Genomic DNA, 116,115 nt, shown 5'->3' with positions numbered 1-116,115 from the left:
TGTCCCCGACCTCTTGCTCACATCCTCCCTGGTTCTCCCATTCCCTTCCGATAATAATAATAATAATGTTGGTATTTGTTAAGCGCTTACTACGTGCAGAGCACTGTTCTAAGCGCTGGGGTAGATACAGGGTAATCAGGTTGTCCCACGTGAGGCTCACAGTCTTCATCCCCATTTTACAGATGAGGTAACTGAGCCCCAGAGAAGTGAAGTGACTTGCCCCCATTCACACAGCTGACAAGTGGCAGAGCTGGGATTCGAACCCATGACCTCTGACTCCCGAGCCCGGGCTCTTTCCACTGAGCCACGCTGCTTCTTACAGACCACTACTCTCCCCATCTTCAATAATAATGATAGCATTTGTTAAGCGCTTACTATGTGCCAAGCACTGTTCTAAGCCCTTCAAAGCCCTACTAAAATCCTGTCTCCTCCAGGAAGCCTTCTCTGACTCATCTTTCATCTCCCCCATCCTCCCTTCTGCGTCACCTACACATTTAAATCAGTCCCCTCTAATAATAATAATATTGTTGGTATTTGTTAAGCGCTTACTATGTGCAGAGCACTGTTCTAAGCGCTGGGGTAGATAAAGGGTCATCAGTTTGTCCCATGTGAAGCTCACAGTCTTCACCCCCATTTTACAGATGAGGGAACTGAGGCCCAGAGAAGTGAAGTGACTTGCCCACAGTCACACAGCTGACAAGTGGCAGAGCCGGGATTCAATCCCATGACCTCTGGGCTCTTTCCACTGAGCCACGCTGCTTCCCTTCTACTTCCCCACCCAACCCACAGCACTTATATGCATATCTTTTTACTCAGTTACCTCCACTGTCTATAATATAATATATGTAGTATATAGTGTATATATTATTTATTGCTGAACTGTACTTTCCAAGCTTTTAGGACAGAGCTGTACATACGGTAAAGGCTCAATAAATACTATTGAGTGAAAGAATGCATATATAATACATAATGTCTTTCTCCCCTGCTAGATTGTAAGCTCCTTAAGGGCAGGGATTGTGTCAGTTGACTATATCGTGTTCTTCAAAGCTCTCTGGCACACAGAGAGCATTCAGTAAATCCCTCTGATTGATGCTGTCCCACTCTGTACCATTTAAATGAGCAAGCCTACCAGTGAGTTTCTGCTGAGAGACAGACTGGGCCGGGAGAAGTGAACCAGATCCGATTAATAAAAATAATAATAATAATAAAGTCGGTATTTGTTAAGCGCTTACTATGTGCAGAACACTGTTCTAAGCACTGGGGGAGATACAGGGTCATCAGGTCGTCCCACGTGAGGCTCACGGTCTTTATCCCCATTTTCCAGATGAGGTAGCTGAGGCACCGAGAAGTGAAGTGACTTGCCCACAGTCACACAGCTAAGTGGCAGAGCTGGGATTCAAACCCATGACCTCTGACTCCCAAGCCCGGGCTCTTTCCACTGAGCCACGCTGCTTCTCGATAAACCACTTGACATATCCCACCCGGACTACCCTATCAGCCTCCCGACCCGTCCCTAACTCTGCCGCCGGGACCGTGTTTCGTTTTGTTTCTAAATGGTGTTCGTTAGCCGCTCGTTACGTGCCGGGCACTGTTCTAAGCGCCGGGGTAGATACGAGGTAAGCAGGTTGGACACGGTCCACGTCCCAGATGGGTTCCCGGTCTTGATCCCCATTTACAGATGAGGGAAGCCCAGAGAAGTGAAGTGACCTGCCCGTGATGGCACAGCGGGCAAGTGGCGGAGGTGGGATGAGAACGCAGGTCCCTCTGACTCAATCCACTGGGCCAGGCTGCTTCTCTTCTGTGTCATTCAGCCCACTTCTCAAAAACCTCTAATGGTTACCCTCTCTTATCTGCAGCGAGCGAAAATTCCTGACCACTGGCTTTAAGGCATTCCATTAGCTCTCTCTCCTTCCTGATCAGCTAGTTCTCTTCTCCCACTCCAGCCCAGCCCTCAGTCTTCGTTCCGCTCAAGGAACCTTCTCGCAGTACCTTGGAACTCTTGCTCACCCCCTTTCTCTTGCCTGGAATAATCGTGACTGTGGTATTTGTTAAGTGCTTACTATGTGCCAAGCACTGTTCTAAGCACCGGGGTCGACAGAAGGTCATCAGGTTGTCCCACGTGGGGCTGACAGTCTTCATCCCCATTTTCCAGATAAGGTAACTGAGACCCAGTGAAGTGACTTGCCCAAGGTCACCCAGCGGACAAGCGGCGGAGCCGGGATTAGAACCCACGACCTCTGACTCCCAAGCCCGGGCTCTTTCCACTGAGCCACCCTGAACCCTCTTCCCCTTCAAGTCTGCCACACCTTTCCACTTTCAAAGTCCTCCTTCGCTTTCCCGCGTCTCATCCTCCTTACGTTTATTCACGTGCCCCAGTCCTTGGGCAAATTCTCAACTAATTCTCAATCTAATCATCGTGGTATTTGTTATTTGTATTTGGCAGAGAAGCAGCATGGCCTAGTGGAAAGAGCCACGGGCCTGGGAGTCAGAAGTCGCAGGTTCTGATCCTGGCTCCGCCACACTGCCCGCTGCATCACCTCGGGCAAGCCACTTAATTTACGGGCCTCGGTTACCTCATCTGTAAAATGGGGATCACGACTGGGGGCCCCATGAGGGACATGGACTGTGTCCAACCTGATTACCTTATAACCGCCCCAGTTCTTAGACCGCTGCTTGGCACAGAGTAAGCGCTTAACAAATATCCCAGTTACTATTATCAGGTGCTTACTTTTAGGCCAAGGATTGTACTGAGCTCTGGGGTAGTTCTAAAGTAATTAGGCTGGACGCAGTCCCCGTCCCACATGGGGCTCGTGGCCTCGGTAACTATCCTTTAATGCTTCTGCTGTGGAGAACTGTAGGATCGTTGCTTCCTGCTCCATCTATGTGCGAATGGCTTGTTTCTCTTCCACCTCCCCTCGATAAACTGCAAGCTCCTTGAGCGTGGGGACGGTCGCTCCTAACTGTACTGTCATTAGCACTCTGGAGCGCTTACTGCAGCAGAGAAGGAGCTCAATCAATACTATGGATTGGTAGGGGGATAAGATAACACTAATTAAATTTTAATTCTAAAAATAGGGAGGAGTGGCCAAATTTAGTCTGGTAAATTTCAATTCAGACCTCTTACAGTACAGTATACTCGTCACTGACTTCCTTTTCACACACCTATGTACCATGGTGAAAGCTTCCTGAAGACAACTAACGTTTTCCTATTCCTCCCTCGCCACCACTCTCTTCCTCTTATTCTTACTTTTAACGTTAACTCCCAGCCTACGTCTCTCTTTCAATCTTTCAAAGTCCCAGCTCACCAAACGTCTTGCGTGGGGAGAAGCAGTGTGGCCTAGTGGAAGGAGCACAGGCCTGGGAGTCAGAGGACCTGGGTTCTAATCCTGGCTCTACCGATGGCTTTCTGTGTGACCTTGAAGTCACTAAATTCCCCTGTGCCTCAGTTTCCTCAACTTAAAATGGGGTTTAAATCCTCCTCCTCTTTAGACCGTGAGCCCCACGGGGAACAGGGACTGTGTCCGACCTGATAAACTTGTATCTACCCCAGCATTTAGAACAGTGCTTGACACATAGTCAGCGCTTAACAGATATCATAAAATGAACAAACAGAAAGGAGGTACAGAGAAAGAAGCCTTGGAAAAGAAGGACAGACAACTAGAGGGGGGATCTTTAAGAGGGACCTACGAGATGTTAGTGGAGAGGTCAGTGAAACGGGTAACGACCGCCTTTCCTCCCGCCGCAGACGGCTCCTGCTCGCGACGGACGCCGTGCGCGTCACAATAATAAGACGCTAGACTGAGAGCTCGTTGAGGGCAGGGAACGGGATCACCAACTCTGTTGTATTGTACTCTTTCAAGATCTTGTACTATGCTCTGCCCACAGTAAGCGCTTCACAGATACCATCGATTGATTGATACTGTTTTCGTGTTACTATTTCGTCCCACCGACCGAGTCCTCCGTCCCTCACTTATATTCTTGGGTTGAGAGCCCAGGACCATGTCTAATTCCCACCTGTGTGTTCTTTCTTAGCGCTTCGTACAGTGCTCTGCACTTAGCAAGTGCTTAATACCGATACAACATGGTGACACCAGACGGAGCGTGGGTTCCACCTAAAAGTCATTCTCCTCCCCTCCAGCCAGCTGTTCTTTCCCAGAACTGTCTTTGGATCCTTGTTCGGTTAGACCCGGAGGTGGGACTTTCTGAATCGAAAAACAGAGAGATGATTACGTGCATAGAAGTCTGAGTGGCACCAGTCAGCCCGAGCCACGGTAATACAGGAAAATACATTCAGGTTCTGCGACGTTTTCTGCTAGGAAATCTTTCATTTCCAAAGAAGTGTCTGTTGAGGGAAAGGGCTCTAGGAGGGGTAGGAATAAAGCCGGCTAAAAAAAAAAAAGCCAGGAGCAAAAGGTTTACTTCCATACGAAAAAGAAATGAGAAGCTCAGTGAATTCTTTCAGTTTACTGACGAAGACATCTGAGAGCACCCTACACTCAGTTTGTTTCTGTAGTTATTGGGCAGGGATTGTCTCTATCTGTTGCCGAATTGTGTATTCCAAGCACTTAGTACAGTGCTCTGCACATCGTAAGCGCTCAATAAATACTAGGGGAAGCAGCGTGGCTCAGTGGAAAGAGCCCGGGCTTTGGAGTCGGAGGTCATGGGATCTACTCCTGGCTCTACCACTTGTCAGCTGTGTGACTGTGGGCAAGTCACTTCACATCTCTGGGCCTCAGTTACCTCATCTGTAAAATGGGGATTAACTGTGAGCCTCACGTGGGACAACCTGATGACCTTGTATCTCCCCCAGCGCTTAGAACGGTGCTCTGCACATAGTAAGTGCTTAACAAATACCGACATTATTATTATTATTACTATCGAATGAATGAATGAACAAGGTCAGAAGAGCTGCACTGAAGCACGAGGACCGCGTAGGATGGACCGGCAGAGGTGATGTAAACAAATCCACCTGAGTCCGGAAGAAACTTGGAGGGGAAAGTGGGAAATCTGTAGCTCAAGTGTGTCATCTGTCATTTACAAATGGCCCCCGTAACGGAGGTCTGGCAGACGGTCGGAAAGAGCCGGTTCTGGAGGTGATTCTGGAAATCTGAGACCTTTGTCGGGTCTTGCTTCTAAACCTAACCAATTAGTAAAATTGATCACTTAGGATCAGTGAGCACTTAGGAAATATATATCCTGCTGGGAGAGGACAACATGGGTTCTTCAAGGAGAAATAATTGGCTTTAGTTCATTGAAGGGAAGCATTAAGTAAGTGCACAGAGGGGAAACCAGTGAGGCTAATATATTTAGATTTCCAAAAAGCTTTGGTTGTGGCTCCACAACAAATTTAAAAAACAACAACCAAGAAAGGGATTGGAGGGAATTGTGAGCCCTCTTTTCTACTGGGAGCCCCCGGACCATGAAGACCATGTCTAATAATAATAATGATGGCATTTGTTAAGCACTTACTATGCACCAAGCACTGTTCTAAGCGCTGGGGGAGATACAAGGTTATCAGGTTGTCCCAGGTGGGAATCACAGTCTTAATCCTCATTTTACAGATGAGGTAACTGAGGCACAATGAAGTGAAGTGACTTGCCCCAAGTCAACCAGATGACAAGCGGCGGAGTGGGATTAGAACCCACCACCTCTGACTCCCAAGCCCGGGCTCTTTCCACTAAGCCACGCTGCTGCATTCTTTCCCAGCGTAAAGACCTTCTTGGTTGCCTGACTTCAGCCTCAGCTTCCGCCGGTCGCAAAAGAGGGGCTTCCACATCTGGGCAGGGACGGAATCTTCCAGTGATGGTCTCCAATCTGTGGCATGGGGAACGGGGCTGCAAAACTTTAACTTTGGTGAGAAGCCGGTGGTTTCCGGGCTCTCCCTTCACCCGCATTTCCACAGACTGGGCCAGTGGACTGATTGTTCCAATAATAATAATGTTGGTATTTATTTAGCGCTTACTGTGTGCCGAGCACTGTTCTGAGCACTGGGGGAGATAAGGTAATCAGGTTGTCCCAAGTGGGGCTCACAGTCTCAATCCCCATTTTACAGACGAGGTAACCGAGGCACCGAGAAGTGAAGTGACTTGCCCAAAGTCACACAGCTGACAGGTGGCAGAGCCGGGATTAGAACCCACAACCTCTGACTCCTAAACCCGTGCTCTTTCCACTGAGCCGTGCTGCTTCTCACGCTGGGACAGTGGGCTAAATTTTCGGGCCGGAGCGGGGCGGGGTTTAGAAATGGAGACGTCTCAGGCTGGGGACAGGCGAGGGGGTGAGGGGTGTAATGATAATTATGGCATTTATTAGGCGCTTACTACTTCCTGCTTCTCCGATCCAGGCCGAGGACCTAGTTTGAGGTCACCTTATTTTGGGCTGATAGGAGAAGCAGGTTCTTCTGCTCAGTCCACGACGAGGCCTGTCAGCCAAGGCCCCTGCCATCGATCCATCAGTCGGTCCATCGATGTTATCTACCGAGTGCTCCCTCTGTGCAGAGCACTGTACTGAGCGCTTGGGAGAGCACAACGGCATTAGCAGACCCGCTCCCTGCCCATACGAGCTTACAGTCCAGAGGGGAAGACGGATGCTAGTAAGTGATTTATAACTAAAGATATGTACCTAAGTGCTGCGGGGTTGGGGGTGGGACAAATATCGAGTGTCCGAAGGTCACAGATTCAAGCGCGCAGACGCAGCCGAAGGGAGGGCCAGTTGGGGAAGAGAAGGCTTCATCTCCGGGGCCTGCACGTGAGGAAAGCGAGAGTTGGGGTGTCGGGGCCAGCGGCATAGCGGGGTGGAAGGAGAGTGCCACCCGGGCAAAATGGCAAGGACACGGGATGGAGGAGGGAAACCCGAGGTGCCGGGGCCGGGTGGTCCCCAGGCCTGTTAGAAAAGGGTAAGAAATAAGGGCCAGGCTCAAGGGCCCAGGGGAGTCCTCCACGCTCCTTCTGCCATCCAGCCGGCACACTCCGCTCCTCTAGTGCTAACCTTCTCATTGTGCCTCCATCTCGCCTATCTCACCGCCGACCCCTCGCTCAACGTTCATTCATTCATTCATTCAATAGTATTTATTGAGCGCTTACTATGTGCAGAGCACTGTACTAAGCGCTTGGGATGAACAAGTCGGCAACAGATAGAGACAGTCCCTGCCGTTTGACGGGCTTACAGTCTAATCGGGGGAGACGGACAGACAAGAACAATGGCACTAAACAGCGTCAAGGGGAAGAACATCTCATAAAAACAATGGCAACTAAATAGAATCAAGGCGATGTACAATTCATTAACAAAATAACGTTCTGCCTCTGGCCTGGAACGCCCTCCCTCCTCAAATCTGACAGACGATTCCTCTCCCCCCTCTTCAAAGCCTTCTGGAAAGCACATCTCCTCCAAGAGGTCTTCCCAGAAAAAGCCCCCCTTTTCCTCTTCTCCCACTCCCTTCTGCATCCACCTGACTCGATCCTTTGTCCTTCCCCCCTCCCAGCCCCCCGGCACTATCTGTAATTTATTTATTTGTATTGCTGTCTCTCTCCGCCCCCCAGGACTGTAAGCTCGTTGAGGGCAGGGAATGTTTCCGTTTATTGTTGTACTGTAGTCTCCCAAGCGCTTAGTACAGTGCTTTGCACACAGTGAGCGCTCAATAAATGCTATTGAGTGAATGAGTGAATGAATGCGTGATGGGGGTCGTCACTGCCTCATCTGGTCAGTACTCAAAATCTTCATCCATCCACCTATCAATCCATTCATTCAGTGGTATTTATTGAGCGCTTACTAATTGCAAGACACTGTATTGACCACTTGGGAGAGTACCATGTAACAATAAACAGATATATTCCCTGCCCACAATGAGCAATCAATTATATTTATGTCCATATCTCTAAATCACAAATTTTTTATATGACAGGCATTTAGCCTGTCCCCTCCTCTAGACTGTAAGCTCGTTGTGGACAGGGAATGTGTCTGTTTATTTTTATAATGTATTCTTCCAAGCACTTAGTAAAATGCTCTGTGCATAGTAAATGCTCAATAAATACGATCGGATGAATTAATGTTTATTGAGCACTTCTCGTGCGCAGAGCTCTGTAATAAGTCCATGGACGAGTACAGTATAACAGAGCGGGTAGACATCTTCCCTGCCCACAGGGAGCTGACACATGGCATGTGGAATCCTCTCTCCCAGGGCAGGAGAAAAGGAATAGGACACTTAACAAATTGTCTGACCCTCTGACTTAATAATAATAATAATATGATGATGATGGTATTTGTTAAGCGCTTACTCTGTGCCAAGCACTGCTCTAAGCGCTGGGGGAGATACAAGGTAATCAGGTTGTCCCACGTGGGACTCACAGTCTTCACCCCCATTTGCAGATGAGGTGACTGAGGCACAGAGAAGTGAAGTGACTTGCCCAAAGTCACACAGCTGATAAGTGCCACAGCTGGGATTAAAACCCATGACCTCTGACTCCCAAGCCGGGGCTCTTTCCACTAAGCCACGCTGCTTCCCTAACCAACTCTCCTTGGAGTGAAAAGGAGTCCTTCCGTCCTTTTGCAGACTGCCCCCTTACTCCCTGGGCTAAATGTTAAGAACCAGAGTGGATAGGGTATGTGCCTGGGAGCCAGAAGGACCTGGGTTCTAATCCTGGTTCTGCCACTTGTCTGCTGGGTGACCCTGGGCAAGTCACTTTGCTTCTCTGGGCCTGTTACCTCATAGTAATAATGATGGTATTTGTTAAGCGCTTATTATGTGCCAGGCACCGTATGGGGATTAATAATAATAATAACATTGGTATTTGTTAAGCGCTTACTATGTGCAGAGCACTGTTCTAGGCGCTGGGGGAGAGACAGGGTCATCAGGTGGTCCCACGTGAGGCTCACAGTCTTCATCCCGATTTTGCAGAGGAGGTAACTGAGGCCCAGCTTCATTCCGCTGCCCGGCTCATCTTCCTGCAGAAACGATCTGGGCATATCACTCCCCTTCTTGAACAACTCCAGTGGTTGCCTATCGACCTCCGCTCCAAACAGAAACTCCTCACTCTAGGCTTCGAGGCTCTCCGTCACCTTGCCCCTTCCTACCTCTCCTCCCTTCTCTCTTTCTACCGCCCACCCCGCACGCTCCGCTCCTCCGCCGCCCACCTCCTCGCCGTCCCTCGGTCTCGCCCATCCCGCCGTCGACCCCCGGGTCACGTCCTCCCGCGGTCCCGGAACGCCCTCCCTCCTCACCTCCGCCAAACTGATTCTCTTTCCCTCTTCGAAACCCTACTTAAAACTCACCTCCTCCAAGAGGCCTTCCCAGACTGAGCTCCTCTTCTCCCTCTACTCCCTCTGCCATCCCCCCTTTACCTCTCCGCAGCTAAACCCTCATTTTCCCCTTTTCCCTCTGCTCCTCCACCTCTCCCTTCCCATCCCCACAGCACTGTACTCGCCCGCTCGACTGTATATATTTTCGTTACCCTATTTATTTTGTTAATGAATTGTACATCGCCTCGATTCTATTTAGTTGCCATTGTTTTTACGAGATGTTCTTCCCCTCGACTCTGTTTATTGCCATCGTTCTCGTCTGTCCGTCTCCCCCGATTAGACCGTAAGCCCGTCAAACGGCAGGGACGGTCTCTATCTGTTGCCGACTTGTTCATCCCAAGCGCTTAGTACAGTGCTCTGCACATAGTAAGCGCTCAATAAATACTATTGAATGAATGAATGAATGAAGTGACTTGCCCACAGTCACACAGCTGACTAGTGGCAGAGCCGGGATTCGAACACTTGACTTCGGACTCCCAAGCCCAGGCTCTTTCCACTGAGCTATGCTGCCACATAGATAAGACTATGAGCCCCATGTGGGACAGGGACTGTGTCCCACCCGATTTGCTTGTACCCACCCGTGTTTAGTACGGTGCCTGGCACATAGTAAGTGCTTAACAAATATCACAATTATTATTATTATTAGAATCCCACACAAAGGGATTTCATTCCATTCCCTTATGTATAGGGAGCTCCAAAAATAATAATGATGATTCTGGTATCTGTTCAGCGCTTACTGTGTGCCAGGCACTGGGGTGGATACAAGCGAATTGGGTTGGACACAATCCCTGTCCCACACTGGGGCTCACAGTCTCTATTATTATTAGTAATAATAATAATTCCCATTTTACAGATGAGGAAACTGAGGCACAGAGGAGTCAACTGACTTACCCAAGGTCGCCCAGCAGACAAGTGGCGGAGGTGGGATTAGAACGCACGACTTTCTGACTCCCAGGCCACTCCGCCATGCTGCTTACAAATCCAACCTCAGCCGGTCGGTTTCCCCCTCAGAGTGCGGAACTTGGGGACAGGGTGAGAGGTTCGGAGTGGCACTCCATTAGGCGGGCAGCAGTGAAGTCCCGAGGTGAGCAAGTAGAACCCATTCCCGAGCTCCCACAGTGGGAGTTTCCTGCCCCGGGCCTCGTGCGGAGAGTTGTGCAGGATGGGGAAACGCGAGCTCTCCCAAGCCCGGGGTTTCCAGTGGGGTAGCTCAGCCCCCCACACTTGGCCAACGATGTCGGCGGGCCTACCCACTCGGGCTCCAGAATAATTATGGTATTTGTTAAGCGCTTACTACGTGCCAGACTCTGTCCCAAGCCCTGGATAATAATAATAATAATGTTGGTATTTGTTAAGCGCTTACTATGTGCAGAGCACTGTTCTGAGCGCTGGGGGAGATACAGGGTCATCAGGTGGTCCCACGTGAGGCTCACGGTCTTCATCCCCATTTTCCAGATGAGGTCACTGAGGCCCAGAGAAGTGAAGTGACTGGTCCACAGTCACCCAGCTGACGAGTGGCAGAGCCAGGTTTCATTTATTCATTCAGTAGTATTTATTGAGCGCTTACTATGTGCGGAGCACTGTACTAAGCGCTTGGAATGGACAAATCGGTAACAGATAGAGACAGGCCCTGCCCTTTGACGGGCTTACGGTCTAATCGGGGGAGACGGACAGGAGACGGACAGACAAGAATTCAAACCCATGACCTCTGACTCCCAAGCGCGGGCTTTTTTCACTGAGCCACGCTGCTTCTCTTAAATAGAAGAGAACAAATACCATTAATAACAACAAGTGTAGCCGGGCTTGAAGAACCAAGCTGTAGGGAAGCTCAGCCTCGGACTGAATACGGCCCCCCTGAAGGCTGTTGTGGGGTGACGGGTTCCTGGCCCACCCCAGGGGAGACCCCAATCTTGAGGGGTGGAAGAGCCATCACTGAGCGGGGCTGAGAGGAAGGGGCGGGGAAATCTCCTCCTTCTTTCCATCCCACTCCGAGCCAACAAGCGGCCATGGTCGGAGGGCAGAGTCACCCATGAGCTGCCATGGGTGCGAGGGCCGCCATTTTGGTGGGGTTCAGCCGAAGGAAGAGGTCAGCCTCAGCATCCCCCTGGGAAAATAGGGTGGAAGTGGGGCTCCATCCCCTTCTCTGAGTGGAATAATAATAGCAACAATAATAATAATCGTGTTAAGTGCTTCCTACGCGCCGGGCACTGTTGTAAGCGCTAGGGTGGATACCAACGAACTGGTTTGGACACGGTCCCTGCCCCACGTGGGGCTCACAGTCTTAATCCCCATTTTACAGACGAGGTGACTGAGGTGCAGAGAAGTAAAGTGACTCACCCGAGGTCATGCAGCAGGCGTGTGTCAGAGGTGGGATTAGAACCCAGATCTGATTCCCAGGGCCGTCGTCTGTCCACTGTCACAACCTCTCTGCTGCTTCCCTGGGGAGTTGGGCATTAAAGAGCCCAGAGGTTCCAGCCTTCGTAGGATTGACCTGAACTCGCTCCCTTTGCTCTTCCCCTCCTCCCCGCCCCGCAGCACTTATGCATAGATCTGTCATTTTATTTATTTATATTGATGTCTGTTTATATTGATGTCTGTTTACCTATATTGATGTCTGTCTCCCCCCCGCGCCTAGATCGTGTGCTCGTTGCGGGCGGGGATTGTCTCTCTTTATTACTGTTTTGTACTTTCCCAAGCGCTTAGTACAGTGCTCTGCACACAGTAAGCACTCAATAAATATGATTGAATGAATGAAGGGTCTGCTCCCCTCCCCCCCACCTTTTTTATAATAATAATAATGTTGGTATTTGTTAAGCGCTTACTATGTGCAGAGCACCGTTCTAAGCACTGGGGTAGATACAGGGTAGTCAGGTTGTCCTAAGTGGGGCTCACAGTCTTAATCCCCATTTTACAGATGAGGTAACGGAGGCACAGGGAAGTGAAGTGACATGCCCACAGTCACACAACTGACAAGTGGCAGAGCTGGGATTCGAACCCATGACCTCTGACTCCAAAGCCCGTGCTCTTTCCGCTGAGCCACGCTGCTTCTGCTTCTCTTTCTTCTTCTTCTGCTTCTTATGGTATTCGTAAAGCGCTTACTATGTGCCAGGCACCGTTCTGAGGGCTGGGGTAGATACGAGCTAATCAGGTGGGATACAGGCCCCGTCCCACGAGGGGCTCACGATCTTAATCCCCATTTTATAGCTGAGGGAACTGAGGCCCGGAGAGGTGACCGGCCCAAGGTCACACAGCAGGCAAGTGGCTGAAGTGGGATTAGAACCCAGATCCTTTTGACTCCCGAGCCTGTGATCAATCCACTAGACCACGCTGCTTCTCTCCCCCCACAGTTTTGGGTCTTCCGGACATTATCTTCTCCCAAACCAAAGTTTACCGGGCCACTGTCCCCTAAAAAGAAAACAGTGGCCTCCTTGATGAGCTGAATGGATGACAGGGAGGGATATGCACGCAACCCGGTCCATTTACCTTGTGTGCGGTGGCAGGGTGGAGGCGAGAGAAGGGAGGGAGGAGGAGTGGTGTGTGGGGAGGGGCAGGATAATAATAATAATAATTATGGTACTTGATAAGCGCTTATTATGTGCCAACACTGTTCTAAGCGCTGGGGCAGATACAAGTTAACCAGGATGTGGAGTGGGAAGATGAGGGAAGCCAGGACGAAGCAGATTTTAAAAAAATTATTATGATTATGGTCGTTAAGCGCTTACTATGTGCAAGGCACTGTAGTAAATGCTGGGATGGATACAAGGAAATCGGGTTGGACCCAGTCCCCCGCCCACGTGGGGCTCGCCGTCTCAATCGCCATTTTACGGATGAGGTGACCGAGGCGCAAGAAGTCGAGGGACCTGCCCGAGGTCACACGGCGGACTGGTCGTGGAGCTAGAAGCCATTTGGGTTGCCCTGGCTCAGGACTGAGAGGGATGGGAGACTTGTGGGTTGGGGTCTGTGGCCTCGAGGGCCTGGGGCTCGTCCAGCAGCTCGGCAAGCTGGACCGGCAGGGTCCTGGGTTCAACAGCTGCCCGGGCTCTGGGCCCTGAGAGCCTGGCGCGAGGCGCTGCAGCAGTATTTCCCTCTACCCCCGCAGCCACAGCCCGGGAGAAAGCGGCAGCCACCTTAGCTCAACTGCTCCGACCGGGGCCCGCACCGTGGCCGTTGCTTCGAGTACAGCGTTTAGTACAGCGTCCGAACGGTGAGGGGAGGAGCCCTGTGAGGGAGGAGGAGAAGGGGAGAGGGACCAAGGGAGACAGTGCGAGGTAAAAACGATCCAAAGGACAAGTGCATCACGACGGGCTTGGGACGGCTAGTTCCACTGGTCCCCTTCCGCTTCGGGGAAGGGCAACCCAGAGTGACTCTCCTGGCTTCCTCCTCCTCAGCCTGGGGGGGATCAATGTCACGGGGCTGTCGGTCCCCGAGCCACTTCTGGCTGTTCTTTTAAATCGTCGGGGAGGTCAAAGGGCCACGGCGGTAGAAAGGGGCAACCAAATTCCGGACATCGTGAGGAAGAGGCTAGAAAACACAACGAGACCGAATCGGGCCACTAGACGGAGACCGTGGCTCAGCCACGCTCGGAATGCTTTGGGCCGTTCCGAAAGGGCGCGAGAGCTGGAAAAGATTCGCGGTAGGGCGACCAGGACGCTCAGGGGAATGGAAGTGCTTCCATGACAGGAGGGAATGAAAGACTGCGAATTCTAGCCCCGGGAGACGTAGGCTCGGAGGAGACGCGGGGGATGGTTAGAACGGAAGGTCCGAAGAAAGCCGACGTGGAACCGGTGTCCACCAAATTCCACCACGCCGGGTGGAGTGGAAACCGCCTGATCCTTTTTGGGTTCTAAACAGAAGCGAACACTCTTAATCATCCTGTGAAATGTACCTCAGGAAGTTCTTTAGGCCCAAAATACCTGTAGGCTCAAGGGGGTTTGGATAAATTAACGGACGAGTGGTTCCTAATGGGTTGCGAGAAGGAAAGTGCCAGATGATACTGGGACTAATGTTGAGGAGGGCCACCTCCTCCCCTCCCCATCGCCCCTACTCCCTTCCCCTCCCCACAGTACTTGTGTATATCTGTACATATTTATTACTCTAATTTATTAATGATGTGCTAGATCTATAATTCTATTTACCTATTTTGATGATATTGATGCCTGACTAGTTTTGTTTTGTTGTCTGTCTCCCCCCTTCTAGACTGTGAGCCCGTTGTTGGGGAGGGATTGTCTCTGTTGCTGAATTGTACTTTCCAAGCGCTTAGTACAGTGCTCTGCCACAGTAAGCACTCAATAAATATGATTGAATGAATGAATGAACCACCCTTCAATTCCTCCAAATGTCTGGTTGCCACTGATGGAGGCAGAAGACGAAACTCTGTGGAGAATTGATTGGCTTCCTCTCTCCCTTCAAATCCGACAGACCACCACTCCTGCATCTTCAAAGCCTGACTAAAATCACACCTCCTCCAGGGAGCCTTCCCTGATTATCCTCTCGTCTCCCTAACCTCTTCTCCCTTCCTCCTGGGTTCCCTAGGCACTGTACAGCCCAGCCCCAAAGCCCTTACCTATAGAGAAGCAGCAGGGCTCAGTGGAAAGAGTCCGGACTTGGGAGTCAGAGGTCGTGGGTTCTAATCCTGGCTCCGCCACGTGTCAGCTGGGTGACTTTGGGGCAGTCACTTAACTTCTCGGTGCCCCAGTTACCTCATTTGTAAAATAGGGATGAAGACCGTGAGCCCCACGTCTGACAACCTGATTCCCTTGTATCTCCCCCAGCACTTAGAACAGTACTTGGCACATAGTAAGTGTTTAACAAATATCATTATTATTATTATATGTTTATACTTTGTTGCTTCCCTTACTTGCAAATCTATTTGTCTGTTTCTCCCACAGGATTATAAGCTCCTTGCAGATAGGAGCTTACTTTATCACCTTCTACTCTCGCAAGTGCTTTAGTCAGGGTTCTGCACACAACAAGCATTCAGTAAATACCACTGAATGATGTCAGTGTCAATAAATACCACTGACTGATCAAAAAGCATTTCTTAGGATCTTTTGAGGAGAAAGGGAAGAATGGAGAGCAGGGGGGAATGGAGAAGGGAGAAAGGAAGAGGGGACCGGGAAGATGCTATCTTAAACTCATTCCTAGTTGCGAGTTAACTTTGGTGACTCCACTTTCAACCCTCACCGGCATTTATTCCTGATTCCAGTGATATCATTCTTCCGCCTTCTAGTCTCAAACTAGCCGTCAAGGTCTTGACGCTGAATCATAGTATCAACCCAAAAGTGGTCAGACTCTTTCCCCACCACGCCCCGGACCATAAAGGAGAAGGCTTGTATCAGCACATGATCGGCATTTAATAGATTCCTTTATTAAATCAGCAAAGAAAATTGCAATCCCAATCCCGCACAGGACTCATACCCAGAACAGACACAAGGTGTGGGGGGAAAAAAAACCCCATAATGTGCTGGGGAAAAGTCATCAACTCAACATTTAAGTTGAGACATAAACTGATTGTTGATCGGGAGATTGAGCACTTTGATAGTCACCCCAGCCCCGCAGCACCTGAGTAAATATCCTTACACTCCACCACTTCTACAGGTAATTTTTTTTAATGACTGTCTTCCCCTGTAGACTATAAGCTCCTTGTGGGCAAGGATCACGTGTACCAACACTATTATATTGTACTTTCCCAAGTGCTTAGGACAATAAATGTGCAGTAAATGATTAATAGAATGCAAGTCAGGGGGAATAGGGACTTCAGAAAGGCTACGACACGGAGGATCTCCGGCCACTCAACTTTGTGGAGAATTAAAAAGAGTGAGATCTGTTGCCGACTTGTTCATTCCAAGCGCTTAGTACAGTGCTCTGCACATAGTAAGCGCTCAATAAATACTATTGAATGAATGAATATATCCAGTGTTCATCATTTGCCAGTGTGTATGTGTCTCTATATTGCCGGTCTACTTGTTCTGTTGTTTGGTGTGTCTCCCCGCTTCTAGACTGTGAGCCAGTCACTGGGTAGGGATTGTCTCTACCTCTTGCCGAATTGTACTTTCCAAGAGTTTGGTAAGAATAATAATGTTGGTATTTGTTAAGTGCTTACCATGTGCAGATCACTGGGGTAGATACAGGGTAATCAGGTTGTCCCTCGTGAGGCTCACAGTCTTAATCCCCATTTTACAGATGAGGTCACTGAGGCACAGAGAAGTAAAGTCACTTGCCCACAGTCATACAGCTGACAAGTGGAGTGCTCTGCACAGAGAAAGCGCTCAATAAATACGACTGAATGAATATATACGCGTGTCTGTGTATATATGTATATACATGTATCTATATATGTATGTGTGTATGTATATATATACACATGTATATGTATATATACAGACACACAAACATTCATTCAATCTTATTTACTGAGTATCATTGAGTGCTTTTTGTGTGTGTATATATATATGTGTGTGTATGCATACATATATTATATACACACACACACACTATGGGCCAGGAACTGTACTAAGCCCTGGGGTTGATACAAGATAATCAGGTAGAGAAGCAGCATGTCCTCATGGCCAAGCAGCATAGCTCAGTGGAAAGAGCCCGGGCTTGGGAGTCAGAGGTCATGAGTTCGACTCCCGGCTCTGCCACTTGTCAGCTGGGTGACTGTGGGCAAGTCACTTCACTGGGCCTCAGTTACCCCATCTGTAAAATGGGGATTAACTGTGAGCCTCACGTGGGACAACCTGATGACCCTGTCTCTCCCCCAGCGCTTAGAACAGGGCTCTGCGTGTAGTAAGCGCTTAACAAATACCAACATTATCATATATATACATACACACACGTATATGTGTGTGTGTATGTATATATATGATAATGTTGGTATTTGTATTGTATATATACACACATGTACTATGGGCCAGGAACTGTACTAAGCCCTGGGGTTGATAAAAGATAATCAGGTAGAGAAGCAGCATGTCCTCATGGCCAGAGCCCAGGCCTGGGAGTCAGAGGTCATGGGTTCCAATCCCAGCTCCACCACTTCGCTGCGTGGCCTTGGTCAAGTCACTTCGCTTCCGGGTGCCTCAGTTACCTCACCCGCAAACTGGGCGGGAGACCGCGCGCCCCGCGTGCTGACGGCCCTGTAATAATAATGTGGGTATTTGTGAAGCGCTTACTATGTGCCGAGCACTGTTCTAAGCGCTGGGGGAGATCCAGGGTCATCAGGTGGTCCCACGGGAGCCTCCCAGTCTTCATCCCCATTTTAAAGATGAGGGAACTGAGGCACAATGAAGTGACTTGCCCACAGTCCCCCAGCTAAGTGGCAGCGGCGGGATTCGAACCCACGACCTCTGACTCCCAAGCCCGGGCTCTTTCCCCCGAGCTTCTCATCCCTGTCCCCATCCCGCCTCAGGGTGCGGCGCCTAGCACATAGTGAGCACTCGAACCCCGCAGTTACTGGGTGGGCCACAGGCCGGGCCCTCCGTGGAGGTGGGGGGGGGGCTCTTCCTCCCCATTTCCCCGATGAGGCAAGGCGAGGCCGAAGCCCAGCCGACTCGCCCAGGGTCACCCAGCCGAGAGGATCAGAACCACTGGGCCACGACGCTTCTCTTTCTCGTTGCTGAGGGGAAAAGTCCGACGGGTGAGGGAAAAAAAGGAAGAACGGAGGTGGAAGAAGCGCGGGGGGCAATGGGGGACGAGGAAAACGGCGCGGGACGTGGTGGGGGAGGAAAAACGGAGGCGACGAGGGGTCGGGGAGGCCCCGCTCCATTCTGGGCCCAGGCCTGCCTCCCTCCCCGCCCCGCCCCCTCCCCCTTGTTCTCGCAGGCGCTTCTCCAAGTCTCGCGAGAGGACGGGCCGCGGCGGCGTTCGCGGCAGCGCGCCGGGCTGGTGGTGGCGGTGGCGGCCGAGGGTGGCGGCGGCCATTTTGGTGAGGCCTCGGGAGCGGCGGCGCTCGGCGGAAAGCTGCATCCTCCTCCGCCCCTCCACCCTCCGTCCGCCCCCCCCCCGGCCCCGAGCGAAGAGGATGCGGTAGAGACGCGGCTGCGGACACGGCCGTCCCGGGACGGGCGGGAATCTCTCACAGCGGCAGCCGGAGGAGGACCCTCCCCCCTCCTTTTTGCCCGGAGGGGGGGGTGGCGCGCGCGCCCCCGAGGACGCAGGTAAGGAGACAAGATGGCGGCCGCCACTCCCCCCCCCCCCCGGCCTGCGCGCGCATCTCCTCGCTCGCCCTCCCTCCCCCGCCCCTCGGGGGAGCTGCGCGCGCAACTCCGGCCGGGGGGGGGGGCGGCGCCCCCCCGAGGCGGTGCGCGCAACGGCCGGCGCGCCCGCGCGCCCCCGCAGACGGCGAGGCCGGGCCGGCGAGCGAGGGGGCCCCGGCGCGTCTCCGCCTTCCCGCCCTTCCGCGGGGACGCGCGCGCGCCCGGCCGCAGGGGTCCCGGAGGCGAGCGCCAGACCCAGGTGCGCTCCCGACGGCGCGTGCTGGCGCCCCTCGCTCGTGCCCTGCCGGCCCCTCCCGGAGCCTTTCCACGGACGCTCGTGACCGGGGGGAGACGTGGGTTCGAATCCCGTCCTTCAACGAGGGAGGGAGCGGGTGCTAAACACCCTCACGGGGGGGGGGGGGAGAAGCGCCCACTGCCCTCCCCCCCCCGCGCGCGCGCGGCTGCACTTTGGGTTGGGGCGCGCGCGCGGCCGGGTTTTCTCGCGCGCGCCCCCCCACTGCGCATGCGCCGCTCTTGCCCCCACACCGGCGCGTGGGCCCTTCCCCCCCCCGCGCGCGCTCCCGATGGGGGCGGGGACGCGCGGCAGGGGAGCGGGCGGGCTGATTGATAGGTGGAGCCCGTGCGGGTGAGTGGGGATGCGTGGGGGGGTGGAAGGTCAGAGGTCGGGGGGGGGGATCCGGTCCTGGGGGGGGGGGGGAGCCGCCGTCCGGTGTCCCGGAGAGGGAGGGGCCACGGTGGGGTCAAGCTCGGGGTGATAAACCCCCAAGAAGGGAGGTCAGGGAGGTGCGGGGGGGGGAGAGGACAAAAAACGTCCAAAGGCACCGAGCTCCCTTGCGACCCCGAAGAAATACTTCCGGAGAGCCAACCGAGTGGAGTTTAACCCCCTTTCAGCTTCCGGGTGCAGAGTAATTCCCTCCAGATCCGAGTCCTTGGGCGAGCTGATCTGTCCCCGGCCCGCCCCGACTCTAGAAGAAAATGGTACCGTTAGGGGGAGGGAGGAAAAAAATCCCCCCTCTCCAGGGCCATCCCGAAGTAAGGGTGGGCCCGATGGTGAGCGGGCCCCGGACACGCCATTCCTAAAACGCCGAGGGTCTGCCTTTCCCGTGCACGCTGCACGGTCCTGGCGATCGGAGGGCTTCGGCCCCGGACTGGGGTCCCACGTGGCCTCCGACCCGATTATCTTGCATCGATCTCTGTGCTCGGTACAGGGCTTGGCGCGTAGTAAGTACCGAACGGATCGCGCCGTCGCTGTTAGCGTTATTATTATTTAGAGTAACTCCTCAGCCTTTCTTTTGGATGCTCGGGTCCTCTATCACAGGGCCGGTTTCTTCCTTCCCTGGGCCGTAAGAGTCTTCCTTCCCACGGCGGTCTTTTGCGCTCCTTTCCCCCCCGCTTCCCGGATCCGAGCTCCTTCTCCTCCCTTTCACCCCTTTTTCCCCTCCCTAAGACCCCACTCCCGCCGCGCCGTCGTCGGGTGGATGGAAAAAGAGGGAGCGGCGGACCGTGCGGCGGGCGAGGTGAAGTTGAGAGAGGCTCCTCCGCCTCGCCCGGTTGCCGACGGCTCCCTTCCCCGCCCCCCCACCCCCCGTTTCAGGTGCGCTTTCTTTCGATACGGCGGCACCGTGGAAGTGCAGACTTTCACGGCGGGCGTGGTCTCAGCTCACGCAGGTGAGGAGAGGGTGGCGGCTCCCGGGCCCGTTGGGGAGGGACGGGAGGTGCGGGGGTGATCCGGGCGGCCCGCTTCCCGCCCTGGGGAGGAGAAGCGGTCGCGGTTGGTTTCCGTTCCTCCGGAACGGATCGCTAGCGTCACCGGAGGGTCAGAGCCGGGCCTCTCGGACGCCGACGGTAGGGAAGGAGACTCCGGAGCCCCGGCCGCCGGGCCGAACCGGGTGGTTCGGTTTTTCACTTCCTCCCCGCCTCGGGCCGGCCCCGACGCCTGCTCCGCGCTCTCCTGACCCGTCATCCCTTTCCCCCGCCCCCCGGCCGCAGGCACAGCAGAGGCCGGTGGACCCGAGCGGAGGCTGGGACGCCCTGGGGGGCCCCGGGCCCTGGACGGCGGGTCCCGGTGGCCAGCGGCCCAGAATGAGGCCGGTTCCCAGCATGCCCTGCAGCCGGACGCCAGCCCCTCGGCCAGCAGCAGCAGCAGCGGTGACGACGACACCGTCCTCCAGGCACCTAGCGTGGACCCCGGGGGCGGGACCATGCAGAGCAGCCCCTCCCCCGTCCACCCGCCGCTCCCAGTTCTGCAGTCCCAGGTGAGCGGTGGCGGGCCGGGGCGTGGGGGGGTGTTGGGGAGCGGGCCTCGCCCTCCCCCGCGGGGCTCCGCGCGCGTCTGGAGGAGATCGGCGGTGTTGAGCGAGCAAAGCTGGGAGGCGAGGCCAACGAGACGGCTGGGCTCCGCTCCGAGGAAGGAGCGAGCTGTCTGAGGGTGGGGGTTGGGAGCGGGCCGTCCTCCCACCGCTCCTCCCCCATCCGCCTCCTCGCCCCCCGCCCCTCTGCGCAGATGGTGTCGGACAGCATGACGGGCAGCAACCCCGTGTCTCCGGCCTCGTCTGGCTCCCCGGCTTCAAGCGGGGCGGGCGGACTCTCCCCGCAACACCTGGCCCAGGACTCTTCCCTGGATGGGCCCCCTTGCTCTCTGGATGGGCCCGGCTTGCCCTTGGGAGGGCTGGGCCTGCCCCAGCCTGCTGACCCGGCCAACCGAGGTCCCAAGTGGGAGAAGAGCCACGCCGAGATCGCCGAGCAAGCCAAGCACGTAGGTGTCGGGGCCGAGCTCTGACCGTCTCCCCCGGTAGCCCCCTTGCTCCACCTGGGCAGGGATCGCCTCTCCCAGCTCTCTCGTAGCGGACTGTCCCAAGCGTTTAGTCCAGTGCTCTGCACGCACACAGTGAGCTCCACTCTCCGGGGCCCTGGGAACCGTCCCAGGGGTCGCAGGGAGCCGTCCTCTGCCGGCCCAGTCCCGCCCGTCCCTGTGATCCGCGTCCCTTCTCGCTCTGCGTCTTCCCCGTCGGCGGGCCCCGTGGATCTGCCTTGACATCCCCCGTGTCCCCGTGACGTTTCCCCCTTCCTGCTGACTCACCCGGCTCCGATCCGGCGCCGGCGGGAGCGCTGCCTGGCCCGGGCCCCTGGGACTCAATCAATCAAGCAGTCAGATCAGTCGGTCGGATTTACCGAGCGCGTAACGCGTGTGAAGAGAATTGTACTAAACCCTTGGAAGAGTAGAACGGCACAGGGTCGGTAGACGTGTTCCCCGCCCACAACGAGCTTACAGTCTAGGAAACGTTTATCTATCTATTTATTTAGATTAATGTCCATCTCCCTCTCTGAACTGTGAGCTCGCTGTGGGCAGGGAATGTGTCTGATGTTATAGTGTACTCTCCCAAGCGCTTAGTACAGTGCTTCTCACACGGGGAGCGCTCGATAAATACGACTGAATGAAAGACTCCTGGCGAACCCTTCACTGTAGTAGTAATGATTAATAATAAAAATATGACGAAGGTGATGAGTAGATATCTGCCCAAGCACTGTGCTAAACTTCAGGGTAGGCACTAGGTTAGACCGAGACCCCGTTCCGCACAGCATCGCTTTTGCCCTAGGGCCTGCAGGGTGATGAGGCAGGAAGCTCTCTCCGCCCTCCCTCTCAGACTGTGAGCCGCGGGCGGGACAGGCACTGCGTCCGATTGGACTCTCTTTTGTTTACCTCAGTGCTTGGTGCGTGCGGGTGCTAAATAAATGCCAACGTTATTCATCCCTAGCAGTAGTAACAGTCGTAACAACGATGATGGCGTTAATTTCTCGGAACATCTCGTAGTGCCTTTTCTGGCTCCCCTGTCCCGATGGGGTGGTCGAGGACGGGAACCAGTGACCCCCGTGTCTCTTTGTCTCTCTGATTTCCCCCCCCCCCCCCCCCCCCATCGCTGCCCCGCCAGGAAGCAGAGATAGAAACCCGGATTGCAGAGCTGCGGAAGGAGGGCTTCTGGTCCCTGAGGCGGCTTCCCAAGGTCCCCGAACCAGTGCGGCCCAAAGGGCACTGGGATTACCTGTGCGAGGAGATGCAGTGGCTATCGGCCGACTTCGCCCAGGAGCGGCGTTGGAAGCGCGGGGTGGCCCGGAAGGTGAGCGGGCTCCACCCAGCGCGGCTGCTCGTTGCTCAGAATGTTCCCCCCGGGAATCTGAGAGAGGGCTGGAGAAGATGAGAGGAGGTGCGCCCCCCCCAAAAAAGGAACCCAAGGGCCTGGGAACTTGGCATTCGGGACCCTCACGTACCCCGCAGCCCCTCCCCCAGCCCCCAGGTCTGAGTTCCTATTACCTGCTCCGGTGGAAGCGAGTTGGAAAGGTCTCGACCTCCTCCCCCCAGATGGGTTCTGCTCCAGTCCCTCGCGCGTGGGTCTGGAGGGTCAGTACGGGGGGCACGGGGGCTGCCAAACCTCCGGGGGTCCGGGTCCTCTCCCAGGTGGTGCGCATGGTGATCCGCCATCACGAGGAACAGCGGCAAAAGGAGGAGCGGGCCAAGCGGGAGGAGCAGGCCAAGTTGCGGCGCATTGCGGCCTCCATCGCCAAGGAGGTCAAGCAGTTCTGGAGCAACGTGGAGAAGGTGGGGAGAGCCGCGGGGCGGGCCGGCGATTGGACCCGGCGGGTCCTGGCCCCCTTCTAGTGGCGACTGGCCGGGGTCTGTCGGCGTGAGAGCCCGGGGACTCTCGTCTCCCACCAGCCCCGGTTAACCCGCGTGACCGCCGGGAACCCAGGTGGCCCTCACTCGACTGAAGGATCCCCCGCCCCTTCGACGCGGGGATCCGACCGAGGGCCGGCGCCCCTCGGGATGTCCTGGAGGCCGGGCGAAGCTTACCGTCATAATAATGATGCCCCTGGTATTTGTTAGAGCGCCGCCTCCGTGCCAGACACTGCACTGAGCACCGAGTCAGATATGACATATTCAGGTCCCGAGGGGGGCTCCCGGTCTAAGTGGGAGGAAGACCAGGGAGTGAGTCTGCATTTTGCAGATGAGGGAACTGAGGCCCGGAGAGGTCAAGCGACTCGTCCGAGGTCCCGCAGCAGGACGGGCGGGCGGGGCGGCCGGCCGGTCGCCGGACCTGCGGCGGGCCCCCCCGGTGACCGGTCGACCTCCCGGCAGGTGGTGCAGTTCAAGCAGCAGTCCCGCCTGGAGGAGAAGCGGAAGAAGGCCCTGGACCTGCAGTTAGACTTCATCGTGGGACAGACGGAGAAGTACTCGGACCTGCTGAGCCAAAGCCTCAACCAGCCCCCGGCCCCCGCCCCGAGCAAGGCCGGCTCTTCCCCCGGCCTCGGCTCCTCCCACGCCGGCTCCGCCGCTTCCAGCCCCCCGCCGCCCCCCGCTCTCCGGTTCGACGACGAAGGTGGGTGCCCCCCGGCCGGCCCCGGCCGCCCCCGGCGGCGGCGGGCCCTCCGGCCCCGACGACCCCGGCCGGCCCCGTGACGCCGTCTCTTCCTTCCCAAGACGGGGACTTCCAACCCCAGGAGGAGGAAGAGGAGGACGACGAGGAGACCATCGAGGTGGAAGAGCAGCAGGAGGGCAACGACGCGGAGGCGAGGCGACGCGAGATCGAGCTGCTGAGGCGGGAGGGGGAGCTGCCCTTGGAGGAGCTGCTCCGCTCTCTGCCCCCGCAACTGCTGGCCGCGCCCTCGAGTCCCTCCAGCGACGGCGATTCCCAAGAGGCCCCGGAGGAGGATGGCGAGGAAGAAGAGCCCCCCCGGGGTCCGAAGGTGCCGGCCGAGGGGCTGGGGTGGTGGTGGGGGGGGGGAGATGGGCGCCCGAATGCCGGGTTTGGGCGGGAGAGAGGGGAGATGGGGCTGGAGACGTCCTCTCGAGAAAGTAGAGAAGCGGGCGGGGTGGGTGGGCCTTAGCCCGTGGGAGATCCGGCTTGAGGGGGATGGTGGGGGTCCGAGGCAAGCGGGAGTTGGAGGGAAGTGGGGAAGAGGAGCGGCATTTGGGGTCGGGGGTCACGCTAGAGGAGTGGTGGCCGGGGGCGGGGAAGGGGAGGCGGTACTCCCAGGGACCCAGCACTTTCACAGGTCCGCCTCTGGTCGTGGGGTCGGGATTTGGTAGCTGGTGCTGAGAGCAAAACCCTCGGGCACTTCCTCGCCCTGGCCTTGGGCCGGTGGCAAGAGTGATCGAAGGGGACAGAGGCCCAAGAGGAGAGCGGGCTTCTCGCCGTCGTCGTCGTCAGTATCGCAGAACCCTCAGCTAAGCACTCGGGAGAGTCAGCACAACAACTCCCCGCCGTTCCTTTTTCTCCCTCCTTCAGGGCCGGCCCCCGGCCCCCGGCCCCCAGTGTAACAAGCGGCCGTGGCCTCGCGACGAAGAGGACAAGGAGTTTTCGGCCAACGAGGACGAAGGTCAGCCCCTCGGGACTAGCTTCCCCGAGCCCTTTCCCCGCGGCGCCGGCCGCCCGGGCCCCTCCGCTCACGTAGCCCTGCCTCCCCTCTCCCGCAGCGGAGGACGAAGAGGACACGATCGCAGCGGAGGAGCAGTTGGCCGGGGAAGTGGATCACGCCACGGAGCTGAGCGAGCTGGCCAGGGAAGGTGAAGGAGGCGCGGAGGTGGCGGCCGGGCCGGCGGGGGGGTCCGTTTCGGGGGCGGGGGCCGGTCTGGGAGCCCCTGCCCGTCTGAGGAGTGACCGGGCGTCGCCGCCCGCCCAGGTGGGGTCCGGGCCCTGCCGCCGGCCAGCGGGAGGCCATTGGGAGCGGGGCCGCGGGCTGACTGGTAGGCCCCTTGCAGGAGAGCTGTCCATTGAGGAATTGCTGCAGCGGTACGCGGGGGCCTACGCCGCCGACGCCTCGCCCCCGCCCTCCGAGAGCACCAGCGAGGCCGAAGATGAGGAAGGGGCCAGTAGCTCGGACTGCGAGGAGGAGGAGGAGGAGGAGGAGGAAGAGCCCTCCCAGGAGGACAGCAGCAGTCAGTCTGGTGTGTGTGAAGGGGAGCGTGGAGGGGGCTACTCGGACAGGGGGGCGGGGAGAGCCAAGCTACCTCTTTCTCCAGAATCGGCTGAGGACCCCAGTGAGGAGGAAGAGGAGGAGGAGGAGGACTCCGAAGAGGAAGAGGCCAGTGACGATTCTGAGTCGGAGGGGCTGGAGTCGGAGGAGTCGGAAGATGGGGCACAGTCCGGGGGCCGGTCGGAGGAGGAGGAAGAAGAGGAGGAGGAGGAGGACGACGACGAAGAGGAAGACTTTGGGGTGGAGTTCTTGCTGGCCCAGGACGAGGAGCGGAGTGAAACCGAGGGAGGCAGCGACCCTCCCACCCCGGGACCTCCGGCCTCGCTGGGTCCCAAGAAGGAGATCACCGACATCGCCGCTGCGGCCGAGAGCCTCCAGCCCAAGGGCTACACGCTGGCCACCACCCAGGTACTCCCTCCCCTCGCCCCCGCCCCTCCCCCCCTTCCGCCCCTTACCTCCCTCTCCCCGTCGCCCCCTCGGCCCTGGGTCGGCCCTCGCCCCCACCCCGGCCCTCTCCTCCGGCCGAGTAGGTGAAGACGCCCATCCCGCTGCTGCTGAGGGGCCAGCTGCGCGAGTATCAGCACATCGGGCTGGACTGGCTGGTGACCATGTACGAGAAGAAGCTCAACGGCATCCTCGCCGACGAGATGGGGCTGGGCAAGACCATCCAGACCATCTCCCTGCTGGCCCACCTGGCTTGTGAAAAGGGTAATCCTCCGCGGGGTGGGCCGGCGAAGGGGCGCGCGTCCCCTCCCCCTCTCCCCGCCCCGGGGCTACTTCCTGCCCTGTTCCCCTGTAGACCCGGGGAAGAGGGTCCCGCCCGGGCACCCGGAGCCTCTCTCTCGGCCCACCGCCGGGCCCGGCGATGAGGATGCCGGGGGGGGGGTGGGGTCCCCTAAACCCAGCCCTGGAGGGCCGCACGCACACGCAAACACGCACGCGGAGCGCGAGCGAGCACGCGCAAGTCCTGGGGGACCGGGAGCCGGGAATTGGAGAGGAGGGTCCCGAGGTGGGGCCGGACCCGGGGGGCTGGTGGAGGAGAAGGTTCTGGGCTGAGGCTGGGGAACCCATGGGGCCCGGCAGGGGCCGGAGTTCTGGGACTCTTCATAACCGCTGCCGTCCCCCTCCCCCTCTCCCTCTACCCCCTCCGAACAGGTAACTGGGGTCCCCACTTGATCATCGTCCCCACCAGTGTGATGTTGAACTGGGAGATGGAACTGAAGCGCTGGTGCCCCAGCTTTAAGATCCTTACTTACTACGGGGCCCAGAAGGAGAGAAAACTGAAGCGGCAGGTCAGGCTCTCCCTCTCCTCCAGAGCCCTCCTTTCCTCCCCGCTGTTCCGTCTCTCGCTGCTCTTTCCTCCCTTCCCCGCCACCCCCCGCCCCTTTCCCCACCAGATTCTTTTCCGACTCCCTTCCCGCCCGCCCCCCTTTCCGGCACACTGCACGGACTGAAATTCCGGAGTCTCCCGGTCCGGGCCGAGCGTCCCCTTCCCCCGAAGCGCGTCGGGCCCGCGTCCCGGCCGGCCACCCGGTCGGGCTCCGGGGAGCAGGGGCGCCCGAGCCCGAGGCAGCACGCGTCCGGGCGTGGTGGGCAACGGCCCCTCTCGAGGGGTGGGATTTCCGGCGTCGGCGGGCGCCCGCGGGGCAGCGTCCGCCTGGCCCGGCCTCCGGGTTTGCTGGGAATCGCGGTCGCCGCCCTTCTCCACCCCCATCATCCCACCCCCGACCCCAGCTCCCCGGCGGGACGACGGGAAGCCGGAGTGGCACGAGCCCGTCGACCGTCCGTCCGCGGCTCGGACGGGCCGTGGCCCGAGCCGGTGCCCTCCCGCCCTTTCCCGCTCCCGGCCCGCCTTCCGAACTCTCCCCTCTCCCCGGGACCTCTCTTCCGGGCGCCTTGTCCCACAGACCCCCCCCCCCCCCCCCCCCCCCACACACACACTGAACTCCGCCTCTCCCCGCCGTTGCCTCCCGTCGTCCCTCAGGGCTGGACGAAGCCCAACGCCTTCCACGTGTGCATCACGTCCTACAAGCTGGTGCTCCAGGACCACCAGGCCTTCCGGCGCAAGAACTGGCGCTACCTCATCCTGGACGAGGCTCAGAACATCAAGAACTTCAAGTCCCAGCGCTGGCAGTCGCTGCTCAATTTCAACAGGTGGGGTGGGGGTGCAGAGAGAGAGAGAGAGACGGAGACGGGGCGCCGGGAGGAGGCCGCAGCCGGGAGCGGGACGTTGGGGATCCCGGGAGGCCGCTGGGAAGGCCGGTGGGGCTCGGAGCCCCGGCTCCGCTGACCGTTTCCCCGTCGGTTCCCCCGCTCCCTTCCCACAGCCAGCGACGCCTGCTCCTGACCGGGACGCCCCTCCAGAACAGCCTGATGGAGCTGTGGTCTCTGATGCACTTCCTGATGCCCCATGTCTTCCAGTCCCACCGCGAATTCAAGGAATGGTTCTCCAATCCCCTGACGGGCATGATCGAGGGCAGCCAGGAGTACAACGAGGGGCTGGTCAAGCGGCTCCACAAGGTAGGCGGGGCGGGCCGGGCCGAGGGGCCCCGGGTCCCGGGGGGACCGAAGCGGCGGCGCCCGTCGGGGGCCGCGAGGACCGAGGGGGAGGAGATGAAAGCCGGCGGGGTGAGACCACACCAGAGCCTCCCCCCTCCCCGACTCGTCCGTAGGTGCTGCGCCCCTTCCTGCTCCGCCGGGTGAAGGTGGACGTGGAAAAGCAGATGCCCAAGAAGTACGAGCACGTGATCCGCTGCCGGCTCTCCAAGCGCCAGCGCTGCCTCTACGATGACTTCATGGCCCAGGCCACGTGAGTCCCCCGGGACCCGAGGCGGGAGAGGGGGCGGCGCCCCGCGGGGAGCGGCGCGTCCTCACGCCCGGACCCTCCTCTCCCTCTCGCCCCGGCAGGACCAAGGAGACGCTGGCCACGGGTCACTTCATGAGCGTCATCAACATCCTGATGCAGCTGCGTAAGGTCTGCAACCACCCCAACCTGTTCGACCCCCGGCCCGTCACCTCGCCCTTCATCACTCCCGGCATCTGCCTCAGCACCGCCTCGTTGGTTCTGCGGGCCACCGACGTCCACCCCCTCCAGGCAAGCGGCTGCCCCCCGGGACCCTCCCCCCACCCCAACCCCGCCGCGGGCTCCCTTTCCTGCCTCTTCCCCTCCTCCCCCTCTCCCCGACCCCTCTTTCTTCCTCCGCCCCCTTGGCGTTGTCGCCGGCCGCCCCGGTCTCTCATTCCCCGTTGGCCGCACTGATCCCCCCCCCCCCTCCGCCCCCCGCCCGTCTGCCCTTCTGTCTCCGTCTGGGCCGCCCGACGGCAGCGGGTGGACATGGGCCGCTTCGACCTGATCGGGCTGGAGGGCCGAGTGTCCCGCTACGAGGCCGACACCTTCCTGCCCCGGCACCGCCTCTCCCGCCGGTTGCTGTTGGAGGTGGCCACCGCCCCCGACCCCCCGCCCCGGCCCAAGCCCGTCAAGATGAAGGTCAACAGGTACCGCGGGGGGGGCGGCCCGTCGGCCAGAGGGGTGGGGGAGTCGCCACCGACCGACCGATCGGTAGCGGAGAAGCTGCTGGGAGGAAATCGGGGTGGGGGATGAGAGCGGGGAAAGGAGGGATTTGGAGGGAGGGTCCTTCCTCTCTCCTTGGTTGGACAATTGCTCTCCTCCGTCCTTCTGTGTGAATTCCGGCTCGCTGCGGGTCTCCTGGCCCCGTATTCTCGTTCTGTCCGGGCCTCGCTCTCCGTCGGAGAAGCGGCCTGGCCCTGGCGGGTAGATCCCAGTCCCGGGAGGCAGAAGGAGCCGGCTTTTAATCCCGGCTCCGCCGCTTGTCCGGTGCGTGACCCTGGGCAGGTCACTCCTCTGTGCCTCAGCTCCCTCCTCTGTAAAAGGGGGATTGGGACCGTGAGCCCCGTGTGGGACGTGGACTCTGTCCTACCCGATTAGCTTGCGTCTACCCCAGCGCTCAGAGCAGGGCTCGGCACAGAGTGAGCGCCAAGGGATACCGTCGTCGCCTGATCTCGTACCCGCTCTCCCTTCGGCTCGCTTGGGTCCGAGCTCTTCGTCGTCCCGTTTCTCCTGCAGGATGCTGCAGCCCGTGCCCAAGCCCGAGGGCCGGACGGTGGTGGTGGTGAACAACCCCCGGCCCGCCTCGGGACCCATCACGGTCCGCCCCCCGCCAAGCCCCGAGCTGCCGGCCGGCCCCCCGGCCTCCTGCCCGCCGGCTTGCAGCCCGGCCCCCCCGGCGCTGCCGGCCCCTCTGCTGCTGACGGCCTCCCCGCCCGGGGCTTCGCATAACCCGGCTTCCCGCCCGCCGGGCCCCGTGCTGTTGCCCCCGCTACAGTCCGCCGGCGGCCCCCTGCCCCAGGGTGAGTGCCAGGAATGGGGGCGGGGGGCTCGGGGAACCGGGCCGGGGTGATGACGGACGGGATGTCCGGAACGTGGCGCTTCGGGAGGCCGGGCCCCCGGGGAGGGGAAGACCGTGGTTTCCGAAGGCCTGCCCCTCTGCCCGCAGCGCTGCCTCCCCCTCAGGGGGTGCCAGGAGGAACCCCCCGGCCCCCCACGCCAACCCTTCCCCCGAAGCCAGCTCCCCCCGCCCCGGTGCGCCTGAGTTCGGCCGGCCCGCCCAGCCTCTTGAAGCCCCTGACGGTGCCGCCGGGCTACGCTTTCCCCGCCGCCGCTCCGAACCCCGGCGCCCAGCGCCTCATCCTCTCCCCCGACATGCAGGCCCGCCTTCCTTGTGAGTCTTGGGGCCGTGGCGGCGGGGGGCGGGGGCTCTGCCCCGCCCGGGTCGCGGCGGGTGGGAGGACGGGAGCGTCGGCCCGCCGCGGGAACCGGGGCGGAGGCCGGCGGAGAGGAGGCCGCGGGCACAGCAGACGGAAAAATCGCGGGTTGGAGAAGGGAGCCGGCGGGGAAGGAGAGCCGGCCGAGCCCGCCTCCCCGGCCGGGGCGACGTTTGCGGCGAGGCGGGAGGGGCCCGGGAAGGGGCTGAGCCCGTTTTCTCTCTGCCCTTCAGCGGGAGAGGTGGTGAGCATCGGGCAGCTGGCCTCCTTGGCTCAGCGGCCGGTGGCCAGTACGGGGGGCAGCAAACCCCTCACCTTCCAGATCCAGGGCAACAAACTGACTCTGACTGGTGCCCAGGTGCGCCAGCTGGCTGTGGGGCAGCCCCGCCCGCTGCAAAGTAGGTAAAACCCACCCCCCGCCCTGCCCCCTGCGCCCCGGGCCCCGCCCCCCGTTTCTCTGCCTCCCCTTCCCCGACGTCCCCGGACCTTCTCCGCGTAGCGGGCCTCCCCGGGTGGGCCGGAGGAAGAGGATCTGAGGTGTTGGGGTTTGGGGGGAGGGGGCGGGGTTGAGAAGAGGGGCTGAGGCTAGGGAGCGGACGCCCGCCCCTCCGCGCCCCGCCCCCCCTCCCCGCGCACGGACCGATGGCCTCCTCTTCCTCTCCCCGCCCCCCAGGGAACGTGGTGCACCTGGTGTCGGCCGGGGGACAACACCACATCATCAGCCAGCCCGCCCACGTGGCCCTCATCCAGGCGGTGGCTCCGCCCTCCGGCCCGGCCCCCGTCTCCGTGCTGCCCGCCCCGCCCCCCAGCAGCAGCCCCGCGCCCGCCGGCCTCAACCTCCCTCTCGCCGCCAATCAGGGTGAGGCGCGTCGGGGCCCTCCGTCCGTCCTGCCCCTTCCGCCGCTCCCCGGTTTCGTCCGCCGGCGGGGGGGCGGGGAGAGCGAGAGCGCGGGCGCCTCCCCCCCCCCCCCCCCCCCCGGCGGCGCCGGGCCCGGTCCGTGCGGGCTCCCCACCAACGTGGCTTCCTTCCGCAGTGTCCCCGAGCATGATGAACAGCTCGGGAGTGGTGAAGATCGTCGTGCGCCAGGCTCCCCGGGACGGATTGGGCCCGGCCGCCCCCCTGGTCCCGCCGCCCCGGGCCCCCGGCTCTGGGCTCCCGGCTCTGCTGACCCCTCCCCGGCCCCCGCAGCCCTCCGGGCGGCTGCCCAGCCCCGCCCTGGGTCCCAGCCGGAGCCCCCTGCCCGCGCTGGTCAGGCCTATGCTCAGGCTGCTGCAGAGCCCTCCTCTGGAGACGGCCGGTGAGTACCGCCGGAGCGGAGGCGGCGTTCCAGGGTGGGGGTCGGGGAGGAAGGGGGGGGCCGGCACGGGGCAGCGTCCCGACGCCTGATGTCCGGGGCGGAGGGGAGCGAGTGGGGCGGAGGGGTCGAAGGGGAGGCCGTGACCGAGCCCTCCTTTCCTCTTCTCCCCCTCCCTTCTGCGTCGCCGACTTGCTCCGTGTATTGATTTCCCCCGGTATTTATTGAGCGCTTACTGCGAGCAGAGGACTCTGCTAAGCGCTCGGGAGGGTGCAGCATATCAGCGAACGGACACGTTCCCTCCCCGCGTCGATCCCGCGGTCTGGAGGATGAGCTTATCCCCCTCCCGGCCCCCAGCGCTCAGGTCCGCGTCCGGCACGCGCCGATCTCTATTAATGTCTGTTTCCCGCTCCTGGCTGTAAGCTCACTGTGGGCAGGAAATGTGTCTTTTACGTGGTTCTCTCCAAGCGTTTAGTACAGTGCTCTGCACGCAGAAAGCGCCCAGTAAATACGGTCGACCGACCGACCAACTGGGGGGAAGGGACCCGTGTCTCAAGACCCGCGTGTCTCTCCACAGCCTCCGCCCACGGAGTCTCTCCCGTGGCCACCGCCTCCGTCCCGGTCTCCTCTCCCCCGCCGGCCCCGGGCTCGTCTCCGCTCCCAGCGTCCTTGGCCGCTGCCGCCCCGCTACCCGCTGGGGCTCCGGCTCCTCCCCCCGCCACCCCGACGCCCGCCTCCACCCCGACGCCGGCTCCCTCCTCGGCTCTGACGCTGGCCCTGGCGGCGCCTCCGTCGCCCGTCCCGGCCCCGGCCCCGGTCCACACTCTGGCCCCGGCCCCGGCTCCGTCCTCGGCTCCCGTTCAGATCCCGGCTCCGGCTCCGGCCCCCCCGGCGGCAGCTCCCGGCCCGACGGCGGCTCAGTCGCCCGCCGCCCTCCTGGTTCCGGCACCCCCTTCCACCTTGGCTCTGGCCTGCCCCGTCCCCGCGCTGCCGCCCTCCGCGGCTCCCGCCCGGCCCCCGGCCTCGGCTCCGGCGGCTGCCGCGCCCCAGGCCCCGGCTCCCACGCCGTTCCCGGGGTCGCCCCCTGCTCCGACTCCTGTCTCGGCGGCGGCTCCCGTTCCGGCCCCGGCTCCGGCTCCGTCTCCCACTCCGGCCGTGGCTCCCCCGCCGGCTCCGGCTCCGGCCTCGGCTCCGGGCGCCGCTTCGGCAGCGGCCTCCCCGCTGACTTCGGCCCCCAACCCCGCCTCGGCGGCGACGTCGACTCAGACCCCGGGCCCCGCCTCCGTTCCAGAATCGCATCCGGCTCCGGTTCCCGCTCCGGCTCCAACCCAGACGGTGTCCCTGGCCCCGGCTCCAGTACCCCCAGACGGTCCGGATCTGACGCAGACGGCGGGAGCTTCGGCGGCCCCTCTGGGTCCGACTCCCCCTCAGACCCCTTCCCTGACGTCGGCCCCGGCTCAGCCCGGGTCCCCGGGCCCGGCTCCCCCGACTCAGCCTCTGACCCTGGGTCCCGCTCCCCCAGCCCAACCTGGGGCCCCGGGGCCGGCTCCACCGACTCAGCCCGTGTCCTTGGATCCGGCCCCCCCGGCTCAGCCTGTATGCCTGGGTCCGGCCCCCCAGGCTCAGCCCGCGTCTCTGGGTCCGGCTCGGCCCGCGTCCCTGAGTCCGGCTCCCCCGGCTCGGCCCGCGTCCCTGGGTCCGGCTCGGCCCGCGTCCCTGGGAACGGCTCCCCCGGCTCAGACCGCGCCCCTGGGCCTGGTCCCCCTGGCCCAGCCTACGTCCCTGGGCCCGGTTCCCCCGGTCCAGTCCGCGTCCCTGGGTCCGGCCCAGCCTACGTCCCTGGGCCCGGTCCCCCCGGTCCAGTCTACGTCCCTGGGTCCGGCCCAGTCCGCGTCCCTAGGAACGGCTCCCCCGGCCCAGCCCGCGTCACTGGGAGCGGCTCCCCCGGCCCAGCCCGCGTCCTTGGGAACGGTTCCCCCCGCTCAGATCACGGACCTGGGCCCGGTTCCCCCGGCTCAGCCCGCGTCCCTGGGTCCGGCTCAGCCCGCGTCCCTGGGCCCGGCTTCCCCGGCCCAGCCTCTGTCACTGGGTCTGGCTCCCCCAGTTCAACTCGTATCCCTAGACCCCGCTCCCCCGACTCAGCCCGCGACCCTGGGCCCGGCTCCCCCGCCTCAGCCCGCGTCCCTGGGCCCGGCTCCCCCGCCTCAGCCCGCGTCCCTGGGCCCGGCTCCCCCGCCTCAGCCCCCGTCCCTGGGCCCGGCTCCCCCGCCTCAGCCCCCGTCCCTGGGCCCGGCTCCCCCGGCTCAGCCTCTGTCCTTGGGCCCGGCTCCCCCGGCCCAGCCTCCGTCACTGGGGCCGGCACCTTCGGGTCCGCCTCCGTCTCTAGGCCCCGCTCCCCCGGCTCAGCCTCCGTCTCTGGCTTCCGCCCCTCCGCTTGGCCCAGCTCCAGCTCAGACACTCTCTCTGGCTCCGGCCTCCCCCCTGGGCCCGGCTCCAGCCCATTCGCTGACTGCGACCCCGGCTCCGGCCCCGACGCTGACCCTGAGCCCGGCCTCCGGCCCCAATCTGGGCTCGGCTTCGGTCCAGACCCTGACCCTGGCTCCGGCTTCGACGCTGGCCTCGCCGTCCCTGCCGCCTTCGCTCGCCGGCCCGACGTTAACCCCGGCCGCGGCCTCCGTTCCCTCGCCGATCACTCTGCTCTCCCGGCCCGCCGCCCTGAAGGAGGAGCCCGAGATCCTGACGCTCCGCTCCGGGCCCCCCAGCCCTCCCCTCCCGGCTACCTCATTCTGTGGTGTTCGGCCCCGGCGCCAGCCGCCTCCTCCACCCCGCTCCCCCTTCTACCTGGTGAGTCTCGACGGCGCGGGGGGATGGGGGACGTCCGTCTGTCGGGGCTGAGATCGGTAGAGGGAGACCCTTCCCCAGCCCGGATCGCTGAATCTAGGAGAGTTTCCTAAATGGCTGAATTTGTCGTCGGCCCCCAGATACCGCCGATAGTAATGGTAGCATTTGTTAAGCGCTTACTACGTGTCGAGCGCTGCACTGAGCGCTGGGGTAGAAACAAGCTTAATCAGGTTGGACCCGGTCCCCGTCCCACGTCGGGTTCCCAGTCTCTCTCCCCGGTTTACAGATGAGGTGACTGAGGCCCAGAGAAGTGACTGGCCCGAGGTCACACAGCAGACAAGTGGCAGAGTCTCCCGACCCAGGTCCCTTCTGACTCCCAGGTCGGGACTCTGGCCACTAGGCCACACTGCTTCACTTCCCGAGCCACCGAGGGCTCGTGGCAGATACCCCAGCCCGGTGGCGGTCGACCGCTCCTTTTAGATTTCCGCGGCGGCCCGGCTGGGGCGGGAGCCGTCGGTTCCCCTCGGGACCGGTGGAATCGAATTTCCGGACCCAAGGGAAATCAGTAACAGACTCGGGGGCGAGGAGACGCTGCGAGCACCTCGGCCGCGTTTCGTTTCACCGTCCCCGCGATGCTCTCTCCGCGTCTCCCAGACCCCGCTCTCCCCAAGCCTGGCCTCAGCCTCCCGATCGCTCCTCACTCTCTGGCCGCGCGTCTCTCCCGGTCCAGGCCGCTCTGAACAGTTGACCGTTTTGGGGGGACAGAGGCCAAAAGATGGCCCGGCGCTCTCCCTGGGCCCGCCTCGTTCCCCGCTGTCTAGAGCTCCTTTCGGGGGGTGGCGCCGAGGGAGAGAAAATCGCTCTCCTGTTACTCTGCTGGAAGGGGAGGGGTGGTGGCTCCTGTTGGGTTCTTCTTCGATAGCATTTATTGAGCGTTTACTCTGTGCAGAGCACTGTACTAAGCGCTTGGAATTTAGGGTCCCCGTCCCCTCAAGGTAATTCATTTGAAGCAGGAAAGGAAGGTGGCTCGTGGGCCTCGTCGGTGAGGTCTCTCCGTAGGCCAGATAGGTCATCCATCCGAGGGCAGTGGGAGTAAGACTCCCCTGGCTGTGGCGGGCCTCGCCTCTCTGCCCGGGGTCAGTCGGTCAGTCGTATTTACGGAGCGCTAGCTGCGCAGAGCACCGTGCCGGGAGCGGTACGATATAGCGGACGTATTCCCTGCCCGCAAGGAGCTTACGATCGAGAAGGGAGACGGCCGTTAATAGAAATAAGTCACGGATACGGACATTAAGTGTTGCGGGACTCGGAGGGGGGACGAATAAAAGGGGCAAGCTAGGACGCCGCAGAAGGGAGTGGGAGAAGAGGACAGGAGGGCTTAGTCGAGGAGGGCCTCTAGGAGGAGGTGTGCCTTCGAAAAGGCTTTGGAGAGGGGGGAGTTACCGTCTGTCGGCAATGAGGCGGGAGGGCACTCCGGGCCAGAGACGGGACACGGGCGAGAGGTCGGCGGCCAGGTGGACGGTACAGTGGGAAGGTGAGCATTAGAGGAGCGAAGCGGGGGGATCGGGCTGGAGTAGGAGAGTAGCGGGGTGAGGGTCGGCCCGTCCACGCCGTCTCCCCTCCTGGGTCGGATTGAAATTTTCCAGACCTGGGATTCTCGGGTGTCAGTGGGGCACCCGGGAGGGCAGCGTAAGAGGCGGGAGGCTGGCGTTCTCCCCCTCCCCTTCTCGGCGCCGACCCCCCGCCGCTCGCCGCCCTCCCAGGACTCTCTGGAGGACAAACGGAAGCGCCAGCGGGCGGAACGCCTGGAGCGGCTCTTCCGGCTGAGCGAGGCCCACGGGGCCCTGGCGCCGGTGTACGGGACCGAGGTGCTGCAGTTCTGCTCCCTGGCCGGCCCCGCCGGCTCCCCCGGCCCCGGCCCCGCCCACCCCGCCTTTTGGACCCACACCGAGGCCGCCCGCCAGGCCGTGCTGCTGCCCCAGCAGCGGCTGGACCAGCTGGCGGGCGTCATCGAGAGGTGAGCGCCCGGCCTCGGGGAGGGGCCCGGCGGGCCCCGGGCGAGCCACGCTCGGATGGGTGGGGACGCGGGCGGGAGCCCCGCCTCTCCCCACCCCCCCACCGTCCGACCGTCCTCGTCTCCCCCCCCCCCCTCAGGTTCATCTTCGTCATGCCTCCCGTGGAGGCCCCAGCCCCCTCCCTGCATGCCTGCCATCCTCCGCCCTGGCTGGCCCCTCGCCAGCTGGCCTTCCGGGAGGACCTGACCCGGGAGCTCTGGCCCCGGGCCCAGCCCCTGCACCGCATCGTCTGCAACATGCGCACCCAGTTCCCCGACCTGCGCCTCATCCAGTACGACTGTGGTGAGTCCCCCGGCCCCCGCCCCGGGATCCCAACGGCCCGCCCGGTCCTCGCCCCCTTGCCGACCCCGGCCGGCCCCGGCCCGCCCCCGCTCCTCCGGCGGCCCGGCCCTCCGCGCCTTGGGACTCCCGGGGCGGTGCCCTCCCGGCCCCCCGCCCCAGTCCGCCCCCGGCCCCCCGCCCCTCCGCGCCCTAACCCCCGCCCTGCCGCCCGTCTGCTCTCAGGGAAGCTTCAGACGCTGGCAGTGCTGCTGCGGCGGCTCAAGGCCGGAGCGCATCGTGTGCTCATCTTCACCCAGATGACTCGCATGCTGGACGTGCTGGAGCAGTTCCTCACCTACCACGGACACCTGTACCTGCGGCTGGACGGCTCCACCCGGGTGGAGCAGAGACAGGTGACCCTGCGCTCCGGGTCAGGGCCCCCGGCGTCCCCGCCTCCCTCTCCTGTCCCCCGCCGCCGGGGGGTGTCCCCTTCGGCCACCTCGGTCCCCTTGGTAGGAGGGGCCCCGCCTCCCCCGCGTAGAGCCCCAAGTGCCGCGGCCGGGCCCCGGGCCTTCTCCTTCCCCATCCGTCCCCTCGCCCCCCGTTCCCCCGCAGGCCCTGATGGAGCGCTTCAACGCGGACAAGCGCATCTTCTGCTTCATCCTGTCCACCCGGAGCGGGGGCGTGGGCGTCAACCTGACCGGCGCCGACACGGTCGTCTTCTACGACAGCGACTGGAACCCCACCATGGACGCTCAGGCCCAGGACCGCTGTCACCGCATTGGCCAGACACGCGACGTCCACATCTACAGGTACTGCCGGCTTCACACACACACCACACACCCCCCCCCCCCCCCGTCTCCCTCACTCCAGTGACACAGACACACGCGCACATCCCGCACCCCCTTTCCCCCAAGGCTCAGGAGTCTGCCCGGCGGCTAACCCGGCTCCTCCCTCCCCCCTCCTCCTCCTCCTCCGCCGTCCCCGTCCCGACCTCAGGCTCATCAGTGAACGGACGGTGGAGGAGAACATCCTCAAGAAGGCCAACCAGAAGCGCATGCTGGGCGACATGGCCATCGAGGGGGGCAATTTCACCACGGCCTATTTCAAACAGGTACCTACCGCGGAGACCCCGGGATCCTCGGCCCCAGGTGGCCTCCCTGGCAGTCGGGGTTATTTTCCGAGCGTTCGCTGTGGGTGCGGAGAGAGCGCCGTCGTGCGCGCCTGGGAGAGCTCAGGACGGTACGAGAGAGTCGGTAGACACGTTCCCCGCCCACGAGGAGCCTACGGCCTGGAGACGAGCTCCCGGTCTGAAAGGGTTCCCACGCTTCCCCCGGCTGCACGGACCCCGGTACCTCATCCGGCTTCCCGGCTGCCTCTGCTCCTCCATCTTAGCCAGGCTTACCCCCGGTGCCGTTACTCGGGCCGTGTCCCCGGACTTCTTCGCGGGGAGGCGGCCGGGGCCCCGTGAGAAGAGCCCAGGTCCGTGAGGCGGGAGACCCGGGTTCTCCTCCCGGCTCTGCCTCGCGCCTGCCGTGTGGTCTCGGGCCGGTCCCTCGGCTTCTCTGGGCCTCATTTCCCCCGTCCGTCGAGTGGGGCCGGGATACCCGTTCTCCCTCCTGCTTAGACGGTGTGGGACAGGGACCGGGCTCGATCGGATGATCCCGCGCCTGCCCCGGCACTCGGCGCAGAGTAAGCGCCCGACAGATAGCCGCAGTGATGGTCTCCGTTGTTAATGCCAGCAAACGATCCGTGAGTTGTTCGACATGCCCCTGGAGGAGCCAGCCGCTCCCGCCCCCGCCGTGGCACCTGCCCCCGAAGAGGAAGAGGAGGCTGTGGCTAACAAGCAAACTCACATCTTGGAGCAGGTGAGCGGCTGGGGAGATGAGATGGAGCGGCCTTCCCCCCAGCCCCCTCCCTCCTCCACCTCCTCTTCCCCCATCTCCCCGCCTCCGCCGCAGCCGGATGCCCCAGTTGCGGCTCCGGCCCCGGGAAGTGAGTCTGGAGTCGAAGCTGGGGAAATGGCACCTGCAGTCACCTCACTTGGAGCCCCCAGAGCCGTCCGAGTCCTTTTGACCCTAACCGCTAAGGCCGGGCCCGCCGACTACGGTCGTGGTCGTCGGATCCCTTTTTGCTCCGCTCCCCTACGGACCCCCGGGCTAAATCTGGCCTGGGACGGGTCTGCGGGGGCCGCGGCCCTCCGAAGAGGGAGTCGGGGCCCGGTGGGACTCTTGCTTGGCCACGGCTCAGCCTGAAACTCCCCGGAATCCCGGGCGGTTTGATTTCCGGCTCCGGCTCCGGCTCCGACCGAGTCGGCCCCCCGGGGGCCGGTCGGCGAGAGCGAGGCGGGAGGGGACGGGGCCCGGGGCGGGGGGCCGCGAAACCGTCGGCGGGGCCGGCCCGACGCGCGGTCTCGTCCCCGAAGGCCCTGTGCCGGGCGGAGGACGAGGAGGACATCCGGGCGGCCACCCAGGCCAAGGCGGAACAGGTGGCGGAGCTGGCCGAGTTCAACGAGAACGAGGGGTTCCCCGCCGCGGACGGGGAGGAGGGAGGCCGGCCCGAGGACGAGGAGGTTTCGCGAGCCGAACAGGAGATCGCCGCCCTCGTGGAGCAGGTCGGTGTCGGCCCCGGCCTCTCGACCGTTCGGGTTCCCTCCCCTCCCGCTCTCCTCTTCCCGTCTCCATCCGGTCTTCCCCCCCGGCGCCCCCCCGCCCCCGACTCCAGCCTCGGGGCCTTTCCCAGGCTACGGTCCCCCTCCTCGTCCCCCCCGAGCTCTTCCTGCGTTTCCTTGGTTACCTTCCCCCCCACACCCCCCCACCTAACCCCGTCCTCGTAAAAGGGAGCCTGGAATAGCCAGGGCAGGGAGGCGTGGGCTCCCGCACCCCCACCTGAGTCGGTCCGTCCTCCCTCCCCGCGGCCCCGCAGCTGACCCCCATCGAGCGCTACGCCATGAACTTCCTGGAGGCCTCCCTGGAGGACGTGAGCCGGGAGGAGCTGAAGCAGGCGGAGGTGAGCGGCCGGCCGGGCCGGGGGCGGGCGTGGCAGCGGGAGGCCTCTCGCCCGCCCGGCCCTGACCACTCCCGGGGTCCCCGTCGCGGACAGGAGCAGGTGGAGGCCGCCCGCAAGGATCTGGACCAGGCCAAGGAGGAGGTGTTCCGCCTGCCCGACGAGGAGGAGGAACGGGGGGCCCGAGCCGGCGACGAGCTCTCGGGCGGCCCGGGCGGAGGCGGCCACCGCCGCAGCAAAAAATTCAAAGCCCCCGAGCGGCCGGGGACCCGCGTCAGCGAGCGGCTGCGCGGGGCTCGGCCGGAGCCCCCGTCGGCGGGGGCCGCCCCCGCCGCGCCCTGCCCCCCGAACCGCGGCGCCGGTCCGGAGAGGTCCCCGCGGGCCGCTTCCCGGCCGCGCCCCGCCCCGTCCCCGCCGGCCCCCGTCCACCCGCCGGGCCCCGCCGGCCCCCCCGCCGGGCCCGCGCCCGTCCCGGGGCTCGACGCGGAGCCGCGGGCGGAGCCCGCCCGTCGCCGAGCCGACGGAGGCCGAGGAGCGCGAGGAGCGCGAGGCGGCGGCCGGACCCCGGACCCCTCCGCCGGCCCCGCCCCCGAGCCGCCCGCGGGGGCGCCCCCGGCCCCCGAGGAGGTCGTCCTGCCCGGGACCCCGGCCCCCAGCCCCCCCGCCGGAGACCGACGCCGTGGCCAACGGGCACGGGCCGCCGTCCCCGGAGCCGGCCGGGGAGGCCGGCCCGGAGTCGCCCGGGGGTGGAGGGGTGGCCCCGGCCCCGCCCCCGCCCCCGGCCGAGAGCAACGGGCTGGAACCCCCGCCCGCCCCCGCCCCGCGGCCCCCGGAGCCGGGCCCCGACGGTAGCGCCGAGCCGCCGGCGGAGCCCCCCGGCCCGGGCCCCGATCGGGCTCCGGCGCCCGCCCCCCCGGAGGCTCCCGCGCCGTCGGCCTCTCCCTCGATCTCCTCCTACTCGTCCCCCGAGAGCCCCTCCCCGGCCCGGCCCCCGCGGCGCCGCACCAGCGCCGACGTGGAGATCCGGGGCCAGGGGGCCGGCCGCGCGGGCCAGCCCCCGGGGCCCAAGGTGTTGCGCAAGCTGCCGGGCCGGCTGGTCACGGTGGTGGAGGAGAAGGAGCTGGTGCGGCGGAGGCGGCGGCGGGGCGGGGCCGCGACGGCGGCCGGGGCCAGCCCCGGGAGCTCCTCGGCCAGGAGCCCCTCGGAACCGGAGTCCTCCCCTCCCCCGGCCGGGCCCCCCCCGGCGCCACCTCCGCCGCCCCCCCCGCCTCCCCCCGCCGCGGAGCCCGCTCTCCCCGCCGAGCCCCCCGCCGAGCCGGGCCTCCCCGGCGAGCGGCCCGCGGAAGTGACGGTCGTGAAGCGCAAGCGGGGCCGGCCCCCCAAGAACAGGCCCCCCCAGGACCCCGTGCCGGTCAAGCGGCCGCCCCCCAAGGGGAAGGCGGAGGGGACGGAGCCGGCCGCGCCGGCGGAGCGGGCCGCGCCGGCGGAGAGGGCGGCCCCGGCGGCGGCGCCGGGGGCGTCGCCGGTGGAGAAGCGCAAGCGGGGACGGCCACCCAAGGCCCGAGAGCCGCCCGCCCCCAGGACCCAGCCGGCCCAGGGGGGCGGGGCCGGCGAGGACCGGACACCGGCTCCCCAGCTCCCCGCCGTCGACCCCGCCGCCCTCTCGCCCTCCCCCCCGAAGCGCAAGCGGGGCCGTCCCCCCAAGAACCCCCTGTCCCCCCAGCCCGCCCGGCCCGCGGCTCCGGACCGGGACGGCCCTCCGGGGCGGGAGGCCGGCGGGGGAGGAGGGAGGCGCCGGCAGCCGCCGCCGCGGCCTCCCCCGCCGCCTCCCCGGGGGGAGAGCGAGGGCAACTCGTCGGACGAGGACGGGGGCCGCCCCCTCACCCGCCTGGCCCGGCTCCGCCTGGGGGCCGAGGGGCCCCGGGGGCGGAAGGGCGAGGGGCCCGCGGGGGCCCGGGACGACGGCGAGCCGGCCGGAAGCGGCGGGGGCCCGGAGCCCACGGCCACCCCGCCGCCCGTCTCCCGCTCCACCCGGCTGCGGCCGGGCTCCCTGCTCCCCCCCCTGGAGAGCGAGAAGGCTTCCCGCAAACGGGCCGGGGCCCTGACGGCCGGGGGGCCCTGCCCGGCCAAGCGGGGACGCCCTCGGCCCTCCGGCCCCCCCGGGGCCGAGGCGTCGACGGAGGAGTCGGAGGCGGAGGCGTCGGGCGAGGAGGAGGAGGAGGAGGAGGAGGCCGGGGCCGCGGCCGGGGAGGGGGCTCCTCGGCGCCGGGGGCCCCCGTCCCGCCGGGGCGGCGGGGCCGCCGCCAGGGACCAGCGCGTTCTGCGGAGCAGTGCCCCTCCTCCCCCGTCGTGCCCTGCCGTCAGCCACAGAGGCCGGAAGGCTAAAACGTGACCGGTCCCTCTCTCCGCCCCCCCCCCCCCCCCGCCCTCCGCCCCATTTCGGCTGGCCTCCCTGCCCCTTCCCCCCCCCCCCCCCCGCCCCCCACCCTTCGGCCAGTCCTGACTGTTAAACCACTACTTGAAGTCTTCGGGGGGTTGGGGGGGAGAGCGGCGGGGCGGGGAGGGTCTCCGAAGGAGATAGGAAGGGAGGGAGGCCTCGCCTCTTTCCCCCACCGGGGTCGGGGTGGGGGGCGACCGGTTGTCGTGGAGACAGGGCTCTCCCTCCCCCCTCGCCCACCCCGGGGTCGGGCGGTGTTGAGCGTGGCAAGCCGGCCACGGGCCACGACGGGCCCCGCCCCCCTACACACACACACACGACCCTCCCGGAGGGGGGCTCCGGCCCTCTCGCGCGCGCCCCTTCCCCCCACTGGGGTCAGGGAGGAAGGGGCCGGACCGCCCCGGGGTGGGGGGCCGGGGGGGTTGTGGAGGAAGGGGAGGTTTGCTCCTTTCTCCGTGATGAATTTTCTTTTTTTTTTTTTTTTTAAAGAAGAAAAAAATAAACTTAGTTTCCGTATGAGCATCGGCGTAAGGAAGCCTCTCATTTCCCGGCCGGGGGGGCGGGGCGGGGGCCCGGTCGGCCTTAGTGTCCGCGTCTTGTCTCGCCTCTCCCTCCTCCTCGCCTCCTCCCCTCTCCCCCCACGGACCTTTAAGGTCTGAAGTTCGTCGGGTCAAGAGGTCGTCTGTCATTCGGTCAATCGATAGCGTCTGTTTAGGGCTCGCTTACGTCCGAGGGGTTGTAAGAAGAGCTCGGGAGAATACGGTACGACGAGAGTCGGCAGTCGCTCCCTGCCCACGGTGAGTCGGCAGTCGGGTGTCTGTGGCGTGGGGCCGCTCCCGTCGTACGGCATGCTCTCCCGAGCGCCCGGTACGGCGCCCTGCGCGCCGAAAGGGCCCGATGGATACTCCCGAACCAATCTCTCCCGTTCTCCGGGACACCCGACGGATGCTTCGGCATCCTGGGCTCGTCGGGTCCTGCGGAGGCCCTCTCCTCTCCGCCCCCGGCTCCGCCCCTTACGCGGCTCTCCGGCCATCTTCTCCACCTGCCCTTTGTCCCTGGCCCAAAATCCGCTCCTGCTAGCCTCACCCTGCTGCCCGAACAGGTTTGAGGCCGCTCCGCCCCCACGCCCCACCCCTCGGGGAGCGGGGCCGGGCTCCCGGGCCCCGGACTAGACAGACGGCTCCGCCCGACACCGGAGGCGAGGCACCGGAGGTATGCCTGAGTCCCGTGTGCAGGTAAGGAGCGTCCCAGGCCTACCTCCGCTTTGTTCTTGCCTCGCCTCTCATTCTTGCCTTTTTCCCCATCCCACCCGCCCCCCGCCAACCGTCAGCAGTTGTTTTTTTAATGGTATTCGTTGAGCGTTCGCTCTTTGCCGGGCCCCGTGCCGAGCGCCGGGATGGATGGATGACAAGGCCGTCGGGTTAGACCCGGTCCATCCGCATCCCACACGGGTCTCGCGGCCTTTCCCGGGATCAGCTGTCGCCCGGTCTCGGTCCCCCTCTTCTCCCTTTCCCTCGCCAGCCATTTTTTCACCCTTAACCCCCGCCGCAGGTCGCTTCCCTTTCCCCCGGTTGGGTAGGACCCACTGAAGAATGCTTGGAGTTTCTCGCCCCTTCGGGGCGAAGGAACGGAGGGGTCGGGTGGGGGAGTCTCGGATGGAGGATCCCCCACCTTTTCGTCTCCCGGGTGCCCCTCCCGCCCGGTTAGCCTCGACGGAGGATTTCGGCGGAATTCCTCGGGCGGGCCGCATTCCTGAGGGCGGGCCCGGTGGGTTAGAATCGCTCCCGCTCCGGGAGGGAGAGGCGGATTGGGAAGGAGACCTTGTACCCGGGAAGCCCCCCGCCGCAACTCCTTCCTCCTTTCTCCCCCTCTCCGGCCCCCCCTCAGGCGATGGCGGGGGAGGAGGAGGAGGAGGGAAAGGAGAAGGCCGGGGAGGCCTTGATGAGCGTGGCGGTCGTCGCCCCCCCCGACCCGGCCCCGGGCCGCCGCGGCCGCCACCGCCTCCGCTGCCTGGCCGCCACCAGCATCATCTGCGGCTGCTCCTGCCTCGGAGTCGTAGCCCTCGTGTTTGCCGTCAAGGTGAGGGGCCGGGAGGGGTCCGCCGGCCGGGACCAAGGGGACCGGGCGCGCGGGAAGCTTGGCGAGGCCCGGCCGCCAGCCGGCGAATCGAGAGCGGGGTTTCATCCCGGGGGCGGGCGGGAAGGGAGATGGAAAAGAATTCGGGGAGTTGGCCGATCGGGGGCGGCGAGACAGAGAGATGAAGTGCCGGGCGCGAACGGGAAGGGATGACTACACCCCAGAGGAGACGGGAAGTCGCGGGAGACGACGGGTAGGAAGAGAAGCGGCGGCTGAGGGGGGCGGGGGAGGGCCTTCCTCGGAGGAAGAGGAGGAAGGGGGAGTGGGAGTAGAGAGGGGATGGGGAGAGCTAACTACGCGCGTGTCGTCCTCAGTCTGAGGAGCGGCGCAAGGCCGGGCGGATGGCCGAAGCCGCGCTGTGGGGTGGCAGAGCCCGGCGCCTGGCGCTCATCAGTATCGCGGTCTGGCTGGCGATCCTCGTGTTGGGGCCGCTGTTGCTGTGGCTCCTCTCTTACGCCATCGCCCAGGCCGAGTGACCGCTCCGACCTCGACCCTGCCGAGACCCGGCCCTTTCGGCCCGGCCCTCGGACGGACCCTGCCCGGGCGACTTGGCTCCGATGCTGCCCGGGGGGGAGGTTTTCGTCCCGGGAGCCTCATGGGGTCTGAATGGCTTCCCGTCTCGAATCACGGGGCGGGACTCTCCCCGCGCGGACTGAAAGGTTCCCCGCCACCGGCCCCGGTCGTGTCGCCCCACCGGGGCCACCCTGGGGGTGGCCCTCCCCACCTGGGAAGAGGCATCCGGGGCTGGAGAGAGACCTAAAATAGGATGGGAGACCTTGCCCGTCCACCGTCGCCGTCCGAGCCCCGGTGGCTCCGTGACCCCGCCGCGGAGAGACAGACGGCCCCGATTCTGGATTGATCCGTCCATCCCTCCGTCGAACGATCGGACGAATGTCAAAACTACTTTTGTAATAAAAGTTTCGGGAGGAAAAACACCCCTATCTGGCCCGAACATCCCTTCGCCTGCTGAACTCCAACTCTGACCCTGGAGCCGTTTACAGTCTTGGAGTCAGAAGGTCGTGGGTTCTAATCCCGGCTCCACCACTGGCCTGCTGTGTGACACAACTTCTCTGTGCCTCGGTCACCTCATTTGTAAAAAAAAAAAAGAGGGGGAATCAAGACTGTGAGCCCAGTGCGGGACAGGGACCGTGTCTAACCTGGTCAACTTGTATCTACCCCAGCGCTTAGAAGAGTCCTTGGCACATAGTAAACGCCTAACAAATACCGTTAAGAAAATAGCTGAGACGAAGCCCGGGTTTATGTCCTGGCTGGCCTACCGCATTCCCCAGGGAAGAAATTCTCACATCCCCTGCTAATTCTGTGATATCGTACTCTCCCGGGCGCACGCAGTAAGCGCTCCCTAAACGCCGTCGATTGATGGGTTGATTGACCAAAGGAGTATACGGAGAAATACGTATGAGGTGTCAGGCAGATTAGAGGCTGTTTGCCAGAATAATAGAGCTCTTTCAGTGGCCCCGGGTGGTTATACGACCCCTTTTTCGCTTGGTAACGGATGTCCTGGTAGCAGAAGGAAATGGGGAACTCGAAAGGCAGGTGAGAGATCAGGGCTGTGGAGGTAGCTCTGGGAGTCAATGATATTTATTGAGCACTTCATTCGGTCGTATTTACTGAGCGCTTACTACGTGCAGAGCACCGTAACGAGCGTTTGGGAGAGTACAATAAAACAATAAACAGGCGCAACGAGCTTACGGTCTAGAGGCGGGGAGACGGACATCAATACAAATAAATTACAGATAAGTGGGGCTGGGAGGGGGGAAGGACCAAGGGGGCAAGTCGGGGCGTCGCAGAAGGGAATGGGAGAAGAGGAAAGGAGGGAAGGATTCTTGGAGATGCTCCTTCAATAAGGCTATGAAGCGGAGGAGAGTCACTGTCGGATTTGAGGAGGGAGGGCGTTCCAGGCCAGGGGCAGGACGAGGGATGGGGCCTGTGGCCAGACAGGTGAGATCGGGGCACGGTGAGAAGGTTGGCAGTAGGGGAGCAGAGTGTGTGGGCTGGTTTGTAGAAGGACAGTAGCGAGGTGAGGTAGGAGGGGGCAAGTTGATGGACTGCTTTAAAGCCAGTGGTGAGGAGTTTTTGTTTGACGCGGAGGTCGATGGAATATGTGTGTGTGGACCACTGTCCTAAGCCTTGGGAGAGTACGCCGTAACGGGAACGTTCCCCGCCCACAACGAGTCCGGAAGAATGGTAGCTGGGGTCCTGTAGAATAAATGGGCTCCCTGAGAAAAGGGATGTAGAAGAGACAACACTTTGAACAGATCTTCCGGTTAGAAAAAGCAGAGCTTAGGCCTGGGTGTCAGAGGACCGGGGTTCTAATTCCACTCCTCTGCTGGTGAGCGTGGGCAAGCCAATTCCCTTCTCTGAGCTTCAGTTTCCCTCCTACGTAAGAGGGGCATTCAATCCCACTCCTTCCTACTTCAGTAGTATTTATTGAGCGCTTACTATGTGCAGAGCACTGTACTAAGCGCTTGGAATGAACGAGTACTTCGGCTGTGAACCTCACGTAGGACAGATACTGTTTCCAACATGATTACCTTGTACCTACCCCGGTGCTTAGAGCAGTGCTTGGCACATAGTAAGCACCTAACAGGTACCATAATTATTAGAGGGTAAGAGGACGAGATGTTCTTCCCCTCGACTCTATTTATTGCCATTGTTCTCGTCTGTCCATCTCCCCCGATTAGACTGTAAGCCCGTCAAACGGCAGGGACTGTCTCTATCTGTTGCCGACTTGTTCATCCCAAGCGCTTAGTACAGTGCTCTGCACATAGCGCTCAATAAATACTATTGAATGAATGAGAGGAGAGAGAGAGGAATAGGACTGATGAGAGAGACAGGAAGAGGGTGGGGAAAGAATCATGTTGGGGAAACCGAGACCAGACTCTTAGCTCCTTCTTGGCAGGGAACGTCTCTACCAACTGTGTTATAGTGTAATAATAATAACGATGGCATATGTGCAAAGCACTGTTCTAAGCGCTGGGGTAGATACAAGGAAGCAGCGTGGCTCAGTGGAAAGAGACCGGGCTTGGGAGACAGAGGTCATCGGTTCAAATCCCGGCTCTGCCACTTAGCAGCTGTGTGACCGTGGGCAAGAAACTTCACTTCTCTGTGCCTCAGTTACCTCATCTGTAAAATGGAGATGAAGACTGTGAGCCTCACATGGGACAACCTGATTACCCTGTATCTCCCCCAACACTGGTGTGCACCTAGTAAGCACTTAACAAATACCAACATTATTATTATTACAAGGTAATCAGAGTGTCCCATGTAGGGCTCACAGATTTCATTCCCATTTTACAGATGAGGGGACGGAGGCCCGGAGAAGTGAAGTGACTTCCCCGAAGTCACACAGCTGACCAGTGGCAGGAGCAGAATTAGAACCCACGACCTCTGACTCCCGAGCCCGGGCTCTTTCCAGGAAGCCTGCTTCTCCAAAGGGCTTAATCCAGTGTTCCGCACTCAGTAAGCACTCAATAAGTCCAATCGATTAGAAAGAGCGTCTACGACAAGGGAGGGGCGGACGGTTTCAAAGGCATCAGAGAGGTCTAGGAAGATCAGGACAGAGCTTCATTCATTCATTCATGCAATAGTATTTATTGGGCGCTTACTATGTGCAGAGCACTGTACTAAGCGCTTGGAATGTACAATTCGGCAACAGATAGCGACCGTCCCTGCCCATGGACAGGCTTGCAGTCTAATCAGGGGAGACGTTAATAATGTTGGTATTTGTTAAGTGCTTACTATGTGCAGAGCACCGTTTTAAGCGCTGGGGTAGATTCAGGGTAGCAAGTTGTCCCACGTGAGGCTCACTGTCTTAATCCCCATTTTTACAGATGAGGGAACTGAGGCACAGAGAAGTGAAGTGACTTGCCCACGGTCACACAGCTGCCAAGTGGCAGAGGCGGAATTCAAACCCATGACCTCTGACTCCCCAGCCCGGGCTCTTTCCAATGAGCCACGCTGCTTCTCTGCAAGATTTGGTCAGAAGGAGGTTAGAGTAGGCCTGACCCGGCCCTGTCTCGGTAGAGCTTAGGAAGCGAAAACCCGCTTGGAGGCGGACGAGTAGAGAGTCGGTGGAAGGAAGCGACGGCAGCCGGTGGTTACAGCCCATCCAGCGCTTAGAACAGTGCTTGGCGCATAGTAAGCGCTTAACAAATACCATGACTATTTGTTTAAACTGATTGGATGAGAATGGGAAGACTGCGCTGAAAAAACACACCCACACTTTGTGCCAAGAATCCTCTTGTTATTTATATGTTCCGTTTTGCTCTGCCGTCCGTCTCCTCCGTTTAGACCGCGAGCCCGTCGTCGGGCAGGGATGGTCTCTGTCTGTTGCCCAATTGCCCATTCCGAGCGCCTAGTCCAGTGCTCTGCCCATAGTAAGCGCTCAATAAATACTATTGAATGAATGAATGAATTTAACAAGACAATAGGGATACACAAATAAAATTCAGCTGCTTCCACCGAAGTACCGGGCGCATCTAAAAAATTGGACTGATGATCGATGGCAACATCAACGGCGATCCAGGAGACGCTCGGCGTATTTTAGCCTATCCTTTCTGGCGTCTAGCGGTTCGGACCCTGAACGTACTCAAGGAAACGGCACCCGTTTGCCGGCCAGGAAGTAACCGAAGTCTCCGTAAGGATGCGTAAAGGGGGTGTGGTTCAGGCTGGGAGCCTTGGCCCGTTCCGTCGCTTCCAGGTGCCACGCTTCCCACTCGGGGTCCAACCGCTCGTCGTGTCCCGCCTCGGCTGCTGCGTCGCCCTCCTCGCTGACCTCCCTGCCTCCAGCCTCTCCACTCCGAGTCCAGACTTCACCCTGCTGCCCGTACCGGGCTTCTGAAGAAAGCATTCTGCACGTCTCTCCCGGCCTCAGACCTCCAGTGGTTATTACCATTATTATCGCCGTTATCTGTTCAGACTCGCCGTGTGTCAAGCACGGTCCTAAGCACCGGGGCGGAGACGAGTTAATCGAGTCAGAGACGGTCGCTGTTCCACACGGTCTAAGTAGGAGGGAGCACAGGCATTGAATCCTTATTTTACAGATGAGGAAGCTGTGCACGGAGGAGTTAAATGACTCACCCAAGGTACCACAGCAGGCAATGAATCACAGGTGTGACTGTGGGCAAGTCCCTTAACTTCTCTGTCCCTCAGTTCCCTCATCCGTAAAATGGGGATGAAGACTGTGAGCCCCACGTGGGACAACCTGATCGCCTCGTATCCCCCCAGTGCTTAGAACAGTGCCTTGCACATAGTAAGCGCTTAACAGATGCCATCATTATTATTATGAATGAATCCTTGCCATTTATTGAGCGCAATTCAATAAATGCAACTGAATGAAGTAAACGCTCGAGAAACACCGTCAGCTGACACTGACTACCTGGTCCCCGGGACCAGCAGGAGCTTGAGTCCAAAGGAGGTTCGCCGTTTAAAATGAAATGGTTCGACGTGAAAGCGTAGGCCGCCGAATCGATATCCGCCAAGGGACAGGCCAGACCAGCTGAAAATTATTACGGCTCGATCCCAAACCGACCCAGGATCACCCTTTCGGCACCTCTATCTTTTTCTCTGCCTCTTTCTGTAGTCGCACAGAAATCCTATAGACGCTGCATTTGAGAAACTTCTAAATCGATCGATCAGTTGTACTTATTGAGCACTTAGTGGGTGCAGAGCACCGAGGGAAGCACTCGGGAGAGTACAATACGACTATATCACCGACCCGTTCCTTGCCCACAAGGAGCTTCCAGTCTAGAGGGGGAGGCAGATGCTAACATAAATCGATAAATTACAGATTTAGGAAAAACACGTAAGTGCTGTGCGACGGTTCTCCAAAAACGCATAGTCTTCCCAGTCACTCCTAGGAGCGGGGCCGTTAGGAATCTTGGTCCGGGAGGGCAGCAGGGCGGTGATCCGCTGAGGGGGGAAGGAAGGCCGTCTCGGGAGCGAATGAATCGATCGATCAACGGCGTTTATTGCTGAGATCTTCAATCAGTGCTATTTATCGTGTGCCTTCTGGGTGTAGAACATTGTACTGAGCACTTGGGAGAGTAATGATAAAAATAATTATGGTATTTGTTAAGCGCTTACTATGTGCCAAGCACTAAGTGCTCGGGTAGATACAGGTTGCCCCATGCGGGGCTCATGATTTTTAATCCCTATTTTACAGATGAGGTCACTGAGGCCCAGAGAAGTGAAGTGACTTGCCCGAGGTCACACAGCTCGCAAGTGGCGGAGCCGGGATTAGAACCCAGGCCCTCTGACAATCTAACAGAGTAGTTAGACACTTGCCCTGCCCGCGAGGAGCTTATAATGCAGAGAATTCCCTCAATCAATCAATCAATGGTACCTAATGAGTAATTATAATCATAATAATGTTGGTATTTGTTAAGCGCTTACTATGTGCAGAGCACTGTTCTAAGCGCTGGGAGAGATATAGGGGAATCAGGTTGTCCCACATGAGGCTCACAGTCTTCATCCCCATTTTTACAGAGGCGGTATCTGAGACCCAGAGAAGTGAAGTGACTTGCCCACAGTCACACAGCTGACAAGTGGCAGAGCCGGGGGTCGAACCCATGACCTCTGACTCTGAAGCCCGGGCCCTTTCCACTGAGCCACGAGTACTTACTACGCCAGAGCACTGGACTGAGCGTTCGGGAGAGGACAGTAATAATAATAACGTTGGTATTTGTGAAGCGCTTACTATGTGCAGAGAGCACTGTTCTAAGCGCTGGGAGAGATACAGGGTCATCAGGTCGTCCCACGTGAGGCTCACAGTATAACAGAGTTGGTAGGAGCTGTCAGTCTAGTGGGAGAGACAGAAGTTAATATTCATTCGATAGTATTTATTAAGCGCTTACTATGTGCAGAGCACCGTACTGAGCGCTGGGGCTTAAATTCCCTCCGGCACCTCAGCTGTCCGAGGGCCTCGCTCCAACCGGGTCCGGCGTGCAGAGGTGCGGCCCTGAAGCCCAACCCTGACAGATTTGAGGCGAGGCTACCCTTCCTCAGTGGAAAGAGCGCGAGCTTGGGAGTCAGAGGTCCTGGGTTCAGATCTCGCTCCGCCCCCGGTCAGCCGGGCGACTTGGGGCCAGACACTTCACTTCTCTGGGCCTCGGCCCCCTCATCGGAAAAAATGGGGATGAAGACCGGGAGCCCCCCCGGGGGACAACCCCATCACCTCGCATCCTCCCCAGCGTTTAGAACAGTGCCCGGCACATCGTAAGCGCTTAACAAATGCCAGCATTCTTCTTCAAGATAATAATAATGTTGGTATTTGTTAAGCGCTTACTATGTGCCGAGCACTGTTCTAAGCGCTGGGGTAGACACAGGGGAATCAGGTTGTCCCGCGTGGGGCTCACGGTCTTAATCCCCATTTTACAGATGAGGGAACTGAGGCCCAGAGAAGTGAAGTGACTTGCCCACAGTCACACAGCTGACAAGTGGCAGAGCCGGGATTTGAACCCATGACCTCTGACTCCAGAGCCCGTGCTCTTTCCTCTGAGCCACGCTGCTTCTGGCGTGAAATGGAAAAAGTGAAGCTGTGGCCCTTAAAGCTGTGGCCCTTGAGAGGTCACCTCCTCCAGGAGGCCTGCCCAGACTGAGCTTCCCCTTTCCCTCTGCTCCCCCTTCCCCTCCCCTCAGCTAAGCCCCCTTTCCCTCTGCTCCTCCCCCTCTCCCTTTCCCTCAGCGCTGTGCTCATTTGTCTATATTTTAGTACCTTATTTATTTTGTTCATGAGGTGTTCATCCCCTTCATTCTATTGATCGTGATTATTGTCTCGTTTTTGTCCATCCGTCTCCCCCGATTAGACTGTAAACCCATCACTGGGCAGGGACCGTCTCTCTCTGTTGCCCAGTTGTCCATCCCAAGCGCTTAGTCCAGTGCTCTGCACATAGTAAGCGCTTCAGTGACCTCATCTGTAAAGTGGGGATGAAGACTGTGAGTCCCATGGGGGACCACCTGATCACCTTGTATCCCCCCAGCGCTTAGAACAGTGCTTTGCACATAGTAAGCGCTTAACAAATGCCATCATTATTAACAAATGCCATCAGTATTATTACTATTATTATTCCCCCGATTAGACTGTGAGTCCGTCATTGGGCAGGAATGGTCCCTATCTGTTGCCCAGTTGTATAGTCCAAGCGCTTAATAATGTTGGTATTTGTTAAGCGCTTACTATGTGCAGAGCACTGTTCTAAGCGCTGGGGTAGACACAGGGGAATCAGGTTGTCCCACGTGGGGCTCACAGTCTTCATCCCCATTGTACAGATGAGGGAACTGAGGCCCCGAGAAGTGAAGTGACTTGCCCACAGTCACACAGCTGACAAGTGGCAGAGCCGGGATTTGAACCCATGACCTCTGACTCCAAAGCCCGTGCTCTTTCCACTGAGCCACGCTGCTTCTCTAGTTCGGTGCTCTGCCCCTAGTAAGCGCTCAATAAATCCCATTGAATGAATGAATAATAATAATAATGTTAGTATTTGATAAGCGCTTACTATGTGCCGAGCACTGTTGTAAGCACTGGGGTAGATACAGGTTAATCAGGTTGTCCCATGTGAGGCTCACGGATGAGGGAACTGAGGCCCAGAGAAGTGAAGTGACTTGCCCACAGTCACACAGCTGACAAGTGGCAGAGCTGGGATTCGAACTCATGACCTCTGACTCCCAAGCCCGGGCTCCTTCCACTGAGCCACGAATGAATGAATGAATGAATGAATGAATGAATGAATGAATGAATGAATGAATGAAAGCAGGCCCTGGCCCTTTAAGAGCGCCTCCGCCCAGCCCGCACACCACTTCCGGGTTTCTCCTCCTCGCCTCGCTCCATTGGCTGCCGCCCTCCCTCGCCCCGCCCCCCGGCGGCGGATCTGAGCGCTGATTGGCGGGACGCCCGGCGCCGCCCGGCGGCAGCGACTCCCCGAACCGTCCCCCTTGGCTCCCATTGGCTGAGCGTCTCGCCGTCCCCGCGCGGAGGGCGCTTGTCATTGGCGGACGTCACCCCGGGCCACCACGAGGGGGTGGAGCCTGAGGCCGCTCTCCGCTGCCGCCTCCCTCCCTCCCTCCCTCCTTCCTCTCCAGTCTCCCCAGTCTGTCTCCCCAGTCTGTCTCCCCAGTCAGTCTCCGCAGCCCCGACCTCGGCCCGCCATGACGCTGGACGTGGGGCCGGAGGATGAGCTGCCCGACTGGGCTGCGGCCAAGGAATTCTACCAGAAATACGACCCCAAGGACATCATCGGCAGGTAGGACCGGAGGCCGGAGTGGAGGCCGGGAGGCCGGGGTGGAGGCCGGGAAGCTGGGAGTGCAGGCAGGGAGGATGGAGGCTGGGGGAGGAGGCTGGAGTGGAGGCCGGGGTGGAAGCTGGGGGTGCAGGCAGGGAGGATGGAGGCTGGAGTGGAGGCCGGGGTGGAGGCTGGGAAGCTGGGGGTGCAGGCAGGGACGGTGGAGGCAGGGAAGATGGAGACTGGGGGTGGAGGCAGGGAAGATGGGAATGCAGGCGGGGAGGATGGAGGCTGGGGGAGGAAGCTAGAGTGGAGGCCGGGAAGCTGGAGGTGCAGGCAGGGAGGATAGAGGCTGGGGAAGGAGGCAGAGAGGCTGGTGGCGCAGGCAGGGAGGATGGAGGCCGGGGGTGGAGGCGGAGAGGCTGGAGTGGAGGCAGGGAGGCTGGGACCGGCCGGCAAAGAGTTGGGGACGAAGGTGCGAAGCCTCAGAAGCTGTGGGCAGACGGACGTGGGGAAGGGCCTGCAGATCAGGGAGGCCGCGTGTCTCAGAGGGAAGAACCCGGGGACCGGAGATCGGGAGGCCGGGGCCCGAAGCCGGCCTCCGCCGCTTGCCCGTACCGCATGACCCGCGGCCGGCGAGTTCTCTCTGCCTTCGCCTGTAGAATGGGAACTGAAGTAATAATAATAACGACGGTATTTGTTCACTGCTTACTATGTGCCAAGCACGGTTCTAAGCGCCGGAGGAGATCCAAGCTCATCAGGTTGTCCCACGTAGGGCTCCCAGTCTTCATCCCCATTTTCCAGATGAGGTCACCGAGGCCCAGAGAAGTTAAGTGACTTGCCCCCGGTCACACCGCTGACAAGCGGTGGAACGGGCATTCGAACCCACGACCTCTGCCTCCCAAGCCCGGGCTCTTCCCACTAAGCCACGCCGCTTCTCCGGCGGTCCCCCGGTCTAGGGAGACCGACCCCATCGCCGGGGCCCGAATCTGTTTTTCGCAACGGGGAGGGGTCCGGTCCGCACGCCGCCGCCATCGCCCCCATCTCTCGTCCAGGGGGGTGAGCTCCGTGGTGCGGCGCTGCGTGCACCGGCCCACGGGCCGGGAGTTCGCCGTGAAGATCATGGAGGTGACGGCGGAGCGGCTCAGCCCCCAGCAGTTGGAGGAGGTGCGGGGGGCCACCCGCAGAGAGACCCACATCTTGCGCCAGGTCGCCGGCCACCCCCATATCAGTGAGGCTCCACCCCGACCCCGGACATCCTCTCCCCGGGAAGGGGAGGGGGGCGACTTACAGCCGCTTGAGGCCCAGCCCCCGACGTCCCCTCTCGCCTTCCTCTTCCCCATCGGTCGCGTTTATTGGCAGTTAAGTGTGCGCAGGGCACTGTACTAAGCGCTTGGGACTCCCTAATGGGCAGGGAATGTGCTAATTCTGTTGCGTCGTGCTCGTAAGCGCCCAATGGATGCCATCGATCGAGAGGGCGCAATACGACGGAGTTGGAAGGCACCTTCCCCGCCCACTCGGACTCTCGATCGATCGATCCGAGGTATTTATCGAGCACTTACCTTGTGCCGAGCGCTGCGCTCATTGTTTGGAAGAATATAAGGCAACAGAATCGGCAGCCGCATTACTTACCCATAACAAGCTAACAGTCTAGGGGGGGGGCGACAGACACTAATGTGAATAAATAATTTACGCTCTATAGATTGATTCACCCTAAGGTACCCTGGCCTCTTTCTCGCTCAGTCCCCCCTCATTTAACCTCGGCCCCAAAGAGGAGCACCCCGTAATATGTTCTCTCTCGGTTTTGCTCTCTTTCTCTTTTCCTCTCGGGTCTCTCTCTTTCCCTCTTTCCCCAGTCACCCTCATCGATTCCTACGAGTCTTCGACCTTCATGTTCCTGGTGTTCGACCTGTGAGTAGCCCTGGGTTCGGGAGCCTTTTCTGCCCACTTCCCTCGCCCCCACCCCAGAACCCTAGCTCACCTAGGTCGAAGCGGCCCCGCCTCTCCATACAAGTGTGTTTCTGGCTGCATTTCTCCCCACACCGCCTGCCTCCTATCTCCCCGCCATCCCCTCCGGTGTCACCCTTTCCCACCTGCGTTTTTGGCCCCAAAGCTTAGTGCTCCGCGTAGAATAAGCACTCGGGAAAGTTCTGTCGCTGCAACTTTCCCTCCCTCAGCATGCGTCGCGGAGAGCTGTTTGACTACCTCACCGAGAAGGTCACGTTGACGGAAAAGGAGACCAGGTAAGTGATCTGGGGACTCTCTGAGGGCCGCCGGACTCTTCTGCGGGGGAAGAAGGGTCCCCCAGTTGGGAGAGGGTGGAAGGAACAGGGAGGAAGAAGGCTTCGATGTACCCGAGAAAAGGGATGGCAGGGCCGTGGGGTGGGGAGTGGGGGGGTCTCGTGTCCCAGAAGGAGGAGAGAAAAGAAGGAAATTGGCTGCTGGGGCAGAAGAGAAAGCTTCTCTCCCCAGATCGATCATGCGGGCCGTGCTGGAAGCCGTGCGATTCCTTCACGACAACGACATCGTGCATCGCGACTTGAAGCCTGAGAATATTCTCCTTGATGACGAGCTGCGGGTCCGCCTTTCCGACTTCGGCTTCTCCTGCCACCTGCAGCCTGGGGAGAAGCTGCGAGGTGAGGTGGGCCGTGGGAGCCGAGGGGCCCGGGCCCCGAGGGATACAGGCCGGGAGACGAGGGCGCTGACACCCTCCCCGTCCCGTGCAGAGTTGTGCGGAACGCCGGGATACCTGGCTCCCGAGATCCTCAAGTGTTCGATGGACGAGACTCACCCTGGTTACGGCAAGGAAGTCGATCTGTAAGTGCGCTTTTTTATTAATATGATATGAAGCACTTATGGGTCGAGCGCTGTTCCGAACGCCGGGGTAGATACGAGTTCATCAGGTCGGACGCAGTCCCCGGCCCATATGGGGCTCCCGGGCTAAGTTGGAGGGAGAACAGGCATCGAATCCCAGATGAGGAAACCGAGGCCCCGAGAAGTGAAGGGACTGGCCCGAGACGCCACGGCAGCCAGGCGGCAGAGCCGGGATAAGGACCCGGGCCGTCCGACTCCCGGGCCCCGCCGCTCCTTTTGATTTTCCCGACCGGCCGCTGCCGCAACCCCCAACCCTGGCCCCGCTGTCCTTCCCTCCGTAGCTGGGCCTGTGGGGTGATCCTGTTCACCCTCTTAGCTGGCTCCCCTCCATTCTGGCACCGCCGCCAGATGCTGATGCTGCGGATGATCATGGAGGGCCAGTTCCGCTTCAGCTCGCCGGAGTGGGACGACCGTTCGGCCACCGTCAGAGATTTGGTGAGGCTGAGGGACGGAAACTCCTTAGCCCGTGGGAGCGGAGGGAGGGCGGCGAGCCCCGCGGGGTCTCGGGATGACTCGCGGGTCCCGAACGAGCGAGACCCGGCCGGGCTCCGTCTTCCCGTTGGAATGTTGTTCCCCTCCTCTCCGGAGCACGGTGGGGTGGGTGGCCGGTGGCCCCAAGCGGGGGCTTTTAGACATAAAGCGCTGCTGCCCCTGAAGAAACCTTCCCTCGAAGCTGGGTGAGGCCTTCCCCTGTAGCTCAACGGTGCCCGCGCAGACGTGCGCCCGCCCGTCGCTCTTAGAGCCGGAGGGTTGCATTCTTGGGAAACGTCACGTGCGGTTTATCGAGTCGCGGCGGCCCCCCCGAGCCCAGCGGGCTCTCCGGCAGGAGAAGCTTCTCTGCCTCCCTCCCAGGCCCTAGCCAAATTGCACGTCGAAACCCACGCTGCACTCGAATGGAAGGTACTCTCTATACGCAGCCACGTCATCACCCTCCCCTCAACCCCGTTTCCCTTCCTATCCTCACCCCAAGCCCGGGCCCCCTTCCCGTCGACGACGACCACCCCCAGCTCTCCAGTGCGTCGCTCGGCGTTCAGGCGTCCTGGTCGGAGCGAGCAGTGGAAATGGGTCTGTGGAACGGGTGACCACGGAGCACTGGCCTCAAGGCGCCGGTCAGCAAGCTAGCGGCAGAGGCCCCGGTCCCTGCCCTCGGGGAGCTTCCGGGGCCGACTGGCCCCGATTGCCTCCAGCCTGGGGCCCTGCTGAGTTGCGGGGGGAAGGAGGTCGGCTGATGGATCTGCCGGTTCCCCTCAGATTACGCGACTACTGCGGGTCGAGCCCGCGGAGCGGCTGACGGCAGAGCAGGCCCTGCAGCACCCCTTCTTCCAGCGCTGTGACGGCAGCCAGACGCAGAGCCTCCGCCCCCTCCAGCGCTTCAGGGTGAGGCCCCCCAGCAAGAATGAGGTTTCGGCCTCGTTTCCCCACCCCCCCAACAATCTCACCTTCCCTCGAAGCGGGGTGAGGTCTTCCCTCCGGGCTGGGAGACAGCTACCGCCTCCTTCCTTCCCCCTCCTCCCCCTCCACCATCTTGAGGGCCTCCCTTCTCGGCCCCTAAGCCCCGGGCCTCCCCCGCGTCTGTCTCGTAGGTGGCGGTGTGGGCGGTGCTGGCGGTGGGCCGGGTGACTCAGGGCGGCTACCGCCGGGCCCGGCCCTTGACCAAGGCGGCCCTGCTGCGCGACCCGTACGCTCTGCGGCCGGTGCGTCGCCTCATCGACGGCTGCGCCTTCCGCCTCTACGGGCACTGGGTGAAGAAGGGCGAACAGCAGAACCGGGCCGCCCTCTTCCAGCACCGGCCCCCCGGGCCCCTTCCCGGCTCCGGGCCCGACGAGGGCGAGGGGGACGTGGTCCGCGCTACCGCCGACGCGCTGCTGTTGCTCGGCTGAGGCGGCTCTTTCCCCGGCCTCGGGGGACCCGGGTGAGCCGCTTCCAGCCGTCCCGGCTACCCTCCGCCGCCGTCAGGGACCGAAGCCCGAGGACCAAGCTCCTTCTCCCCTCCGTTTCCGGACTGTGGAGGTGGGGCGGCGGCTGGAAATGAGGGTCGTTTCCTCGTCCTTGTCGACTGTCGCGTGTCTAATAAACGGTTGTGCACTGTGGAGCGGCGAGCGTCCCCGACGCCTCAGGACAGGCGAGGAAAAACCAAGGCAGGAGCCCGGCTGGGTGCCCGACCCTTTACCGGCGAGCTTCTCCTGCACCCGGCGGCCCCTGTCTCGGTCACTTGGCTTTGCCCTTTCCTCTTGCGGCTGTCAGAGGAAGGGCGGGTTGCTCCAAGGCGGCCAGCCGGGCGTTCAGCTGCTCCTCGCCCGTCTGCAGCCGCTCCTCCACCGCCAGCCGCAGCTGCCCCAGTTCCCGACTCAGCTGGGCCGAGATATAGTCCCGCAGCGCCGAGCCTGCGAGGAGGAGGTGAAGGTGACCCCTCTCCTCCCCCGCCCCCCCCCCCGCCCCCCCGATATCCTTGCCTGTGGTCCCGTGGCACCCGTCGCCCGTGCTCCATCCACTAGACCCATCCTGCTTTCCTCCTAGGTCCCCTTGCTAGTGGATTGATTAGCACGGTGCTTCACCCTCATTAGGGGCTCAAGACATAGCGATGATACGGAGGATTGGAGCGAGACTCCCCGCCGAAGCACGGGTCTCCCCAGCCTGTAAGCTCACTGTGGGCAGGGAACGGGTCTGTTATATTGTTGTGCTCTCCCGATTGTTTAGCACAGTGCCCTGCATACAGTAAGCGCTCAATAAATATGATTGACTGACTTTAAAGGAAAACATTTTTTCCCAGAGAGGCTCCAGGGGTCTAGGTCCCGCAGGCCCTCGTAGCCCTGGGGGCCAGCAAGGACTACGAGGGGTGGGATACGGCCCCTGGCCTAGGGCCTAGGGCAGGAATTCTCAGCCCAGAGCTTCCTCGGCAGGGCTTTCACATCCCTGGAAGTTAATGTGGAATTTTCAGAGACCCCTCCCCGCAACTTTCAAGGGTCTTAAACACTGACTTTCCTAGATGGTTCATTTTAAAATCACCGGAGGGGACTGGAGCTGGAGGTCTGGAGCCCCTGCCAGCCTGCAAGCTTGCGGCAATCGTATCATCGCCTACCTACTGACCCAACATCCCCCAGGGTGAATGGGAGGACAGGAAATTGGTTGCAGATATTGCCGTGGACACTGACGCCCACGTACCCGAACTCCTGGCCCCCAAATGGTCAGAGATTGCCCCCAAAGATGACTTTAGCTCTGCTCTCTTATGGCTCATCTTGGGACCCTCCCCCTCCAGAGGGTCACTTGGAAAGAATTCAGCGTCGAGTGATATTATTTAAATGATTCACTCCATATAAGCGAGCCTGCTGTCCCAAGGGTTTTCCCTTTTTTTTTTTTTTAACGCTTTTAAGCTATGGTATGTGTTAAGCACTTACTATTTGCCAGGCACTGTACTAAGCGCTGGGGTAAAAAGAAGATAATGGGGTTGGACACAGTCCATGTCCCTCATGGGGCGTACGGTCTTACTCCCTCTTTTACAGATGAGGAATCTAAGCGAAATGGGGATTCAAATACTTCTTCTCCCTCCACCTCCTTAGACCGTAACACTCCTCCCACACGGGCCTCACAGTCTAAGTAGGAGGGAGGACGAGTATCGAATCCCCATTTTGCAGATGAGGAAACTGAGGCCCAGAGGCGTTGAGTGACTTGCCCAAGGTCACACAGTAGATGAGTGGCCAAGCCGGCATTAGAACCCAGGTCCCTCTGACTCCCAGTCCTCTATCCAGGAGGCCACACTGCTTCTCTTCCCACGTCGCCGGGCACATCGTGAACGTGAGCCAATCAGTCCCAGATTCACCCCTTCCCCCCGTCACCGTCAGGGAAAGGTCGGAGCCTGGCCCCGCTCCTGGGAGCAGAGTCATTTCCGACCGGCCCAAGAAGACAGGAGACTTCCCGAGCGGTGGCAGGAAGGCAGTCCCGAAGTGCGGCCCGGCCGGATCCGCCTGGGCCATTGACGCCGACGCTGATGGTCCGTCTTTGGGAGACCTTCACGGCCCGCCCAAGGATGCTGGTGCCAAAATAGTTGCCCTAACGGGGCTGGCCTCTAGGCTGGAAGCTCTTTGTGGGCAGGGAATGTGTCTCTTTACTGCCATATTGTACTCTCCCAAGCGCTTAGTACAATGCTCTGCACACAGTAGGCGCTCAATAAAATACGACTGGCTGACTTCCCGTCGAAGGAAAGTGGCCAGCGATAGACAGCTAATTCTCGGCTCGCCCTCGTGAGAAGCAGCGTGGCCTAGGGGAAAGAGCCTGGGCCCGGGAGTCAGAGGTCCAGGGTTCTCTGGCTCTGCCGCTCCTCTGCCGTGTGACCTGGGGCAACTCACTCGATTGCTCTGGGCCTCAGTTTCCTTATCTGCAAAACGGAGATTCAATAGCTGTTCACCTTCCTACTTAAGACCGTGAGCCCGCCGTGCAACTCACAGTCTACGTAAGGGGGAGAACGGGAACTGAATCCCCATTTTGCTTAGTCCAGTGCTTGACGCACAGTAAGCGCTTAACAAATCCCACAATTTGGGGTTGGAGCACAGGATGGTCCACTGCTACGGCTCAGGCCGGGCGAGTTCTCTCCTCGAGGAACAAACGCCTGGGGGAGGAGGCGAGGGAGGTGGGTTTTACCCTGGTTTTCACCGGGCTCCGGCTCGGGTTCCTCCAGGAGAGGTGGGGTCACCTCTGGCTCCGTCCCTGCCGGTTCCTCCTCTGCAAGATGGAGAGGGAAGGTGGTGGGAGCCCGGCTCCGCCTCCCCCCTACTCCCCTACCCTATCCCTTTGGCTCATTTACCTTCTCCATCTAAGGATTCGTCTGGGGGCAGTCCCACATAATCCAGGGAGAGATCCAAGCGCACCTGTGCAGACATGGCCAGAGAGGAGCCTCAGTGGGGTCAGGGGAGAAGGTTTTCTATCCTGGGAAGACGGGAGAGGGGAGGAGAGCTGCGGAAGAACGGGCCTATTAGATCGTGGCGCGCCGGTCGGTACCTGCGGGGTGAAGACGTATTTGTAGAGCTTGAAGTGGCGGAAGTAGGTGTTGAGGACGTAATCAGCCAGGCTCAGGAGCTGCTCCTTTTCAAAGAGGTCGATGCTGAAGGGAGGCCTCTTTGTCGGGCAAGGGAGGGAAAGGAGAGAAGTTCAGGGGGAGAACGATACTCTTTCTAGCGTCCCATCTCCATCGGCCTGAAACCACAGCCTCTTCCGGAGATCCCAAGGTGCAAGGGGAGATTCACCCCCGGGGATAGTTAGGAAAGATCAATCATATTTATTGAGCGCTTATTGTGTGCAGAGCTCTGAACTAAGCGCTTGGGAGAGTGCAAGTATAACAACGTTGAATGGATGGAGTTTAGCGGCGTATACTAGGTTAGGTAGGTTAGGTAGGTAACTAGGTAACTCCCTCACCCCAAACCTCCCTTTCCCTTTCCCCCTTCCCCCAAGCTCCATTTCCCTCAGGGTGGAACTGACCCTGACTCCGTGGCAGAAGAGGAGGTGGGTGAAGAGGCTGTAACACTCTTCCACGTTGCCCAGAGGTGTTGCTGTGGAGAAGGGGAGGTGCGGGGGTCACCTCCCCAGACTGACCCCGGTATGGTCACCCGGGGCCTCCTGGGGCACAGTTCCCACTCGGGCCCCGCCCCTGCTACCAACTACCGCCTCATCTACCTCCAACCCTCACTCCGATGCCCAGCACAGAGCTGTGTGGAGGAGGGCACGGAGGACTGTGAAAGAGAGTGATCATAAGCCTTAGCTGTCTCCTCCGCACCTCTCCCTCTTTCCCTCTCTCCCTCCTTCTCTTTCCGTTTCCCTTTTTCCCTTTCCCTCTCTCCCTTTCTCCCTCCTTCCCTTTTCCTCTCTTTCCCTCTCCCCTTTCCCTCTCTCTCTCCCCTCCCTCTTTCTCCCTTCTTCTCTCTTCCTCTCTCCACCATTTCTGTCCCCCGCCCCGTCCCTGCCGCCTCTTCTCCTTCCCTGCCTGTTTCCGCCCGGGGCCTGAACATCCCCGCTCACCTATACAGGCCTTGTGCGTGTCCTGCAGCAGGGCGCAGGCGGCCGAGGTCTGCTCGCGGGAGAAGCCCTGCTGACGACAGAAGAGCAGCGCGTGACAGAGCATGTCCAGAAACACGGCCTCCTTCATGCTCCGCTCTTGGCTCTGCATCCCCAGCTGTCCTGCCAGCACTCTGGATCGCCACCGGATGGTTCAGGAGGGACAAGGGGGCCCCGGTGAACCCTCCACCCTGACCACCGCCTCCTCCCCGCGACCCCCCTTCTGAGCCGTCTCCCTCCCCCGGGATCTGTGGCTCTCGTCCAGTCCCCCGCCCCGGTCTCTCTCCCGACCCAGTGCGGTCCCATACTCCCGCAGCTCCTCGGCGGTGTCCGCTCTCTCCAGCAGGTCCATAGCATGGAAGTCCAGGTACTTCCTCCAATGACAGAGGGAGAAAAACAGACTAATCATCACGGTATTTGATAAGCGCTTACTATGCGCCAGGCACTGTACTAAGCACTGGGGTGGATACAAGCAAATCGAGTTGGACACAGACCCTGTCCCAGGTGGGGCTCACAGTCTCAATCCCCATTTTACAGATGAGGTAACTGAGGCCCAAAGAAGTAGCGACATACCCAAGATCACACAGCAGACACGTGGCTGAGCCACTATTAGAACCCATGACCTATCTCCCAGGCCCATGCTCTATCCACAGAATGAAACTTGTGCAATACACAACTCTGTTCAACCTGTTTAGCTTGTACGTATCTACCCCAGTGCTTAGTACAGTGCCTGGCACATAGCGCTTAACAAATACTATTAAAAAACAACAACCCTCAGATCCTTTTCACTCTTTCCCCGCCCCCCCCACCTCCGCGTATCCTCCCTTCCTTAATGTTAGCCCCATTTACTCCGAATCTTCAACCGCCCCCTCCTCGCATCCTACCTCACCCAAATCGGCCCCCCTCCCCCAGCTCCTCACTTTGGAGCTCCCTCCCTCCCTCCATATCTCCCTTCATACCACATGCAGATCTGGGGCTCGGGCAGTGACGCCTGCAGAGAGGGGGAAGGAAATTGGGGAAGGAGCAACACTCGTGTTCCAGTTCCTACTAACGCGTGAACATTAAAACAAATTTTTGTGCTCATGATTTCCCCCCCCGACCCCCAAAGAAAACAAGAACAAATCAATAGTGGGATTCGTTAAGCCCTTATTTTGACCACTGTATGGTGCCCTGAGAGAACTGCAAGATAACAGGCCCTATTCCACACGGGCCTCATAAGGGTCGTATTTATTGAGTGCTTACGGTGTGCAGAGCAAAGTGCTGTACTAAGCAATTGGGAAAGTATAACAGAGTTGGTGGACGTTCCCTGCCCACAACGAACTTACAGTCCAGAGGCTCACAATCTGGGCAAAGGAGAACAGACGAGGAAACTGAGGTATAGAAAAGCTTGGTGATTTGCCCGGGGTCACACGGGGGGCAAACGGAAGAGGCCGGATCAGAATACAGGTCCTCTGAATACCAGGCCCCAGCTCTTTCCTCCAGACCATCCTGCTTCTCGGTCCGGAGGGAAGGGGAGGAAGAAGGACGAGGAGGGTTCCGAGGATTCCCAGGCCCTTTGAATGCTCCACATCCGCCATATGGTGGCTCAGGACATTCTCATGGCTGAGCTGACCCTCGATTTAGGAACCAGTTTCCCGCGAATAGGCGTAAATCATAAATGTTAAGGAACAGACTCGCTTTGATCCCTAAACCCTCATCTCCTCATCTCCCATTCCCTTCTGCATTGCCTTGGCACTTGGATTTTCTTCCTTCATCCAGCCCTCCCTCAGCCCCACAGCACTTAGGAACCTATCCCTAATTTATTTGTTTATATTAATGTCTGCCTCCCCCACTGGACTGTAAACTCTCTGTGGGCAGGGAAGGTGTCTACCAACTCTGTTCTACCGCTACTTTCCCAAGAGCTTAGTACAGTGTTCTGTACACAGTAAGCCCTCAATAAATACGATTGATTGCTTGATCGGGGCTCCCAATTCCACCCCCGCTTTTCATACAAGCATCTATGTCGGCCATCGATTATGAGCGTTCACCCCAGAGCTGTTTTTTGGGGTTTTTTAATGGCATTTGTTGAGCGCTAAACTTTAGCTCCCTATGGGCAGGGAATATGTCTCATACTGTAATACTGTACTCTTTCAAGTGCTTAGTAATAATAATAATTTTGCTATTTGTTAAGCACTTATTATGTGCCAAGAACTGTTCTAAGCACTGGGTAGATACAAGGTAATCAGGTTGTCCCATGTGGGGTCACGGTCTTCATCCCCATTTTCCAGATGAGGGAACTGAGGCCCAGAGAAGTGAAGTGACTTGCCCAAAGTCACACAGCTGATGAATGGCAGAACCGGGATTAGAACCCACGACCTCTAACTCCCAAGCCCGGGTTCTTTCCACTGGGCCACACCACTTCTCTATTGAACGCAGTACGCGCTCAATAAATACGACTGACTGACTGCCGTCAATTCAACTGTATTTATTGAGCGCTTATCCTGTGCAGAGCACTGTACTATGCTCTTGGGAGGGTGCAATACAACAATACACAGGTGTAGGCCCTGCCCACAACGCAGAGCACTGTACTAAGCGCTTGGAAGACTACAATATAACAACAAAAGAGATACAATCCCCACCCGCAAGAGCTTCCAGCCTAGAGGGGGAGACGGGCATGAAAAGAGGAAGCAGCGTGTCAGTGGAAAGAGCCCGGGCTTGGGAGTCAGAGGTCATGGGTTCGAATCCCACTCTGTCACTTGGTCAGCTGTGTGACTGTGGGCAAGTCACTTCACTGGGCCTCAGTGACCTCATCTGTCAAATGGGAATGAAGCCTGTGATCCTCACGTGGGACAACCTGATGACCCTGGATCTCCCCCAGCGCTTAGAACAGTGCTCTGCCCATAGTAAGCGCTTAACAAATACCAACATTACTATTATAAATGACAGCTGTAAATAAAGTTACGGCTGTGGACGACACTGTACTAAGCGCTGGCTCACAGTCTTAGTCCCCCTTTTGCAGAAGGGGGTCACTGGGGCACAGTGAAGTGACTTGTCCAAGGTCACCCAGCAGGTGGGGGGCGGGATTGGAACCCAGATCCTTCCCAGTCCCAGGGACAAGGTGGTTGTCTGGCGGGAGGGAGAAGAGCGATTCCTCACCGGCCTCAGGTTCGCGTTCGTGCCCGACTCCACCCCCGCCATCATCTCTTTCGAAACTGTGTCCATCGCGGCCGTCGCCCTGCGGCCCCGTCCCCTTTCCCTCCCTCCTCCCGGCTCCACCAATCCCCGAGCGCCATCCGTCGAGGCCCCGCCCCCTCCCGGCGCCGGCCAATCGGAGGGGGAGGAAGGTCCCGGCTCAGCCAATCCGCGGGAGGCGTCGCGGAGGCCCGTTGCCCGGGGGACGGCGAAGAAGGAAAGGGTAAGAGAAAACCCCGCCCACCCAGAGCGAGGGCCAATGAGGGAGGCGCGTCTGCGCCTGCGTACTGGGAGCTTCGGGCCACCGCCCCCGTTCCCGCCCCCTCTTTCCCCAGGGGCCAATCGGCAAGGAGGAAATAATCATCATCATCATCATTATCATCATCATCATCATAATAGTTGGTATTTGTTAAGCGCTTATTATGTGCAGAGCACTGTTCTAAGCGCTGGGGAAGATACAGGGTCATCAGGTGGTCCCACGTGAGGCTCACAGTCTTCATCTTCATTTTAATAATAATAATAATGTCGGTATTTGTTAAGCGCTTACTATGTGCCGAGCACTGTTCTAAGCGCTGGGGGAGATACAGGGTCATCAGGTGGTCCCACGTGAGGCTCACAGTCTTCATCTTCATTTTAATAATAATAATAATGTCGGTATTTGTTAAGCGCTTACTATGTGCAGAGCACTGTTCTAAGCGCTGGGGGAGATACAGGCTCATCAGGTGGTCCCACGTGAGGCTAACAGTCTTCATCTCCATTTTAATAATAATAATGGCATTTGTTATAATGTTGGTATTTGTTAAGCGCTTACTATGTGCAGAGCACTGTTCTAAGCGCTGGGGTAGACACAGGGGAATCAGGTTGTCCCACGTGGGGCTCACAGTCTTCATCCCCATTTTACAGATGAGGTAACTGAGGCACAGAGAAGTTAAGTGACTCGCCCACAGTCACACAGCTGACAAGTGGCAGAGCTGGGATTCCAACCCATGACCTATGACTCCAAAGCCCGTTCTCTTTCCACTGAGCCACGATTTGTTGAGCGCTTACTATGTGCAAAGCACTGTTCTAAGCGCTGGAGAGGCTACAGGTGATCAGGTTGTCCACGTGAGGCTCACAGTCTTCATCCCCATTTTACAGATGAGGTGATTGAGGCACAGAGAAGTGAAGTGACTTGCCCACAGTCAGCTGACAAGGGGCAGAGGGGGGATTCGAACCCATGAACTCTGACTCCCAAGCCCGGGCTCTTTCCTCTGAGCCATGCTGCTTCTCCATCATAATGATGGCATTTATTAAAAGCTTACTATGTGCCAAGCCCTGTTCTAAGCGCTGGGGAGGATACAGGACGATCGGGTTGACTCACGTGGAGCTCACGGTGTTCACACATGGTCACACAGCTGACAAGTGGTGGAAGCGGGATTAGAACCCGTGACCTCTAACTCCCCAGCCCGGGCTCTTTCGCACTCAGCCACGCCACGTCTCAGCTGGGTGATTTGGGGCAAGTCACTTCACTTCTCTGGGCCTCAGTTCCCTCATCTGGAAAATGGGGGTTAACTGTGAGCCTCACGTGGGACCACCTGATGACCCTGTACCTCCCCCCGCTCTTAGAACAGTGCTCTGCACCAACATTATTATTCTGATTATCCTCCCCAGCTCTTAGAATAGTGCTTGGCACATCGTAAGCACTTAACAAATATCAAAATTATTATTATTATTCTCTGGGCCTCAGTTCCCTCATCTGGAAAATGGGGATTAACTGTGAGCCTCACGTGGGACCACCTGTTTTCATTCACTCATTCAATAGTATTTATTGAGCATTTACTATGTGCAGAGCACTGTACTAAGCGCTTGGAATGGACAATTGGGTAACAGATAGAGACAGTCCCTGCCCAATGACGGGCTCACAGTCTAATCGGGGGAGACAGACAAAAACGGGACAACAATCACGATAAATAGAATGAAGGGGATGGACACCTCATTCACAAAATAAATAGGGTAATAAAATATAGACAAATGAGCACAGTGCTGAGGGAAAGGGAGAGGAGCAGAGGGAAAGGGGGCTTAGCTTTCTATCTATTGCTATTGTTTTAAAGAGATGTTCATCCCCTTGATTCTATTTATTGCTATTGTTTTTGTCTGTCTGTCTCCCCCGATTAGACTGTGAGCCCATCACTGGGCAGGGACTGTCTCTATCTGTTGCTGATTTGTCCATTCCAAGCGTTTAGTACAGTGCCCTGCACATAGTAAGCGCTCATTAAATACTATTGAATGAGGGGAGGGGAAGCAGAGGGAAAAGGGGAAGCTCAGTGTGGGCAGGCCTCCTGGAGGAGGTGAGCTCTCAGCAGGGTTTAGAAGAGGGTGAGATTGGCGGAGGTGAGGAGGGACCTCCCCCAGCGCTTAGAACAGGGCTCTGCACCACCATTATTATTCTGATCATTCATTCAATAGTATTTATTGAGCGCTTACTAGGTGCAGAGCCCTGGCTAAACGCTTGGAATGGACAAATGGGGAACAGATAGAGACAATCCCTGCCCTTTGACGGGCTTACAGTCTTATCGGGGGAGACGGACAGACAAGAACAGTGGCAATAAATCAATTATAAATCAATAAATCTAGTAAATCAATAAATTAGAACGGTGCTCGGCGCCGAGGCAACGCTTCAGAAAACCCCTCTTCAGTGGAAAGAGCTTGGGCTTCGGGGTCAGAGGTCATGGGTTCGACCCCCGGCTCTGCCACTTGTCAGCTGTGTGACTTTGGGCAAGTCCCTTCACTTCTCGGTACCTCAGTTCCCTCATCTGTAAAATGAGGGAAGCAGCGTGGCTCAGTGGAAAGAGCACGGGCTTTGGAGTCAGAGGTCATGGGTTCAAATCCCGGCTCGGCCACTTGTCAGCTGTGTGACTTTGGGCAAGTCCCTTCACTTCTCGGTGCCTCAGTTCCCTCATCTGTAAAATGGGGATGAAGACTGTGAGCCCCACGTGGGACAACCTGATTCCCCTGTGTCTCCCCCAGCGCTTAGAACAGTGCTCGGCACCTAGTAAGCGCTTAACAAATACCAACATTATTATTATTATTATTCTCTGGGCCTCAGTGACCTCATCTGGAAAATGGGGATGAAGACTGGGAGCCTCCCGTGGGACCACCTGATGACCCTGGATCACCCCCAGCGCTTAGAACAGTGCTCGGCACAGAGTAAGCGCTTCACAAACACCAACGTTACTAACATTCTTCTTCTTCTTTTTCCAGTGTGGGGAGGTAAAGCGGGGCGAGGGGGCGCGTCGCCGTGCGGCGCCTGCGCAGTAGCGGCGGGCGGGGGCCAAGATGGCGGCTTCCGGCCAGGACCGGCCCGGGTGAGGGGACGACGGGGGAGGCCATGGCGGCTCGGGGGAAGGGATGGTGACCCGGGGGAGGGGATGGCGGCTCGGGGGGGACGATGGGGGAGGGGATGGTGATGCAGGGGGAGGGAATGGCGGCCTGGGGAGGGGGCGGGAGAGCTTTCTGGGGGGGGGCGCGCGCGCTCCCGCGCCTGGCTGTGACGCGCGTGCGCGCGCTTCGTGTCTCCTCAGGTGAAGCGGCGGCGGCTCCTCCTCCTCGTCCTCCTCGTCCCTGTCTCTTCCTCCCCGCCACCATGTCGAGCCTCGGGAGCAAACGAGTGGCCGGAGATGGGGGCTCGGGCCCCCCGGAGAAGAAGCCGAACCGCGAGGAGAAGACGACGACCACCCTCATCGAGCCCATCCGCCTGGGGGGCATCTCCTCCACGGTCCGTCCCGCCCCGCCCCACTCACCCACTCGCCCCGGCCGTGCTTAGGGAGCGCTTACTATGTGCAGGGCGCTCCACTGAGCGCTTAAAATCGGAGCTGTCGTTGAGCGTCTGCGCCAAGCACTGCTCTAATCGCTGGGGGAGGCGCAAGGCAGTTGGGGTGGCCACAGTCCGTGCCTCACTTAAGGCCCACCGTGAATCCCCACGGATGAGGTAACTGAGGCCCAGGGAAGGGACGTGCCCAAGGCCACACGGCAGACGGGATAATAACGTTGGTATTGGTTAAGCGCTTACTATGTGCAGAGCACTGTTCTAAGCGCTGGGGGAGATCCAGGGTCGTCGGGTTGGCCCACGTGAGGCTCACAGTCTTCATCCCCATTTTACAGATGAGGGAACGAAGGCACAGAGAAGTGAAGTGACTTGCCCATAGTCACACAGCTGACAAGTGGCCAAGCCGGGATTCGAACCCATGACCTCTGACTCCCAAACGCGTGCGCTTTCCACTGAGCCACGCTGAGCATGAGAACGTGGGTCCTTCCGACTCCCAGGCCCGCGCTCTAGCCACTAAGCCTTACTGCCTCAGACCCTCCCCGGTCATTCAGTAGTATTTTTTGAGCGCTTACTATGTGCAGAGCAATGTACTGAGCGCTTAAAAACGTAGCTCTCGTTGAGCACCTGCGCCAAGCACTGTTCTAATCGCTGGGGGAAGCGCAAGGCAGTCAGGGTGGCTAAAGTCCGTGCCTCACGTAGGACCCACAGTGAATCCCCACGGATGAGGTAACTGAGGCCCAGAGAAGGGAAAGGACATGCCCAATGTCTCACGGCAGACAGGATGAGAACGCAGGTCCTTCCACCTCCCAGGCCCGAGCTCTAGCCACCAAGCCGTACTGCTTCAGTGGGCCATCCCCGGTCATTCAGTAGTATTTATCGAGCACTTACTATGTGCAGAGCACTGTACTAAGCGCCCGCCGACCTCTCGTGCCCCCCTCGAGCTTCTTCCCACCCCCTTCTCCCCCCTCCCATTCTCCCGCCCCTGTGGCTTGCCCGCTTCGAATGACCTGGTGCCACCTAAACCGGCACATTCCCGCTCCCACCCCTTTCCCCATCACCCTCTCCGGGTCCCCCCGCCTAATTGTGAACCCTGCCTCACCCCCGGCCCCTCTCATCCCAGGAAGAGATGGACCTGAAAGTGTTGCAGTTCAAGAATAAGAAGTTGGCCGAACGGCTGGAGCAGCGGCAGGCCTGTGAAGATGAGCTGCGAGAGCGCATTGAAAAATTGGAGAAACGGCAGGCCACCGACGACGCCACCCTGCTCATTGTCAACCGCTATTGGGCCCAGGTGGGGCTCGCACATTCTAGCCCCCCATATCGCCCTTCTGTCCCCAAATCTGCCCTGTCGGGCTAGTGTCGGGGTGTGCGGACCCCAACCCTGCCCCCTAACGCGGACCCCAGGCGCCTCGCCCCTTGGGAGAGAGTTTGGGGGTTTGTGTCTCAGAGATGAGCGGGACCTCTTGATCGCCCCGCAGCTGGATGAGACCGTGGAGGCTCTCCTCCGACACCATGAGGGCCGGGGGGAGCCGCCTTCCAGGACGGAAGAGCCGGGAACGCAGGAATGCCCAGAACCCGATGGGGCCCCCGTGGCCGAGGCGGGAACGCCAGAGAGGCGAGGTGAGGCCGGCGGCAGGAACCGGGGTCGGGGCTAGAGGGGGGGAATCCAGAGGACAACGGGCAGAAGGTTGGGGACCCACGAGGAGCCGGGAGTGAGGGTGGTTGGCGATCGGGAAGCCGGGTTCCCTAGCACGTGTCTGGGTCTGTCGTCCTCCCAGAGCCTCCGGTCCCCCAGCTCCGGCCCCCGCTTAGCGAACCGGCCTTGGCCTTTCTGGAGGCCCTGGGGGCCAGCAGCAGCGAGGAAGTGGAACTCCAGCTGCAGGGTCGCATGGAGTTCTCCAAGGCCGCGGTGTCCCGGGTGGTGGAGGCCTCGGACCGTCTCCAGCGCCAGGTGGAGGAGCTCTGCCTTCGGGCCCAGAGCCGAGGTGAGCCGGAGGTTTCCGGTGCCCCGCGGTGCCCACGGCCCACCGCCCCCCCTCCCCTCGGCACGTATTCCTAGCCCGAGCCCCCATCTCGTCTGTCCGTATGGAAATGAGGTTTCCTACGCCCAGGAGCCCCTCTCCCTACTTCCTGCCACTCCTCCCTCCCCCCGCAGCTGCTCCTGCCTTCTAGGTGAATGCGAGCTGCTTGGAGACGGAGCTCGGGTCTTCAGCAAGGAACTCGGCCGGGAGAACCGGCGACTGCAGGATTTGGCCACTCAGCTCCAGGAGAAGCACCACAGGATCTCGCTGGAGGTGGGGAGCCGGGAATGGGGAAGACCAGGTCCTTAGTCCGGGGCGGCGGGAGGGGATGAAACCTGGGTCCGAGCCTCCCCCATCGCGTTGCCTTCAGTACTCGGAGCTGCAAGACAAGGTGACGTCGGCCGAGACCAAGGTGCTGGAGATGGAGACGTCGGTGGAGGACCTGCAGTGGGACATCGAGAAGCTGCGCAAACGCGAGCAGAAGCTCAACAAGCATCTGGCCGAGGCCCTGGAGCAGGTTGGGGGACGGTGGGAGGGGTGGGGGGCGGAGGGGCCGAAAGATGGGGGAGAGGGGTTGGGGAAGACGGGCGAGAGACCGGAGGGATGGGCCTCCCCTAAATCTCATCCCTCTCACCTCCTGTAGCTCAACTCGGGGTACTACGTATCGGGGAGCTCCGGTAGTTTCCAGGGCGGGCAGATCACCCTGAGCATGCAGAAGGTGAGTAGGACCCATTCCCCATTTGGTTCCCCCTCCCGCCCCCCACTTCCCCTCCTCCTGGGCGAGTCTCAGCCCCCGGGTTCACTCCGCTCCTCTCAGTCCCTCTAATGCTCACCTCCTTCGGGGCCCTAGAAGCTCTCCCCGCTTTGCCCGCCTTCTCTTACCCCACCTCCCTCCCCCGGCCCAGTTCGAGATGCTGAACGCAGAACTGGAGGAGAACCAGGAGCTGGCCAACAGCCGCATGGCTGAACTGGAGAAGCTGCAAGGGGAGCTGCAAGGAGCCGTGCGAGGCAACGAACGACTCAAGGTCAGGGGTCCCGGGGGCAGAGTCCCGGGGACCGGTTGGTAATGGACCTCGAGGTGCCAACCCTCCTCTCGCTGGGCCGACCTCTGCCCCCAGGTAGCCCTGCGGAGCCTGCCGGAGGAAGTGGTGCGGGAGACTGGTGAGTACCGGCTGCTGCAGGCGCAGTTCTCCCTGCTCTATAACGAGTCCCTCCAAGTGAAGACCCAGCTGGACGAAGCCCGGGGGCTGCTGCTGGCAACCAAGAACTCTCACCTCAGGCATATCGAGCACATGGAGGTGAGTACTCAATCACCTTGCCCTCTCTCACCATGCTACTCCCCTACTACAATCCAGCCTGCAAGTTTCGCTCCTCTTACGCTATGCCTCGATCTCGTCTTTCTCGCCACCAACCCCTCGCCCCCGTTCTGCCTCTGGCCTGGATCGCCCTCCCTCCTCAAGTGTGACAGACAATTACTCTCCCCGATTTTCCAAGCCTCCAAGAGGCCTTCTCTGCCTAAGCCCCCCTTTCCTCTTCTCCCACTCCCTTTTGCGTCACCCTGACTTGCTCCCTTTGTTTATCACCCCCCAGCCCCACAACACTTACGTACATATCTGTAATGTATTTATATTAATGCCGGTCTTCCCACCCTCTGGACCGTGAGCTCGCTGTGGGCAGGGAATGTACGTTTACTGTTGTATCGTACTCCCCCGAGCATTTGGTAAGTGCCCTCACACGGTGCTCAATAAATACGAATGAATGAATGAGTGAATTAAAGGAAGAAGGCAAGCAAATGGAGCCCGGGACGGAGTGAGGAGGGGGTGGTTACTGCTTGTGGGTGGCTCGCTTCCAGCACCCTCTCTTTTGCCCTGTCTTTAAAGCCCTGTTAGACTCACATCTCCTCCAAGAGGCCTTCCCTGACTCTCCCCTCATTTCCTCACCCTGTTCACCCTCCCTTCTGCGACACCTGTGAACTCGGGTCTGTCCTTCTTTGGGACTTTGATGCCGCACAGCTCTTATGTACCCCTAGACTGCCTCTTTCCCCTCTAGAGTTTGGTTTTGTGTCTGTCTCTCCCCCTAGTTTATAAGATCCTTTATGGTAAGGATCATAATAGCTGTGGTAGTTGATAAGCACTTACTCTGTGCCAAGCATTGTTCTGAGCACTGGCGTCGATACAAGATCATCAGGTCCTACGTGTCTAAGTAGAAGGGAGAAAAGGTACTGAATCCCCATTTTGCACATGAGGGAACTGAGGCACAGAAGTCAAGTGAATCGCCCAAGATCACAGGCCCGGGCTCTTTCCACTAAGCCACGCTGTTTCTCATGCCTACCAGCCGGGATCATCCCTGTCATCTCCGTCGTGTTCTTCCAAGCGCTCAGTGCAGTCCCTTGCACCAAGTCAACATTCGATAAATAGCATTGATTCATTGATAAATTTATATTGATAAATAGCATTGATTCTCTTAGGTGGCCATCGTCACCGAGAGAAGTAGTTGGATTTTTACTCAGGTCTGTCCCACTGAGCCTCTCGAGGCCAGACCCGATTTTTTTATTTGGGGTCGTTTAACTAATGGACTGTGTGGCTAAAATTCTGTTCAAATCAGAAAACCCACTTGAATATCTAGGTGAGATTGGAAGCACTAGTTCTTTCGAATCTGGGAATTCCTATTAAACAAGGCCCCTTCGACTGCTGCCCGTGTCTTCCTTATCTCGGCGTTCAGGCAGTTGTCGTCAGATCAACATCTGTGGGTCACGGATAACCGTGGGGTGGACAGAGGGTCTCTCGGCCCCTGGCTGAGGTGGGGAGGAGAGCAGGTGAGGTACCCGGAGCTGTGGGCGCTCGGGCCTTCACCTTCTCGTTCCCGTTTCTCGCCCGCCCGCCCCGGCCTTTGGGCAGAGCGACGAGCTGGGCCTGCAGAAGAAGCTGCGGACGGAGGTCATCCAGCTGGAGGACACGCTGGCCCAGGTGCGCAAAGAGTATGAGATGCTGAGGATCGAGTTTGAACAGAACCTGGCAGCCAACGAGCAGGCGGGTAAGGAGCGGGTTCCTCGGGCCGGGGCAGAACTCCGTCTCTGCCTGTTTCTGTCCCCGCCCGTCCCTTCCCGGCCCTTCTCCCAAGCAACCCTTCCCCGATCTTTCTCCGTCCGTCCGTGAGCGGTCGCCGCCGCCCCTCTCCTCAGACCCTTCTCCCCTCCCCAGGGCCCATTAACCGGGAGATGCGTCACCTGATCAGCAGCCTCCAGAACCACAACCACCAGCTGAAGGGCGACGCCCAGCGCTACAAACGGAAGCTGAGGGAGGTGCAGGCCGAAATCGGCAAGGTCGGGTCAGGAGCCCGGTAGCCGACGGGAGGGCCGGGCTCACGTAAACGGATGGGACCCGGGTTTTGGCGGGGGAGGTGGGGGCGGAGATGGTGGGGTGGCGTCCTTGGCTGTCGGGGGGAGCGGGGTCGTTCGGGGACCTTGTGAGGGGTAGCCCGGTTGAGCCAGATGGGACGGGGCGGGGGAATGGGCCGGGGCCGAAGCCGGGGAAGAAGGGGAAGTCGCCGAAGGCCAGTTCCCGGGAGTGCGTCTCTCACTCCCCTCCGCTTGGTCTCTTCCCGCAGCTCCGTGTCCAGGCCAGCGGCCCCACCCCTGCAGCCCCGCCCCCGGCCACCACCGAGGAGCCTGGGACCAGTGCCGGGAGCGCTCCTTTGAAGGAGGAGGAGGGGGGTGGAGGAGGGCAGGCCCCTCTCCAGGAGACCAAAAAGGAAATTTCTTCCTCTGGGCCTCCAGCCTTACTGCTGGCCAGCGTGAAGAAGGAGGAAGCCCCCGCCTCCGAAGAAGAGCCGGCTTCCACTTCGGCACCGGCCCCACCCCCTCCGCCCCAAGCGCCCCCTCCCAGGATCAGGGAAGCGGAGCCCCGGGCTAAGCGGGAAAGGGAGGGGTCGGTCTCTGTGCCGTCTACCTCTTCCTCGTCCTCCCGGGGGGAGCGGGACAAGGTCAAGGCCGAAGAGAGCAAGAGGAAGGAGTCGGACCTGCTGAAAGGATTGCGAGGCGAGCTGAAGTACGTACCGGGCTCTCGACCTTTCTCCAGAGCCTCCCTTCGTCCTTCTCCCCGAGTCCTGACTCCTCGCCTTCCTCTCGGCGACTCTTCTTGTCATTCCCCTGCCCTCCCGGTGCTCTCCCTGTGATTCGGGTCCCTCCCCCCGCCCCGCCTCCGCCCCATCCCGCCCCAACTCATCCCGTCTTCTCATCCCCAGGAAGGCCCAGGAGAGTCAGAAGGAGATGAAGCTGCTGCTGGACATGTACAAGTCGGCGCCCAAGGAGCAGCGAGACAAGGTGCAGCTCATGGCAGCGGAACGCAAGGCCAAAGCCGAGGTGAGAGAACTGGGGGAGAATGAGAGAGTGTGGCACTGGATGAGAGGGAGGGTGTGTAGGGAATCAGGAAGAGAGGGTAGAGGGGAAGGGGAAAGCTAGGGAGAGGGACAAAAGGAATTCATGATAGGAAATGTCTAGGCAAAGACTGAAGGAAGGACCCGGGCTACCTAGAGGCAGGTCCTGAATGTCACGGTCCTGACGGCACCGTCACCCTCCCGAGAGTATATGAGGTGCCTCACTGGGCTCCCTGCCGGCCTGCGTTCAACAATGCCAAGGGACAGGGATCGCAGCAGACACTGGGAAACGGCCCCTTTACTCTGGGTGCTTAGAATCTGAGATCACCACAGAGCCTGCTTCTTTGCTCAGCACGTCTGGGGCCCAGAACGGGGCTTCTCTTTGAGGGGGCTCTTAGCCGATCTCGTCAGTGATGAGGGTACAGGTAGGTGAATCTAGTATAGAAATCATCACTAGCCAGCAGAAGCCTGTTGATTGGTCTCAATCGCTGACCCATGTAGGGCTTGTGGGAAGGGGCGGGGCAGACTTCCAGGGTAAGCCGCCCTTTTCCATCCAAACTGCTTTCACGCTAATCCAAGCACTCATCCTATCCCGCCTTGATTACTGCATCAGCCTCCTTGCCGACCTCCCTGCCTCCTGTCTCCCCATTCCACTCCATGCTTCGTTGCTGCCCGGATCATTTTTCTACAAAAATAAGTTCAGTCCAGTTTCCCCACTCCTCAAGAACCTCCAGTGGTCGCTCGTCCACCTCCGCATCAAACAGAAACGCCTCACCCTTGGCTTTAACACAATCGCCTTGTCCCCCCTACCTTCCCTAACTGCTTTCTTTCTCCAACCCAGCCCACACACTTTGCTCGTCTAACACCGATTTCCTCACTGTACCTCGATCTCGTCTTTCTCGACACTGACATCTCGCCCAATTCTCGCCTCTGGCTTGGAACTCCCTCCCTCTTCCCTCGACTGACCATCGCTCTTCCCACCTTCCTACCCGTGTTAAAAATCTCATCTCCTCCGAGAGGCCTTCCTCGACTAAGCCCTCATTTCCTCTTCTCCCACTCCCTTCTGCTTTCCCCTTGCCCTTCAATGTGCCCCCTTTATTCATCCCTCCTTCAGCCCGACTTATACAGGAGATGATTGTAGTCTCCCAAGTGTTTAGTACAGTGTTCTGCGCACAGTAAGTGCTCAATCAGTACCGATGATGGCGGTGTTGATGACGTGAAGTTAAAAGGCATCAGACAGGGCGTTGACTAGGTCTGTGCCCGGAGGAGCAGTTAGGAGCCGAAACGACTCCAAGGTTCTTGGCTTCTTGTTCCAGCTTCCCTGTGATGTAGAAGACAGCCAGCAGGGCAAAGTTGCACAACCTTGTATTTGTGTGTGATCGGCGTCGTGAGGGCTGTCTGGTGTGCGGTGGCCGGGGGTATTGGACCCAGCTGGTGGCGGGGGCGAGGGGCGGCACAGAGGAGCGGCGCAGAGGAGTGGAGCGGGTGGAGAACTGGCATCTGGCTGGGCACGAGGAGGGACGGGAGGGTTGGAGCCTCCCGCCGAGAAGGCCGGGAGAGCCCGGTTCCCGCGGCTACAGGGCCGAGAACCGGAGCGCCGCCGGGAGAACCTTCTCTCGGCCCCCGGGGGTCAGCGGGATGTTGCCGGCCCCGGGGGCGCTCTCCCTAACGAATCGGGAAAAACCGGGCTGACTGACCTTTGGCCACCCGGGATTGCAGAGGGTTCTGGCCCTACGTTTAGTTTGACTTGCTTTTTCTCTCTCCCTCCCTCTCTCTCTTTTCTCCTCCCCTCAGGTCGAGGAGCTGCGGGTCCGAATCCGGGACCTAGAAGAGAAAGAGAGGAAGGAGAGCAAGAAGCTGGCCGACGAAGATGCCCTGCGGAGGATCCGGATGGCCGAGGAGCAGATCGAGCACTTGCAGCGGAAGCTGGGGGCCACCAAGCAGGTGCGCGAGCCCGGCCAGCCGAGTCGATCTCGGTGCCCCCCCCCAGCGCCCTGAGCCCGAGCCCGGGTGCCTCTGCCCCGCCAACCCCAGGCGCGGGTGTCTCTCCGTCCCGCCAGGAGGAGGAGGCTCTGCTGTCTGAGATGGACGTGACCGGCCAGGCCTTCGAGGACATGCAGGAGCAGAACGGCCGCCTGCTGCAGCAGCTGCGGGAGAAGGACGACGCCAACTTCAAGCTGATGTCAGAGCGGATCAAGTCCAACCAGATCCACAAGCTGCTGCGCGAGGAGAAGGACGAGCTGGGCGAGCAGGTGTTGGGCCTCAAATCTCAGGTGAGCCGCCGGGCCGAGGCGGGCCGGGCCGCGTGGTGGCGGCCCACGAGCCTGGGGCCCCCTCGGACCCGCTGCCCCTCTCATCTCCCTCCCTTCCTTTCCTCTGGCAGGTGGATGCCCAGCTGCTGGTGGTGCAGAAACTAGAGGAGAAAGAGCGGGTGCTACAGGGCAGCCTCGGCGGGGTGGAGAAGGAGCTGACGCTGCGGAGCCAGGCTCTGGAGCTCAACAAGAGAAAGGCAAGTGGCCCTTCCCCGCTCCTGCTCCACTCCCTCCCTCGCGGCCTTCCCCGCCCGGGTATTCTCTCCCAGCGCTCCGGACAGTGCTCCTTACCCAGGGAGCGCTCAGTGAAGGCCGTTACTACTGTTATGCCGCCGACTGCTATTCGTCCTTCCTCCCTCTTGGCCCCGTGACATTGGGCTCTTGTGGTCTCCGCGCCTAGGCGGTGGAGGCCGCCCAGCTGGCCGAGGATCTGAAAGTGCAACTGGAGCACGTGCAGAGCCGGCTCAGGGAGATCCAGCCCTGCCTGGCGGAGAGCAGGGCCGCCCGCGAGAAGGAGAGCTTCAACCTCAAGAGGGCTCAGGTGCGGAGGCCGCCGGGGACGGCCCCGGGCGGGGGCTCCGGGGAAGCCTCGGGACGGACAGGAGGCCTTCGGGGGGAGGGCGGGAGATGCTGGGACATCCGAGCCTCGGGGGCCAATACCCGTCCCCTGCCCCCCAGGAGGACATTTCGCGTCTGCGGAGGAAGCTGGAGAAGCAGAAGAAGGTGGAGGTGTACGCTGATGCGGACGAGATCTTGCAGGAGGAGATAAAGGAATACAAGGTGCAGAGGAAGGCGGGGCTCCGGGAGGGCCGGGGCCGGGTCCCTCAGCGGGGGCTCGGGCTCCCGAGATCGCTTCTCGGCGGGGTGGGCTGGGTTGGATTTAGCTCTCTGGGTGAGGTTTAGACTTCTGGACGTCTGGAATCCGTCCATCCGTCCCCAGGCTCGGCTCACCTGCCCCTGCTGTAACACGCGGAAAAAGGACGCCGTCCTCACCAAATGCTTCCACGTCTTCTGCTTCGAGTGCGTACGGGGCCGCTACGAGGCGCGGCAGAGGAAGTGTCCCAAGTGCAACGCCGCTTTCGGGGCCCACGACTTCCACCGCGTCTACATCAGCTGAGGAAGTAGGACTCGGAGGGGACAGGACTCCCCAGTTTCCGTGGTGCAAACCGGCCGAGCCGGCGTCCCGGGCGTCCGGGGTCCCGGGCATCCGGGTCGGAGCCTGCCTTTCCTCCTCGCTGTCCTCCGCTGTGACGGCTGAACCTGGGGCTGAGCCGCCCCGTCCTCCAAGACTCTGAATTTAGATATCGGGACCGACGCCCCCTCCCCCCCTCCGCCCCTTTCCCCCCCAAACTCCTCCTCCCTCCCCCTTCCCTCGTGGCCCCATAAAAGTGTTTTTGCTCATCTGCCTCTCAGCTTTTTCCCACTCAACCCTCCTGGCCTGACCTCTTCCCCAACTCCACTTCTAGCTCTTTATAAGGCTCTTTCACCTGCCGCGACTTCCAGCATTCACCTAGTAGGACCGGAACCATGGACCAGGTGAATTTGTTTTCACACCTTCTCATTCTCCCCAACCCCTTAATTTATTTTACCACCTGAACGGTTGCTGACACATATCCATCTTGAGAGACCCCAAGGGTCTGCGGGCCCCCCGCCCATGGCGCCATGAGAGAGGCGCCCGTTTTTTGGTGCCCACGGATTCGCCACGAGCCCACCTCACCGCGGCCCCGGTTTCTCCTCGTCTTCCCTCCCGCTCGCTGGGTTCAAACGGTGCGTTGCAGCAGGAAGGACTGCAAGCGCAGCCTGTCTTCCCCGATTTGGGGGCCTGTCTGGGAGGTGAATTGTGGTGGAAGCTTTCCTCACCTACGGGGCATTTGAAGGACCCCTCCCCAAAATGGTTCCCTCTGGGGCCGAGCGGGAGCCGGGTCCCCTTAGTGTTCTCCTCACATTTCTTCTACGTGGAGGGTCTCTTCTGTGGAAGGCCGGAAGGCTGCTTCTGAACCGAACTACATTTCTTTGCACCGGAGGGACCTTTCTGGGAGCTGAAGCTTCCATATGGTTCCTCAGTTGGGGCTCCCATCGGGGTTTTTCTCCACTGCAGGTTTTTGTGAAGGAACTTGAGGCCAGAGGGGTTGGCAGAGGTTTTTTTGGCCAAGAACAGAGAATGAAAGAAGCAGGGGTCCCTCCTCTGGGTTCTCGGATGCGCCGTGCCGCTCAGATTAAACCCCATAATGCAGTCGGAGCTCGGATTTCTGCCCAGAATGAGTTCTCTGTCGGAGAGAACTCACACCTGCCCCAAATGCAGAAAGTGTGGGAAAGAGGGCTTTTTTTTTTTCCATAGAGTTCTTTGGGCCCATCGGAGGAAGTTGTCTGGGGCAGCTTGAGGTTGGAGTGAGTAATGAAGCTTTCCAACAAAAAGACATTTTAGAGGGGTTTCCCTCACCTTTGAATTTTCCCAAGTTTTCCCAAGGCAGGGCCTGTACCCTGTTTCCTCCACAGGTTCTGGCCTGGTCTCCTTTCTGTTTCTCGCTTGATCGTAGGACCTCTCTATTCATCCTTAGGAGACTTGCCTTGAGAGGGTCATCGAAGTACTCAGGTTCCTGGTTTTCAGTCAATCGTATGTCATTCGGTGGTATTTACTGAGAACTTATTGTGTGCAGTGCATTGTACTAACTGCTTGGGAGAGTGCGATCCAGCAGACTCGCTAGACACCTTCACTGCCCACAGTGAACTTACAGCCTAGAGAATGTGGTTTCTTCCCATTGAGGATCTTATCTTATTTTTCATACTGAACTCCTATCTTCTGCCAAACTTAAAAAGAGCCTTCCCGCCCCCCGCCCCCATCTTCTATCTCCCCCAGGCCTGGATGGTCCGTTTCTCATCAGAGGCGGGGCGGTCAGAGAAGCAGCGTGGCCTAGTGGATAGAGCCCAAGGCTTAGCTTCTAAAACCGGCTCCGCCACTTAATAATAATGGTGATAATGTTGGTATCTGTTATGTGCTTATTACGTTCCTCGCAAGTGTAATTCCTGGGCAGGAGTGATAGCTAGAATATATAAATGTAAATCAGTCCCCACTGTGGAGAGAGACAAAGTAGGTCACCCCTCATTTGAGGCTCACCGAGCCTGTTCAACTGGGAAGTGGAACTCAGAGTGTGCCTCGCTAGCCTTTTTTTTTTTTAAACGGTATTTGTTAAGGGCTTACTGTGTTAAGCACTAGACTTTTCTGCTATGTGACCCTGAGCAAGTCACTTCACTTCTCTGGGCCTCGGTCACCTCATTTGTAAAATGGGGATGAAGACTGTGAGCCCCATGTGGAACAGGGGCTGACTTTAACCCGATTAGTTAATATAATGATAATAGTCGTCTTTGTTAAGCGCTTACTATGTACCAAGCATTGTTCTAAGCGCCGGTAGATACAGGGTCATCAGGTTGTCCCACGTGGGGCTCACACTTTTAATCTCCGTTTTACAGGTGAGATAACTGAGGCACAGAGGAAGTGAAGTGACTTGCCCAAGGTCACACAGCAGACAAGTGGTAGATCTGGGATTAGAACCCACGACCTCTGACTCCCAAGCCAGGGCTCTTGCTGCTAAGCCACACCGCTTCTCTAACCCAAAGCTTAGACCAGGACCTGGCTTATAGTAAGCGCTTAAATACCATTAAAAAAATGAGTCCAACGGGGCTCCCAGAGGGCAGGGGGCCCCTCCTCCATCCCCATCAGAGTCCACCTCATCTGGATGTTGCTTTGAAGATTTCTGTCTTCTCTCCCTCCTGCTGATGATTTGGAGGTTGAGGGTCAAGAAACAAATCAAAGAACTACCTCGCAAGTGTAATTCCTTGGCAGGAGTGATAGCTAGGATATAAAAATATAAATACATAGATCAGTCCCCACTGGGGAGGCACACAAACTAGGTCAGCCCTCACTTGAGGCTCACCAAGCCCATTCAACTGGGAAGTAGAGCTCAGAGCATGCCTCGCTAGCTTTTCTGTTTAAACGGTGTTTGTTAAGCGCTTATTATGTGCCAGGCACTGTGCTAAGTGTTGGGGTAGAGACAGTCTAATCAGGTTGGACACAGTGCCCATCCTATATGGGGCTCAGTCTTAATCCCCATTTTACAGATGAGGTAACTGAGGCACAGATAAGTTGCCCAAGGTCACACAGCAGACGAGTGGAGGGGGTGGGATTAGAACCCACAACCTCTGACTCGTGCTCTTGCCACTAGGCCATGCTGCTCCTCATAGAACTAAGGTCCTTCTGACTCCCAGGCCCGCGCTCTATCCATTAGGCCACCCTGCTTCTCTAGTTCATTCCAGGAAGGTTTTTAAACCCTCCGCAATAGGCAGTTCTTCCTTTCCCCGTATTTCAGTCCCTCATGCTGTAGCATTGATCCGTTTCCTCCCATTTCCTCCTCAAGGGAGAGGAAGAATTCTTGGGAATTTCATGAAACCGATTGTTCAGTCCCATGAAATGTTGCCCATCAATGGTATTTATGGAGCGCTTACTGTGTGCAGAGCACTACTAAGCACTTGGGGAAGTACCATAAAACAGAGTTGGTAGACATGATCCCTGCTCAGGAGGAGTTTATGGGCCCAAGTAAATTGCCAGACTCAGTTTCCGGGTGGGAGGGGCTGGCGAGAATGTAGGGCCCTCCTCTTCTTTGCCTCCCTTTTCCTCGCTCCACCCCTTCCACAGCTTGTGCAGCTAGAGGTGAAAGAGGAAGGAGGGAGGGGCTCATGGTGGGAGGACCCTGAGCTCTCTCCCTTCAGGAGCAAAACACAAGCACACCACCCACCCCCTCTCCTTTTCCACTGGTGCCCTTCTATCTGCTCATCCTTAGACCCCTTAAGGAGAGGGGGGTTTGGGGAAGTCTCCCGGGGTCTCCTTTTGGGCTAGGGGAAAATGTGATGAGACCTTAGGATCGCTCTCTAGGAGATGACCACCAGTGAATCACCAATTCCAGAGTGTAGAACAGAAGAATGATGACGAGTAGCATCGAGAATTCTGGATGGAGTTTTTGACGTAAGCCTCCTAACCTAAGGCGTTGAAGCGCTGGAACCAATCTCCACTGCCATCCTTTCTCTTCCAGTCCCCTGAACTGCCCGCTGTAAAGAGCCCGGGCCTGGGAGTGAGTGGACTTGGGTTCTAATTCAGGCTCCGCCACTTGGCTGCTGTGTAACTTTGGGCAACTCACTTAACTCCTCTGTGCCTCAGTTCCGTCATCTACAAAATGGGGATTCAATTCCTGTTCTCCCTCCTACTCGGACTGATTATCTGTGGGACCTGATTATCTTGTAACTACCCCAGTAAAGTGGTTGGCACATAACCTTTAACAAATACCACAATTTTTTCAGAGGCCTCCCATGCCCAACCCTCTCTCTCCCCAGCTTTTTGCTACCCTCAGAGCTTTCCTCTCTTCCACGATTCTAAATTTTGCTCAGAATTCAGGAGTCCCAGTTCCCACGTCCCAATTCCCCGCCCCCTCCTCCCAGCCAAACTTCAAGTATGCATCAGCTTTTGAAAGCATTTAAATTGCTAGAAATGAGCAACTGTGCTCTCCTTCCCAGCACCCCCTAAGCAAAGGAACGAAGCCTGGGAAGGCGGGGATGCCTATAGGGAGGGGATACCTATGTCCCGAGGCCTCGGTTTCCATTTGCGTGGCGGGAGACAGAATCGGAGAATGCTGCTGTAGGGGTGAAGGGATGAAATTCTCTACTGTTCTTCAATCCGCCACCCCTCTTCTCTCTCCGCCCCTCACCATCCCAATTTAATTTCCGGGGAGAGATTGGCAAGTGTGAGATTGGTAGCCAAAAAGGAAGAGCTGATAGAAGAGAGTTCCTCAGTTGGGCTATTCCACGGGACTCCAGCTTTTCTTTGACTTGGGATTCTGCAGTGCCATTTAACCTCAGAGCACCCTGCGAAGCGTAACATGTATCCCGGAGGAACTCGAAACCTCAGAACAGGGAGTAGTACCGGTGTGCTCCTGGTAGGATAGTCAGGACGTAGCTTACTTGGGATTCTAAGAGGGGTTGGAGGTTTTTTTTAATCAACTCGTTTGTATTTAGCTTTCCTGCTCATGACCAATGAACACTAATCTCCCAGCCCCGATAAGAACCGAAATATCCCTTCCCTGACCCTCTCTCACCACCTTTCTCTCTGACCTTCCCATAAGCTGAAACTCCCTGGTCCACGAGTAGAATACCCAGAGGATTTGGAGAAAGGGATGTGGCTATGGGGATTGAGGATCTCCAGGAGAGTCACGGACTGTCTCTCCCCTCTCTCCCTAGTCTAGTGTCTTCAATGTTTGTCCCGAGCAGCATATCCCAGCTCTCCTTTTCCAATTGCCCTCAACATTCAACGGCCATGGGGCTTGCTCCTCCACGCCCCAGTGACCTCCTGATTGGTATTTAAGTCCTTACTATGTGTCAAGCACTGTTCTAAGCGCTGGGGTAGATACAAGATCATTCAATCGTATTTATTGAGCACTTACTGTGTGCAGAGCACTGTACCAAGTATGTGGAAAGTGCCATTTAGCATAAAGAGAGACAATCCCTGCCAACAACGGGTTTACAGTCTAGAAGGCGGGGAGACATCAAAACAAGTAAACAGTCATCGATCGCATTGATATAAATAGAAATATAGATATATACACATCAAAACAAACAGGCATTAATGTAAATAAATAGAGTTGTCGATACGTACATATATACATAAGTGCTGTGGGGTCGGGGGGGTGGGGGTAGAGCAAAGGGAGCGAGTCGGGGCGATGGGGAGGGGAGGAGGATCTGATGAAAAGGGGAGCTTAGTCTGGGAAGACCTCTTGGAGGAAGTGAGCCTTCAGTAGGGCTTTGAAGGGGATAAGATAATTAGGTTGTCCCACGTGGGGCTCAATGCCCATTTTACAGATGAGGTAACTGAGGCACAGAGAATTGGTGGCTGTTGGGTGTGGTTCTGCCCCCGCCTCCCCGATGATGGTTTATCCCTCCTTTCGTGCCCCTTGGTTGCCTTTGGTCATCAGGGAGAGCAAGGATGGAAGTGGACAAGCAGCGGTCCAGACAGCAGCGGAGGCCAAGTAGCCGCAAGAATGGATGAGTGAGAAGAGAGGACAGATGAGATGGACGAGGTGGACTTCCTTAGCTTAGTAGCTCCCCGAGGGCTGGCCGGAGATAATAATAATTATAATTATGGTATTTAAGTGCTTACTATGTGCCAAGCACTGTTCTAAGCGCTGGATAGGCTCCCCCCATTTAGGCTTCTCAGACGGGCCAGCCTGTCCGCAGCCCAGCTTCTCTCTGCTCTCCCCCTACCCAAACTTCTCTTCCTCTTCCTCCTCCTCCTCTTTTTCCTCTTCTCCTCCTCCGCCTCACAGGTCTGGGCCGTCTCTCCGAGGCATCTTGCGGTGGGCCGGCCGGTGGGCCTCAGTGCCCCGAGGACCCTGGAAGGGCTTCTCCCTGCGGGAGAGGCGCTGGAGTGTCGTTAGATGGTAGCTGAACCTGCTGCCCTTTGAGCTGCCGGGGCGGTCGTGGGGCCTGTCCCTGAGGTGGGTGAGCAGGCAGTGGCTGAAGGAGCAGGTCTTCTCTCAGGGTGAGCGGCAGAAGGGCTCCTTTCTTTCCGTCGGCACTCTGGGGCCCGGTGGGCCCGACCAGGTGGAGGCGGGCAGCTGTGGCTAAAATGCCTCCAGTAGTCGGGACCCTCTGCCCCGCGCCGGGCTTCTCCCTGGCAGCGGTGAGTCCATGGGAGTCCGACTTGAAGCTGGCCCTCCCCAGGCTCTCGGGGCCGCCTCCCCGCCCCCCACCCCTGTCTCGGGGCTGTGTTGGTGCCACCGTAGATTGAGGGCTCCGGGAGCTCTCCGTGCCACCGAGGCCATGGGGCCTGTGGCCCGTGGTCTGTGGGGGCTCCGCAAATTTGAAGGCTGCTCCCGCAACCGCACAGCAAAGGGGCTTCTCCCTTGTGTGGCTTCAGGGGTAGCTTGGGAAGGACTCCACGGTCGAGAGGAAGGACCTGGGAAATCACGGACGGAGTGGCGGGATTTACGTGAGGCTCCGTAGCGTCTAGACTTGCCCCACGTCCCACACGGGCTCAGCTGGGCGGTTCCAGAGCCCCCACACTTCCCCGGTCTTGCTCTCACACCTCGATCCACACGAAGCGGGACGTGAGGGGGTCCCACATCCCGCCGACATCCTCGGGGACTTCACGGGGGTCCAACCTCACCTTGGGAGGGGGGAGGAGACGTCAGTGTCCGGACAGGGCCTTGCAGTGTTTTGTCATCTATCCTTTTGGGCGGCTGAGAGTTGTGGGCCTCGGTGCCGTCCACAGATGCGCTGTGGGGAGTTGTGGCAGTGGGACGGGAGGATAACAGTATGGTATTTATTAAGCGCTTACTATGTGCCAAGCGCTATTCTAAGCACTGGGATAGATATAAGGTTGTCAGGTCATCCCATGTGGGGCTCACAATTTAAATCTCCATTTTACAGATGAGGTAACTGAGGCCCAGAGAAGTTGTGACTTGCCCAAAGTCACACAGCTGACGAGTGCTGGAACAGGGATTAGAACCCATGACCTGTGACTCCCAAGCCCGTGCTCTTGCGCTAAGCCACACTGCTTCGCGTGTGTACTAGGTTCAGGCACGCCTCGAGTGGGCAAGCGTGTGGCCGGCCTGCCACGGCACAGTGAGATCTCTGGTCCTTGGGGCCCAAAACAGAAAGCGGTGCCTGGGTCACCCAGCCTACTCCAACCTCCTCCGGCCCCGCTTCCGCCCTGGTCCGGTCCGGCAGGACTAACGGTTCCTCTCCCAATTCGCCCTCAGCCCCAGAACCCTTTCCTCTCTCTCTCTCTCTCTCTCTTTCCAGCCTTAACCTGGAGTCCCAGTTCTAACTTTCTCCCTGTCTCCGGGCCCCATCGCCGCCCTCAAACCGGCCCAAAAGGAGGGACCCAGCTGGTCTCTGGAGCCCCTGAGGATGGAGGTCGAGAGAGTAGGCTGAAAGCAACATGAGGAGGGCTGGAGGGAGAAATTCCTGCCAAGAACTAAGACCCCGTGGAAGGGGAGTGAAGGAGATGGAGGTCTCTCCTTTCCCGAGGCCTGCTGCCCACAGAGGAGCAAAGCGCAAGATCCGGCTCAGAGCGGGAGATGGGCCAGCAGACTCCGGCCCCGCCTGGAGAACGGCCAGAGAGGCGAGACTAGAGGGAAGGAAGGAGGGGATCCTGAAGGGGAAAAACAAATTTTAAAGCCGAAACTCTCCCCCGGCCCCCGCCCCCCCCCCACCCCCTGCGTGGGTGAGGCGTGGGCAGTGAGATAGAGATGAGATGGAGGTCCAGCGAGTGGGTTGGCTGGCACTAGAGGAGCAAAGTGGACGGGCGGCAGTCAGAAATCAGGGAGGTAAGGTAGGAGGGGGTGAGGTGCTCCTGCGGGCAACCCCAGCTGGGCAGCCGAGCCCCAGGGCCTTCTAGGAGATTTTCTGGGGCACTGCTGGCCCGGGTGCAGCCGCTTTGCTCCCTGGTGGCTGCCCGGGTGACCTGAGGCCCAAAGTCTTGCCCACAATAATGATAATGATGGTATTTGTTTAGCTCTTACTTGTGCCAGGCACTGTACTAAGTGCCGGGGTGGTTACAAGCAAATTGAGTTGGGCCCAACCCGTCTCACGTGGGGCTCACAGTCTCGATCCCCATTTTAAAGATGAGGTTACCGAGGCCCAGAGAAGTGAAGTGACTTGCCCAAGGTCACCCAGCAGACAAGTGGCGGAGCCATGACCTTCGGACTCCCAGGCCGGTGCTCTGTCCACTAGGCCACTACTGCTTCTCACAACGGGGGCAAGGATTGGGCTTCTCCCCCGTGCGGGTCCGCTGGCGTTAGATGCGGCCGGAGCTGTGGCTGAAGGGTTTTCCACACACATCCGGGGTGGAGGGCTGCTCCTCTGGGTGGACTCCAAGGTGCCGTACCAGGTCGGGCTTGACCTGGAAGCTCTTCTCCCATTCGGGACACCTCTAGAGGTTCTGTCCCGAGATGTTTCGGGAAAGGGACGAGACGGGAGGGGAAGTCAAGTCCGGGGCTTGGAGATTCCCCATCCCCCGAGTTCAGAGATTCCTCTTTCTTGATGCCTGGTGGTGAGCTAATGATGGTTGTTCTTTTCTGCCTTTTTTTTTTGGATGATGTTTGTTAAGCCCTTACTATGGACCAGACACCGTACTAAGTGTCGAGGTAGATACGGCGTTGTCAGTTTGGACACAGTCCCCGTCCCATATGGAGCTCACGGTTTTAATCCCCGTTTGACAGATGAGGTAACCATGACCCAGAGAAGTGAAGTGACTTGCTCGAGTCACACAGCAGGCAACTGGCAGAGCCGGGATTAGGACCCAGGTCCTTCTGACTCCCAGGCCTGGGCTCTATCCACTAGGCCACGCCTTGCTCGGGGAGGGCATTTCCTCGGCCCCTCGGTCCCTCTGTCGGGCTTCACCCTGGTCGGCGTCCTAACTGACCCAGCGCCGGGTGGTCTTCCTCTCTGGGCTCTCTCCACCGACGACCTTCCAACTTATTCTCACCCCTGACGGCTGGGAAGCCAAAGGGACGGTTCAGGTCCCGTCTCTCAGAACGTAGGCCACCTGTCTCTCCCCCAACCCTGCCATTGTTTTTCCAACTCCCCGCACTTCGCTGGGCGGCCAGCTCTCCTCTTCTCCCTTTCCTTGGGATCCTGGAGGTCTGGGCTTCCTGGCTCTGGGGGTGTCTGTTTATTGTTATATTGTAGTGTCCCAAGCGCTTAGTACATCACTCTTCACACAGTATGAGCTCAAATGATTGAATTTGAATTGATGAATGAATGAGGAGATGCGGCCTAGGGGTCTGGGACCAACCCGACTAGGGGCGCCCAGAAAATCGGGGACCGGAGGGGGGCGGCTCAGCGGGGTGGTGGTCTGCACACAGTAATAATAATGGTATTTGGTAAGTGCCGGCACTGTTCTAAGCGCCGGGGACAAGATAATCGGGATGGACACGGTCCCTGTCCCACACGGGGCTCACAGCCTTAATCCCCGTTTTACAGATGAGGGAACTGAAGCCCGGTGAAGTGCCCAAGTGTCACGCAGCAGGGAAGTAGTGGGGGCGGGATCAGAACTCATGACCTTCTGACTGTCAGGGCCAGACTCTATCCACCGGGCCACAAGCGCTCGCTACATACGATTGGATCAATGAATGAATGAATGAGTGTATGAGTGAATGAATGAAGGGCTCCTTTCGTTTCTCTTTCGCGCCTCCCGGCGCGAAGCTCGCAAACTGAGAGATCGATCTCCCCGCCGGCCCCCGGGGTGCGTCCGCAAGCGCTCAGCACGGCGTCCTGCACACAGTAATCGCTCAATAAATACGATTGAACGAATCCCCAGTTTATCAGCCGCTCTGCCGCCCGCTAGGGGGCAGCACAACCCCGGCTGCTGGTTTAAGTCTTGAAAAATTTTTTAAAAACTGGTACTTGATAAGCGCTTACTGTGTGCCAAGCACTGTTCTAAGCGCTGGCGTAGATACAGGTTAACCAGGTTGGACCCAGTCCCTGTCCCACACGGAGCTCATACTCTCAATCCCCCTTTTGTTTAATGCTGAGGTAACAGGCCCGGTGAAGTGACTTGCTCAAGGTCACACAGCAGACAGGTGGGGGAGATCGTGACCTTCTGACTCCCAGGCCCGGGCTCAATCCGCTACCCCGTTCGATTGTTGCCGTTCGCTAGGATGTCACTGCCAGGGGTGGGTGGGTGTGCACGACCCCCCATGGTATTTCACGGCCCCCCCGTCCCCCGTGACCATTTCTGTCTTCAGGCCGCCTCTTAGGGTCTCCTCTCGAAAACGAAGTTTCTAGAGTGCCTTGAGATCCTCACATAAACCTACTCCCCGAAAACCTTCCTCGGAGGGGACGGGAGGGGAGCTGCCACCTCCACCGCCCCCGGGGTCCCCACCCAGAGGCGACGCGCGCGGAAGGAGGAGGCCGAGGCGGCGGGGCCGTGGGAAATCTCATTCCCTTTATTCTCTTCGGCTACTCGACACGACCACCGGAGACACGACACCGTTTCTGACACACGACACTCACGGCGGGGACTCCCTCCCGGTCCCCCGCCCTCTCGCCCGGGTTCTGGTGGGGGGGGCGCCAGGGGCAGGGGAAGAGTGCGAAAGATGGAGGTGTCGGAGGAGAGCCGTTCTTCGGCTCACCGGTTTCGTCGGGGCCGATTTCAGGGCCTCCCGCTTTCGTGTACCGAGAGCTTCAAGTGTCCCCAACCGGCACCCCGGGTGGTTTCAAGTCTCCCCACTACTCGGCGTCCCCATAGGGCTATCCCCATTCCCGGCTCTCGTCCTGGTCCCCACCCAGTCGGTTCCGTCTCCCTCCCCACCTCTAGTCGGCGAGGGCATCGCCAACGTGCCCTCTGGCCGAGGGGCCACCGTCAGGTTGACTTCACGAACGGCGTGAAGGGTGGAGGAGGAGGAGAGAGGAAAGCTCGGGCCTACCGGGCTCTAAACTCCGCTGCTACCCGACCCCCTCGAACTCCAAGGTGCAGCCACCTCTGGGGTGGAGGGAAGCAACTGGCTTGCCTAGTGAGGGAGCGAGGCCACTTCTGGGGTGAGGTGACACCTTGGGGGGCTTCTGCCCGACCCCAGGAGACACCCTTCCCCCAGGAAGTCTCATAGAATTGACCGAGCCGCAACAGGGTGCGGAGCACCGTGCCGGACGCTGGGGTCCCCCAGCGGGTCGGGGAACAGTGAATGTGCCTGGTGTCGTGGCGATGATGACGATGGTGGTGGTGGCGGTGGTGGTGTATGGAGGCCAATGGAGTTTGGAGGAATGTGAGAGCAGAAGGAACAAAAAGCTCCCCTCCCTGACCACCCAAGCCCCAGCCAGATAGTTCGCCCATCGCTCACCCCCTCCGCCTTCCCTTCTGGAGACAAGACCCCCCAACCCCTCCCTCCCCGACCCTATAACATGCGAGCATCCTAATTTTCTACACCCTATATCCTCTACGCATCCTACAATACAAGCCTCTTTGGGCTGAGCTTCTGAGAACTACACTCCCAGCTAACCATAATCCCCTTCAGACCTTTCCCCCTAAGTATCTCTAGTCTCGTTTAACAGCGATGGATTTTCCTTCTAGCTTTACAAGCATTTTGAGGGGGTTTCTGCTACCTTTTTTTTTGAGGGTTTTTTTTTCCTGCTGGCTTTAAGGATTTCTCACCTGCCCTCCCCTCCCCCCACCCTGCCCCCAGATACGTACTTCTAAGAGGTTTCCGTTCCCACTTTCCGAGGAGAGTTCTTCCCCTGCCTCTGTGGTGGTGAACGCCCTCGCCCCCGGCCTTTTTGGTTTCGGAGATCGTTGGAAGAGGCCTGACCCCCATCTTGCCCGCTCTTAACTACACGTCGTGTTCCAGGGGTCTTTCTGCCCTTGACTACCAGGTAGCGGCAGGAGATGTTTTGACTAAAAATCTATAAGGATCCCGTTCTCTAGGATCAATCCTCAGGCTTTTTGGGTTCCCTCACAGCTTTATGGAGGAGGAGTTCGGGTTCTTTTTCTTGTGAATTCAAAGGGGGATCTCCCCTACAATTTCATAGAATGGAAATTTCCTCATGCCAACGTCTCCTAGAACTTACTGATTTCTAAGTTTAAGTTCCCCCTAGTTGCTCCCGAGGTAGTTCCTCTAGAAGACTGGCTGGTCAAGAGGTGGTTTTAGAGGGGTTGCCAAACACTTTCTCCCTTCACCACTTTACTGCGGATTTTGTCCTCCCATTTCTGTGCCCTCCTATTCCTCTCAACCCCTTAAATGGTCTCTCGCCAAGATCTGGTCAAACCTTTTTCCCTCTATAGAGGTATCTTTCGCTACATGTTTTTAGAGCTTGTTTTCCATAGAAATGGAGTGGTTTTCCCTCCAATAGAATCGTGAAGTTTTCTACCAGGTGGAGGAAGGGCAGGGATTTCCCCGACTTTATCACCCCGGACCAGGTGGAAGGCCCTGCCACTTAAGTCTGAGGTTGTGGGGAAGGGGTAACGGAGGGTAGCGGGAACGAGGAAAGGGCTGGAGGGCGCAGGAAGGGAAGAGGAAAGGCCACAGCCAATGCTTGAGGGCCGATCGTCCGCTCATCTTTTGGCTTCTCCCCAGGTCGCCTGGCTTTCCTGTTCCTCACCAGCACCTCTAGGCTTATGGCAGTGGGGAGGACCCGACTGGCTGTCGGCTTCTCGTTAAGAACTCCGATTAGAAAAGGTTAGAGGGGAAAGAGTTGGAGATTAATTGTCGGACTACGCTTTTTAGTATGTCGGATTTCTGTTCTTCATGCCCTCCTCTAGTCCCAGTTCTACAAACAGCAGAGAGCTGGAAGCTTTCCACTCTCCTCCGAAAGGTGATGTTGAACTGCCAGAGAGATGGCAGCGGGGCCAAGGGGAGAATTTCCTACGTAGGAGGAGGGAGAGACGTACGGGCCGAGGGCCGATGGGGGGTGTGGAGTCTCCTCCCTTGAAGATCTCAGAACGGGAGAGACCACCGGCCCCCCCAACCCGCCACCGGCCCCCGCCTTGCCCATGGGACTATCCCTGGGGGGGGGCTCCAAGTTTCTCACTTGAATGCCATCTTCCTGCCCTCCTAGTCTCCCAGGATGAGAAGAGGAACAACCAGCAGTTTTCTACGGTTTTCTCTAAAAATCCAAATTTTTCCCTAAAACTTAATCAGTTTTCTTAACAATCCTACGTTTTCCAGATGGTTAATGGCAATTCCCGCCACCAACCCCAGATTTGTATGGTTTTTACACTACAGAGTCTTTTTCTAAAACCATTTTTTTTAAAAAAAGGATTTCCCTCTCAAAAGATGTTTTCCCCAAGATTGCGTACCACCTCCCCGTACAGTGTTGGTAGGGGGTGGTACGAGGGGGCGGGCAGGGGTTACGGGTTGATAGAAATTCCCTCTCTAGTATTTCTAGGGCTTTTCCTTCTACTTTAGAAGACATTTCCCCTTGCATTTCTTAAGATTCTTTTTCCTCTACTCCCCTCCCACACTTTCCTACGTTTTGTTTTTTTTTCCTCCACGGCAGGCTAATAAGGAAAGATTTTTTTCTCCTGGGAATTTCCTGGTGTCTACTGCTCTTTAGCAGATTCCTTTTCGCACGGTGTTTCAGAATCTTCTCCCAAACACTGAATCGGAATTTTCACTGACTAATCCTCTGCCATCTTCCCAGTTACCACTTTGGAGAGCGACGTGAATTCTCCCCTCCTTCTCTAGAGCTGCTCTCCCAAAGCCTGAAAAGAGTTCCTCCTTGACTGTTGCGTGGGGGTGGGGGTTTGTTCTACCACTTGAACGTTGTTTTGGGCAAATCCCCTCTCGACCCCACAGGTTCAGAGCATTTCCCCCCGGCCCCTTTCCCCCACCCCAACGCTACAGGATTGTCAAAAATTTTCACCAGCGTTTCAAAGGGTTTGGTTGCCCCTACGGGTTTGTAGGGTTTTCCCGTCTCGAGTCCCACCGAGCTCTCTTCCTAAGTTTTACAGGGTTCTTTTTTTGTTTTGTTTTGTTTTTCTGCCCCACTACAGTTTACAGGGTTTTCTTCTGCTACGAACTTATAGGGTTGTTTTTTTCCTACATTATTTATAGGGGCCTCCACCCCGACAGTTCTTCCTCTCCAGCCTTATAGGGTTCTCCCCTCCTGGATCTTGGAGGGCGTTCTTCCCCTCCCCGGGCGGGGGAGGGGCCGCCCACTCGACGGTCGCGGGGTGGGGCTGGGGGTGGGGGATAGGCTCTCCCCCTCTCCCCCCCGGCAACCCCCCACCCCCACCACCGCCACCGGCCCAAACTGGCGTTCACTGGGCGAGCCCGGGGTGGCTGTGGCGGTGGAGGGCCAGCGTGGCGGTCTCCGTGAAGCCCTCCCCACACTCGGGACAGACGTAGGGCTTCTCGCCCGGGTGGGTCTTGGGGACGTCCCCCGGGGGGCCGCCGTCCTCGCCCTGGTGGACCGCCTCCCCGTCCGGGTGGCCGGGGGTCCCGGCGGGCCGATCGGGGGCCCCCTCTCGGGCGTGGCTCTCCTGGTGACGGACGAGGGCCAGGCGGTCGAGGAAGGAGGCCCCGCAGTCCGAGCAGCTGTAGGGCCGGGCCCCCAGGGGGCTCTTGAGGTGCTCCAGGAGGACGGAGGAGAAGGTCTTCCCGGCCTCGGGGGTCCCGTGGTGGCTCCGCTGATGGTGCAGGAGCTCCGAGCCGTGGCCGAAGGCCTTCCCGCACTGGGGGCACCCGAAGGGCCTCCCGGCCGGGCCGGGGTCGGCCCCGTCCCCGGGGCTTCCCCGGCCGCCCCCCCCGCCGGCCCTCGGGCAAGCCGTGGGCGAGCTGGTGCTGGAGGAGCAGGGCGCGGTCCGCGAAGCCGTCGCCGCAGTGGGAGCAGATGTAGGGCCCGGCGGGGGGCGGCGGGTCCGAGTCCCCGGCGAGGCCGCGGAAGGGGTCGGCTCCGGGCCCGGCCCCGGCGGCGGGGCGCGGGTAGGGGTAGGGGTTCTCCCCGATGTGGACGCGCTGGTGCTGGGCGAAGATGGCCTCGTCGTTGAAGCCCTTGCCGCAGACCAGGCACTTGTGGGGCTTGGCCCCGGGGGGCGGCGGGGCGGAGGGCGAGCCCCCGCCGCGGGGCCCGCCGGCCTCGTCCCCCGGGGCCCGGGCGCCCCCGTGGCTGGGCCGGTGGCGGAGCAGCTCGGCGGCGTCGGCGAAGGCCCTGCCGCAGTCGGGACAGACGAAGAGGTTCTCGTCCATGTGGGTGCGCACGTGGGTGATGAGGTTGGAGCTCTGGCTGAAGCTCTTGCCGCAGTCGGGGCACTTGTAGGGCTTCTCGCCCGTGTGGGTGCGCCGGTGCTGGATGAGGTGGGAGCTGCGGATGAAGCTCTTGCCGCAGTCGGGGCACTTGTAGGGCTTCTCGCCCGTGTGGATGCGCTGGTGGCGGATGAGGGTGGAGCTCATGATGAAGCTCTTGCCGCAGTCGGCGCAGACGTAGGGGCGCTCGCCGCGGTGGATGCGCTGGTGGTTGATGAGGTTGGAGCTGACGCTGAAGCTCTTGCCGCACTCGGGGCACTTGTAGGGGCGCTCGCCCGTGTGGGTGCGCTGGTGGCGGAGGAGGGTGGCGCTGAGGGTGAAGGTCTTGCCGCAGACGGGGCACTTGAAGGGGTCCTCGCGCAGGTGGGTGCGCTGGTGCTTGATGAGGGTGGAGCTGTGGCCGAAGCTCTTGCCGCACTCCAGGCACTCGTAGGGCTTCTCTCCCGTGTGCGTGCGCTGGTGCTGGGTCAGCTCGGAGCTCTGGATGAAGCTCTTGCCGCACTCGGTGCAGCGGTAGGGCTTCTCCCCGGCGTGGATCTTCTGGTGCTTCAGCAGGTTGTGGTTCTGGCCGAACCGCTTGCCGCACTGGCCGCACTTGTAGGGCTTCTCGCCCGTGTGCGTGGCCTGGTGCTGGATCAGGTCCGAGCTGCGGTAGAAGGCCCGCCGGCACTCGCCGCACTTGTAGGGCTTCTCGCCGCTGTGCGACCGCTGGTGCTTGATGAGGTTGGTGCTCTGGGTGAAGGCCTTCTCGCACTCGGTGCACTTGTAGGGCTTCTCGCCCGTGTGGGTCCGCTGGTGCTGCACCAGGTTGGAGCTCCAGCTGAAGCACTTGCCGCAGTCCGGGCACTTGTAGGGCTTCTCGCCCGTGTGGGTCCGCTGGTGCTGCACCAGGTGCGAGCTCTGGGTGAAGCTCTTGCCGCACTCAGAGCAGGTGTTGGGCCGCTCGCCCGTGTGGATGCGCTGGTGCCGCAGCAGCTTGGACCACTGGCTGAAGCTCTTGCCGCACTCGTTGCAGATGTATGGCTTGTCGCCCCCGGCCGGGCGGCCCCGGACCAGCTCCCGCAGGCCCGGCTCGCCCCCGCCGGCCGCGCCCCCCGCCGGCGCTCCCCCGGCGCCCCCGGCCCAGGAGGCCAGGGTCCCCCACTGCCAGCCGGGCTCGCAGGCCTTGGCCCAGTCCGCCGGGGGCGCTCCCCCCTGGGGCGGCTCTGCGGGGTCCTTCGGGTCGGGGCCGGGGAGCGGGTCCCCTGGGGGCGTCCCGGCCCCGGATCCTCCCCACGGGGGACCGTCCCCCTCCTCGTTATGGCTCCCGGCTCCTGCGGGGCGGGGGAGAGAGAGGGAGAGGGGAGAGGGCGGGAGGAGCATCCGGTCCTTGTCCCCACCTGGAACCCGGGGTTCTCACCCCCTGCCGGCGCCTCCTCCCACCGGGCCCCGCTCCCCTCACCTTCCGACGAGACCCCCACCCCGTCCTTCTCCTCGAGCTCCCGGGTCCCCCGCCCCGGCCCTCGTCCCCGGCCGTCCCCGCCCGCTCACCTGCGGCACCATCTCCCAGGCCGTCCTCGGAGCCCCGGAGTTCCGGGCCCCACAGCTCTGCCCCTCGCTCCATCCCCGGGATCGGTCCCGCTGTGGCCACTGGGGACCCTGGGGAAGGAGACGAAGGAGAAACGTGTTGGGGGGCCGGACGCTTGGCCCACCTGCGGGACGCCTCTCTGGGCTGGGAGTTGGGAGAGTCCCCAGGCGAGGGGCATCTCCGGCTGTCCCTCTCTTCGGGCCTCCGTTTCTCTCTCTCCCCCATCCCCGCCTCCTCTCCCGTCCCTGTCTGGTCTCTCCTCCTGGGCCCCTCCCCAGCTCTCTGGGCCTTAATTTCTCTCGTCGCCACAGGAGGGAGAACCATCCTCCAGAGATGATTAAGGGAAATGAGAAAAGCCCAATTAAAAGCTCGTCAGACATAAACACTTTGAACCCAAGGCATCCGGGCATGGAGGGCCGCCCAGAGGGGCGGGAGCTGGTTCCCCTAGCCAGGGACGCCCGGGGGCTGGGAAATGGGTCAGGGGAAACCTGTTATTTCACTAATCAGGGGAAGCTTGTTATGGCTCTAATTTTCCTCCTTAATGGGGCTGCTAATTAAAGCCAATAAACTCTTCTCTGCTGGATGCTGGAGAGGGCAGAGCGAGCTCCTGTCCATGAAGGGTTAAAAGGGACATTTTTCCTGAGGAGGACCGGATTCCCACCCGCCGAGCGCCCTCCCCGGGCACCTGAGCGCGGAGAGGCGCCGGGCCACTCCAGCAAGCAGCCAGAGGCCAATCGCCGGCCCTCCGCCCCAGCGGAGCGGGACGGGGCCTGAGCCCAGACTCCGGGATTGTAAGGTAAGCCGGCCTTTGAGGGGGGCCCAGAACCGAACGGAGTGGGACAGTGCAGCTGGAAAGACAGCGGTTGGACCTCAGAAAGAGTTTCCCGATTATGGGAATGCCCGTCTGTGGGAAACTGAGGGATTACTACCCCTGGAGTGGTCTCGGAAAAGAGAGTGCTCCCCCAGTCAGCGGGCTAGGCTGAGGGAGGCAGGGAGGAAGGGAAGGACGGTTTGAGCTGGAAGACGGGAGGGCTGGGATGACCTGTGGAGTCAAAATGGGGCATAAGGGCCAGGGTCCACTGAAATCCAAACCTGTGTAACTAAGCACAGGAGGTCTCTCTCCTGTCATCCTCCTCCCAGAGCTCCACCGAAACTTTTCTGCTGAGGTTTAAATTTAGCTTTTTCAGTTCTCCTCCGAGAGCTCTGTTGCTCCAAGTGAGTTTTCGGCCATTCGTTCATCCATCCACCCATCTAGCCATCCATCCACCCATCTAGCCATCCATCCGTCTGTTCGTTCACCCGTTTGTATTTATCGAATGCTCAGCGGGTGCCGGGCGCGGTACTAAGCCCAAGTGAGAATACAATAAAAAGAAGAGCCAGTCTCGCTCTCAAGAAGCTAACGTTCTACTGATTGTCCTCGACACAACCCAGCAAGTCCGGTTTCAGGCTCTAGAAGAGCTGGATCTCCGGAAGGAAATAGGGAAAGGATCCAGGAAGTGGAGTGGTCCACTAGCTGTTGTTGAAAAAATGAGAGAAAGAGGTTCTCGCCATAGTGTAGTGAGTTCTGCTGAGAACTAAGCTGGAGTTCTGGCACCAGTTCCGTACCCCCAACCTCAGAGAGGGAGTGGAGAGAGGCCTGGAGAGAGAAATAAGGAAAGGGCGAGGGATGGAGTTGGGCAAAGGCGCTGGGAAGACTGAGGTCAGAGAATAAAAGGCTGAGGGGAAATGGAAGGGCTCCACTGAAAGTCTTTCGGGGACGTTTTCCAACTTCACATAGGGCAAGAAGCAAAGAGACGAGTTTCCCTTGGTAACGGGAAGGATGGAAATTTGACCACTAGGAAGAGGAGAGAGCTTAGAATGAGACCCTCCCTGCCAAAGCCCTCCAATTTCTCCTTTCCGAGGGAAGGGCAGTGGTGCCGGGAGACGGGGAGTGATCGGAAGGTCTGAGGAGGAGTCTGACCGGGCCAAAGCACAGGCCGGGGAAGGAGTCTCTAAACGAATCGTTGCTTGGCTCTCGGGGGCAGTGTCGTGTGGAAGATATATCCCCGAGAACCCAAGAAGGCTGAGGCACGGTTTCCCAGCAATTCACGGGGGGAAAGGAAAAAGTTGAATGGAAGGAACCCTGGAGGTCTGAAAGCCAGGAGGGCCCCCCCAGGAGACTGGCCAGGGTTCATGTCGCCAGGGACTTTAACGCTGTTGGACTGAGAGAACACAGCCACTTAGATGACTCTCCTTTTTTCCCCGTCCGGATTCTGTTTTAGTGTCTGCTTCCCCCTATAGACCGTAAGCTCCTTGTGGGCAGGGCTTGTGTCTACCAATTCTATTGTACTCTCCCAAGTGCTGACTACGGCGCTCTGCACGCAAGAGACACTCGATCGATTCCACCGAATGACTATATTTCTCTGCTTCCTCTCTCCAGTGGTCCCCAAACTCCTGAAATCCCTCCCCTCTGTCACTAAAACAGACCCAAGCTGAAGAGCCTGAGAGAGAGACGTGGGGGGGGGGGGCCTATATTCAGGGGAAAAGGCCCTACCCCCTTATTTCAGAGGGTGAAAACTGAGGAACAAAGAGAAGGGACCGGCCCAGGGTGACCCTGAGATTACAGTGAGGGTCACCCGCTCTCTTGCCCCTCGCTCAGTCTCCCAATCCCTGGCGCTTTCTCCCACACATCTCCGCGAGCCAAGCATCCCGACCCCTCAGCTCTTCTCCTTTCTGTCCTCGGGTCAGACCCGTTCGGCTTCCAGCACCCTGCCTCGCCTCTCTCCCTCCAGGCTCCATTTCCCGCACTCGGGCCAGAGGGGCTCTGCCCTCTAGCCCCATCTCTCCTATTAAAGTCTCTTTCCCCTTGACCAGAATGCCCCACGCTTTTGGTCTTTTCCCCAGCCCAGACCCTTGCTCCCTTCCCAGAATCCTTTACCACTCACTCTGGGTTTCCCCCTCCCTCTCCTCCTCCCTCCCTCCCCGCCGCCCTTGGCCCCTTCACAAAAACCCCTAGGAGCCTACTGGCTGGGGAGCGGGGAGGGAAGGATGCACCCTCCAGGACCCTGGTGTCCTGCTTCCCAGTCCTCCCGACTTCCATTGTCTCCCCGGTAGGCCTCTTGGGTCCCTCTAGGCCACCCCTCCCCCCCTTCCCATGAACCCAGGCGTCCCCGACTCACGGCTCTGGGGGGCTGGGAGAAGCCAAAGATGGGGATTTAGCCCCAGGGGACTTAACCCCCTAAGTGGCGTGTCTCTGGGTGTTGGCTGGATGTTGATGACTCCGGGGTCTTTCTCAAGGGGGGCGATCCCAGTCTGAGGACCCGGGGACCAGTTCAGGGTGACTGGGACGGAGCAGGAAGTGACCCCAGCTTCCCGGGCCCCTCTAGCCTGGAGTTGGAGCGCCAGCTCTATGGGATTTAACCCCTCGCTGCCCGCGATACCGGAAAAAAGAGGAAGCACGGAGAGCCGGGGGCCGCGGAACAGGACGTCTGCCTTCTGAGAGGATGGCAGAGGCTGGGGTGGGAGCTGGAGGCTGGCTGCCTCAGGCAGAAACTCCACTCCCAAAGATAACGCCTCATGGAGTTCCACTTCTCAGATGGGAGCGGGATGCGGGAAGCGCGTTGGAGAGAAGGGCCGATATCTGGCCCCGTGGTCTTGGTTTTTCCAGGGGCGACTCGGCTTTACTCTCTCGTTTGGTTTTGTTTTCATTTCCAAGAGCATTTAGACAAGGAGAAAAACGGCTGGGGCTGGAGGCGGGAGCCGGGGTCAGGAAACCCGGGATTCAGAGAATGAGGTGGTTTCGGGAGGACAGCAATATGACACCTGGGCTTGGGGAAGGGAGCGGGGTCTGGAGAGATCCGAGGGCTCGGGAGAAAAGGATTCCTCAGTTCCACACACAGTAAGTGCTCAATAAATACTATTGATTTGCTATCGATTTACTGTGGGAAAGAAGCGGGGATGAACCGGGAGCGTTTCGGGGGTGGTGGTTCTGAATACTCGTCAGCTCAAGCGGACGGCAGAAATGCTCCAAAAAGCCTGAGGCGACTAACGTCACCGGACCTTTTTCTGCCGCGTGTTCGGCTGGCCCTTCGGCCCCTTCCCGACCCTCCGACCCCGGGCTCTGTGGGTCTGAATTGGAAAGCTTCCTCCCTGGCCACGCCAGGCGCTGGGACTTGTGGAGAACCTCCTCCCCTTTGTTTTCTGCGGCTCTGGGTCTGTGCAAGTGTGAGTTTGGGTGCGCGCGCACAAACCCGCCTGGTCTTTGCCCCGGCAGTTATCAGTGACTGGGGGGAGTCTTCTTTGCCACCTCAGGGTCTTGTCAACTCCTTTACAATTTCGGCCCTGGGGTTTCTTGCTAACACGTCCTCTCCGGCAGCGCTGTGACTGACTGGGCCCTGAGCTCCTCCTAACTATTGGGGGAGAGCCTCTTCCTCTTCTTTTTTAACTCTCAAATGGTATTTGTTAAGCGCTTACTGTGTGTCAAGCACTGGGGTGAACACAAGATAAGGTCGGACACGGTCCCCGGCCGACACGGGGCTCGCTGTCTAAATAGGAAGGAGAGCAGAGATTGAATCCCCATTTTGCAGTTACAGAAACTAGGGGCAGAGAGGGGAAGTGACTTGCCTGAGGTCACGCGGCAGCCAAGTGGCGGAGACGGGATGAGAAGCCGGGTCCCCTGGCTCCCAGGCCTGGGCTCTATCCACTAGGCCACGGTTCGCTTGGAACAGTGAAAGGGAGTGTTAACGGGGTTTGGATCTCCTAGCTGCTAGGCAACGAGAGCCTCGTGTTCCTGCAGGTGTGGACCCTGTGGGGGACGAGAGATGGCCGAGGGAAAATACCACGGGCCCAGGAGTCAGGACACCGGGGTTCTAGTCCCAGCCCTGCCACTGGAGTCTGCTGGGAAACTCTGGGTGAACCACATCCTATTTAGGCCTCAGTATCCTCATCAATAAATTGGGGACCCCGTTGGCATCCACAGGGAGGCGGGTAAGGTAAAATAAGATAAGATGGGAAACAGTGTGGTCTAGTGGAAAGGGCACAGGCCTGGGAGTCAGAGGATGTGGGTTTCTAATCCCACTCCGCTGCTTGCCTGCCGTGTGACTTTGGGAGAGTTGTTTAACTTCTCTAGGCCTCAGTTTCCTCACCTGCCAATGGGGATTCAATACCCGTTCTCCCTCCTAGACTGAGAGCCTCATGTGGGACAGGGATTGTGTCTGACCTGATTGATTTGTATCTACCTCAGTGTTTGAAACAGTGCTCGGCACCTAGTAAGTGCTTAACAAATACCCACCCCACACCCCCCCAAAAAAGGCATATAGAGATTCAGGGGTCTCTGTTTTTCTCCTACATCCTGAATGGCTACATTGTGGAGACCCCTCTCTCCTTTGGCCTTGGTTTTGTTTTTTTTAACAACTGTCAGTCTGTGGGATGATGGAGTGGGCCAGCTGGGTCATTGGGTGATTTACCTGCGGAATCCCAACCCCTCACTGTCCCTCGTTCGTCGCCCTCTCCAGCAGCTCCTTTCCCAGGGCTAGAAAGGGCTCCAGTTGGGGAAGGAGGCAGCGTGGCCTAGTGGTTAGAGCCTGGGCCTGGGAGTCAGAAGGACCTGGGTTCTAATCCCAGCTCTGCTACTTGTCTGCTGTGTGACCTTAGGTGAGTCGCTTCACTTCTCTGGGCCTCCATGACTCATCTGCAAAATGGAGATGAAGACCGTGAGCCCCAAGTGGGACAGGGACTGCGCCTGACCTGATTAGCTTGTATCTACCCCCGTGCTTAGAACAGTGCCTGGCATATAGTAAGCACTTCACAAATACCATAAAAAAGAAGAGGTTGTGCAGGAAAAGAAATGTGGGTACACAAACTCTAGAGAAGAGGGGAAGAGGGAATTCTGGCAGAGGGTGGCGGGGGGACAGGTCCATTAAGATGACCGGTCCAGACCCACCCGAATCCTGAATTTGGAGCCTCAGACTCATGCTGAAAGGCTAAAAAGCACTTACTGCCTTCTTTCCACACCTCTCTGCCCACTGCTCAATATCGATCGGTCAGTCATACCGATTGAGCGCTTACTGTGCCCTCAACACTGTACTCAGTGCTTGGGAAAGTACAAAGCAACAGTCCTCTTGGGGCAGATGTGATTTTAATAAAGTTTCGAAGGAGAGGAGGGTGCTGGTCAGCCAGATATGAAGGGGGAGGCTGTTCCAGGCCAGAAGTAGGATGTGGGTGGGGAATCGGTGGTCAGACGGATGAGATCAAGGTCCAGTGAGTAGGTTGGTGTTACGGGTGCGGAGTGAGCGTGCTGGGTTGTATTAGGAGAGCAGCTAGGTAAGATAGGAGGGACTAAGGTGAGTGCATTAGAGCCAATGGTAAAATAATTTCTGTTTGATGCAGAGATGGATGGGCAATCACTGGAAGTTTCTGAGGAGCGGGGAGACATGGATTGAACTTTTTTTTAGAAAAATGATCCGGCCAGCAGGGTGAAGAATGGACTGGTGTGGGGAGAGACGGGAGGCTAGGAGCAAGGAGGCTGATGTGGTAATTCAGGCAGTATAGGATGCACATATGAACGGGGTGCAGTTGGGATGGAGAGGAAAGGGTGGATTTTAGCGATGTGAAGGTGGGACCGAAGTGAAGGAGATGGCGGCAGATTAAATATGTGGGTCGAATGAGAGATATGAGTCGAGAGGAGCATCGGAGCATTTATTTTGTTGATTTGCTCCTTGAGGACGTGCCTACTCCCTCTACTTTATTCACCCAAGCGCTTAGTACAGTGTTTGGCCCGGTATAAGTGCTCAACAAATGGTGCAGATGGATTGATTTTCCTCCAGGTAGAGACCCCAACCAGTAATTGGAGGCCCCAAAATCCTCTTGGCCTGTCTACTTGGAACAAGTGAACCCGAAAACCGGTCAGCCCTCTACTTCCTGTGGTCAGTGTTGACGCGGTCTGGGTGGGGTGGGTTTTGGGCACAGGGGCCACACTTCGGCTCGGTGTGGCCTCCGCCAAAGCAATCAAATAGTCAGAACAAAAATACTACCACCTATAGAAAATTTAACTTTTCGCCATTTAGTAGGCTGTGTTCAACCTCAAACCACGGATGGAAGATACCCTAAAACTTTTAAAAGAGAGGGCCGTCACTTTTTTAATGGTATCCGATAAGCATTGTCTATGTGCCAGGCACTGTACTAAACGCTGGGGTGGAAAAGCTAATCAGGTTGGACACAGTCTATGTCCCACGTGAGGCTCATGGTTTTAATCCACATTTTACAGATGAGGGAACTGTGGTCCCAGAAAAAGGAAGTGATTTGCCTAAGGTCACGCAGCAGACAAGTGGCAGAGCCGGGATTGGAACCCAGATCCTTCTGACTCCCAGGCCCAGGCTCTATCCACTAGGTCACGACTGCTTCTCTACTTTTTTTTTTAATGGTATCTGTTAATCGCTTTCTCTGTGCCAGGTGATGTACTAAGCGCTGAGGTGGATCCAAGCTAATCAGGTTGGACACAGTCTCTGGCCCACAGGGGGCTCACGGTTTTAATCCCCATTTTACAGATGAGGGAACTGAGGTCCAGAGAAATGAAGTGACTTGCCCAAGGACACACAGCAGACAAGAGGTGGAGCGGGACTAAGAACTCAGGTCCTTATGACTCCCGGGCCCAGGCTCTATCCACTAGGCCACGACTGCTTGTCTACTTCATGAATTAGGTCAGTCAAAACTGTAATTACTGATTCCCTCAGGCTGTGGGAGGGGGAGTGGCCCCATGACATCTCCTTGCCCCAGGTCTCACAAACCCGTAATCCCGTCATGGCCCAATTTGGCCCTACTTTTCCTCTGGGAGGTTCTCCCACTCCAAAAGAGGTGTCCGTCGTCCCTGTGCAGTTGGGAAACCTCTACGTGCTACCGCTAAGCAATGGCAGCAATATCTTGGATGGTTTTCCTCACAGCAAATAATAATAAAAATAATAATGATGGTATTTGTTAAGCGCTTGCTATGTGCCAAGCACTGTTCTAAGCGCTGCGGCGGGGGGGAATACAAGGTGATCAGGTTATCCCATGTGGGGCTCACAATCTTCACCCCCATTTTACAGATGAGGGAACTGAGGCCCAGAGAAGTGAAGTGACTTGCCCAAAGTCACCCAGCTGACAAGCGGCGGATCTGGGATTAGAACCCATGACTTCTGACTCCCCAGCCCGCACTTTTTCTACCGAGCCACGCTGCTTCTTGTCAAATCACCATTCTATAAGCACCCTGCACATATGTACCCAGATTCGGATGAGGTAAGCATTTAGGAAATGGCCACTCGCCCTTGAACGCACACACATGACCAAATTTTGTCATAACTACCCATATCTGCTTATCTTGAAGTCCTGCAACCAGGAGTTAGTTTACTGTAATTCCTTACCTAGCTGGAGAGATTCCTTATGACCTGGGTTCTAATCCCCACTCTGCCACTTGTCTGTTGTGTGTCCTTGGGCAAGTCACTTCATTTCTCTGGACCTCAGTTCCCTCACCCATAAAATGGGGATTAAGACTGTGAGCTCCATTTGGGACAGGCACTGTGTCCAACTTGATTAGCTTGTAAATACCCCAGCGCTTAGAACAGTGCCTGGCACAAAGTAAGCGCTTAATAAACACCACTGTAACCATTTGAAATGTTTTTTCAAGATTAATTTGAGTTTTCAAAGTGTTTCCAGTAGGGAACCAATCAAGTTGTATCAGATAATCGGCTTTAAAGCATTCAATTGCCTAGACCCCTCCTACCTCACCTCACTACTCTCCTCCTACAACTCAGTCCACACAAGTCACTCCTCTAATGCCAACCTTCTCACTGAATCTCGATCTCGTTTCCCTCGCCGCTGACCTGCCGCCCAAGTCCTGCCTCTGGTCTGGAACACCCTGACAATTCATATCCGTCAGGCAATTAGCCTCCCCACCTTCATAGCCTTATTAAAGGCCCATCTCCTCCAAGAGGCCTTTCCCTAACCCAGACCTCCTTTCCTCATCTCCCTCTCCCTTCTTTGTCACCCTGACTTGCTCCCTTTATTCATCCCTCCCCTCAGCCCCACGGCACTTATGTACATATCCGTAATTTTATTTATTTACACTAATGTCTGTCTCCCAATTGTGGACAAGGAATGTGTCTGTTATATTGTGCTCTCCCAAGGGCTTAATACAGTGCTCTGCACACGGTAAGTGCTCAATACATACGATTGACGGAGATAAAATCCCTATAACATCCTCCCACCCCACCACAACTAGTGAGGTACTCAGCAGTCCCCCGGGACCCCTGATAACTCCTCACTGGTGTGGCCGGCATACGACCGTGCCCCAGCGAGCTCTGCCACGATGAACGTACAGGCCAGAGGAGAGCGAGAGGGTGCCATGTTAAGCTCCCAGGAACATTTCTGGCCCTGATGGGATCTGAAGTCCAAGCTCTGGGATGGTCCACTGGAGCGGACAGGTACCGTGGCCGCACAGCACCTTCTAGAACCTGGACTAAAATTTTAGGGAAACGGGCGGACTGGGAGTCACAGGGATCTGAGTTCTAATCGTGGCTCCACCACCTGTCTGCTCTGTGGCCTTGGGCAAGTCATTTCGCTTCTCTATGGCTCAGTTCCCTCATCTGGAAAATGGAGATGAAGACTGTGAACCCCATGTGTCCAACCTGATTAGCTTGTATCTACTCCGGCGCTTAGTAAAATGCCTGACACAAAGTAAGTGCTTAACAAATGCCATAAAGAAATCAACTGCTGATGGGAAGAGGTTATGACTGGAGATTGAAGCGAAGAATGGTGAGGAAGGTGGGGACGGGACAAAAAATGGCAGCTCGGGATTTTAGCGAACAGATGAAGGGAAAGCGATGAGAAGCTAGGGACAGTCATCATCATCAATGGTATTTATTGAGCATTTACTGTGCGCAGAGCACTGTACTCAGCACTTGGGAGAGTTCACTATAACAGAGTGGGTAGACACCTTCCCAGTCACGGTAAGGAAGTCTGTCACATTCAGCTGCATTATACTAAAGAAATAAATGCTTCGAATGAAAGTAGATGTCCTCCAGTCAATCAATTATTTATTGTGTGCTATGTGCAGAGCACTGTACTAAGCGCTTGGGAGACTACTATACAACAGAGTTGGTGGGCACATTCACTGAGTTTACAGTCAAGTCGGGGAGTCGGGCATTAACAGAAATAAACATCTCTAACTCACTATGGAGACGGGAGATCTTCCTATACAGTTTTACCCACTGCTCCTCCTCCGTTCCCACTCTCCTTCTTCTCCCTCTACCCCCAATTAATGCAGGTGTTACTGCAATGTTAATCTCACTGTTGGTCCTGTGGAAAGAGGGCAGCTTTGCGCCTCGGGATGCTTGGGCTCTGGTCCCGGCTCTGAGAGAGGGGAGAACGTGTGTAGAACATTTTAGAAAGATGATCCAAGGAGGACAGTGAATTATGGACTGGAAGGGGGAGAGGCTGGAGGCACGGAGACCCTGTGAGGAGGCTGACCCAGCAGTGGGGTTAGACAAGTGCCCAGACTGCAGTGGTGGCCATCTGGATGGAGAGGCGCTTAGCCCAGAGCTTTGCACATAGCACACACTCAATAAATAGCACTCTGCAAGGCCTAAGGGAAAAAGCATGGGCCTGGGAGTCAGAGGACCTGGGTCCCGATATTGGCTCCACCATTTGTCAGCTGTGGGACCTTGGGGAAGTCATTTCTCTGTGTCTCAGTTTCCTCATCCTTAAAAGGGGAATTAAGACCATGAGCCCCATAGGGACTGTGTCCAACCTGAATTGTTTGTCTCAACCCCAGTGTTTCATATAGTGCCTGGCACATAGTAAGCGCTGAACAAATACCATGGTTATTTTTGATGATGATTATTATTATGAGTACCACTGTCTGATGGAGAAGAAAGGGAAGATCCGGAAAATGTCATGGAGGAACAACCGTCAGGATTTAGCCACAGACTGGATGTGAGAATCAGGAGAGCAAGGAATCAAGGATCATGCCAAGGATTTGGGCTTTGGAAACAGGAAGGCTGGTGGTCCACTGTGATGGGAGAGTTACATGGAGGAGAGAAGATCACTGAAGACCTTAGAGAGAGTAACTGTGGTGGGATGGTGCAAATGGGAGCCAGATGAAGGAGGGGAGGAGAAGAGGGGACAGCGGGACTAGATGGATACTAAAGCTTGCATGAAAAAGGGAGGGAAGAGAGAAAGGAAGCTGAAGTCGGCCCAGGGAGGAAGGGAGGACTTCTTGAGAACCGAGGAGGTGACCATGGTGAAGGCCGAGGGAAAGGAGTCAGATGAGTTGAAGATAAGAGAGAGGGTTGAGGCCAGAGGCTGGTAAAGCTTAGAACATGTAAGAGGCCATAGGGTCTGAGCAGCAGACAGACCAACTGGAATGGAGTAAACCAGACTTGCAGTGCTCCAAGGGAGAGGAAATGGAAAGAAGGAAGCTGCAGAAAGTAATTTCTTCTAAAGTGTTCAAGGCGTTATACCGGGACCAATTGCAGAAAAAAAATACTTCCCCAAAATGGATTGTAAGGCAACAGAAAAAGCAGTGAGAGAAATAGAGACAACAGTAGGGAGACAAAGGGAGATGAGGAAATAGAGAAGCTTCCTTATGAGGCTAAACAGAAAGGTTAATCAATTGATCGGTCATATTTATTGAGCGCTTATGTGTGCAGAGCACTGCATTAAGCATTTGGGAGAGGACAATAGAATAGAGTCGGTAGACATGTTCCCTGCCCACAATGAGCATTTAAGACTCTTCAATCTGGAAAGACGCATGCTGAAGGGGCCCAGGACTGACTGAAATCAACAAAATCCTGCAGACCATGGATACACCCGGCTCAGTAGCTCCCATACACATCTGCCCCTTATATGCCTCCTACTGTTTTTAGTCAATTGTATCTATGTTTTTACTTACTTTATGTCTGGCAGGTTGCTTGTCTCTGCTGCTCAATAATAAACTCTTTGAGGGCATGAGCTGTGCCTTTGACTTCTCCTATATGTTCCCCAGTGCCCAGTACAGCATTCTGCTCGCGGGAGGTGCTCAGTGAATGTTGCTGCCACAGCAAATGGGGAATCGGTGCTCACCGAATCCCATGAGATTGGGATAACGGGACCCTCACATTTGGCCAATTAGGAATACAGGCTGATCTTCCTCCCCTGCATTTTCTGAATCCACCCCTTTCCCTCCTCACAATGGCGCCCGTCCCCACCCCGGTTCAGATCTTGAGCCCACGACCCAGGACAGCAGGTGGGGTCATCCCATGGGTCTACAGACTCTATCCTCTTCTATCTCCCAACTGCTTAGCACCATGCTCTGCATACAGTAAGCTCTCGATAAATTCCACCAATTGAGTGATGGTGTCCGGCCCATAGTAAGTACTTTCAGACATACTCTGACAACTCATCCCCAAAAAGAAAGGTTGTTTCTCTCACCCCAACACATTTCCACCTGTGCACGGATAATCCACCGCAGATGCTCAGCTATGAACAGAAAATGATGATAAAGAAGACCTTGCCCTGTCCAGCCTCCAGAATGGTTTCCTATACGCCCACGGGGCCTTCCTCCTCACCTCATCCCATGGTACTTTCCCTTTCATTCCCCTCCTCGATTTCTAACGATTTTTACAAGACCCTCTTAAAATGACAGATCACCACTCCATTTTAATAATCTCATTAGCATCTGATCCATTGCTTTTCCAAGAGAATGAATGCTCTTTTTTCAGACTCCCTCTGGGAGAAAGAAAGAGAGGGTGGGGGAGAGAGAGAGAGCGAGCGAGAGAGATCCTTCTACAATTTAACAGGTCATCATGGAAAGGCATTTTACAAGTTCTTTAAGGGTCCTCTGAAGGCAAGTGATGTCTAAGGCACCAACACCTAAAGTTCTTTTATATCACCTCAGAAAGGAAATTACCCTTCAAGGGTCGGGGGGGGGGGCATTAGTCCCCTGTGGACGCAGGATCCTCACTGGGGTGGGTTGGGGTCGGGGGTCAGGAGGAAAAGGGTTCTGGGGCAGCACGTCCCTGTGGGCCTTGGCCCATGGTAGTTGGCAGGTTAGGCTGGGTTCGGGTCCCTGCCTGGGTGGCTCAAATCGAGCTTGGGGATCGAGCTAATCGGATCATATCTCCACCAGGCCGACGGCTTTGGGCAGCGGCGGCTGGGCCTGGGCCGTCACTTTGGGATGGCGCTGACGCCCTCACGGATGTTTGTGCACATGTGGATGCTTCAGTGGGCGGTCAGGACAAAGCCATAGGTCTACAGAGCCATGCCCTCACAGTTCATGCCCTTAGCTGAGAAGCAGCTTGGCCTAGTGGATAGGCCCCAGAACCGGGAGTCAGAAGGACTTGGGTTCTAATTCCAGCTGTGCCACTTGCCTGCTGCGTGACTTTGGGCGACTCGCTTTACTTCTCTGGGCCTCAGTTACCTCATCTGTAAAATGGGGATTAAGACTGTGAGCCCTCTGTGGTTCAGGGATTGTGCCCAAACCAATTATTCTGCATCTACCCCAGCGCTTAGTACACAGTAAGTGCTTAACAAATACCACAGTTATTATTTCTATTATTATATTATCTGCTCTCCACAGGCCGTGAACACAAAAAGAGATTTGCGGTCTGACTAGGTTTTGTAATAGCTTGACCTGACCTGACCTTCTGGGTCTGAGGCCCCAGGGCGATAGGCTATGCCAGCTCATGCCGGGCTTCAGCCACCCCAGCCCCAATCTCCTCCCAGAGGGAGCGAGGCTTCAGCTTGGGAGGACGTTCTCACCGGGCCCTAGCAAGATGTCCTGATGATCCCGGAAGCCAATGGTAAGAAGGTGAGGGACTGCATGGCCTAGATCCCAGAAGCCCCTTGGTCAGCTCCCAAGTAATGTTTCTAGAAACATTCCTTTCTATTATTTAACATTAACAATAATGATAATAGTAGTACTTGGCAAATATTTGCTGTGTGTCAAGCACAGAGAAGCAACATGGTCTAGCAAAACAGAAGACAGGCTTGAGAGTTAGAGGACATGGGTTCTAATCCCAGTTCTGCCAAATGCTTGCTGTCTGACCCTAGGCAGTTCGCGTCTCTGTGCCTCAGTTCTCCTACTTAGACTGTGAGCCCCATGTGGGATAGGGACTGTATCCACCTAATTCACTTGTATCTACCCCAGGGCTTAGAACAGTGTTTGACACATAGTAGACCCTTAATAAATTCCTTTAAAACAAAAAGCACTGATCTAAGTGCTGGGGTAGATATAGGTAAATCAGGTCGGACACAAGTTCCTATACCATATGGGGCTCTTATTCTCAGTCGGAAGGAGATCAGGTATTGAATCCTCATTTTACAGGTGAGGAAAATGAGGCCCAGAGAAGTTGTGACTTGCCCAAATTCATAGAGAACACAAGTGGCAGGGCTGGGATTAGAACCCAGGTCCTCTGACTTCCAGGCCTATACTCTATAGGCCATGCTGATTATTATTATTTTAACAATGTGATCATGATATATATATAATAATAGTAACAATCATGTTATTTAAGTGCTTTCTATATGCCAGGCACCGTACTAAGCGCCGGGATAGATACAAGGTAATCGGGTTGGACTCAGTCCCTGTCTCACATTGGGCTCACAGTCTTAATCCCCATTTTACATATGAGGAAACCAAGACACAGAGAAGTGACTTGCCCAAGGTCACACGGCAGACAAGTAGCAGGCTCATGTACTATCCACTAGTTCACACTGCTTCCTTGATCTTTCTTTCTTCCCCAGCACCATGCATTCTCTCAGTCCACCTCAGGAGTCCCAAGTAGAGTCACTAATGCTAAAGACTGAAAAGTCACACATGGGATTGTGAGGGTTTAAATCCTGGATGGCAAAAAAGGTCCAACAGCAGCCCAGCAAGTGGAGGAAAGGAGCCAACAGTCATGTAGCAGGCTAGTTGGTGGTGGTGGTGGTGGTGGGGTGTCACTCAGTTAAAAAAAAAAAAGCATCAAAAGAATCACAAGATTATAATTTCTAATGTTGCCCAATCCCTGTCTGGTTGGTGTGAAAAAGAATCAAGAAATTCAGGAATAGGGAGATATATATATATTTTTAAATAAACGTGGGTTTTATCCCATTCAGGTGTAGTTTCAGAGATGAAAAAAGCCAGGATGGGCCTGGTCCTCGAAACCAAGGCAAGAAAGTGTTTCGAGGAGGAAAGCGTGGCCGGTAACGTCTGAAGCAACAGAAATGTGAAGTGAAGGAACTCTTACGATCTGATTCAAAAGAACCTGACGTGAAATCCGCGGGGGAGCGAAGATGGAACCTAGGGGTCAAGGAGAAAGGCCGTGGGGAGGAAAAGGAGGCGGCCCTTTTGAGGAATGGAGGTATCAGAAAGGCGGTAAGAAGGAGGGGTAGGATGGCTTGGCTTGTGGGAGGGAAAGGGTTATTCCCAGTGAGAGGAGAGAACCACCAGCTCCTAGAGAGGCTCTCTGTGGGCGGGACATCGGACTTCATTTCCGTCCGACCGTCCGTCCGCGTCCGTCCGCTCCCGCTCCCCAAGGCCCCAGCCTCCTTCCGCCCAGGTCCTCCGGGCTCCCGGCGCCCCCGTCCTCTTCCCCGCTGCCCTGCTCACTTACTCAGTTGTTGGTCAGCAGTGCCATCGCCACCCTCTGGGACGAAGGGACCCATCCTCTCCCCTCCTCTCCCATCCTCTCATCTCCTGGGGTGGCCCTCCTTCCTGGCTTGGGCGCCGAAGGCTGAGCGGGACCGGCTGGAAGGGTGCCAGGTGGCTCGCACGGTCAGGATGCCTCAGTCCACGGAGGAGGGTCGGATCCCCGTCTCTGTCAGAAAGAACAGAGGGGTCTGAGTTGCTGCAGTCCAGCACGGTTTCGCCCTCTGCCCTCTTAAGGGGGGAAAGAATGGGGGAGGGGGATGCAATCTCCTCAAGCCCTTTGACCTCCCTTTGAATATTTTGTAGGGTATTTGTTAAGCGATTACCGTGTGTCGGGCACTGTACTAAGCACCGGGGTGGATCCAAGCTAATCAGGTTGGACACGGTCCCTGTCCCACATGGGGCTTCGCGGTCTTAACCTCCATTTTACAGATCAGCGAACTGAGGCCCAGAGAAGTGAAGTGACTGGCTCAAGGTCAAGCAGCAGACGGGAGGCGGAGCTGGGATTCGAACCTTGGACTACCAGGCCCGGGCTTTTTCCACTAGGCCACGCTGCTTTGCCAATTCCTTCTCTTCCTCCCTCCTCCTCTGACCTCTTCTCCTGCCCATTTTGAGCTAGCGTTCTTTTTGGTCTACTTCTCTCCCCATGTTCTGGGTGATTGTCAGCCAGCGTGGCTCTGTGGAAAGAGCCCAGGCTTGGGAGTCAGAGGTCATGGGTTCGAATCCCAGCTCTGCCACTTGTCAGCTGTGTGACTGTGGGCAAGTCACTTCACTTCTCTGGGCCTCAGTTACCTCATCTGTAAAATGGGGATGAAGACTGTGAGCCCCATGTGGGACAACCTGATTCCCCTATGTCTACCCCAGCGCTTAGAACAGTGCTCTGCACACAGTAAGTGCTTAACAAATATCAACATTATTATTATTATTATTATTAAATGAAGCCTATTTTCTCCCCAAAAGCCCTTGAGGGGAACTACAGCAGCGTGGCCTAGTGGACAGAGCACGGGCTGGGAGTCAGGAGGACCTGGGTTCTAATCCCGCCTCCTGCATTTGTCTGCTGCATGCTCTTGGGCAAGTCACTTCACTTCTCTGGGCCTCACTGACCTCATCTGTAAAATGGGGATGAAGACTGTGAGCCCACGTGGGACACGGATTGTGCCCAACCTGATTTGCTTGTATCCACCCCAGTGGTTAGTAGTGCCTGGCACATAGTAAGCACTTAACAAATTATTATCATTAAGTGCTGTCGAGTCGTTTCTGATTCTTAGCGACTCCATGGATATACTTTCTCCAGAAGGTCCTGTCCTCTGCCATAATCTGCAACCTTTCTAATGGTTTTTCTGTTATCTGTTGTGGGCATTACTTAACAAATTCCACAAATATTATTATTACCTACTCTGCGCTTATAACAATGCCTGGCACAGAGTAAGCACTTAACATCATAAAAACAAAAATTAAAAAACAAAACTGAGCTCACTGGAGAAGACCCCCCCCTTCTTCACCGTCTGTTCCCTTATTTCCCCTGGCCTCCATGTCAAGGATAAACTTCACTGCAAGTTTCTCATGTTCCCCTTTCCATCCTCACTTCACTGCTTTGTTACAGTTCTGGGCCTCAATTGTCTTGTTTTATGCTGTCAAGTTGCCTCTGACCCATAATGACTCCATGAGTTGAAACTGTTCTCTTCATTCCGGGGGTCTCTTAGAGACACTTAGGCCACCACACCCTCCATGGAGGGCTCCACAACTTCTGCAGAGCCCTTTTGTATGTATCTTTCGATTCTAGATTATACATTATTTATTTCTATCAATGTCTGTCTCCCCCTTTAGACTGTCAGCTCCTTGTGGGTAGGGAACGTTTCTGCCTACCCGGTTGTATTGTACTTTCCCAAGGGCTCAGTACACTGCTCTGCACAAAGTAAGCACTCAAATACTGCGGATCATCCAGAGGATCTGACGCATCTCCCCGAGTTCTAGGCAGACAGGCACCTCTGTCTCTCCCTCATAGAGCATGGGGTCCCAAGGGGGTTCCCCACTGAGGCAGAGGAGAAAAAGGATCATCCGGTACTTCAGAAAGGCAATTTTTAGCTGTTGGGAAAAAAGAGGGGAATTCTTAACTCACCCTCACAACTCTGGGGTTTCTCAGAGGCTCCTGAGCTCCGAGGAAGCGGGCTTTTAGTATGGTGCTCTGCACACAGTAAGTGCTCAAAAAGTTCCATGGATGGATTGGTTATTTGATTGACTAGGAAGCAGCGTGGTCTAATGGAGAGAGCACAGACCTGAGACCTGGATTTTAATCCCAGTTCTGCCACTTACCTGCTTTATGACTTTGGGCAAATCGATTAACTTCTCCGTGCCTCACTTTCCTCATCTGTAAAATGGGGAATAAATCCTACCCCTCCTATTTAGACCGTGAGCCCCATAAGGGACAGGGACTCTGTCTGACCTGATTATCTTGTATCTACTTCAGTGCTTAGCACATAGCAAGCGCTTAATAAACACCACATTTATTTATTATTTCTGCTCTCCCTCCTTAGACTCAGAGTGATTCCCACATGGAGCAGGGACTGTGTCCAACCTGATTGTGTTGGAACCGCCGCAGCACTTAGTATAGTGCCTGTTGGCACACAGTAAGCACTTAAATACCATTATGATTATATTATCATCATTCTGTGGCACCATGTGGTCCATATACCCAGTACTCTACTGGGACCAGGGGAAGGATGGGCAGGATCTGACCTAAGGCGAGGAAGATATTCTTACCTACAGTTGAACCGAGAACAGAAGAGAGTGAACCTTCTCACCCACCAGAGCCCCCAACCCAGAAACCTCGGCAAGGGGAAGCCTTTCCCATGTCCCAAGGTGAGATCTGCTGACTGACCCGAAGACATACGTATCTCACGATACCCGATTGACGGTATTAATTGAGCGCTTCCTATGTGCAGAGCACCATACTAAGCGCTTGGGAGAGTACATTGCAACAGAGTGAGCAGGCCCGTATCCTGCCCACCCACAGTACACCCACAGTGCGGGGTTGGGGAGAACAGAAAGAGCTCTAGGCAGTGGTCGGATCTGACAGCTGGCCTAAAACACATCCAAGAGAAAAACCCTCTAAATGCCCCAAGTGTGGAGAGAGCCTGACCTCCTCCAAAAGCCCTCACTGAAAGGAGAAAACCCGCCCCCCCCAGCCACACTGGGGGAAGAATGAGAAGCAACGAGGTTGGGGGATGCTCCCGAAAAGGGCCCGGTCCCCAGTGCCCCCGCGATTCTGTTTGCCTCATCCTCCTCCACAGCTCTTAGCACAAAGCAAGCGCTTAATAAACACCATACTTATTTATTATTTCTGCCCTCCCTCCTATTTAGACTCACGAGGACCACGGGTCAGCACTGGGACGGCCTCACACTATCTTCCCACCCCTCCGCTTCACCCCCCTGCCAGCCAGGGCGATGGCCCAGGCAGGGGCTTGTCTTCAGGAGCCCCCCAATTAATCCAGGTAGCTACGGAGTGGAAGAACGCGGGGATTCTGGGCCCTGAAACACCGCGTTGTAACAGAACGGTGCGGAAATAAAAGCCGAGGACTCACCGGTCTCTACAGAACAACAGATACGGATATAGGAACGATATAGAGAAACCTCAACAAATCCCGATTTATTGGCTCAGGCAACACAGAAGGTGCGACGGATGTGGCGGGCGAGGGCCGTGAAATGTTGGGAGATTCCAGAGGGTCAGGCTTAATGACCGTCTTGCTCATAAATTGGTTTTAATGCGTTTTTCGCACATTTTCGGTTTTGCTAAAAACTGTGGGAGTATCAGGGGGCTGGGGAGCGCCCACAAGGGGGCGCCACACGCAAGCAAATCAGGGCCCAGGCTGCGCCTGCTCCACTTTTCTTACCTTTTTTCCCTTCTCTCCTTCCCCACTCATCCACTAAAAACATCATATTCCTAAATCCTAGCGACCCAGGGAGAGGGGAACAACCACCACCACCAAAAAATCCCTTTCCCATTCTCCT

The 116,115-nt window shown here is 58.5% G+C and overlaps 6 protein-coding genes across 9 annotated transcripts; 4 read left to right on the top strand and 2 right to left on the bottom strand.

Moving 5' to 3' along the window:
• Nucleotides 1-18,186: 18,186 nt before the first annotated feature.
• LOC103169211 (Snf2 related CREBBP activator protein) lies at nucleotides 18,187-42,143 on the top strand. The gene is made up of 37 exons (XM_039911279.1): nucleotides 18,187-18,446; nucleotides 20,101-20,174; nucleotides 20,496-20,761; nucleotides 21,010-21,261; nucleotides 22,436-22,621; nucleotides 22,960-23,100; nucleotides 23,638-23,878; nucleotides 23,980-24,245; nucleotides 24,788-24,878; nucleotides 24,976-25,065; nucleotides 25,261-25,446; nucleotides 25,522-25,883; nucleotides 26,006-26,183; nucleotides 26,631-26,767; nucleotides 27,460-27,629; nucleotides 27,803-27,995; nucleotides 28,148-28,284; nucleotides 28,383-28,569; nucleotides 28,801-28,970; nucleotides 29,560-29,843; nucleotides 29,990-30,214; nucleotides 30,491-30,655; nucleotides 30,931-31,116; nucleotides 31,292-31,555; nucleotides 32,130-33,760; nucleotides 33,836-34,396; nucleotides 36,154-36,407; nucleotides 36,545-36,747; nucleotides 36,970-37,139; nucleotides 37,342-37,538; nucleotides 37,726-37,840; nucleotides 38,469-38,594; nucleotides 39,152-39,340; nucleotides 39,652-39,735; nucleotides 39,829-40,103; nucleotides 40,222-40,984; nucleotides 41,018-42,143. The coding sequence occupies exons 3-37, from the start codon at nucleotides 20,708-20,710 to the stop codon at nucleotides 42,122-42,124; spliced, it is 9,840 nt and encodes a 3,279-aa protein (XP_039767213.1). The 5' UTR covers nucleotides 18,187-18,446; nucleotides 20,101-20,174; nucleotides 20,496-20,707; the 3' UTR covers nucleotides 42,125-42,143.
• Nucleotides 42,144-44,042: 1,899 nt separating this feature from the next.
• TMEM265 (transmembrane protein 265) lies at nucleotides 44,043-45,246 on the top strand. The gene is made up of 2 exons (XM_029057721.2): nucleotides 44,043-44,248; nucleotides 44,620-45,246. The coding sequence occupies exons 1-2, from the start codon at nucleotides 44,060-44,062 to the stop codon at nucleotides 44,779-44,781; spliced, it is 351 nt and encodes a 116-aa protein (XP_028913554.1). The 5' UTR covers nucleotides 44,043-44,059; the 3' UTR covers nucleotides 44,782-45,246.
• An 8,149-nt stretch (nucleotides 45,247-53,395) lies between these two features.
• PHKG2 (phosphorylase kinase catalytic subunit gamma 2) lies at nucleotides 53,396-58,428 on the top strand. Of its 2 annotated transcripts, XM_029057704.1 has the most exons (9): nucleotides 53,396-53,562; nucleotides 54,597-54,772; nucleotides 55,398-55,452; nucleotides 55,719-55,784; nucleotides 56,014-56,177; nucleotides 56,268-56,358; nucleotides 56,697-56,850; nucleotides 57,667-57,792; nucleotides 57,999-58,428. In XM_029057704.1, exons 1-9 carry the CDS (start codon nucleotides 53,468-53,470, stop codon nucleotides 58,293-58,295), a joined length of 1,224 nt encoding a protein of 407 aa, XP_028913537.1. In that variant the 5' UTR covers nucleotides 53,396-53,467; the 3' UTR covers nucleotides 58,296-58,428. The 2 variants fall into 2 exon arrangements, with proteins under 2 accessions (XP_028913537.1, XP_028913538.1); XM_029057705.1 differs by lacking the exon at nucleotides 54,597-54,772 and having other exon boundaries at nucleotides 53,404-53,562.
• Nucleotides 58,429-58,460: 32 nt separating this feature from the next.
• CCDC189 (coiled-coil domain containing 189) lies at nucleotides 58,461-65,716 on the bottom strand. Its single transcript, XM_029057720.2, has 9 exons — nucleotides 65,593-65,716; nucleotides 63,417-63,448; nucleotides 62,766-62,831; nucleotides 62,422-62,591; nucleotides 61,885-61,955; nucleotides 61,408-61,524; nucleotides 61,214-61,277; nucleotides 61,051-61,131; nucleotides 58,461-58,799 (listed from the first exon to the last, which is right to left on the bottom strand). The coding sequence occupies exons 1-9, from the start codon at nucleotides 65,656-65,658 to the stop codon at nucleotides 58,624-58,626; spliced, it is 843 nt and encodes a 280-aa protein (XP_028913553.1). The 5' UTR covers nucleotides 65,659-65,716; the 3' UTR covers nucleotides 58,461-58,623.
• A 3,223-nt stretch (nucleotides 65,717-68,939) lies between these two features.
• Nucleotides 68,940-79,538, top strand: RNF40 (ring finger protein 40). 3 transcript variants are annotated; one of them, XM_029057670.2, is made up of 20 exons: nucleotides 68,940-68,972; nucleotides 69,189-69,382; nucleotides 70,554-70,721; nucleotides 70,909-71,050; nucleotides 71,209-71,415; nucleotides 71,603-71,724; nucleotides 71,822-71,968; nucleotides 72,095-72,169; nucleotides 72,357-72,476; nucleotides 72,570-72,749; nucleotides 74,349-74,484; nucleotides 74,652-74,773; nucleotides 75,058-75,497; nucleotides 75,694-75,811; nucleotides 77,620-77,769; nucleotides 77,886-78,098; nucleotides 78,209-78,334; nucleotides 78,538-78,678; nucleotides 78,816-78,917; nucleotides 79,078-79,538. In XM_029057670.2, the coding sequence occupies exons 2-20, from the start codon at nucleotides 69,251-69,253 to the stop codon at nucleotides 79,252-79,254; spliced, it is 3,018 nt and encodes a 1,005-aa protein (XP_028913503.1). In that variant the 5' UTR covers nucleotides 68,940-68,972; nucleotides 69,189-69,250; the 3' UTR covers nucleotides 79,255-79,538. The 3 variants fall into 3 exon arrangements, with proteins under 3 accessions (XP_028913503.1, XP_028913504.1, XP_028913505.1); XM_029057671.1 differs by lacking the exon at nucleotides 68,940-68,972 and having other exon boundaries at nucleotides 69,303-69,382; nucleotides 70,558-70,721; XM_029057672.2 differs by lacking the exons at nucleotides 68,940-68,972; nucleotides 69,189-69,382; nucleotides 70,554-70,721; nucleotides 70,909-71,050 and having other exon boundaries at nucleotides 71,248-71,415; nucleotides 71,586-71,724.
• A 14,358-nt stretch (nucleotides 79,539-93,896) lies between these two features.
• On the bottom strand, nucleotides 93,897-112,309 carry ZNF629 (zinc finger protein 629). The gene is given in 4 exon segments (XM_029058103.2): nucleotides 93,897-94,419; nucleotides 94,421-96,234; nucleotides 96,452-96,559; nucleotides 112,073-112,309. Coding segments are annotated over 4 exon segments (2,457 nt in total). The 5' UTR covers nucleotides 112,125-112,309; the 3' UTR covers nucleotides 93,897-93,936.
• Nucleotides 112,310-116,115: the final 3,806 nt, after the last annotated feature.

Source organism: Ornithorhynchus anatinus, chromosome 2, assembly GCF_004115215.2.
Source record: "Ornithorhynchus anatinus isolate Pmale09 chromosome 2, mOrnAna1.pri.v4, whole genome shotgun sequence".
NCBI classification, from domain to species: domain Eukaryota; kingdom Metazoa; phylum Chordata; class Mammalia; order Monotremata; family Ornithorhynchidae; genus Ornithorhynchus; species Ornithorhynchus anatinus.
The sequence above is the reverse complement of the archived record's forward strand: the minus strand, read 5'-3'. Positions and strand labels throughout refer to the sequence as shown.

What these genes read in the sequence shown, in the direction of transcription:
- RNF40 (XM_029057670.2), top strand. Translation starts at nt 69,251, where the DNA reads ATGTCGAGCCTCGGGAGCAAACGAGTGGCCGGAGATGGGGGCTCGGGC. An exon ending in TCACCCTGAGCATGCAGAAG is followed by an intron (nt 72,170 to 72,356) that starts GTGAGTAGGACC and finishes CCCCCGGCCCAG; the next exon opens with TTCGAGATGCTGAACGCAGA. An exon ending in TGGAGCTCAACAAGAGAAAG is followed by an intron (nt 78,335 to 78,537) that starts GCAAGTGGCCCT and finishes CTCCGCGCCTAG; the next exon opens with GCGGTGGAGGCCGCCCAGCT.
- PHKG2 (XM_029057704.1), top strand. Translation starts at nt 53,468, where the DNA reads ATGACGCTGGACGTGGGGCCGGAGGATGAGCTGCCCGACTGGGCTGCG. An exon ending in TTGACGGAAAAGGAGACCAG is followed by an intron (nt 55,785 to 56,013) that starts GTAAGTGATCTG and finishes TTCTCTCCCCAG; the next exon opens with ATCGATCATGCGGGCCGTGC. An exon ending in TACGGCAAGGAAGTCGATCT is followed by an intron (nt 56,359 to 56,696) that starts GTAAGTGCGCTT and finishes TTCCCTCCGTAG; the next exon opens with CTGGGCCTGTGGGGTGATCC.
- CCDC189 (XM_029057720.2), bottom strand. Translation starts at nt 65,658, where the DNA reads ATGGACACAGTTTCGAAAGAGATGATGGCGGGGGTGGAGTCGGGCACG. An exon ending in ACCGCCGAGGAGCTGCGGGA is followed by an intron (nt 62,592 to 62,765) that starts GTATGGGACCGC and finishes GTGGCGATCCAG; the next exon opens with AGTGCTGGCAGGACAGCTGG. An exon ending in AATACGTCTTCACCCCGCAG is followed by an intron (nt 61,278 to 61,407) that starts GTACCGACCGGC and finishes ATGTCTGCACAG; the next exon opens with GTGCGCTTGGATCTCTCCCT.
- LOC103169211 (XM_039911279.1), top strand. Translation starts at nt 20,708, where the DNA reads ATGCAGAGCAGCCCCTCCCCCGTCCACCCGCCGCTCCCAGTTCTGCAG. An exon ending in TCTCCGGTTCGACGACGAAG is followed by an intron (nt 23,879 to 23,979) that starts GTGGGTGCCCCC and finishes TTCCTTCCCAAG; the next exon opens with ACGGGGACTTCCAACCCCAG. An exon ending in GTCAAGATGAAGGTCAACAG is followed by an intron (nt 28,971 to 29,559) that starts GTACCGCGGGGG and finishes TTTCTCCTGCAG; the next exon opens with GATGCTGCAGCCCGTGCCCA.
- TMEM265 (XM_029057721.2), top strand. Translation starts at nt 44,060, where the DNA reads ATGGCGGGGGAGGAGGAGGAGGAGGGAAAGGAGAAGGCCGGGGAGGCC. An exon ending in CCCTCGTGTTTGCCGTCAAG is followed by an intron (nt 44,249 to 44,619) that starts GTGAGGGGCCGG and finishes TGTCGTCCTCAG; the next exon opens with TCTGAGGAGCGGCGCAAGGC.